Raw genomic sequence first — 144179 nt, 5'->3', positions numbered from 1 at the left:
GACAATTGCACATGTAGAATCTAACAGGCCCTGTAATTTCTCCATATTCCAGCATAAGCAAAGTCACGCTGCTTTCTGCATCCTATGGTGTTGCTTACCTTACGTCACTTTTAGGCACACCAGAATAGCAAATTTTTCTTGTAGGAATGGGGCAATGCTACACAGCAATGTCTTCATACTTGTCAATAAACGGCATCTCGGCACAGTTGCTAACCTTTAAAATATTGCTGTATTTTAAATTTAGGTACAGGTTTTTTTTTCTGTCTGCAGCTGAGAATTAAAACTCTCACACATCTTGTTAAGGAGCGAAGAATGGGGCTGACTGAAGAATAGGGTGAAGAATGGGGCTGACTGAGGAACAGGGTTGTAAATAAGTAACTTCAAAGACTTTAGGCTTTGTTAGCAACTATAGAGAAATGACTAAGATAAGCTTTGCCAGAACCCCCTCGTGGTCACTCATAACGATCCTAAACGCAGTGATGAAAAAATAACCACCAGGGGTCCCAAAGCCCACCACCACGTTTTAGTGCGCATGCGGGAGGGATCCTCTCGACGTATGATGTAATGTATGTAACCTAATGAATATGTATATTTAAGGACAATATAATCACAGCCCGGCGTCGCAATAAATAATACCGGCTTGTCAACTTAAACTTTGTTGGCGAGTTCCTGGAGATTTCTCCGAATCTGGACTATTTCTTAATAATATCTGGCACTGTTACTACTGATCATTAATTTAAAAGCAGCATCAAACCTTAATGCTATGCTGTGGCTGTCTCAACAGTCCCCCCATAGCCTCAGATAGATATGGCTAACGAAGGAAAGCAAAGGGGTTGGAATACATATCACAGGAGGACACTCAGGGGTCTGGGGTTTTTGTGCTTTTTCACAGAGATGAAGGCAAAGTAGGCACATCAAATTGCTACCATCAGTTCTCTGGAGGTTGTAGAGAACTGGATCCTCCTAAGAGGTACACAGGACAAAGATGAAAACAAAGGACAAGATGAAAACAGTCACACATGACATCAAGTTTTCCTTAATTTCACGTGACATTAAGTCACATGATGTTATGTGACTTGATTCCAAACACAAGCAAAAAATCCTCTGTGATTGCATTTAAGGACAGCAATGGGCTGTCTGAGGAGGCTGCAGAATTTCAATCCATGAGGATTTTCAGACCGCAGTGTTCCAAACGTTGAACACCATGTTCTCAGGGCATTAGCCTTGTTCTGAGCAGAAGACTGGGCTACATAATCTTCAGAGATCCCTTTTTACTGTATAATTCCATTAAACAAAACAAAGAAATTACAGGACAAACCTTTTGACTGGGCTTATGGACTAGGTATCTCCTTCTTCTCCTCACTGGTTGTTAATAAAGCAGCTACTTCAAAGAAGAAAAGGCATTTCAGCAGTTACACAAGTTTGTTTTCTGTTATTTGCAGTGTCTTCCCCAAAACAATGACAGCTTGAAAGCACAATGTGCTGCTTATTTTTAAATTTGACTTAGGTGAAGATAAGACACAAAAAAAACCCCAGCCTTCATAAGACTGATTTGTATTTTCTGGCATGCTAACACTCGCAGGCCCTTGTTCTCATGGGGGACTTCAACCACCCTGGTATCTGTTAGACTGACGGTACAGCCCGGCACAAGCAATCCAGGAGGTTCCTCTACTGTGTGGGAGACAACTTCCTACTGCAAGTAATAGAGCAGCCGACAAGGAGAGGTGCCATGCTTGACCTAGTGCTCACCAACAGGGAAGGGCTCATTGGAAATGTGACTTCAGGGCAGCCTTGGCTGAAGTGATCATGAGATGGTCGAATTCGAGATCCTCTGGAGAGTAAGAAAAGCATGCAGCAAGCTCAATGTCCTGGACTTCAAGGAACCTCCTTAGTAAAGTACCATAGGAAATAGCCCTGAGCAAGGGGGCCCAAGACTATTGGTTGATATTCAAGGATCACCTACTACAAGCTCAGGAGTGTTGCATCCCAACCAGAAGGAAGTGCAGCAGGAGGGCCAGGAGACCTCCTTGGATGGATAAGGAGCTGCTGAGGAAAATTCAAAGGAAAAAAGAGGCTTATAAAAGGTGGAAGCAAGGACAGGTGGCCTGGGAAGAATACAGGGATGTTGTCTGGGAAGCTAGAGACCAGGTTAGGAAAGCAAAGGCCCAGTTAGAATTAAGCTTGGCTAGGGATGTTAAGGATAATACGAAGGGATTCTATTGGTATGTAGCAAATAAAAGACAGACTAGGGACAATGTAGGCCAACTCCGGAAACCATCAGGAGAACTGGCTACCCTGGATTTGGAGAAGGCTGAGGTTCTGAATGACTTCTTTTCCGCAGTCTTCACTCACAAAGGCTCTGACCACACCACCCAAGTCTTGGAAGACAGACAGAGGGACTGTGAGAATGGAGACCCTAGGCCCACTGTAGGAGAAGATCTGGTTCGAGACCATCTTAAGAACCTGAACGTACACAAGTCCATGGGTCCTGATGAAATCCATCTGTGGGTCACAAAGGAGCTGGCGAATGAAGTCGCTAAGCCACTGTCCATCATACTTGAAAAATCATGGCAGTCAGGTGAAGTTCCTGATGACTGGAAAAAGGGAAATATAACCCCCATTTTCAAGAAGGGGAAAATGGATGACCCAGGGAACTATAGACCAGCCAGTCTCACCTCTGTGCCTGGCAAAATCTTGGAGTAGATACTCCTGGAAGCATTCTAAGGCACATGAAAAACGAGGGGGTTGGTGACAGCCAGCATGGCTTCACTAAGGGGAAATTCTGCCTGACCAATTTGGTGGCCTTCTATGATGGGGCTATGGAACTGATGGACAGGAGTAGAGTGGCTGACTTCATCTACCTGGACTTGTGCAAAGCGTTCGACACTGTCCCACATGACATCCTTGGTGTCTAAATTGCAGACATCAGTTTGATAGATGGACCACTTAGTGGACAAAGAACTGGCTGGATGGCCGCATGCAAAGAGTTGTAGTCAATGGCTCAATGTCCGGCTGGAGACCAGTAACGAGTGGTGTACCTCAGGGATCGGTGTTGGGACCGGTCTTGTTCAACATCTTTGTCACTGACACAGACAGTGGGACTGAGTGTGCCCTCAGCGAGTTTGCCGATGGCACCAAGCTGTGTGGTTCGGTTGATACGCTGGAGGGAAGGAATGCCATCCAGAGGGACCTTGACATGCTTGTGAGGTGGGCTGATGCCAACCTCATGAAGTTTAACCATGACAAGTGCAAGGTCCTGAACCTGGGCAGAAGCAATCCCAGGCACAGCTACAGGTTGGGCAGAGAAGAGATTCAGAGCAGTCATGAGGAGAAGGACTTGGGGCTGTTGGTTGATGAGAAAATGAACATGAGCCGGCTTCAGTGTGTGCTCGCAGCACAGAAAGACAACTGTATCCTGGGCTGCATCAAAGGAGCATGACCAGCAGGTCGAAGGAGGTGATCCTGCCCCTCTACTCTGCGCTTGTGAGACCTCTCTTGGGAGTACTGTGTGCAGTTCTGGTGTCCTCAACATAAAAAGGACATGGAACTGTTGGAACAAGTCCAGAGGAGGGCCATGAGGATGATCAGGGGACTGGAGCACCTCCCGTATGAAGACAGGCTGAGAAAGTTGAGGCTGTTCAGCCTGGAGAAGAAAAGGCTGCGTGGAGACCCCCCTGAAGGGGGCCTATAGGGATGCTGGGGAGGGACTCTTCATTAGGGACTGTAGTGATAGGACAAGGGTTAATGGGTTCAAACTTAAACAGGGGAAGTTTAGATTGGATATAAGGAAGAAATTTTTACTGTAAGGGTGGTAAGTCACTGGAATGGGTTGTCCAGGGAAGTTGTGAGTGCTCCATCCCTGGCAGTGTTCAAGGCCAGAGCCTTGCACGGCATGGTTTAGTGTGAGGTGTCCCTGCCCATGGCAGGGTTGTTGGAACTAGATGATCTTAAGGTCCTTTCCCGCCCTAACTATTCTATGATTCTATGACTCTGTAAGTGATAAGAGTTTTGAAAAGACATAGGGTCTACTTGTAATGAAAGTTCATTCCAGACAGGGAAGTATCCAGGACTACATCATATGCAATAAAATAAAGTTTTCTGGCAACAACACTGTGAACACCACGAATTCCAGGGTACAGTTACAGCTAGGAGCAACTGCCCTATGTCTAGTCACACACCTTTTGTGTAGCCATGCAATGATCACAGAACACAGATTCGTTACGGTTGGATCATCTCATTCCAACCCCTCTGCCATGGGCAGGCAAGCTTCATCCTAGCCCATGCTGCTCAAGACTCCGCTCAGCCTGGCCTTGAAACTGCCAGGGATGGAGCATTTATCACTTCTATAGGCCTTCTTCCAGTGCCTCACCACCGTCACAGTAAAGAGCTGTAAAGAAATGATGTTGCCATAACCTTTCTTCTGTGGCCTGTCAGTTCCTATCATCAATTTTGCTATTTAAATCATACCATACTTCAGCTCTTTTGAGCAATTTCAGGGGAGTAGAGCTGGCTATATGTGGTTGCTCCTTCTCCTTTGCTTCATTTACAGAAGGGATTCGCTACCTGCTCGCTTAAACGAGGACCTCGTTCCTCGCAGCGATGTTCCCGGCCGCCCCCCTAAGCTTCACATCAGTCCCAGCAGTGATACAGCCCGCAGCAGGCCGCAGGGAGAGGCCGCTTCTGTCCCTCCCCTGTGCCAGGGTTCCTCAGGAACAGAGGGCTCACCCCGGCCAGGCGGCACCCCCACCTCCATTTCGTGAAGCGGCTGCGAAGGCCGACAGAACATGGCTCCCGAATGCTCCCCACCACCTCACCGCTGCGTGAAGGGCACTTCCCCCCGGCACAAGGGCGGCGGCGGAGGTGGGCGGGGTGCCACCGCCCAGCGCGGCCGTAGGTGGGCGGTCGGACGGCGCCAAAGGCGGAGCGTGTTATCTTGCCGTCGTGCAGTCGGGGCTGTGGTGGCTGAAGGGCGGGAGGTTTCACCATGACCGCGGCGATTAGGGAGTGGTTCGACCGATTCCTGCACGAGAAGAACCGCATGACCGCTGTGCTCGAGCATATGGAGAGCAAGACCGGCGTCAACCGCGCCTATATTGCCATCGGTGAGCTCCCACCGCTCCACCCCCATACTTCGCGGGTCTCCTCAACGCTTGAGGTCTGGGGTCGCCGCGTATGGGGTGAACGGAGCGGCCGATGGCGGTGGCTGCGTCCTTCCCCCCCCCCCCCCCTTCCCCCGGCACCGTGGAGCAAGTGGGCGGCTGCCAGCGTTAACGGTTGTCTGCTCTCTCCTCTCCCGCGTAGCTATCGTCGGGGCGGTGGCCGTGTACCTGGTGGTGGGCTACGGCGCATCCCTGCTTTGCAACATCATCGGTTTCGGCTACCCCGCCTACGTGTCGTGAGTGTCGCAACTCGTGCCCCTCTGGCCGCTCTGGCGCCATGTGTTAGTCTTGGGGGAATCACTGCCCTGAGCTGGAGCGCGGTCTGTCACGGTGGACCACGCTCAAAAATGCTTCTCCCGCCTACCCCTTTCCCTTAGAATATATAGGCGCAAGGTGCTGAGTAAAAAAAGAGGCTTCTTCCATCTGGCAGGTGCTGTGTAATAAATTAGAGATGGGAGATGCTGGGTAGTTTCCACACTTGAAAACCAGTTCCTGAGGCGCATTATGTTTTTGCGTTGAGTTCTCAGCTTCGTCACGTTAAGTACGAAGGTGGATTGCTGTGTTGTAGCTGCTGCTAGTAACAGGAGGGAGAATGGTTGGAATGGTAGTTGCTAAAACTCGCACTGGTATTTTTAGCTGAGGACACTTCCAGGTACGCAGGAAGGTAGTGGTGCAGTGTCAGTATATATTTGGTATGAAGCACTGGTAACTGTAACGGACCAGAGACACGGATGCGTTAAAAGAGTGCTGTTTACTCCAAAACCACCGCGCTGATGAGAAGGTGGAAAGGAAGACACTGTAGCTCCTCTTGGGGGTAAAAGACTTAAGAATACTTGATTTTTCAAAGCCTTGTTAAGATGTTTTTGTTTTAAGAATATCTGGTTTCTTTCAAGGGGCATTACGCTGTTGTGAGATCAAAATGAGTTTCATGTTCGTTAAAACCACAATGGGGTGTGTTCCAGAAGACTTCCTAAATGTACTGAATAAAAACCTGTGTAGCTGGACAATTCATAAAATGGAAGTCCTTCCCAGCTACACTGCCATATTGTTGAAACTCAGTGCTTGCCTTTTGCATAAACTTATATACAGCCAGCAATTTTAAAAAAGTAACTAGCAAACTAGCTCCTGGGCAATACAAACCAGGTTCCTCCACTTTGGATTTTTTTTTTGTTTGTTTTTTTGGTGGGTTTTTTTGTTGTTTTTTTTTTTTGGTTGGGTTGGTTTGTTTTTTTCTGTAGACTTTCTTGAAACATGTTCTGGTTGTGATGCTTTTATAAAATGCTGTTTGAGGTGAGTACAGATTTAACAGATTATAGGCCAAGAACTCTGGAGAAATTTGGGCTAATTTCTGTAATGCCATGTTTAGTGAAAAGATTAGTTGAAAGGTGTTTTTTCATTAAAATCTGAAAATGAAAATCAGCCAACAAAGCTGATAGTTGTGTAGGAATTTTATGTTTGTGTGCTGTTTTGTCTGACTTAGGTTACTTTTAAACTGACAGTTATTAAAAATCTCATTTCAATTTTTTAATTTGTTTTAAAACTGGTTTGGGATTATATTTTTAAATATAATAGTTGCCATTATGCAACTACAGTGAATAAATTGATAATGAAGAGCTGTGTAGCCTCAAAGCACATGCCCCTCTGTGTCTTCTCTGCACCCATGCTGCATCTGCAGGCTTGCAGGCAAAAGCAGTGCATGTTGGAAAACACTACAACGCTTATGTACCTGCTCTGTACTTGGGAAAGAAGAAAGACGAGGGGATGAAGCCTCACAGACAGTAGCAAATCAAATATGAAGAATGAGGTTTTATCTTCCCTTTTTTTTCCTTCCAAATCTGGAATTTTTTTCTCTTATTGTTTTGTAGGGTGTCTACCCTTTTTCATGTTGGAACGTGATTTTTAAATGTATGTTAATGTGAAAAGTTACTTCCGAGATGTTAGTATTGTGGGGTGGGATTTTTTTTTTGTGGTTGTTTTGGTTGTTTTTTTTTTTTAAGTAATGGGTGCATATGCCATTGTCCTTAGCTACAAATTTTAGTTAAATAAAAAAACATGATGTTATTTACAAAAACAGAACTGACATAGTATTCATGTGTTTTTTCCAGTGGATGCTCAGTTAATGCTTCCCTTTAGCTGTCCTTTTAATGCAGAAATATTTTGAGGACAAAATTGCAATCTTGGATGGAAGTCTGATTTAAAATGCATGTGATGTGTTGCATGCCAGTGTCATTCATTGTTTCAGCTCATGAAGCAGCCTGCTAACAGCACAGGTAGGCTTCATCCCCTCCTCTTTCTTCTTTCCCAAGTACAGAGCAGGTACATAGTGTTGCAGTGTTTTCCAACATGCATTGCTTTGCCTGCAAGCTTGCAGATGCAGTGTGGGTGCAGAGAAGACACAGGAGGACATGTGCCAGTGCATACGTTTCACCGTCCAGGTCAGCTTCCCATTTTTAGGAGCGAGGTGTGTGAACTCAGGATAAGCAGCCCTCGCCAGTCTGTGCGGTGTTAGGGAGTCAGTCTGCTATCTCCTGAGGTGGCTTTCAGTCTGGGGTCAAATATGGGCTGCCTGACCATGAAAAAGAGCAAGAATCCTCTTTGGTGATTACCCTTCTTTGACCACATGGGTTTCATTTTGTTTTGGTCCTGCCATGCTACTCTCCGTGCCTGTTGTAGGATCTCTATCCTGATGCTGGGCTAAGCTACAAGGAGATAAAGCTGAATTACCAGAAGTCATTCCTGCTGAATCACCAGAAGTCGTTCTTGCTGCTCAGGATTGTATACTGCTATCAGGGTGCTGCCAAGTGATGTCCCCCATGCTCGTCAACCATCAAGAGCCAAAGCTTAAAGAACACTAGCCAGGGTGGTTTGTTTATTCCTCTCTTCTATTTGGCCTGTCCCCCGTGAACAGATAGCTGAAGAGCCTGCGGTATGAGCTAACAGTAGTGAGATTTGCTTCCTAGCATTGGGCAGAAAACAGCTTTCGGCTGTTTTCATCAGCTGCAAACACCCTCAGACAGCTTTTACTGTAAAAGCTGTGGCTTCTGGAAGAGGTCAGGAGTTCTAAACAGAAATATTGTGCAGGTTGTTAGTTTGATATATATGCAGGTGTTTTAACAGTGGATCCAAGCCTGAAATGTCTCAGGTACTGGAAAAAAAAAAAAAGCAGACTACTCTTCCCCAGTAAGCTTTCTTTCTTCTGTTGTGAGTTAGATCAGTGTGTCATTTCCACATTGTCAGTGACTGAATTTAATGTGAAAAGCAACAAAGTACTAGGTCAGGCTTCTATTTAGCAGAAAAGACAGTCATGAAGGAGTGGGACAGATGTCTGTTTTCTGGAAGAGAGATCACCTTTCTTTCCTTACAGTTGTTTAAAATGGCAGACAGCTACCAGATGAGTAACCCTTTAGGCGTGTTATAAATTAGGATTTTAGTTCTGGGATACCTTGGTCACAGTAGTTACTGTTAATCTCAGTGCTTCCCTAAAAGAAAATATATATGGGAAAGAAACTCAGAGAAGGATGCTCAGCTCAGGTTTCAGCCTGTTCACACATGCAACAAGGGTATTTTTGCAGATGTACAGATGTATGCGTGTCCAGCCTTGCATAAATCTCCCAGGTTAATGCCTGTTACAGTTTCAGGCAGGCGCAGCTACTATTTCCTTTCTCCTACCCCCGTCTATGTTCACCTCCAATTTTGCTTTCTGTAAGTCTTTAGTGGTTTTATGCACAGAGGGGTGTCTTCTCTATCAGTACAGAATCTTTCAAAAAACCCAAGTCTTCTATGCCATGTCATCAGCAAGGGTCCCTAATGTAGGTGAAATTAAGCAGTAGTTTCCCAAGTAAACATGACCTGTTTCCCACTACGTCAGACAGTCTGGATTAAAGTTTGTTATGAAACACTAGTCTTAGTCCCTAAAATTCTGATTAGTGCTATGTGATGGAATAAAATAATTAGTTCTAAGTTGAAACCTTGTATTTGTTTGCAGGCTTTTGGATTTGCAGCAGATCAGTTTTGAAAAGTTTACCACAGATGATAAAAGCTACTCTTCATACTTCTAGTGAGCTTTAGCTGGACAAGGTGATTTTCAGACTAGTAGATGGAAGAAGTGAGTGTTGGCAGTATATAAATAATGTTGTAAATTTTTTCACTGCTTCTTCAAAATGCCCAGAGCTAGCTGTTTAAATACAGCTTCACCCATAGCCAGTGGTGGTTAACTGCCTCAAAAAAAATGTAAGAGCATGCAAGCAGGAAGGGAGCCTTTGATGACTAAGAAATGGGTGCAAAGGATTGGAAAGTTCAGAAGTGCTGTCATATTGGATTTAAAAATTGCAAAGATGAAAACAGCTTTGGGCAGTACAGTGTCTGAACTTACTACTGGTGTCTTCAGGGTAGAAAAGCAATATAGTACAGTCATACTTAGGTTAATTTTATGCTGTTCAGTTTAGCAGCATTTACAAACAGGAAACAGTCTAGATTGATTGTAGAGAAGTATAAATACTTAATTCAAGTTTTTATTTGAATATTGTGGTGTCTTGAGCCTGTCCCCTAGTTCCTTTCTCTCTTCCGTACCTCTGAAACAGGAACACTGCATTTCTTTGGTCACAGTTGTTTAGAAAACGTAAGTCATGCCTGTATTTGTGGAGAGCTAGCACAGCACATCTGCCCTCTCTTAGCAAGTTTTGCGGAGAATGCTTAATTTTTCCCCTTACAGAAAATGTTGCATGATATGCTAATATTCACAAGTAATTTTCTAAAGCTGCTGCTTTATAAAAGCAATTTGAGGAGATGTAGTGTATCTAACCAGATTCATAATGCTCAATATGAATATAAGTAGAACGTTTTCAAATCTGGCTGCCCTCACACTGTTTCCTCTCTGACACCGTTTTCATGGAGCTTCAGACACTAGAAAGTATATTTTGACTTTTTGTATATGTTCTGCCAAATGAGTTCCTCCAAACATCCTTTCTTTCTTTCAGGTTTTTCAGGTTTCAGAGTGCCTTTTAAAAGACGCCTTATCTGTGGACTGGATGAGTGATTTGCTCTCCTTTCTAGAGATAGCAAGTGGTTAGATACAAGAGATACTCTTAATATTATGATGGCTGTAGGAAAATTTTAGTTTATCTTCCGTGTCCTAAATGTAGGTAAAAAAATTTTAACATCTTTGTTTTACAGGTAGAGTCACACTCTGAATGAAACTAATTGGAAGGTTTGCAGTTTATAATTGATGTAGATAATATTTTTAGGGACTGCAGATATGCTTGATGCGTAAATGAAGGCATTTTAAAGACTTTCTTGGTCAAGATACACTGCAGTACTGTAAATTGCGTGTTCTCCTGTCTCTTACTGTGTTGACCTCTAGTGACTTGGAGTAAAAAATAACATTAAAAAAAAAGAAAAAAGTGCATGGTTAGTAGTTGCATTTCTTGTTTTCCTGTTTGTTTTGTTTTGGTGATGTATTCCAGTTACATTTTCAAAGTCTTTCTTCACAGCTGAGACTACCTGTGACACAGGAGAGCTAGCAACAGCTTGCTGTCCCAAAAGAAAGTCTACTTGTTACTATGCATACAATGAGAAAGATGCACAATTTTAGATGAGCATAACAAGCATTTCCTTCAGCTGTTAGGAAAAGAAATACAGACTTCCTTCTGGTGGTCTGTGAATGCTACATAAAACTTTTATTTTTAAGAGAAATAGCAGAAGTTTGTTGCTGCACAGCACACATAAAGGAAATTCTTCAGGTCTCTGCAAACCAGCCTCAACCCAGAAGCAAGTCCTGAGCCTGAAACTTGAATCTCTGTCCTGTTCCCTGATGAGACAATTTTGAAGTTACAGTCAGTAATTAAAATTGTAGGACTTCTGTTTCTAGTTTGAAAAACCTCCTCACATAGTGATTACATGGAAACAGCATTTTACCAAGATGGGTCTGAAAGCACTGCACTGTAATTTCATGCTTTATTGTACATTTGTATAAATTCAGGCAGTACTATAATTCTTTTGTCCATATTGGAGTAAACGGAAATGAAAAGCTGTAGTTGAGCTGTAACAAAATTATGCTTGAACTATAGTCTTCACAGTGCAGCATAGGCTGACAGGAAAATAAAACTCTTCTTTCTGTATTGTTGTAAGCACATAGCAGGGACCCAGGTTTTTTCATTTGTTTACAGTACTGTTTGAACTCTGTGCCTGCACCCTTAACAGGAACAGCTGTGGAGAGGCAACCAAAGCGTGTGAAATACTTTTTTTCTGTGTAACAAAAGTGGCTGTCACTAGTAGAGAATCCTTTGCATGTGGCTTTTCCCAAAGCTCCCTCATTACATGCTCCCTCATTACATGCTCCCTCATTACATGCTCCCTCATTACATGCTCCCTCATTACATGCTCCCTCATTACATGCTCCCTCATTACATGCTCCCTCATTACATGCTCCCTCATTACATGCTCCCTCATTACATGCTCCCTCATTACATGCTCCCTCATTACATGCTCCCTCATTACATGCCACTTCTTTTTGTCAATATGTTCAGGAAAGACAACCTGGAAGACTTCTGTAGTACAAGATGGGATTAGACTTTAAAACAGGGTTTTTAGGCTCTAGCAGGCAGTGTAGCAGTACTGGTCTAACTGCTGATGTGGAGAAGTACAGCCAACAGTAAAGCTGGTAAAGCTAAGCTTGAGACTACATAGAGAGGTGAGCACTGCTGAAGGCCCCGGTGACTTTCCTTGCCCTTGGAGGAAATCTCCTTTCTAGAGAGAGTGTATGGATGGCTTCTTCAGAGGTGGAGAGATGAAGGCTGTTGGAGCTCCTGCTGCACAGCACCACCTGCATTGCCCAGCCTTGTGTAGCAGAACAAGCTGGACTGAGGCATTGATGCATGTTAATCCCAGCAAAAACAGCTGTGTGAGTGCATGTTTAGGCGAAGCTGTTTTTAACCTGAGTCAGAACTGGGGAACTAACTCATCATGTGACCCTACACATAGTTGTTGCAAAAGACGCAGGCCAAGAACTAGCAGAGAGCAAGGAAATGAAGATTGCTGCTTTTTTTTTGGCAGGAATCTAGCTTTGTGCCAAGTTAACATGCAGTATGTAAGACTCCCTTCACTGATGAGCCAAGTGGCATGTGGTCCTTTTGTTCCCTCAGTCTCTGTTTGCTTTGAAGCAACTATCATATTGTCATATTTGGAGCACCTGTCATATGTTGTCTTCTAATAATATCTGTCCCTGCACAGAGAGTGAGCACCCCTTGCTCACCCTACCAAGAATTTCTTGGATTTGTCTGCTGCTGTCTTCTGGATACACAAAATTTTGAGAGAGGGGAGATGGTAGAATCATGCTGCAGCAGTTGCATAAGTGCATTTGGCAGGAAAATGTTTTCAGTATCAGCAAATGTATGACTGCTGTTGAAGTCAGTAATGAGGAAGAAAGATGGAAGACTGAAGGCTTTTAACTGATGGGTGAAAATGTGTAAGAACAGTAAAACAAATACAGATATGCAGGTACTTGTTTCACTGAAATGATGCAAGATGTCATGGAGGCAGCCTGCCACAGTGAGTCTGAAATGAGGATGCACCAAACTTGAGGAAGTCTGTCTTCCAGTGGAGTGCTGATGCCACAGGGATGTCTGAACAGATAGCTAGAAGTAAATTATTTTTGAATTACTGCAATGTGCTGTGAAGAGTTGGGGCAGACCAGTAAGTATAAGCTCTAGAACTAGAGTTTTTTTAAATGGGGGAAAAAAGGGATTATGCTTGGCTAATAGGGTCACAATTATGCTTGCCTACTTATTTAGTACAGCGCTTACTAGAAAAGTTAACACAGGATGTACAGAATTTTCCAGTCTTCCCTAGGCAGAACATGAGCACTGGGTTTAATGGAGGCTAATCTATTTTAAAGTTGTAAATTTATTTATACAAGAATCATTATGTACTTTGCAGGATTTGAGCAATCACTTCAAATGAGAGTAAAGCAAGAATATTTGTCATCTATTTATTTCTAGATTCCAGATGTGAACTTGGCTCAAAAAAAACAAAACAAAAACAGAGCACCCCAAACTCATAACTGGTGTGCTTGTAATACTCTTATTCCGTGAGTATTCTACATGTGAATTAACTCTAAAAATTATTTGTTATGCCAAAGCTAATTCAGGAGTGTCTCTTCTTGTAAAAGAGTTGATGTTTTGGTTGAAATCAGTCAGATGGTTTAAGTGAAAGAATTCAGCTTGGCAGCTTACTGAAATTGGACCAGTATCTGTTACTATCAGGTAAGAGGATAAAGTAACTGTACTTGATCTAGAGTTCAATTTGACTGATTCTGGGATGCACACAGTCAAAATTGAGCTGGCCCTTGTAACCATGTAGCTGATATGAGCCCTGGGCTACTGGGGAGCATCCATTCTTTCTTGCTGGCATTACCAGTTAGTGGTGTTACTGAGGAGCAGATCTGGCTAAAAATGAGGTTTTTACTTAGGTCACCATCTGTCTTCATAAGTTGCAGTGCTGGCCCACAAAGGCCGTTTCACTGCTGGACAGGCATCTGTTGTTAAAATAACTGAGCTGTGCTATTTACCATTTAGTTTACTGGAAACTGTTCCTAGTGACTGCTTTTACCTCCCAACAGGCAGAACTACTGTATGTCATTGTTTGAGACTTTCTTTAATCTACAGTTAGTGTGTAAGTACCATATAAAATCCTTTGTGACATATTACTACTTGGCATTAGCATGGAATGTAGTCAAATCAGTATTAGAAAAACTTACGAAAACTAGCAGTATATTTTTTTTAAATTTGAAGGTACGGGCTTTGGCTGCTCCTTCCTTTGTTAGGAAATCTTAATGTTATGTACTAATGAGACTGACGTATTTGTTCTTGCAACACATAAATAACCATTAGAAGAAGGCTGTCCTAAGGCTGGTTGTATTTATTGCCAGAGCCTCTTGAGCTGTATCTTTTCATTTATTGATGGAGATTGTATTTTGAATATCAGCCTGATTGATTCATGGTATAACATGGAAAAGAATAAAATGTTCTTGGTTTGTAGTAACATATATGTTGATGTATTGTGCAGAGCAATATACTAATAACATATAGAATAAGTTACCTAGGGTAACATACAGAATAACTTAAAGTCTAATTAGGGTTACAAATGGATAAAAAAAAACCCTAACACACTATCCATTCAGATACTCTGCATAACTTACTGTACTTGTTCTTGAATAAGGACTATTTTCTATGACTTAGTATTGAAATAGTGTGTAAGTAGCAAAGGATGGAGATCACTTTTGCCCTCTTTTTTAATAGGAACATGTTAGATTGAATTTCCACTGGCAGTCTCAGCTGAGGCACACATTTCCCTTTCAGAGACAGAATATTTGTAAAATTCTTGCCTTGCCTTCAGTGATAACCTTGATTCACTGACGGCCCTGCTGTATCCTGGTTTTCCCTTCCTTCCCTCCCACTAATTTGGAGGGAGTCATTGCTAACAAATGCAGTTTGCTCTTCCTTCAGAGGTGACCCTTAGCAGGTGTGGTGGAGGGCTGCCACCTGAGCTTGTCCCATGGTGCATACCTAGATCAGACCATTACAGAAAAGGAGGGATATGTGCTGTTTCCTACAGTGTGCAAGAAAGCACCACATGTGGATTTAATGCTGTATACAGATGGTTAAATCAGATAGGGTTTTGGCTAACTGTACTGCTGCTTGTGACTGACCAGGAAAGTGTCTTTTTTTGTGTATTCCCTCCAAATAATCACCTTCAGGAGCTAAGGAGAAGATAGTGAACCTTCAAAGAGAGCACACCCATGTCAGTGCATTTAGGAACTCTCAAAGGCCATCCCTTGTTACAGGAGAGAAAATAACACGGTGATAACACCGTCTGCCCTTTGCCACAAAATTGAAGATTCTGAGCTTTTTATGAAAACTGCTTTTCATGATTGCTAAGATGACCTAATAATGCTAAAAAAAACCAATGCTTCCTTAAATCCATGGGTGGCTTCAGATGATGACTGGAAAACAGAGCGTTGGTGGTTTCATTGCAAAGGGTTCTTTCACAGATACCAAGCTAGCATGCGTGTGGTGGTAAAATGAGCCTTTTGCTGTATGCCTCAAATGGAGATACCAGCAGAACCAGAGAAATTCACCTGATGAACCTACAGCAAATTTTTCCTAACACTGAGAAGCTTTGGCATTAGTTCCTTTCTCCATTTATCCACCACTCTAACTTCTGTACTAGTCACTTGAACTTTTTCTTTTCCTCCAGAAATACAATTTCAGACCTTGAAAATAGATTAATAGCCCTCTACCTTACCTCTTATGTTGTTTTCGTTTTGTTCGTTTGATTGGTTTTGTTCGGGGGGGATTTGGTTTGGGGTTGTTTTTGTAGGATCCCCTCACCTGGTGGTATTGAAATACCTGAGAGGTGGGGGCACAGAAATGTGGTTCATAGTGGGAGCGCAGAAGCATCTGAAGTTGGCACTGCCTTTGAGCAGGTTGCCTGGACTACTGTTTCCCAACACTGTGGTGTTGGTACAGCAGTAAGCAGACCTGCTGGCGTCCACCTGTAGAAAACCTGTTCTTCTGGTTGTGCTGATGCACCTCAATAACAGTGCCTTATTTTGCATAATGAGATATGGCAAGGGCTATTGCTTTTCTCATTGCAGAACCTTCCTGGCTAGCCACATGCTAATGGAAATAATGCATACATTAAGTATCGGATCCTCATACTGCATTTCATATTCAGTCCAGAGGCTACACAAATTCCCTCATGTGTTTGATGGGTTTTGCCAGTGCTTTTGCTGCAGTGTAAGACGTGTCATATGATGGATATTTTTTCTCCTCTTCCCCTATCACCTTAATTTACAGATACAGGAACTGACTGATTCAAAGAGTTTCTCAATTCACAGACCAGGAAACGTACTCGCAGTCAGCCATCTATATGGTTTCTATTTTGTAAACCACCCTAACTCTCGGTCTTTTTTTATGGACTAAAAGAAAACTGCGCATTTGATATATTCCACAGAGGCTGCTTCTGCAACAGTATTGATGATGTTAAAGGAATAAGTTATAAAAGAATTAAACCTAAATTCATTAAACAGTCTACAGATTAATTCTGCAGCATGAGTGGAGAGGACAAATTCTTTTCAGTACTCTTAAGATTCATATTATTAGGCTTACAGTAGCTAGCATTTCCACCTAAAACTTCTTACGTTGCTAATCAGGAACATAGCAAGCCCAGAGTCTCCATTTCATTACTTTTACTGAAGGAAGCACATGTATGTCTTTCTTCCAACTTAGTATTTTTAGAACTGTGTAAACTTGAACTGCATTTTCCTAACAGCTGGAGAACAAAAAAAAACAGTCATTATGCAGGAAGCCCAAGACTTTGTAAGAGGTTGCGCCACCCTGATTTTAATACTGTAGTCTATATCAAGATGTGCAAGTTCTGTAGGAATGGATTTATAGAGCAGAACCATTGGGGATGCAGATGCATCCTCTGTGTACAGGGAGTTGCTGTAGGCAAGACGAAGAAGCACTTGGTCTGCAAACGCTTCTCTTAGAAGTTAAAGCAAATCTTACAGTTTAGTTTTGCAAAGCAGAGTCCAGCTCATGTGCATTATAAGTAAAGGTATTTGAGATACACTATGGGACGCTGAACTAGATTTAAAACTTTTATCTAGATGCTGTCTGCACCAGGAGGTGTGATCTGCATTAAAGCTTCATTTAAAATCTATTTATTAGAGCTAACACTATAAAGAAACAGAGAATAGTATAGACAATCATAAATTCCTGTAGATGCTGGGAACCTCAAGTTGTGCAGCACTGAATGGATTTCCAATCCACATGCAGCAACAGACCTCATCTGTAGGCAAGGTTACCTCATTTTGATAATACAAGCTGTAGTAGGATTTTTCTTTCAAGACAATAACGCTGTTCATCATTCCTACTGTCAGAGAATGTTTGCTGTTAGATACAGGCAATGCCATGCAGATGGTATAATTACTGGTACCCAGGGGGAGCTGCTGTGGGGATTCTCTCTTTTGGTGAGCTTACTGGGTTTATCCTGTGATCAGGGAATTTGCAGTGCAGCACAGCACAGGCCTGTAAGCCAGGGGATTCTCTCTTTTGGTGAGCTTACTGGGTTTATCCTGTGATCAGGGAATTTGCAGTGCAGCACAGCACAGGCCTGTAAGCACAGGCCAGGGATCGCTCAGGTTAACTGTTACATGGGTCACTAATGCTTTGATGTACAATAGTCTTTTGGTCAGGAGTGCCAGAATGCATTCAGAACTGGAACTGGTCAAACGTTACCCTCTCTTCTCTATCTTATGAACTGTCTCATAAACAAGGTCATCATATTTATGGTTTTTTGAGGTTTTGGTTGGTTGGTTGGTTTTGTTTTTTTTGGGGGGGGTTGGTTTTTGTTGGTTTGTGTTTTTTGGTTTGGGTTTTTTTGTGTTGTAATCACAGAGCTAGAATTAGCTTGAGTATCTTCTTTTTGATATCTGATGTATAGGGAAAAACTTTGCTGTTCAAAGATCTTGGGCATACTGTTTTTTCTGTAGAGCATACAGAGTAATGAAATCTTGAGGATTGGTATGTAACCGTTACAGATGAGACAGATGCTATTGATCTGCTCACTTGTTTTGTTTTCCTTGCAGAATCAAGGCAATTGAAAGTCCCAACAAAGATGATGACACACAGTGGCTGACTTACTGGGTTGTATATGGTGTTTTCAGTGTAGTGGAATTCTTTTCCGATATCTTTCTGTTCTGGTTCCCTTTCTACTACATGATAAAGGTATGTTAGTTCGTGTGACCCCTCTTCTAAAATGAGACCTTTGGCATAACTAATTTAATGTCTTCAAGAGTGGATAGACGACAGGAGACTCCCTTGGAACCATTCCTGGTTAAGACCATATTTTAAGATGCTGGTTATATGTAATTTATCACTAAGAAAGTGATCTGTTTACAACTGATGTTGTAAGGCAAGAGGGAAAGTTGGGATGGGTGGCAGGGAAAGATCTGCTATGTTTAAAAGGAAAGAAAGGGTGGTATGTGACCTAGAAAATTTATATAAACATCTGTTTTGGTACACTTCAGAAGTAGTAAGTGAGAATAAATCTGTAACTGCAAAAGGTTTTTTTCTTGACTAAGCAGTACAACCAAAATGACAATTTCCCTTTTCTTAGGCAAGGAAAGGGAAATTTCAATTTTTCTCAGTTTCAGAGGAAGTTGGGTTTATGGCTGAGGGATTTCCCAAAACAAAGGAGAACTAAGTAACATCTTTTATATATTGGGGCAACTTGAATAACTATCAGTAATTGGCCAGGTATTCTTTAACAGGAAATAAAATATGTTTCTCAGTTATTAATGAAAGATACCAGCATCAGATAGTCCTATTTATTTGTTCCATAATATTAAGTTCCAGATAATGGAAGGTTTTGAAAATTGATATCCCATCACTTTTTGCCTTTATTTTCTTAGACTTTCCTTAATGATACCGCCTCAGTTGCTACTTAGAAGTGCCAAATTTTACTGCATGCTGAATGATCTCTCTTAGTTCATTGAAATGTTCCTGGTAGGCATTCTCACTGATGGATGCTTTGAAAAACTTTTCTTTGTCCTCTTTAAGTCTTTCAGTTCTGACACTGTGATCAGACAGTTGAAGAATCTTAAGGCTTGCCTAAAACGATAGTAAATTGGCGTAGCAAAATCTTTTGTAGAAGGTGGTTGTTAACCCCAGGAATCAGCGATCCTTTTCAGAGTGACAGCCGGTCAGGATGTATCTCCAGTTGCAGATAATACCATAACTGATTTTCTGTAGGCCAAGGGAAATGATAAATGGCCTTAAAAAGGAATAGCAATCTCCTCAAAAAACAGTAGGTATTTTCTTCAACTAATGTGCATGAAAGGGATCAGTTTTACTGTGGTGTGCATTGCAGTGAAGACAAAGCCAAAGTTTTACAGGTATGCCGATCAGTACCTACAGAACATTCAATCTCAGTATCACTTATCTGAGGAAGAATAGAACAGAGATAATTCCAAAATATCCGGAAGGTTTGCCTGAAGGAGACTGCAGTTTTCATAACTGAAAAGGGATTTTATTCTATCTTACTTTCCCCCCTTCCTTTTTGTTAAATCAGAACCTTTCTTTTAAAATAACCTCTCTTGACTTAAATCACCTTGTAGTGGTTCAATAGTCATTTAGGAGTTTCTTGTGTAATATCAAAACAAATATTTGGATGTGGTTTTATCTTTGTAGTTTTACAATGGGCAATTAAAAGTACGAGGGGAAGAAGAGAAGACAAATCTCTGATTAGGCACAGTGAAAATCTGAAAGCATACTGTAATGGAACTGGTTTCTAGGAAATGCTTCTGCATGATGCAGTGTACTGGAAACCTCATAAATAAATAAGACTCTGCTTATATTTTTTTTAATGACTTTCAGAAAGTCTAGCACTTGCATTGAAACATCTCTTCAGCTGCTGTAGATATCCTTTGAAAGCTGAAAAACTCCTGAAATACAAGATTTAAATAAGTGCTACTGTATTTAAATTTAGACTTTAAAGTTGATTATAGTTTTATTGTAGTTTAAATTATTAGTTTGGGTTTTGCTACTTAAATTAGCTAATTGTGTGGTGGTTCTGGTTTTTGTTGTCTTTGCAGGGGGGCTTTTTTGTTTCGTTTTTCAGGAGGAGGATTTGAGTTGTTGTTTTCTCCCTCTTTCCCTCTCCTCCCAGAAGTGTGTAGAAATCCTCAAACATTTAATCATGTCTAACATAAAAACAAAGCACGTTTTGGCTGAGGCTGGGATAGTTTTCTGTTTTGAGAAAAGGTGGTCTGTGAAAAGCTGTTCTGCCTTTTCTGGAAAGGCTTTTAACATGAAATAATATTGTACTATTTGTGTCTGGAAAGAACTGCACAATTGCTGAGAAAAATTTATTAATTTTGTTGTCACTTCATCTTGTAAAGTGTCTCTGTATATGCTTTCAGAGCTTGAGCATGGTTAGTTATGGCACTTCCTGTCCTTTAAATGTTTTGATCATCTTTTCATAATCATCTTTGTACTGTGTATGATAGTGGAACTGAAACCAAATAAAAGTGCTTCAGTAGTAAAGACAGATATTTGTAATACATGTAATAGCTGTCTTTCCAATCCCCTTTGTAAAATGCAGAAATACTACCTCACAGACTGTGCTATTCATTGCCACCACCTCCTTCCCCCCCCCCCCCCCCAATAAGATGGTGCTATAAAAGGTATACCTAAACTGTGCAATCTAAAAGCATTACACTTGTATATGTGCCATGTGTAGCATGGATATATCTTTCTCCATTGTCACTTTAGCTCTGGGACGCGCACAGTTGCATTCTTTCCACCACTGAATTTTCAAAGCAGGGAGGCAGAGAGGAGATATTGTTTTGGCTGGACTTTAGTGATTTTGGGACCTAGACCTTCAGTCAGGTATGTGCCACATAGTTTAGAAGTAGTTAGAGGGACTGATGTTTTGTCTGATTAGGTTTTCATAGAATCATAGAATAGTTAGGTTTGGAAAGGACCTTAAGATCATCCAGTTCCACCCCCCCTGCCATGGGCAGGGACAACTCACACTAAACCGTGCCACCCAAGGCTCTGTCCAACCTGGCCTTGAGCACTGCCAGGGATGGAGCATTCACAACTTCCCTGGCCAACCCATTCCAGTGCCTCACCACCCTTACAATAAAGAACTTCTTCCTTATATCCAACCTAAACTTCCCCTGTTTAAGTTTTAACCCGTTACCCCTTGTCCTATCACTGTAGTCCCTAACGAAGAGTCCCTCCCCAGCATCCCTATAGACCCCCTTCAGATACTGGAAGGCTGCTATGAGGTCTCCACGCAGCCTTTTCTTCTCCAGGCTGAACAGCCCCAACTTTCTCAGCCTGTCTTCATACGGGAGGTGCTCCAGTCCCCTGATCATCCTCATGGCCCTCCTCTGGACTTGTTCCAACAGTTCCATGTCCTTTTTATGTTGAGGACACCAGAACTGCACACAATACTCCAAGTGAGGTCTTGTGAGAGCAGAGTAGCGGAATGGGATCACCTCCTTCGCCCTGCTGGTCACGCTCCTTTTGATGCAGCCCAGGATATAGTTGGCTTTCTGTGCTGCGAGCACACACTGAAGCTGCCTCATGTTCATTTTCTCATCAGTCAACACCCCCAAGTCCTTCTCTGTAGGGCTGCTCTGAATCTCTTCTCTGCCCAACCTGTAGCTGTGCCTGGGATTGCTCTGACCCAGGTGTAGGACCTTGCACTTGTTAAACTTCATGAGGTTGGCATCAGCCCACCTCACAAGTGTGTCAAGGTCCCTCTGGATGGCATTCCTTCCCTTCCAGCGTATCAACCAAACCACACAGCTTGGTGTCATCGGCAAACTTGCTGAGGGCACACTTAATCCCACTGTCTGTGTCAGTGATAAAGATGTTGAACAAGACCGGTCCCAACACCGATCCCTGAGGTACACCACTCGTTACTGGTCTCCAGCTGGACATTGAGCTGTTGAGCGGCCATCCAGCCAGTTCTTTATCCACTAAGTGGTCCATCTATCAAACTGATGTCTCTAAATCTCTATATCTTTTGTGCTTTTACGTTTCACAAAAAAAAACCCCACAAATGCGCTATAGAAGAGAAGGCCTCATAGCAGCCTTCTAGTATCTGAAGGGGGCCTATAGGTTTGCTGGGGAGGGACTCTTCATTAGGGACTGTAGTGATAGGACAAGGGGTTACAGGTTCAAACTTAAACAGGGGAAGTTTAGGTTGGATATATGGAAGAAGTTCTTTACTGTGAGGGTGGTGAGTCACTGGAATAGGTTGCCCAAGAAGTTGTGAATGCTCCATCCCTGGCAGTGTTCAAGGCTGGGTTGGACAGAGCCTTGGGTAACATGGTTTAGTGTGAGGTGTCCCTGCCCATGGCAGTGGGGTTGGAACTGGATGATCTTAAGGTCCTTTCCAACCCTAACTGTTCTATGATTCTATGACTGATAACATGAGTTACCAGATTAGCTTTACTGCTAAAGCCCTCCTCCTTTATCCTGTTAGTACTCATGAAATTATTCCAATATAAAGATTCACTGAATGTAACTATACCGATGTGCATACTTACTGTACTGTGACCATAAAAAATTAAGGGGATGATGTGCTGTTGTAAATATGCTCAAGTCTGTGGCAGGGAGGCACACTACACCTTGTCTCCTACTCATTTCTTCTACTTAGGCAGATGTTCTTCCTTGTAGTGTGGCTTCCTGTTGTGGTGCATGGCTCCAAGTGCTTCCAACGGGGCAGAGTTTCTTTATCATCGAATTATCCGGCCTTTCTTCCTGAAGCATGAAGCTCAGCTTGACAGTGTTGTTAAAGACCTGAAGGACAAGGCTGCAGAGACTGCAGATACCATCACTAAGGAAGGTGAGGAAAAGATCATTCACTAATCACATCAAATAGGAGGAATTTCCCAGGGCAACTCTAATATTAGAATTAGGGGGAAAAACGTAAGAAGATGACATAAATTATAATAGAGAAGTTAAATTTGGATGAAGATACTAGGAAAAGAGGATTGTGGTGGATCTTTATAGGAGTTCAGTATGCTAGAATGAATGCAAGATCTGTGAGTGGAGAACATGGCTAATTAGTTTGTGTGTGTTCCCACCATACATATCACTATTAACATTCTCTACAGTGGTAGGTCCAAACATCCTTAGAAAATACCTTCCACAAATACGGTTACTGCTTAAGTTATTGTCACCTCATTAAGTTACTGTCTTCTATACTATCAGGTATTTGGAAGATCTTTGGAAGTATAGAAGAGCTGCCAGTTGTGTAGTAAAGCAAATCCTTTAACTCCAATAAACAGCAACATGGGAAATGAAGTTTTCCCATCTGTAAGTTTTTGTACTTCTTCTTCCTCTGGAGATCAAAGGATTCTGAGCCCACTCTTAAAGAAATTACTTAGGATTTTATTTGGTAAGAGTAAGTAAGCCTGTAGGTTGCTTAAGCTTTGCTTTTATTTCCTTGCACCCTGTAGTGGACCCTCATACTCAAAAATGTCTGATGACAGTTGTATGAGTAAGAGAGGGAAGTGTATTAAGTAGCTAAAACAAAGACTTATTTAAATTTAATTTGAAAGGAAATTTGTAAGGTATTTCAAAGCACTTTTAAGTCTCTGTTCTCCCAAACAATGCATGAAGTCTCATTTCCTCTTACCAACTTAAGCAGTTTTCCTGTCAGTGCTTAAGTGATCTTCATTTTTCAGCTATGCTTGGAAATTTTGCTGCATGACCTTCCTGAACCATTGTTAGACATGTATCTTAAGTAACAATCTTCCATGTTGTACATGGGATTTTTCTGTCCTCATTCCATCCCATTCTTTTTTCTACTTTCTACATATAAAGATTTGCACATACATATATTTTTTTAAGACATGCACATAGGTATACATGTACATAAACATAGATTAGCATTATTCCAGCCCTATTTCATCATCTTGGTAGTACAGTTGCTGTAAACCTGTATGTCCTAAACCTTACGAGAAGCGCTGTGTGACTGACAACTGTTACATCAACAAGTCTGTGCTGTTCATTGTTCTGTCCTTGCTTATGGTTTATTTTTTTAAATCTTAATATAGTTTTATCACTGTATGTGTATACAAAAGCTGTGATTTTCTGTGATGTCTCATTTATGACTTAAAAGGGTATCTTTTTTTTTTTTAATGTAGCTCCAGAACACTGAATAAACCACTTAGTCTATTGGCTTCTAAGATTAAACTTGCTTTTACTTTCCTGCAGCCAAGAAAGCAACAGTGAACTTACTGGGTGAAGAAAAGAAGAGCACTTAAGCTATTAACTGGATAAAGCTTCCCTACCACCTCTTTTATGAAGCTTGATGTTACTTGGAACTGTGGTATACATCTTAATAATATTGCCTTGGAAACTTTTGATATATTAAAGGAGTATGTTCTAAGTTTGCTTACCACTTTTCTGTGTCTGACAGAAAGTAAGCGTTTTTATTTAAAAGCAATGCAGCGGGCAGCATCTGAAGCTTAATGAACATAGTTTACTCATCTTCATGAAGAAGAAATCTTTCAGTAATCTCTCTGCTTTAACATAAATAAAAAGTATATATCCCACAGGCTCTGCACTTTGGTTGTCTCTTTGTGTGTAATTACTCATCATGCTTCAACTGTTGTGCATCTGGTAACATGAAGCTACTGTATAAGGAAAATACTAGTCTGAATGGGTCTTCTTGAATATACAGGGAATTATGATGAGAGATGGCATAATGGATGTATTCCCCTCCACCAAAGTTGTAAATGATGAAATTACATGTTCTAGGCACCTGATGACAGAAATTACTCACTATTGCATGTTTTGTTGTAACACAGTATTTGGTAAAGTGTGTGTATTCCTAAATGGATAGATACTAAATACAGGGAAGAATAACTTCATTCAAGTGATCAAGGTTATATTAGTGTGAAATAATTTGCCAGAAAGAGATGTATTAAATTGCACAGGATAGCACAAGATGACTTAAGTACACCTCCTTGCCTCTTCTTGATAAATAAAGTTGTCATCTAATAGGGTGCCTTTCAGAATCACTTTCAAAATCAAAACTACCTTTTGCTAAGGAGCAATACTATTCTAAACACTTTTTCCTAAAGTTCTGTTGAAATACTAACTGCCTTGAGTGCCAGTCTGCAGAACCACATCATTAATGGGATGGACTGGCCTTCAGGAGCCTTTTCTGCTCATAAAAATCTGCAGTCTCTTCTGACTGTACTAAGAGTAACTTTTCATGACCACTGAAACTTCCTGAATAGAGATGCTTTGTTTCTGCTTGATAATATACCTGACCAATCAGTAAGAATGCAGCCAAAGTTATTAAGAGAATAAAGGGCTTTTTGTAATCAATAGAAAATATTTTAGATATAAACGTGTATTCAATCTTCCACACCGCAGACTTTTCAACAGATTCAGCATGAATTACTGAAATCTCCTAGTTCTCATCTCCATGCTGAGATTTCTTTAAAGCCTACAGTAACACTATGACACTTCTTAACTCACAGAACACACAGAAGGCAAGTTTAAGGTTTTGATATGCAAAAAAAACCTGATTTCTGGTCCAGAGTCTTACATTCAAAAGATTTAAAGTATACTTTTGAAGACTAGGATTTCTGCAATAAATTGGTATATAAACATTCACTGTAAATTTTCAGACACGAGAACTGCAAAAGAATGCACCACTCAGTTGAACTCTGCAGGTAGTTTCAAATTTGAGAGCTGTATTGAAGATTTGTAGAAGTGTCTTAAGAAAAAACATTTTAAACTTTAAGCTGGAAAATGCAGCGCTTAGGGCTGTAACCTTAGATAGAGAACTGAGATCCACTGTGCATCATTTTTTGTAGGACAGCATAAGCTTTGTTGTTTGAAGGAAAAAAAAAAATCACAGCTAATAATTGTGACTTTTTATTATGACTGGATATGCTGAAGGGAATAAAAGTTTACAGCAAAGTTGTACATCTGTGAAAATCTACCATAGAAGTGGATTAATCTTGTCTTGCTTTTCTCTGTCTTAAACCCACTGCACTGTTCTGTAAGCCGTACTTAAATCCTAATGCTTCTGTTTTAAACCCTATCAGCTGTGTATTTAGAGGTCATGTGGCCAGTGTAATTTAGCTTCACCTCTTGAAAACATAAGTAATAAATAAAAATACTTAATAGTCTTACCTGATCTAGGTACGGAGTACTATGTAACATGCTTCTTTAAAACCTGCTGATAAATGTTGGACAAGCCTAACAAGGTCTCTAGCAAGAGCAGAACTTGTAATTTCTCATACTACTAAACATTTCTTCCACTTATTAATGGGGATAAACATTTCTAGGTAAGTGTTAAAACATTTTCTTACGTCTCTTCTTAGAATTTAAAAGTTAGGCTTAAAATCAAATTCTTGTCTCTACAACTTCTCTCTACATTCTTGACCTAAGCAGCTAACTCCAGTATTTCTTTGTCAGATTCCTACTTGTAGTAGAACACTGTTAATAGAACGTGATCTTGTTTGCCTTGATGCAAGTAGAAATTACTGAGTTTCTGAAGCAGAAACGTTACTCTTTCCTGCAAGTAACTCCGCTGGGTTGATCCCATCAATCTGTGCTCTTCTCACTGTCATCGTAACAATATTTATGTGCAGATGTTGGTACGCACATATACTCCCATGTGTCTGCTAAAGTTGTAATGTGTTAAATAAAAACATACAAATAAAAAAGAGATTCTTACATGAGTAGTGCAATGCCTCAGTAGTAAGATCTTAAGACTCTTACACTTCAACAAGGACAGCCTACTTTAAGGCAGAAGGTCTCTACAGGATACTTGCTCCCACCCCTTCCAACCCCCCCCCCCCCCCCCCCCCACTTCATTACTGTGGAGCTCTCAAAGCCTGAAGGAAGGATTTCTGCTTCATGACTAGATCTTGGGGAGCAACTAAGCTGTTTTACAGCTTCAGGCCTTAACCAAAGAGTTTGGAATGCAGATCTGTTCCCAACAGCAAGCACCATGAGCAGCTGCAAGCTTGATGGCTTTGCTTACTTAAGGCATCATTAAGATTTAGTGTTTAGAAACAGACAGAGGAAAAATGGTAAACTATGGGGATTTCAAAGTTTTTCTCTGGCCTGTTGATTTTCTAGTGTTCCATAAATGACCTTAACAAATAATGCTGTTGTTATTGGCAGGAAAGGGGGTTAGTTCTTTCTGCTGCCACTATAAGCCGGACATTTCTGCTTTATTCTACGTATGTCCAAACTCAGCAAAAAGGAAAGAAAGTTCAGAAAAACATTAAAAAAAAACCCCACGATAACATCACCACAAGTGACACAAATTAAACTGAATTCTTAAAACCAAAGCAAGATAGTTAACAAATTATTTAAAGTAGTGGAAGATGGGATTAATATTTTTCACGTCAAACTCTCAAAACTTGTTTTCATCTGACAAATTTAAGAAGGTGTCTTGAGTTTGCATTCCAGTCTTGTCAACTCCATTTAACTAGTCTGAGAACCAACACAAAAATACTCAACTAATTTCTTACTTTCCACCCCCATTTCAGACTCAATCAACAATAACTTCTTATGCAAACGAGGAAGAACAGAGTTTTAAAGAAATGGAATGACAAATTCTTGTAAGTCATGACAGACTGTTAGTATTTCCTATAAACTGCATTATCTGGCAACCATGCAAATAAACTGTCAGTCTTGTCTTTCCAGAAAACTGCTCCATCCAGTATGATGGAATGAAAAGTGCTTGAAGAATAACAGCCACTAAGGAAGACCTTTGAAAAAGTTCCTTAGATGAGTAGTTCCTTAGATGAGTATATGAACTGGTCAAGTAAAATATAACTGAAGATGCAGTTCTTTCAATTCAGCATCTTTTGGAAGGCCATGTAGCTACCACCTTTGCCAAGGCTATGGAATTCCATGCCACTTTATATGCCTACCATTTTGTATTGCTTCATCCTTGCAGGATGAATACATCTTAAAGCCTTTAATTAGACATGTCTAAACTCATAGAATCACAGAATGGTTTGTGTTGGAAAGGACTTTAAAAAGGTCATCCAGTTCCAACCCCCTACCATGGGCAGGGACACCTTCCACTAGACCAGGTTGCCCAAGGCCTGTCCAACCTGACCTTGAACACTGCCAGGGCTGGAGCATTTACCACTTCTTTGGGCAACCTGTTCCAGTGCCTCACCACCCTCACAGTTAAGAAGTTCTTCCTTGTAACTAATATAACTTCCTATAACTAGCCTGAACTTCCCCTGTTTAAGTTTGAACCCATTACCCCTTGTCCTATCGCTACAGTCCCTGATGAAGAGGGTCTCTTTGGCACAGAGATACTGGAAGACTACTATGAAGTTTCCACACAGCTTCTCCAGGCTGAACAGCCCCAACTTTCTCAGCCTTTGTATGGGAGATGTTCCAGTCCCCTGATCATCCTTTTTTGCTATCTGGGAAAAACAAACAACATAAAAAACACAGCCCCCCAAAAAACCCAGATCTTCATACAGAGAAAAAAGGCACATGTAATGTTTCATAAGAAACAGCACTACAGTGCAGGCAACTTGTTCCTACCTGGAGTGTCCTCTGCTCTTTTCCAGGTCCCTTTCTACCAATGACAGTCACCCTTCTCCCACCTCTCTTACACCAGGCATTATAGTATAGTCAATCCTCCCATCTTTAGCTCTTACCAGATCTAATCTGTACCTTATCTCCAGTTGCATGTGTGCTGACTGATCACCCAAGATATTAAATACAGATTGGTCAGAGCAAACTGCCAACCAGGAAGGATGAATACTCATTCTCCTCGTCTTTTTTTTTTTGTCCCTACAATGATGCAGCAGGCTTAAAAGTTCTAAAGCAATATAAGAAGAGAGTATTTGCATTGTCCTTTTTCTTTAGGGGAAAAAATCCCCCCCAAACACTCTCTGAAAAGCCAGGTTATTTTATCCTAAGAGGTGAATTAACCCCATAAAAGCCAGTCTGTAACAGGAAGAAGCTAAATAACTGGTATCCAGTGACAAGACACATGGGAATGGTTCAAAGCTGCACCAGGGGAGGTTCAGACTTGACATTAGTAAACACATCTTTACCATGAGAGTAGTCAAGCACTAAAACAGGCTTCTTATCCTAGAGAGGCAGTCAATGCCCCAAGCGTGTCAGTTGGACAATGCCCTTAACAACATGCTTTGACTTTTGGTCAGCCCTGAAGCAGTCAGGCAATTGGACTAGATGATCATTGTAGATCCCTTCCAAATGAAATAGTCCACTCTTCCAACAAAGCCACCTCTGCAGCTAGAAACAGCAGGAAACAAGGGAGCCACACCATCTTTTATGCTTTCAAGTATATGAACACCAGCTGTATATGCTGCTCCAAAAGGGAGTTTTGGCTAGAAGGCTCTAACTTGTAAGCACACACAAGGAACAAGATGCACACCAGGCAAGCTTTTTAAGAACAGCCATTTTCTGCAGAGCTGGTCTGTGAGAAATTTACTTTATGGCTGAATGTAGAGAACTACATACGTCCATACATTATTGTCCCTTCCCATGTTAAAACACATTTCAATATAATATTTGAAATCAGAACTGAATAATGATAACTGTGCTTCTGTTACAGCAGCTATATGCCCTGACACATCTGACAACAGTTCTGAAACTTCAGTTTTACTAATTCCTTCGTTAATTGCCTGTACCTTCAGATCTGCTTAATGGGCAATGTCCCCATACAATGCTGACACAGAAACTGATGAGGATTGTTACAAAGATTCTTAGCTCACACGTCCATTTCAAATGTGAAATCTTTGCCTAGGTATCCACAAAACAGTATAGGAAAACAACAAGTATATATTTTTAAACAGCTAGTCAATTCTGTAAGGACACTAGATCAATATCCACATTACTCGTGCCTTTGATAGAGAGTAATCCCAATCAGCGATGCACGTCTTTGTTAATACTGCCATCTACAGGAAACTACAGACAGTGCTCCCTTAGTAACTCGGAAAGTTACTAAACTGCTTAAGATTCTCAGAGAACTGTAAAAGCAAGACAGGTGACATAAAAAGATGTCCATTATCACCCTGTTTTCAATCAAAATGGTTTTTTTATTGATAGCATTGAGACTGATAGTTGCAGTATTTCTGTATTTTTACAGCAGCCTCATCTCCACTCAGAGTCCTGCAATGCTATCTTCCCTGTTCCCACGAAGTGAAGCAAACAAGGGGAGATGGGAAGGGTGCTTAGGAAGGGGGAAGACCGTCAGAAGAACCTTACTGTCTTGACCCACTTTTCTTAAAGGAAAAAACGAACTCAGTTTAAGGAACTCAGTTTATTAAAAAAACAGGAAATACAGAAATAGAAGCTTAACCTTGGCAGGAAACGAGGAGTTGCATTTAACTTCATGATGCCTCATTTAAGAACAAACACTGCTCACATACTGTACTTACACTAAAACTAGACAGAACTCATTCAGAGATGGGGGATTAAGCAAGCAGGTGTTGCAGGAACCAGATTTCAGCCCTCTAAGGGCAGTAATCATCTGATTGCCCAGCACTGCACAATTTGCTCTTAAAAAAAAAATAAAATCAGCTTTAACCAAAATACCTGAAGAGCTTTGTTTATTTGATTAAATCACAGTTTCATAAATTTGAGCTCAATATTACTCTTTCCAGAGATCTTTCTCAGTCTTCTTTGTAATACTCTTACACTTTAAAACAGCTTTACTATTTTGAGTTCCTTGGGAAATTTTGGTAAGCAATGCCACCAAGATTCTTTCTCAACATTTACAACATAGCACAGACAAGTTCGCAAGATATTTAATTTCTGAACAGTGTAAACAGATATCCTATGGGATTTAACCTCCACATTTTTCATCTGTCCATAGTCTCAAGCTCTGATTTAGAGTACTTAATTATTTGATTTAGAATACTTCATTTAGACTACTGATTTAGATGGCATAACATGACCAGGACTCAGCTAGAGACATCCCCCTCCACTTAACTGAGTTACCTCATACCAATTAACTTTCACAGAGCTCTCACTGTTTAAAGTTTCAGGAAAGTTACTCAGCACTCTGTTTTCTGCTAACACCCCCCATGCCCCCCCTTCAGATAGCATCTCTCCCTGCTGTTCCTACTCTGTGGCATTCCATCAACTCACAGAAATACCACTTAACTAACTTCTCAAAGTTTAGGTGCGTTTTCAAGCTCAGATAGTCCAAACGCAGAATACATGAACTGTTACATCGCCAGACGAAAACCTGAAGACATTTATATACAACCATAGTCGATTACAGCCTTAGAAAACAGAACTTCTTCTCCTAAAACATTCCATTTTAGAAACTCTACATACTGCTTCTATCTCACTAGTACAGGGCTTGGACTCAGGAACTTGCCATGGCAGCTTCTGGATTTAGTAGAGGAAGACAGGCTGCCCAGGGAGGTTGTGGAGTCTCCTTTCCTGGAGACATTCAAAACCCACCTGGACACATTCCTGTGTAACATTATCTAGGTGTTCCTGCTCTGGCACGGGGATTGGACTAGATGATCTTTCGAGGTCCCTTCCAATCTCTAACATACTGTGATACTTTGTGACTGCAGTCCCCCTTGAGTGAACAATGCAATGCAAGAACCAGACTCACAAAGTATTACATGCAGGAAATAAAACTGACTTTGAACTAGTCACAAATCAGGGGCTCTATGCAGCCGCACTATGCGTACCTACTGGCATCAGCTTCAAGGGGCTTCACCATCCATTTGAAAAAGTTGCAGTTGAGTGCAACAAGAAATGTACGAACATAAGAAAACTCAAACTACAATGACAAGTAACTTGGGATATCATCAAGAACTTCACCAAGTTTCATTACTTTAGAATCATCATTAAATATCTGAATGCATTTTGAATGCTGTTCCTCTTTAAAGTGGGAAAAAGGTGATGCCATGGTGTAGCATACCTGATAAGACAAGCGAGAGAAGTCTTGAAAGAGAATGTTGGCACATGAAAAATTCATCAAAAATAATCCGTAACTTGCTTCCAATAGTCATCTGTGAAAGCATTCAAGTGACTTTTGTTTTCATACAGTAAGTATTAGAAAACTCATGCAGAATTTTTTGTTTGAAATTCAAAACAGGTACTGCTGCTTTTCAGTCTCCTTATATTGAATTCTCTCTCATTTAACTTGCACAGTACATGTCTTAATCAGTCTGAAGGAACCTTGCTACTTGACAGCTATTGTGACTAACTCACCTTCTTCAAGTAACTTTACGTCCCTGTGTGGGATATAAAAAAAAAAAAAAAAAAAGAAAAGAAAAGAAAATTTTAAGTTACCAAATACTGCAAGCCTCAGATATCTGAAATAGGATGGAAAAGTAAAGCTGCATTTCCTAAGTGCTTGAACTACCCCAAATGGGATAATATAGTGTCCCATATTATATAAGACACAAAAGGGAGCTCTCCCCCCTGCCCTCCCCAATTATCTTAAAACTTTACAATATTATCCTTACAATATATACCTCTGACTTCTTTACAAAAGGCTGTGCAGTAAAAAGTAACACTTTTGGAAGAAGTATTCTATAAAATTAATTTTTGTAAAAATTAACGTCACCTTTATTAATATACTTGACAGCTGTGAAAGAGGGACCGTTTTAAATTGATAATTTTAGATTGGATATTATGAGAAATTTCTTTGCCAAAAGGGTTGTCAAGCACTGGAGCAAGCTGCTCAGGGAAGTGGTGGAGTCACCATTCCTGCAGGTATTTATTTGTAAATGTGGCACTTTGGGACATGGTTTAGTTGTGAACTTGGCTGTTCTGGGTTAACAGTTGGACTCGATGATCTTAAGGGTCTTTTTCCAATCTAAATGATTCTGTGATTCCATAATTATTATCACGGGAAGTTTATAGAGGCATAACATCATTGATTTACATTTTTCTCTTAGTGACAAAGACTCTCCATAGTTAAGAAAATCACTAGCATAGATAAATTGCTTACTAAGGCAACCAGTTTTCAGGTATCTAGTCTGCATAAGAGTACTTATTCATGTATTTATCAAAAGCTGCATATTTCCTCTGTAAAGAATAATTCTCCCTCCCACCCCATTTCTTTATGTTCTTCCACTTTTAAAAGCGGGTGCTAGCTTCAGACTTGCAGGTTGTGTGTCAAGACAGGTTTATTTTTACATAGATGAGAGGCAGCTACATACATTCCAGTTCCCAGAAAAGTTCTGTTCCACTTCACCTGTTTATTTCTTGCTTTCATCCATCACTTGGAAGCTGCAGCAAGTAATATGTCCATCCACCTTTGTCGTAAATGCAACTATGTGATGTAACAATTACTCCAAATGTGAGCTCATTTCTTCTTCTTCCCTTTACCTTTCTTGCCTCCCTCTCCTTGCTGAAGACTTTGATCACTACCTCCCATCTTTTGGGTTCTTGATTTCAGTTTGGGAATAGTTTCTGCAGCATACAGCATCACTGATTTACCTAAAAATATAGGGGGAGATCAATGCATGCCTACTACATTAAAAACATTTGCATAGTTTTCAAAGTTGGACACTTCAGCCCCTATACAGATTTCTGTTAGAAGTAGATCTAAAGCCTAGGATCTGTGCTTCCTTCCCCCTGTGCAGCTACAAGTTTACAGAAAATTCTCAAACTTCCCCCTCTGCCTTTTTTTTTTTTTAATTTTGAAGTACAGAACTGATCAATGTCATAGTAGACTAGAACAGGCAGATAACCTGACAATTGCCAAAGTATCTACATCCTTCCTGTTACTTTTCTGCCTCCTTAATGGGCCTAAAATACCTGGGACAGAATGACCAGGCAAAGCTACAAGCATTTTTTAGTAAGGCACTGCCTTCCAGCAGGAATAGGGGTTTAAGTTGTCTCCTTCTAACCAACAGCACTTCAATGCTACTCTAGACTCAATACTATTCTCTCAATACTATTCTTGCTCTTTCCTTAAGATACATACTTCTTCATATATATATACATACATATATACATGTATATATATTTGCTTTGCTTTTACACACCAACTAGTTTTCAGGAAAAATGCAAAATATTACATTACTTGTCATTCAAGATGAACTATTCCTGTTATTTAAAGGGAGCTGCTCCATTGTTAATTTATGAAAATGGCCAGCAGAAAACTCAGCTGAACTCAGTATTGTACTTCATCAATTTGGCATCCATACTGATGCCTGTAACCCAAGAAAAAGACTCAATTTAGCCATTTTAATACCAAATCCTTTAACTGTCAACAAAGCAGTAAGCAAACAAAGCAATCATACAACACTCCCCACAATCTCCTTCAATGCAACGGCTTGAAGAAATACCAGGATCAAAGACAGCAGCACTTTACAAATCCCACTCAATGCTCACACACCAACTGCATCTGATTGACTTACATAAGCAAAAGGATTGATTTGGTTGACTTAGGCAGAGAGATTTAATGTAAAGCTGTAAAATGTGAAAGAGTAAAACTAATTCAGCAAGTTGGTAACATAAAATAAACAAAGTCCTTCTGTTTTATTAACAGATAAAGTGCCTAACCCAGGTACTCTACTCACGTGTTGGAAACTGAGGTAAACATGGATTACCATCATCTTGTTTGAGCTGGATTCGTACTCTACCTCTGTACTGCACATCTCTGTTCCACTCTCTGGGATACATCTTATTTTTCTGTCATACAAAAGGAAACACTTATTATAAAAGTACTGTAATAACTGAGCTAAGTCATAGCAGCCTGGAATACTAACAGATGTAAAACATAACAGTAGCTCACCCAACAGTGTCACCAACTACTCAGCCACTGCAATAGCATCCAAAGCTATAGCACAGTGTTTTCAAAAGCACTTCTGCAACTAGTACTGGTACTGAACAATTTAGCAAATAATCTGCTACAGGGACTGCTCCACCTCCCCACCAGTATGGACTGCAGTGACACAGGTTTTCTTTACCCTCTCCACAGCTACACACCCTTCCAGATACTTAGAGACAGATGTCTGATGCCCACTGCTTGGAGATACTCATAGGCTTTATTTTTGTCAAAATGTTACAGGTTTCTTATTGATACAAGCTATTTCATAGGCAGGGTGCACTAATCTGAATATATTACAGTTCTAAAAAAAAAACTGATTCTGGTTTTGGGTATCAGTCACTCTCTTAGATGAGGACCTCAACTTTTGGAAAAATTCAACAGTGTTTTAAATTAGTGATTACTTCAGAAAATTAATTGCAAAAGGTTACCTCTCTAGAAATCCAGACTCATTCCCTAACAAAAAAGCAACCAGCTTCATATATTTAAAGAACAAGCAGGTATTGCACTAAAAAATGAACATTCTCCGGCTAAGATGTAACTAGTCTTCTTTTTCCTGTATTACCTCTAACAGCACGTTGAATCCGACTGCTGCGCATACATCCTGGATTTCTGTAGATGTGGGATTTTCAACAGCCTGTTGAAACAATGTTTTACAGTTACATATTTTTCCGTGATGAACTACTTACACAGCAATAGTTAACAGCTTCCACCCTATCCTCTGTAACTACAAAAAGGAGATAAGTAAAGAGAAAGTACTTCACACACTGACAAATCTACTTTAGAAGTCACCTGTGAGTGCTTGTATGGTCCAAAAAAAAAAAATAAAAAAATACCCAAACCAAAAAAGAGATAAGACATCAGAAGAATGGGAAACAGATGAGGATTAATTAGCACAGGGGAAGTAAAAGAATTGCTGAGGAAAAGTAACTGAAATAACATTGATTGTATTTAAAAAAAAAAACATCAAAACACCGAAACAACCAAAAGCCATGAATTGGCAACAGCAAATTTGCAGCAACGACTGAAGGGAGAAAACACAGAAACTTTCTAGGCACAAAGCAGTGGATTTCTCCCACAGACAGATCTTTAACTGGCAACTTGCATGCTCAAGAAAGGTTTAAGTATTATCAGAAAAAACACACAAACCTAAAAGAAAAGCCCTCTATATTCCCAGAAATACTTGTTAAAAACATCACAAAGGAGATTTTCAATAACTATTTCAGGAGAGACTAAATGCAGTAACAACTACTACATTGTGCATATGTGCCACATGCGGTGTAAATTCTACCTTCAACACCAGCAGTGGGGACAGGGCACAGACTATAGGCACGTACAGTCAGTCACATAAACACATTCATTAGGTATCTCTTCTTTTCTTATTTTGCTTTCAAATTTGACAAACTACTTATGTGGGAGGTCGGGTGCATTAAGTTTGTCAGTACTTCACCTGTTTGCCAAAGGTGCTGCTTGCATGAAATTGACACTTAAACCCAGCGCTCTTCTACCAAATTCACATGCTGACTAGGTTACCTTCAACTATGCTGTAATTTCCAGTTATCAAGCTACTTATCATGGGGAACAGGAAAGAGCAATACCTTTGAGATCTACTTCCCAACTCTTTTAACCACTGCTATACAGCAAGACAAAACATTTTATTTCCCTGCCACCCACAAACTTACTTTGTCTATAGGTATCCTTCTTCCTTCTGCTATCGTCTTCTTGTTATTCAGATATGCTGGATAAATGCAGATGAATCTAAAAAGAGAAAGCGGAGTTTAAGTAATATCAACTCTCAACTACTTAACTATTTATTCAACTAGTAAAACAAAAAATAAACCTCATGACTATGTGCCTAGAACACACAGTGGCTTAGAACAACCATTCATTTTCCCTAAACCAATTAGTAAGATGTTGTAAAACCCCATTTCCAGTTATCCAGGACATTCCATGACCATCTGGCTGCAGTGTTCACTGCATGACAATACTTTGTGGAGTATATCTATTTCAAGTAAATAGATATTTGAGTAAAATATTTTGGTGCCATCTGCTTTGAGTAAAAAAAAGAAAAAAAAAGAAAAAAAGAAGGCTGAAAGAGAATTCTCTGACCCATTTCTTACAATTTACCTTTTTTTTAAAATTTCCTTCCTTCCTATTCATACACAGAAGAACCCAAATTTGGGTAAGTTATAAAGCCCCTGAAAAACTTTCTTAAGGTATTTCAGTAGATTTAAAACTGTCAAGCACATACAGTGCACAAGAGAGACAGAATCTCAACTATACTTATTATGAGACAATAAAAATAAAACTAGCTGAGGCCTACAAGCTGAGGCCTACAAGCAAAGGATAAGAAAAAGGAATGCCTACATTTGAATAAGGAACTATGACAGCATAAGTAGATAGGGAAGCAGAAATTGAGCAAATAGAGAAAACAATCTGGAGCATGCTAATATTCAGTTACTTGGAGACTGACAAGTCCCATTAATCCCAACTCCCTCCGATGAAACATTTCTCCCTGCCTCTAAAATTAGCCTTAGTCATTGCAACTCATATTACTCTTCTCATCCAGTTCTCTTTACGAGTCAACCAGTGCTTCCATGCAAGTGGCAGAGTTCTGCAGGGGAAATCACAGAATTACAGTCTGGTCTGGGTTGGAAGCGACCTTAAAGCTCATCCAGATCCAAACCCCTGTCACAGGCAGGGACACCTCCCATCAGAGCAGGCTGCTCCAAGCCCCATCCAACCTGATCCTGAACACTGCCAAGGATGGGGCAGCCATGGATTCTCTGGGCAATCTGTGCCAGCGCCTCAGTCTCTTCACGTTCCACCTCAAACGCCCAAACTAATTACTGACGCCCACAAATACAACAGCAGTCGCACCCCCCACAGCTGCATCCATCCCCCCCGCCCCCACAACTGCACCCCACCCCAAGAAAGAGGGAGACTATTCCAGGCAGCAGCCGGGCGCGAGCCCTGTTACCTCTCCTTATCAGCCCGAAACGAGGCGGTGGCGGGCGCAGCCATCACAATGACAGCACCCACACCCTAACCACCGTCCACCCGCGCTGATCACACTCCCACTTCCCCTTTATCAGGAAGTCCCGCCCCCTCTCCCAGTCCTGCAATCCCATTGGCTGATGGTGCTGTCTATAACCGCCCATCACCCTGTCAGGAGGTGGAACGTGTACCTCTTGTGGGTTGAGCGCGCCGCTGCCGCGCACGCGCTGGAGTGGATGACGCGGGTGGGCGGGGAAAGCTCTGGGGGGGCGGGGGTTGCTGCCCGTTCAGGGGGCAGAGGTCGCGCCGCAGAGTAGCGCTGCCCTAGCAGGCCTCAGTGGAGCAACACCGTGGGTGGAATGCGAGATCTCGGCTCCCTGGAATAGTCCTTGTGGGATTACAGTAGAAACCTTGGCTCTGCGGCAGGAATGCTGCCTAAATTGCAGCCTCAGGCTGCCGTACTTGAGGGCGGGGCTTAAGGTACAGGGCAACTCACGCACAGCAGCAAAGCGGGGCACCTGCAGCCGGGCAGATGCTTACGAGCCAAGGTTACCCTTCAGAATGAGTAAAAATCAGGTAGATGACTGGCTTCAATTAACACTTTATCAGTGGTCCTAAGAGGACCTGAGATAATAAGTTCAGAGGCACTGTCTGGTCGAGCTTTCCACTGTTTTACTTTTTCATAGGTTGGTCAGCATCCAGCTGAGTTTCTGCTCCCCAGATCCGTGGTAGCTCTTCTACTATCACCTTTGGGTTCTGCCTTATTCTGTTGTAGCCCAGATTTCTGTTTGCAGTCTTATGTTTGCAAAGAGACAGGTATGGCAGAAGAACAGACACATGGCTTGTAGAACAGTGCATGTGTGTATGTGTGCGTGCTGGGTGTTTGCTTTAGCACCAGCACACTTTGCCAGAAGACACAGGCTGCAGCGTACGAACCTGGAGAACAAATTCCCATGCAGCTGTGCCTGCAGGACCACATCAGCAAGCTGCAAGAGTGCTGTGTCCTTTCTCTGACTCCTGAAGGCCAAGGTTGGTTTGGACCATCTGGTCAAGTGGAATGTGTCCCTGCCCATGGTGGGTGGGGAGGTGGAACTGGATGAACTGGTGGAACTGGGCCCTTCTGCCCAAACCATTCTATGATTTAGAAAACTGAGACTGACTAGTGTCTCTCATTAATCATAGCCAACTGGATGATCACACTGCATGCTAGAGAGTGTTGTGCAAGTTCGGTGCATATACAGTGCTTAGCAGAAAACGGCAGAGGCCTGGCAGCACAGCCAGCTGTGCCTCTTCATGTATGTGTGCAGTCTGACAAAGGGAATGCAGCAGTTCTGATACGTACCCTGAATGTACTATGGGCACTAATATAAGCCCAAGATGGAGGCGATCAGTAGCGAGTAGTCTGGTTGGAGCCAGTAACTAGGGGAGTACCCCAGAGGTCAATGCTGGGTCTGATGCTGTTGAATATCTTCATTAATGATCTGGATGATGGGCAGAGTGCACCCTCAGCAAGGCTGCAGAGGACACCAAACTGGAAGGAGTGGCTGATACCCCAGAGAAAGGGTTGTGCTGCCATCCAGAGGGACCTGGACAGGCTGGAGAAAGGGGCTCAGAGGAACCTCCTGCAGTTCAACAAGGGGAAACATAAATTTCTGCTGCTGGCGGAGGGGACTAGTGCAGGACAGACATGGACATATACCATGTCCAGCCGAGGGCCACCAAGATGATGAAAGGACTGGAGCATGTCTTCTAGGAGGCAAGGCTGAGAGACCTGGGACTGTTCAACCTGGAGAAGAGAAGGCTCAGAAGGATCTCATCAATGTATATAAATACATGAAGGGAAGGTGCAAGATGATGTAGCCAGGCACAGTCTGAAACAAGGAGGTGGATGTTCCCTGAGAAAATCAGAAGATGCTTATTCTCTGTAATGTCAATCACCCTGTAATGTCAGTCACCCTGAGTAGTGGCACAGATTGCTGAGGGAGGTCATGAGGTCTGACTCCCTGGAGATATCCAAAAACTGTCTGGGAATAGTTCTGGGCACCCAGCTTTAGGTGATCTGCTTGAGCAGGGGGTTGGACCAGATGAGCTCCAGAGATCCCTGCCAGCTACGACCATTCAGTCAGTCTGAAAAATGCTAAGAAGTATTTACCACAGCTTCATATATAATCAGATAAAAATTAGGGTAAAGCTTAATGAACAAATAATAAAATTTACTTCTCACATGTATTTCTCAATGTTTTTAGTTTCTCAGTTACTTTGTAAAGCAATTTCTGGTGCATAATGGGCTACCACTGGACCTCACCTTGAGGAATGCTGCTCTGATGTTTCCTCAAAGAAGGCATTGAACACACCTGCAGTTTGTGAGTGTCACAGTACCATCAGTAATTAATTTAGGATCTCGAGAAGGGTTTTGTATATTTGTTTAATATTGTTAATATTCACAATTGCATGTCTGTTTTTTTCCCCTTTGAATTCATACAGCTTTTTAATACCAAGGTATTAGATTAATGGCTTCTCTTGTTAAAACAATATCTAAACTTACTGTGATAGAGCAAAAGCTACATAGCCCATGTCATATTTGTGGTGATGACAGAAAATACTTTATGCATCTTTTTCAGATGGAAAGATAATTTTAAAGTTGTTGTGTCACTGAAAGTCAGGAGAATAAAACTCCTTAATACCAATGTAGCATTAAGAAGGCATTTTTTATTGCAATGGGATACTTCTGCCTAACGTGCATGCCGATTCTTACAGGTTTCTTGCTTATAAGCATTGATCTCATACATATTTAGTTGTGTGCACGTCTACGGGGGTATGATATAATAGGCATTGCAGAAACATGGTGGGATGGCTCTATGACTGGAGTGTTGGAATGGAAGGTTACAGGCTTTTTAGAAAGGACAGGCTCAGCAGGTGGGGAGGGGGAGTTGCCATTTATGTTGGGGATAGGCTGGAGAGTCTGGAACTCTGTCTAGGGACAGGTAAGCAGTCAACAGAGAGTTTGTGGGTCAGGGTTAAAGGGAGAACAACTATGGGGGACATTACTGTGGGGATCTGTTACAGACCGCCTGACCAAGAGGAATCTGCTGATGAAGCACTCTACAGACAGATAGGAACAGCCTCACACTCGCAGGCCCTTGTCCTCATGGGGTACTTCAAACACCCTGATATCTGTTGGAGGGATGGTGCGGCCCAGCATAAGCAGTCCAGGAGGTTCCTCGATTGTGTGGAAGACAACTTCCTTCTGCAAGTAATAGAGGAGCGGACAAGGAGAGGTGCTATGCTTGACCTTGTGCTCACCAACAGGGAAGGACCGTTGGAAATGTGATGCTCCAGGGCAGCCTTGGTTGCAGGGATCTGAGATGGTCGAATTTGAGATCCTCAGGAAAGTGAGAAGAATGTGCAGCAAGCTCACTGCCCTGGACTTCAAAAGAGCAAACTTTGGCCTCTTCAAGAACCTGCTTAGTAAGGGTTCCACGGGATACAGCCCTAGAGGGCAGGGGGGCCCAAGACTGTTGGTTGATAATCAAGGATCACCTGCTACAAGCTCAGGAGTGTTGCATCCCAACCAGAAGGAAGTGCAGCAGGAGGGCCAGGAGACCTCCTTGGATGGATAAGGAGCTGCTGAGGAAACTTTGAAGGAAAAAAGAGGCTTATAAGAGGTGGAAGCAAGGACAGGCAGCCTGGGAAGAATACAAGGATGTTGTCTGGGAAGCTAGGGACCAGGTTAGGAAAGCTAAGGCCCAGTTAGAATTAAACTTGGCTAGGGATGTTAAGGATAACAGGAAGGGATTCTGTAGGTACGTATCGAATAAAGACAGACTAGGGACAATGTAGCCCCCTCCAGAAGCTATCAGAACTGCCTGTCCTGGATATCGAGAAGGCTGAAGTTCTCAATGACTTGTCTCAGTCTTCACTCACAAAGGCTCTGGCCACACCACCCAAGTCTTGGAAGACAGACAGAGGGACTGTGAGAATGGAGACCCTAGGCCCACTGTAGGAGAAGATCTGGTTCGAGACCATCTTAAAAATCTGAACATATACAAGTCCATGGGACCTGATGAAATCCATCCGCGGGTCCTGAAGGAGCTGGCGAATGAAGTCGCTAAGCCACTGTCCATCATATTTGAAAAATCATGGCAGTCAGGTGAAGTTCCCGATGACTGGAAAAAGGGAAATATAACCCCCATTTTCAAGAAGGGGAAAATGGATGACCCAGGGAACTACAGACCAGTCACTCTCACCTCTGTGCCTGGCAAAATTTTGGAGCAGATTCTCCTGGAATGTATGCTAAGGCACATGAAAAACAACAAGGTGTTTAGTGACTTTAGCATGGCTTCACTAAGGGGAAATCCTGCCTGACCAATTTGGTGGCCTTCTATGATGGGGCTACGGAACTGATGGACAGGAGTAGAGCAGTTGATGTCATCTACCTGGACTTGTGTGAAGTGTTTGACACTGTTCCACATGACATCCTTGTCTCTAAATTGGAGAGACACCAGTTTGATAGGTGGAGCACTCGCTGGATAAAGAACTGGCTGGCTGGTCGCACGCAAAGAGTTGTGGTCAATGGCTCAATGTCCGGCTGGAGACCGGTAACGAGTGGTGTCCCACAGGGATTGGTGTTGGGACCGGTCTTGTTCAACATCTTTGTCGGTGACATTGACAGTGGGATTGAGTGCGCCCTCAGCAAGTTTGCCAATGACACCAAGCTGTGTGGTTCGGTTGATACGCTGGAGGGAAGGAATGCCATCCAGAGGGACCTTGACACACTTGTGAGGTGGGCTGATGCCAAACTTATGAAGTTTAACCATGCCAAGTGCAAGGTCCTACAGCTGGGTTGGGGGCAATGTGAGCACAACTGCAGGTTGGGCAGAGAAGAGAGTCAGAGCAGCCCTGCGGAGAAGGACTTGGGGGTGTTGGTCGATGAGTAAATGAACATGAGCAGGGGGGTTGGAACTAGATGATCTTAAGGTCCTTTCCAACTCTAACTATTCTATGATTCTATTATAATTCCCAGAAATCTCGCAGATGTTGTAATTTCTTCCCAGAACTAACTAACACAGGGTACTACCTACTACAGCATGTGTAGTTTATTTTGAGTGAGGGTCCCAAGGGTCTATGGGACCCCTGGCAGTCAGATCTTTGTTGTCCTGCAGGTGAACTCTTGTTACTTTCCTTTCATGGTCCTAGGTTGGCTTTTCTTTTAACTTTGAGAGGAATGGTTCCCCGTTCAATGAACTGGATCCTAGTTCAGTCAGCTGGATAGATATAGAATGTTCTTTACCCATTATCTTGTTCCTTCTTGACGTGTGTACGGTTTTGTTTAGCTAAAGTTTAACTTAGTTTGTTTTGGCTAGTAAAATGAGTCCTATCAGCTGGAAAGGGAGTTTTTGGAGTTGCAGATTGGATCATATGGCATGCATGACTGACCACAACAGGGAAGCATGTTTCTTTTCTGCAGATGCTATTATTATGTACCAGTCTTTTTTATCGGTGCTAGAATTCACAGTATCTTGAAAGTAGCAGGCCTAAAATGAAGCACTGGATACAAACATGTCAGTTTAATCCAAATTATCACTGTAGAATTACTTCATTGAGTACATGGCATTCAGTCACTGCATTTGTTCTACTGCCATAAGAAATTACATGTCAGACTTGAATTTTGCATGTTTCTAGCCTGAGGAATTCAGAAATAGAACTAGGTCACACTAGCTCAAAAACAACAAAGCACACTAGCTCAGGCACATTATAACTGCATGCCCTTCTCCAATACCTGCTTTTCCTGACTTCAGAAGTCAGTCGTGAAGCAATCAAAACCTGACAGTTTTCAAACATTTCAAAGCAGCATGAACAGAAGGTGTAATTGCTGGTGAGGATAGGACTGGTATACATCTGCAGCAAAGTTTCAAGACTGCAAATAATGCCTTAGGTTAGTAGCAGGGATACTGGTCTCTGAAAGCAGTGTGTAACTGGGTGATGTTATTCCATTTGCTGTAACTGCAGTGGAAGGTGAAGTGGGAAGTAGCAGGGAACAAGCACCGCAGTACAAGTATCTCAAGTAGAGTATTCTCTCTGCAGATGCTGTAAGCAGCAAGTCAGGTGTCCTTAATCAGACTGTATTTTTACTGGTAAGGGTGTCTGGGGAAGAAAAATAGCAAAACAAAACTATATAAAACAAAAATATAACACACACACACACCCAACAAACCCCCAAAACCAACAAAAACCAACCCAATCAACCAAGCTAGCAACAAGAGCCTTTCATGAGTGTGAAAGAGAAATTCAAAGCGGGTGTGATACAGGCTGGGATAAATGCAAATGCCTTAAATGGAAGAGGGAGCCCAAGAAAATGCAGATGTTTTGATGTATAGATGTATAGATGACAGCTTATTCAGACCTAGCTTACATGTTCAGTTTTCCCTAGCTTGATGTTATGCTGCACAGTCTAAACATGCTAAGAATACCTATGTAATAATTGGATTAGGGAAGTCACTTGGGAGAACTATGGTTTCAGCTAGAGGAGTGCAACTGCTCCTTAGTGGACTGCAGGTAGAACAAAGAAGGGTGATGTAGAGTGAAAGCTTGGTTGGTTTAATAGACATTGAAGGAAAAAGGGCAAATTGAGAAGGATTTTCTCCACCATCCTTATAAGCAAGGATTCAAAAAATATATTTTTTAAATACAGGTGCTTGAGAATAAAAACAAACTGTTCACAATGGAAACATACTTCACGAAATACGATTAAAGTGGAAGTAAGGCAGGTGTGAACTAGGTCTGTCCAACAGAAAACTTCCAACAGCGTAGAGAGAAAATAATGCTCTCCTTCATTTAGTTTCATAAAACTGGTATTTACTTGCCATGAAACTTCAACATTTGAAATTAACCACGTAGCTGCTGTGCTTGGGGGTTGATTAGCTGCATTGTCTGTTGCTGTTGTGGTTTGAGTTACCGGCTGGGCTGTAACTTCCTAACCCCTTCCAACAAAGGAATACCCTAGATGGAACGGTTTAGGAAGTTAAAGCAATCCCCAAGCACAGCAGCTATACCACATTGTTCTGATTCTCCTCCCCATCCCTCCAGGAGGGGGGGGGGAGGGGAGGAAGAAGGGGAAAAGCTGAGCAAGCAGCTGCATGGTTCTGAGATACTAGCTGGGCTTAAACCATGACAACTGCATACATTATTTTTCCCTGTGTCATGGTTTAAACCCAGCTAGACAGCTTTTTCACTCACTCCCCCCCTTCTTTCCCTCCCCCTACTCCCAGAGGGATGGAGAGGAGAATCGCAAAGAATGCAACTCCCCTGATAAGAACAGTTCAGTAACTAAGGTATAACACAAATCACTACTGCTACCACCAGTAGTAACAATGATAAAGGAAATAACAGGGGAAGAGAATACAACACCACCGGCCAAGAAACGAGTCCCACCCGGAAGCCCATGTCCTTCCGGGTAACTCCCAGTTACCCCCCACCCCGGGCATGACGTGCTGTGGTATGGAATACCTCTTTGGCTAGCCTGGGTCACGGCTCCCCCTCCTCCCTGGCAGAGCATGAGCCCCACAAAGTCCTTGGTCAGGGTAAACATCACTTAGCAACAACCGAAAACATCGGCTTCACCAACACTGTTCCCAGGCTGGAAGTCAAAACAGCACTGCACCAGCTACCACAAAGGAGAAACATGACTGCTACTGCTGAACTGAAGTAGTGGTTATTTTAAATCCAGAGACTACAGTTCTTTCGGTCTTAAAAATCCAAAATCCTGTCTTCTGCATAGGTGGTTTCTTGAGAGGCACTACCTAATACCAATCCTACACAGACAAGCTATACAGCTTTCTTTATTCATCAGAAGCATCAGTTTTGTTCATCTCAATGAACAGAATTTGGATTATGTCTCCTAGACCCAAGCCTTGACTTACATGAATTAATTCAGAAAACACAGCAGGCAATATATACAATTTTTACTGAGATATCAGGTAGATTCTTAGGCACCACGTTGCCAAGATCATCCAAATCCCTACTTAACTGGCAACAGTGGAACTGGCAAAATGGAAATAGAGTAATAGGAATTTCTACCCAGCTCCTACCATTCATATCTGCAAAGACCGTGTCTCTTAGGCCTCAGTTTAATGCCCATTCTTTGGCCTTCTGTTTTAGCCTTGTAGAACAGCTGCCAGCTGTGTAAAGTCACAGCTGTGCAGTTTGTAAGATCAAAGGAAACGGCCATCAGTGTGTGAAACACTACATTATTTGCACTTCCACTTAAGAGAGAGGATTTCCATTTTTAAGAATTCCAAATTACTTCTGTCCTGGTTTTGGCTGTGGTAGTTACTTTTCTTACTAGTAGATGGTGCAGTGCTGTGTTTTTGTATTTAGTCTGAGAATAATGATGATAAAACAGACGTTTTAGTTGTTGGTCAGTAGCGTTTAGACCAATTTGATGACTTCTCAGCTTCTCACCCCACTCCACCAGTGAACAGTCAGGGTGCACAAGGAGTTGGGGGAATATAGCCAGGACAGCTGACCCTAACTGACCCAAGGGATATCCCACACCATATGGCATCATGCTCAGCATATAATCTGGGGGAAAAGGTGGTTGTGGCTGCTGCTCAGAACTGGCTGGGCATCAGTTGGTGAGTGGCGAGCAGTTGCTTGTTTTGTGTGCATCACCTGTTTTGTGGTTTCTAATTATCACTACTGGCATCACTGTTATTATTTTCTTACTTTCCTATTAAAGTCTATCTAAACCCATGGATTCCCTCACTTTTACTTTTCCAGTTCTCTCCCCCATTGCGCTGGGGGTGTGGAATGAATGAACAGAGTATGGGGCTGAGCTGCTGGCTGGGGTTAAACCATGACACTTAAAATATGTAAAATATGTCAAATAATCGGTCATGGTGGTTCAACTTCTCAATTCTAGTAAGAAAAAAAAAATATGCCAACTCCCTTTCATGTCACAGTAGAAAATGTCAACAACAAAAGATTAAAAAAAAAAGGGAGGTTTTCTCACTATTTGTATTATGTCTTGTTATGTCTACCATCCTGCTCTTCCATAGCTACTTCATTCTAAATGTGGTGAGATGTACAAGCAAATCTGAATTCTGTGTTACAGTGTTTCAAAACTCTCTTTCCCCCCTGCCAATTTACTCTTTATACAGAGCATTGTTAGAAGGGAGAAAATCAGGCATGATCTACCTTCGTTTTAATTAAATGTAATCACTCAAAATCTCATCATTTTTATGATCCCTACTGATTTTATGCTGCAGGTGACAGTAGTAATGCTTTTTCTTTAATAAATAAAAATGTTTGATTTGCTAGCAAGGGGATTTCCTTTTCTGCATATAAATTAAGGCTTAAGTGCATCTTTCTGCAGAACACTTCAAAAATAAGGTACCAGCTAATCAGTCCTGAAATTAGAACTCATCTCAAATATGACACAGAGAGCTATAAATACTAGGAAACAAAGGATCTCTGTAACTCAGCAACAGAGTTGTTTTGTTTTTTTTTTTTAAATGCTTCTAGCTGTGTTAAAGCCTGAAGTGAACATGACTGCAAAATATGCACGTATACATATGTTTGTGTGTGTTGGGAATTAATCAATCTAGGTCCCTTAGTAGCCTCTAACTAGGGACTAAAGAATGTATTCATTATGGAAAAGGCAGACTTCAGAATTGCCTCAGTTGCTGTGCTTACAAGTCATAATGAAACAAGCCGTCTTGTGAACCTCTTACAAGTAACAGATTTTGGAACTGGACTGCATTGGGATAGTTTGCAGTTTGCTCTAAAAGGAAACACGGAAACAGGATGCTCAGCTTTTGAACCACACGTCTCTGAGCTTTGTACTTGCCTGAAATGTGACCACTACCAAAATGAAACCGCATGGATTTTTAGAGCATTTGTTCTGATATGCTGAATTCTTGCTGAAGTGTCTTAACAGCAACTTCCTTTCTAAATGAAATTGTATTTCTAATACACAAACAGACAATTAACTTTCAGTAATAGCCAAGAAAACAATTCCACTCTGACAAGGTGCAATCAGGAGGAAACTTTATATAACACTGCAAGTAATAATTTATGCATAGCAAGACTAAATTCAGAGTAAGTATACTGTGAAACAAAATACATTAGAATATTTGAAGAAATTAATTACAGAGTTAGAATATAAACAGTAATGCATCTCAGGCAGAAGTGAACAACAAAACTGAAGGAAAGCTAAATGTGGGCTGAGTTTGTTCAAGAGAAACAACATTTACAGGAAAATTCATCTGATCTTAGACAATTTAAGTACTTGCAAAGAATGAGCACAAGTTTTATTCATGTTAAATCCCAAAAAACAGTAGGACATTAGAGATACTGCCTGTATGTATGGCTTAGAGGTCTGAATAGAAATGTATTTTACTGAGTAAACAAGCTCCCTCTATGTCTTCCTGATTACCCCCTTGAAATTCCACAGCCACTCAAGCAAAGGATGTTTTCACAACAGCAAAATTAGAGTAATTTAATGAAATCTGGAAGTGGTAGAAATCCGTAAAATACATAAGCCTGTAACTACGTGGAAATTTTCTAAGAAAGGTTAAGTTGCAAAACTACGCTAGGGAGGCATTACCCAGTCTTAGTGTAAGTAAAACCAGCACATCTGGTAAACTAAGTTGACACCAGAAAACCTGGGTATATATACATACTCTATATATTAATCTTGGCATCACATGTTAACTGACACCTGCATGGTGTCAGTTCACACCTACTGTTGTGAACTCTTCACCTTTTCTGCACCACACCAAATTCCCCTGCACTTCCAGTATGTACCCAAACACAACATGTAACCAGTTAATTTACCGTTCTGACTAAAAACTCAACTACGTAACATTCTCTATAAACACATTTACAGATACAGCATTATTCTGCATATAGAAAACTATGAAGCAGGAATCGTATTTCTACATGCGACTTGAAAAATAAAAAATGTGGGTGTCTCTTCTAGTTAAAAGTGCAAAGGAGATGGCTGTGGAACCAGAGAGTGAATACATTTGTGTGATTTGGTATGAAGGAAGTTCTCCAAGTTTTAAGCATGTGAAGGAATTCATGCTTCATATTAATGGATGCTTCACATTAATGGATGCTTCACTTCTGATTCACAGCTTCATCCAAATCACGCATTTTATCAGTAACAAAGGTGTCAGGTTGATGTGACTTTGCAAGGCATTACAGCAGAGATACAAAGTTGTGTTTAGGTGGAAGTCTACATGTGACTGTTAGTGATGCTCTTATGACTGTTCATACTACTTAATAAAAGCTAGGTAAGTCAGTCTGGGAGGCACCTAGTAACAAAAGAATAGTAGAGCTTGTAAGAGTCCACCTAAACATTTTCCAGATCATCCCTACAAGTAGCACTGTCTTCATTAAGGAAGGGAGGTGTTCTTTCCTTCTTCAAGCCTCTTCCAAAAAACTAGTTGCAGCAAATCTTTTTACTGGAAGTTATTTACTGCATTGAGTTTAGTATCACAAATTTAAAGATTGTCACCTAGAAGTTTACAGTTTTATGGTAGAAAGATAGGCTCTTTGGATATTTTTGATGAATCAATACTTTTCCACAAGCACAAACTGCAGACTGTTGTAATACTTCTGAAGTCAGTTGTCAGAACTACCCAAACATAAAGGAGACAAATGCAAAGCACCAGGGCCCATTAGTTGAGCAATAGTTAAGAGTAAAAAGACCCCAACTTTAATTTGCTTTTGCTGTCTCAAAAAAGGGTGAAGGTCTGAAATGTGGCATATTGGCTTAAAATGCCATGTAATGGCTTCATCCAACCCACTGACCATCCATAAAGGAAATGATCCCAACCTCTTTCTACCAGCCCTAGCTGTGTATTTTCTTTTCTGTTGGGTCAGGTGGCATTTGACCAACCCTGCATAGAGCAAATTCAGCATACTAAATGCAGCACTTATCAATTCTGTTAGGTAAAGGTTAGCTAGTCCACTGACAGGTCAGCGAGGATTCACAGCCAGGAGGATGAGAAAACTTTCCATGGCACATGCCATTTCTTCGATTCTAGATCTAGATTCATTGATTTTTATCCTTAAGAAAAATGAGGAAGCTAATACACTGTTACCTTCTTGGTAATCTCAATTTCTGAGACAGACAGGAAGTACACCAACCAACCATCCAAAAATTCAGCTATCAGATCATCAATCACAGGTTTTGCGGTTTTGTGGTCTATTGGTATACTCTCAGAATAAAACCTCATTAATTTACGGACAAGATAGTCTCTCCTGTGCAGTTTATGCTATTTACTGGAAAGTACATCCCTGGGACAATATGGCTGAGTCTCCAAAACTGTCTCTTTTCTTTCTATCTCTGTTTACCCAAGACACAACAAATAACTTCCTAAAGCCATCACTTGTCTGTGCTGAAGAATACTGTTGTATTTATATTAACTAAAATTATTACTAATTAAGTGAATTATATTTACTGAAGCTTATAGCATAAACTATACTTGTACTGTGCAGCCAAGTCCTGCTTGAAACAATATTCCAATCTAATCAAGAAATCCTGGTAAGGCTTTCAAATTTTAAGTTGTCACCTCTGGTAAGAGTTTTGAGAATTATTTTTAAGCTTTCAGGGAAAAACAGTCTTGGATAGATAACTGCATATGAAAAACAGAAATAGATTAGATCCCCTTTAAAGTCCGCAATACTCAGAAGAGCTTTCACAGAAATTGAGTAATAATCTTAACTGTGGCACGCTGCAAGGAACTGAAATGAATGAATCACAGTTTATGGGGAGATCACATTTTGCTACTCACATCAAGAGGACAAAGCTTCAAGTCTGAAACATGCTTTATGAATGTACGTTCAGTATAATCTATTTTTAAAATACAAGTTTGATAGGTTCTGGATATGGTAAGCTAATTCAGGGAGACAACTAAAGATGCGAGCACAAGTCACAAAGGTTCCACCAAAATCTGTAGAAAGGCAGTGCACCCCAGAACAGTAAAGTGAGTCTTAGATTCTTTGGCTCCTTGTTTTACTTTGTTCTGCATTGACATAATGTCCTCTTACTTTCATGAAGATGCCACCCTCTGTGGCATCTTCATAAAAATAAAACCAAGGAACCCAGAATAAATGTTTAGCAGCACAAATCAAATCGTGAGTCTAGACAGCATTAACAAAATCCAAGCCCAAACATAATTACAGAGATTTTTCTTTTTTAAAACTTATTTTGTATTTCCGGGATCTGTTTTTATGGTTAAACTTAGAATATAACTTTATATCCCCATCACTAACATAAATCAAACATCATCAATGTCCTAGAAGATTCTAAAAGGCTCTTAGTGGGTACTTAGTATTTCAGATAAAAGCATCACAGAAACGTAGATCTGGAAGGGATTTCAAAGGATCACCGAAGCCCATCTCTACAGTCCATCCCTATGAGATGTTTCATAAACCTCTTCAAGAAGTTCTAAGGAACTTCTATAATGGAAATTCAACAACTCCCATGGGAAGCATATTTTAGTGTATCACTACCCTTATAGTTGAGAAGTTTTTCTCATCTGTCTTTGCTACAAATGCAGGTTACTTACAAGGATATTAAGAGAAACTCCCCAATTATAATGATCATGAAGTATCTCCAAGGCTATCTAGAGAAGCCACTACAATTTTCAAAGACATTTTGGTGTTTGATACACATACAATTATTGGTTTACCTCATCTTCCTCTAATCCCCTCAGTTACAAAAATGAAATCAGAATTTCTTTACTGAGATTACCTTTAAATTCTTACATTGACAGGACTCAGATGTAAAGCTGGATTATGTGGTATATCTTCATATTAGCAGTTAAAGGCAAAAAAAAAAAAATCACATTATTTTTAAGAAAAATGTTCTTACATTTTAAACTCAAGGATGGAGTTCTATATTCTTCTCTAATAGGAAGTTCTGACTTTGAATACATCATGCAATCTGTCTCATTTTCATCTTTAAGAGGACACTAATAATGGAAGTTTTGTGAAGATGCCGTATACAAAATATTTCAGATGATAACATGAGAAGTGCTGCTTATTAACAGATTTCATCACATGATGTAGAAACATGGCATGTCTCTAAGCAAATCTGAAAGGAAGCAAAGCACAAGAGCACATAAGATACCACTTCTCATAAAGACGTATTTTTGGTATTGGCTTTTATCTAAATTGACTTCTGGCTGCTAGTAGTATCTTAATTCAGCAGTGTATATCCTATGGTGAATTCAAGATAAAGTTGATTCATTTCAATATCAGATGAACTACAGAAGCCACAGATCTGATACACTCTGAAACTCTGTTAAAGCTACCCTAAAGGTAAATTGCTCTATTTCAGGGTATTCTGAATCCTCAGTATCAATTATTTAGAATGCTAACTTTAGAATAGTCCATTTGAGATACAACAAAACTGACAAGAGTGTTCTGTGGTTTGTTCCATCATGCACAGAATGATCCATGTTTTATTCTCTCATGTTTCTACTTTAAACCAATTCCCATCTGAATTCAGACTGTATTTGTATTTCTGAAGCAGAAATCTGTCTTTTCGGCACTGTCCTAGCACAAACCATATTCCCATCAAAAAGGCTTGAGGAAGCAAATGTCCTGGTTTTCTACTATGGTAACAAATTTCTTGCTTCCATGGGATTCTAGCAGTATTTTCCCCTTCATAATTTTTAAAAAATAAATAAATTTTAAAAAAAGCACAAAGAGCTCAAAAAATTAATTCTATAGTCACTATTACACATTCTACATGATATCCCCAAATTTTAAAAATCTTTCATTTCACAAATATTGTTTTCATACATACAGTATTGTTTCAGGCTTGCAGTCATGAAAACAACTATACTGCTTGGCTACTGGAAACACCCTGCCTTTAGCCTTGTTATGCACCTGAGATGTGTGAAACTGTCTCAATTACAAATATATTACAGAAGACTTAGGGCCTGATCCTGTAGCTAAGATCCTACAACAGCCATTTGTCAGTGATAAGGAGAAACAAATATTGGAGATGCAAGATTCTGCTCTATCAGGCCTTAAGTGTAAGTGCATTATACAACACAGTATATCCTGAAATCTCAAAATACTGTGTATTTATGTAATGTATAAGTAACACACACAATTTACATACAGTAATAATTTATTCTGAAATGTTCATTTTAGTCTCTGTTGAGACATCACCCCCATGTCTCATTAATAAAAGAGCAGCCATCTCATCTCAAATACCAGAATATACAAGTTACAGCATAGCAAAAAGTTTCTACCTACTTTAAGATAAAATCTAATTCAGGATTCAGGTAAAATAATTTTTTTACAGTTACGCATTTTTCCTTTTTTTTTTTTTTTTTTAATTTTTCTTTTCCAGAGCACAAAGAGAGTGTAAATAGTGACACCATAACTAGCTATGCACATTATGTGACCACAGAAATGTTAATCATTACTTCAGAAAATAAACCATCAGTTCCATTCATGCAGAAAAGCAGGCTGGGAGAGCTTGTTCAGCAGAAACCATATTACTGTGAATTTCACAGCCACATGATTAATATTGGGTTAGATGGACTCACAAATACTAAAACTGAATATACTTTTTTTGCATAAATAATACCAATTCTTCCCTGATGTACTTTAGCCAGTCTGCAATCTAAAAATGATTGACAAAGCAATGCAGCAGTATGACTGTATCAACTCTATCTGCAATGTTCCATGATTTCAATGGCAAGCAATATTTAAAGGATTATGTGATGCTAATTAAATACATGTTAAACATACTGTACAAAGACACTTGTGATAGCAGGTTTATTCCAAACTGTCAACCAGGTATTCCTCCAAAATATCACCAGTGAAGACAAAGTATACTATCAGATATGGCTTCCAGAACAAGGACTCTCTAACAAGAATCAAACCTATTTACAACAAATAAGAACAACAAAAAAAAATCAATCCCCATTGTTTTAAAGTTTCATTTGAAACAAAACTTCTAAATAGCTGCTGTATATAATACATCAGTTTTATTTTTTGTTGCACTTAAACAGAAGTTACCAGGTAAGAGCCAGAGTGACGTTTAGGACTCTGAGTTCCACTTGAGTCTGGATTTTCAGACTTGGAGTCACGTTTCTTTGTGCTGTTATTTACGGGTGTTGGTATTTGTGATGGCCGAGCAGAACTGTTGTCCACACTACTCTTCCTGCGGCTTGGATTGTAGTTGAAAGGAGTCACTCTTGCTGCAACAGTACCGATGGGAGAGCTATGTTTGCTTGAGCTACTGGAGCTGAATGGTGTACGCTCACTTACAGTACTTTCATTATTTTCTAGTGTAGGAACAGGATTATTCGGCAGAGGCTTTGTTTCAGTGCCTTTATCGGGACTATCCATCTGAAAGAAAGAGTTCAGACGGTTTTCTAAACCAATGGTACGAACTGGAACAGCTCCATTCCCTGGGGTTTGTTTTTCTTGAATCTCTTTAGAATCTTTACAACTCACACCCCCTTTCTCCAAAACACTGTCAATAACAGGAGGAGTATTTCCGGTTGGGGACCTTCCAGATCGAGGATTGTTAATTGGGCAGTCCTCTATCCTTACCCACACATCCTCAGTCTTAGAGACAGCTGGTGCCATCTGATAGATAAGACTTTTGGAATCAGAGCCACTTGTGGCACCTGAGAAAGAATGCTGAGGATCATTCATTATCTGAGGAATTTCACTTTCTTTTATTTTTCTCCAAGTACCTTTTGTTGGTGCTTGGCTTTCTTTACATTGCTTGTGTCCAGAAAGAGAACTTACATGTTGCTTTTCATCTTCACTTTTTGCCTTTTCACTGGATTCTGAAGAAGCTGACAAAATTGAGGAGGAACTTCCTGTTCTTCGCCAAGTGCTTACACGAGGAAGTGATGAGGAATGCTTACTATGCTCACGCTTCCACGTTCCTGACCTACTGATCAACAATCTAGATGGACTCTCAGAATGAGAACGAGCTATATCATGACGTTTTGCTTGTCTCCCATCATATTCTGTAGAAGGGCTCATATTAGGGGGTAATTTTCGCCAACCACTAGCCTGGGCAGTTGCATGAGTGGATGAAGACATATCAGGAAGAGATGGACTTAAAACTGGGGTCTGTAGCTGGGACCTTGTGGGAGAATCTGGCCTGGAAGGAGACAGAGATTCAAAAGAAGCTGACTCTTCTAATTTCCGCCTCAGAGTCGGGCTTGGAGCTTCTTTAATAAAAGTTGACTGACGAACAAGAACAGGTCTCTCGGATCTGTCAGATTCACTTCCACTTGACTTTGTAGATGATATTCTGGATAAGTCAGTCTTTTTGTTTGATCCTCCACTGTTGAGAGCTTGGTTTAACCCCTTTGAAGTGGACTCACTTCGTGGAATGCTACTGGTACTCTTAGGTAAGGCAGTTTGTTTTGTAAGGTTTTGCTGGCTCATCTGCCTGCCTGGTGATGTATATGACATTCTACTTGAGCTTGAAGATTTAGTGGAAGCTGTGCTAGGAGATGATGTCCTTGGCAACTGTGACAGTTTGTTGGGAGGACTTATACCATTTCTTCCTGGGGAAATAGAGTTTCGGCCTGGAGACTGCAGAGGCCTACTTAATGGCTGCTGTTGAGGTCTAGAAGGAGTAGAATCTCTAGATCCTGATCTAGAAGGTCCTTTACTTGACCCGCCCTGGGTCAACCCTGATGGCTGCCTAGTTACAGGAGCTGGCTCAGGTTTCACTGATGACTTGACTCCTCTTGGAGAACTAGTCAAACCTTGGCCTTCACCGGGACTCTTGGAGTTGGTGTTTTTGAGTGCGGGACCTTTTTTGGAAACAGGACTAGTACTTGAAGAACTATTTCGAACTCCTGGAATATGAATCATTGTCCTACCACGTGAAATTGAAGGCACACTTGTCTGTTGTGGTTGCTTCAACTGGCTTGAAACTTCTGAACTTGAGTGAGCTTTTCCTGTAATTACACTTTTATACACTTTCTTCCCTCCTTTGATTCCCCTACTTTCGGATTCTGCTTTTTTAGACTCCAGCGTACTCTTTTCTCCTGGCTTAAGAATTCTCGGACCTTTGTTACTAGTGAAAGGTTTTTCTTCTTGGTCTGGGGTAAGATGAAATGGTGACCCTAGAGAAATACCAGATTTTAATGAAAGGATAGAATCAGAGTCTGATGAAGCTTGTCTAGACAGCGATGCAGCAGCCGCAGCTTGATGCAAGCTACTAACGATAGAATTTGCACCTTCTTGTATAGCTTTCCAATCAAAGTTCTCTGAATCAGGTGAGAAACCATGTTCTGAATCCAGCCTCTGTATCTCTCTCAAATCCAGTGTTAAATCTTCTGCCAGTACATTACCTGTATTTCTGGAATTATTTTTTTCACTTTCAATCTTAATTCTTGAAGGTTTTTTCTTTTTAGGCATAGCAGAACTTATGCATTCCTGCAAAAGGTCATCTTCTGAGTCAATACTAAGAGAACTCAGAGAGCTGTTCCTAGAGAAACATACAGGAGTATCTTCCACATGAAATGATTTAGGTGCGTAACCAGAAGTCAGTGGTCTATTTGATTCCATCTGTGAATTAGGAGTCTCAGTAGATTTTACAGGTTGCCCTTCTTTGTTGTTATTGTTTTCTTGATCAATATCACTGAGGGAACTAAGAGATGAATTGCGAGAAAAACAAACAGGCGTGTTTTCAATAGCAAAATCCTGCATTTTCTCATCTGTAGCTGCTCCTCTGTCTGGAATCTCTTTAGCTGACTGAGAGAAAGTTTTGGCCTGGCTTCTGCCTGTTGCATTTTTTTGACAAACATGTGTTCTGTTACTTGGCTGCTGATTTGAAGACTGTTCTGGATTAGTGCAGTCTTTAGTTTCTGTTTCCTTTGTTTCTTTTCCTTTTCTTAATTCTGCCTTCTCCCTTGAAAGGTCAACATCATCATCATCAAAATCTAAAGAACTTAGAGAATCATTCCGTGAAAAACAGTAAGGAGTTCCCTCAATAGGTGTGTAATGATGAGGGGAATCAAATGAAAAGCTTCCTCTTACACGCTCTTCATTATTTGGCAATTTGTCATTAAAATCTCTTGCATTATTTTTAAGATTCTGTTTCTTTGTGTCTCTGTTCTCTGGATAGCTTCTTTCATTATTAATACTGTTTTTAGGCTCTGTGGTTTTTCTTATACGTGCTCTGTATTCATCATTTTGGGGTACAGGCTTTACTGGTGATGTTGGCTTCTTTTTCTCACCTTCTGGTTGGCTTTTATTACTTAGAGATGAAGACGCCTGTTGAATTTGATCCATTATCTTCTTCACTCTGAAAGGTTTGTGACTTTTTCCTTTTGGCATAGCTGAGTTAATGCACTCAGCCAGAATATCACCCTCTTCTGTTTTGTCATCATCCAGGCCTGGGGAAGTCACGACTGAAATTTTTGCTGTCTGACAATCATCAGTACTTCTACCTTCTGTAGGAATGGTGTCTCGCTTTTCAAATTCCCCAGGCTCCACTCCTGTACCCACATTGTCTGCATTGGCCAACTCACTCGGGGGTGATTCTATTGTGAGATCACTCAGAGATGTAGCTGTTGAAAAGTTTATTGGTGTGCCCTCAACACAATATACCCGTGGCATATCATCTCCTGGTGTGAAACTCACATGCTTTTGGGACTGCAGTCTGCTTTGTGAAGGCAAAAGTTTGTAAACTGGCAACTGGCTGGGCTTTCTGGCTACAGGAGGAGGTATTTTTGGAGCAGACGCTTGAGAAGGCTTTTTGGCTTTACGTGAAGACTTTGTTGGCATTGCAGAAATAATACATGCTTCCAGTATTTCAATATCATCATCAGAATCATCCAGAATGTCTTTTTCTGTCTCTACAGGCTTCTCTGATTTCTCCTCTTGACTATCCTTTGTATCGTCTGACTGTTCAAGTTCTGCTTCATTTCCATGCTCATTTTCATGAACTGGAGGCATTATTCTTAGCTCTGCATCTTTCTGTATAAACGGCTCATCAAGACTCAGAGCACTCAGACTAGAAGAGCAAGAAAAGCCGTCTGGTGTGCTTTCTGTAGCAAAATGTAATAGTGTATCAGCATCTGGCAGTACCTGAACTCTTTGAACAGCTGCATTTACAGCTGCCTGTCTAGGACCAGGGTCTCTCTTTTCTGCACTAGGTATTTTGCCTTTAGCTACATCTCTTTTCCCTTGAACTCCTTGAGCAGGGGGTGGTGTTTTACTTCTGCTTGGAGGCATTGTTTGTCCAGGGCTGTCTGGAAGATCGCTGGGACTTATAATACCACTTACTATTCCACTGCAAGGCTCACTTTGAACCGAACTAGCAATTGAACGGCTTTCAAAGCTATCAAGGGAACTTACAGAAGTGCATCTGCTGAACATGAGTGGTGTTTCCTGCACATAATGTTCTGGTGGGCTTTTAGGAGTCTGGGCACCACTCTTTGAGGGAGATTTGGCACCTGAAGAAAATTCAACAACTTTATGTCTAGTGGAGTCAGAAGGAGACAAACTGGAATTCTGAAGTCTACCAGATTTTGTTCTGATGTTTTGTGATGTTGATGTGCTTTCATTTACTGCACCGTCTGTAGATAAAGCCCCACTGTTTTCCTTCAGTTCTGATATTTGTAACGTGTTACTAGCTTCTGTCACATGTGTGGATTGATTACGTCCTATTTCATCTTCAGCTGATGACAAAGACGACAAAGAGCTACACCTTGAAAAACATATTGGGGTATCTTCCACACAGTAGGTTTGTATAGTTTCCTGATTAATAGAGGGAGTTTTACAGGAGCCAGTCTTTTGTGCATGACCACCTCTGCTCTGTGCAGAATTTGGGTGAAGCTGGTTCTGTCTCTTTGAGCCAGCTGAGGGGGCTGATGTGCTCCCACTGCTTGAGGAAATATGGTCAGTTTTACTGTGCTGCACTGAAGAAGTCTTTGGAAAAGTAAAAGATGGCTTCTGGGAAGAAGGAACTTCTGTTGAGTATTTTAAACTATAATCAATAGGCTGATCGACATGATGTTCCTCTTCATTGTACTGTATGCTGTAATCAGTTGGTCTGTCTTCCTCTTCATGTTGCTCTTCCTCAGAATAACGTTCACTGTAATTGGTTGGTTTATCATCATCATAATCATCCACCTGACACAAAGACTGGTTTACTTTCTGACTTATTCCTAGAGTTGAGCCTACTCTGTTCTGATCTGAACCACTGGATCCTCTTGACCTAAAGGAAGAAACACACTCCTGCTGTCCAAAAGGTGACTGATATTTCATGTGTTTATCATCTCCACTTTCAGTGTACACAGGGTAGGCTGCATTTTGGCTCCTTGACTGCCTTTGTTCATTTTGCTTCATTTCATCGTCTACTATATGTTTAGGCCTTGTCCATCTTTCATTCTGAGAGGGACTCTGCCTTCCAGAATTCAACTGTTCATCTGAGTATTTAAGACTGTAATTAATAGGAGTGTCTAGCTCTCCATCATTGTCATCCATATGATTTGCACTATGAATCTTATGTGCCAGGTCAGCTGGATATTTACCATAACTACAAAATTTACTTTCATCATCTTCAGAGTAAGATTCAACAGAAGGTTTCATTTGGCCTCTTTTACCATAGCCATCACTACTGCTGACACTATTTAAACTATCATTTGAAGCTCTCTTGTATTCCATTTTTGTATAAGGCACAGGACATGTCCTGTTTGAATTCTCAGATTTAGGGAAGTATGTATTTGAGTGAGTATGGGCAGTGGTTGATCTCCTCTGGGCATTTCTATCTTCTGTCAAACAGTGCATTTCAGAAGTGGAAACAGAACTTTTGTCTTCTTGTGGAATATGCACACTTGTTACGTCTTCCATAACTTTGGTGATCTGAGCTGTAGCAATAGAAATCTGCATTCCCATTCTCTTAGAGGAATTCGCAGCATTCTCTGGAGCTGGATGATAGGTATTTAAGCCTACTGCTCGTTCCCTGTCAAGACTTCTGTCTTTCTCAGAACGAGAATTTTCTGTGTTTCCTCTACTGGAAGAGGAGGAGCCGGGCAATACTGCAGTATTTAAATATGCTGAAAGTACAGACACATTACCAGCATTAAAACTCTCTGATCTGTATATACCATCATCATTCCGACTTGAGTCCAAGACATACTCACTGTATATATTTTGCTTATGTCTCTGCTTATTACGGTGAGATGCTTTTGGGCTTAAATTATCTATGTTGTCAAAAGTCTCTGATAAATGCTGAGCATCTAATTCTGCTTCCAGTGCCTTTTGTTTTCTGACATGAAGAGATGGTAAGCTTGATCCTGGAGACATAATGTTGGCATCCTTATATTTTGCTGGCCTGTTTGCCATGAGATTTCTTAATGCTGCAGCACTACCCATGGCTATCATTTTGTGCTTGGAGTGAATGAGATTCTTCAGCATGCTTACAGCTCCCATGTCCCACAGTGCCTCCTGATCTTTTGCATTCCTTGCAGAAAGATTCCACAAGGTTCCACATGCATTACTGACTATTGTTAAACTATGTGACTTCAAATGTTGTAACAATGTTTGTAAGCAGCTGTTCTCCCGCAGGATTTGCCTGTTGTTGAGTAATTGGAAACAAACATCAGTAAGTGGCATTTCAGAAGGGTAAGAGAGAAAGCAAAACAACAATCTATTACACTAGAGGCAAGTTTTCCTCTTAGAAAGTATAATCATGAATTCTCCAGTGCAAACTTATCTCATATTTCCTCTAGCTTTCATCTGAATGCTAATCAAATCCTATTATAAATATGAATAGTTAGCTTTTAGTACAGTTCCTCATCAACAAGCAGCAGGTATTAATATGTCTGCATATTCTTGTTATGCAGATGAAATAAATACTTGCCTTATCAAATGCATTTAGAATTATCTGTACCTGATTACTATACTTAATACATGCATTCATAATAAGACTCAAGTCTTAGAAACTGTCTACTAAATATGCATGTGGAACTGCTAAGATTTTCAGAGAAAAAAAAAAGCATACCCACCTGTGGTCCTCATTAGTAGCAATTAAGCTAGAAACATTTCTTAATATTCCTCCTCCGCTTTCTATGATAGCTAAAGTGTTTGTTTGGCTCCGGTATGTCAGTGTGCTAACTAGAAATGCAAGAGCACCATCAACAGCACATATATCAGCTTTGTTCCCAGTACAGTGTGCTGATAAATTCCATAAGGCACTCAGAACACTTTTTAGGGTGGATTCCTAGGAAAGTAACAAAATGGTAGAATTAGAGAAGTTTTCAGCTATTGATCACAGGCTCTCATAAGTACGTAAGTTAGCTTCAAGGTGTTACGTGTGTTCCAATTTCTGTGTTGTGGGCTGATAATCTATGTGTGCAGGCAGCAGTGCACACATATTGGTATTTCTTGCTCCAGAGTTTTCAGAAATCTGTGACACAATACTTGTTAGCAGCCATAATGGTAAAAATGGCTTGAAGACTAGCTGGCAGGAGACTCTCGAATTGAATATAATCCTGTCTGGATACCAAAGATACATCTAGAAGATTACAGAAGTGATAGTTACCTATTCAGTAACTCAAAAGAGGTTTTATTAAATTGCAAAATTATAAAAAACTCTGTCTGAACAGCAGAGCTCATGCAACTGAAGAGCAAAAGCTGTCAACCCTCATTAAAGAACTCCTAGTAGTTTTGAGATGTCATTGCTACATGGTGCTTTGCTGCTACGTTAAGTCAAAGCAACTCTCTTTTTTCGAAGCAAGCTACCTAAACCACCCCATATATGTGACAAACTGCTTTTATAAAAACAGAACATATTTGCGGTTTCTGTAAAACAAATGCCATCTCTCAAAAATTTATCTCAATCATTTATACAGGGTACCTTCTTAACTTCTAAAGCACATTCCATCAATGCTTTCACACTTCCAACTTCTCTTAGAGTCTTCTTGCTGTTTACATCTGCTCGCCACGACAAGTTCCTTAACACACTTGCAATGACCTGCAAAACGTGAAAGAAAAATAATGTATGTCAGTATAGCTACTTTTTAACAGGTTATCAGACTTCCCTCATGGATTTCTCGAACATTACAGATTAATGAACATTACCCATGTTCAGCTACTGAACTAAAATTTGCTGAAATCTGCTTTTCGTTGTGTTGTCTGCTAGACTGTCCTAACATTTCAGTATCAAGTTAAATCACAGGCACTGGCTTTTGTGTGTGGGTACCTAAAAGAAAAATTTTGAATCAGGCTCCCTGCTTTCCACACTGGTTGAAAAACTGGTCCAAAACCTCAGATTTCTGATCTACTCTGATAATTTAGTATCACCTTTTTCTCAGCTTTTCTGCTTGTAAAATAGAACAATAACACTTGCCTGTCTCTCAGATGGTATGATTACTTTGACTGATGTTTATAAAACTTTTTAAAGTCCTTTAAAAATACACTGTGTCTTATACAATCAGAACAGTTACCTATAGAAGATGAACAACAATTCAGACAATATCCTTGTCCCTGGCAGCAGCTAGACTTGAGACAGACTGTCACTGTAGTGGACAGTCATTACATATTAAACTCCATCTATTTATGGGCTACAGTAAGCATTTAAATGCATCATGAAATATACCTGGTATAAAACTTTAACCTGGGGATATTCTCCTTGTCAGAAAATTGTGCAAGCTTGTTAGGTTATGTGATGAATGCTCCCCTGCTCACCCCAAGGGAGCACAGGGAGCCAGAGACAGATGGAGGCACTCAGTACAACCCTGCCCCAGCCACCCCCAGGCGCACCGCAGGAACCATCAGCCCATCAGAAGCACATCTCAACGTTCCCAGAGGAGCAGGGGGGGCCAAAGGCAGGTGGCATACAAACCAAGGACTCAGAGGAGGTGGCTCCCTGACCAGGATCTTTCCAGGGCTCTCCCTGCAAACCTGCAGCCCACTGGCCTAAGCAAAACACCCACCATGAGAAGTTAATGGGAGCAGATCCCTGCACCTTTTGGACTGAGGAAGGTCACTCCAGAAATCCTGGCCTAGGGGTGTGGGACACTTCAGGGGATCCAAGAGAAGAGCATTCTGGAACTGCAGAAGACTCGCTATGGGATGGAAGGACCTAACAGTTCCAAAGGCACCAGAAGGGACGGATCTAGGTGAGGTTCAAGCATGGAAAAACATAGAGATAAGGGGAGAGAGCTGCATCTGAACAGTTGGCTGTCTGCCAAGCACAGTACGACCACATTATTATTAATTATTAAATCATTTATAACTTGAGTGAGGGTCTTCCTGCTGTGTGTGTGCATGTGTATGGAGGCATACATGCCAGTGGCTGGAGACACACCACGGGTCACAGGGACCACGTGTCCATGACTCTTTTCAAGAACACTAGATGTATTTAATACCAGCCTTAATACCAAATTGGAGTTTACCCAGTAACCCCTATTGTAATTCTAATTGTTTCCTCCATCATAACTAGCTAGCTCCTCCTCTAGTGAATAAAGTTTTAGCTTTAAGAGAGAAAGTAATTTTTATTTAAAATTGTTCTTTCATCTGGTGGTTCACTCAAGCTGCATGGAAACCAGGGTTTCTCTTTCCAAAAGCTGTTCCAGTTTGTTTACAGTACATATTAATTACAGTGGGCTACAATTTAACATTTAACAATTTTAAACAAGTTCCATACCAACGAAGAGACACAATACTGTATGAACCCTCTAGGTGGTCCCAGTGCATTAGCACCGATAAACTAAATTAGACAATCTAAGACTCCTCAAAATTATCTTTAAAACTGGGACTTTCACTAACAGACCAGGGTCATAAAAGTGAGTGTTACCGCCCACGTGCTATATGTGCTTTGGTAAAAAAAAAAAAAACAACGGCAAAAAAATAGTATGACCCACAGACAAGTATTTTTACAAGAAAGTTGAACTTCATAGATTTGTGGAATGAGTACAAGTACAATCTTTTCATCAAAGGCACACGAGACAACATAAGAACAATAATTACAAATAAATACCCCCAAACAAGACAAATGATGCATATTTCAAAGAGAGAGCCTAATTTAAGAAAACCGAAAAGGCTAGCTGTGGACAGCACACTAGAAAATTCATTAAAATGACAGAATTCAAGTATGAAAATAACTGGTGTTAAGGCCAAATGAATAGAAGGAAGGTAAATATTAGGAAAAGAGAGCAGAAATACAGTATTTTAACACAATACAATGAAATTCATGGGAAGGACAGTGATGGAAATGTCCAAGCTAAAAAAATATTTCAATTTAAAGGATGTTACCTGCTGTAAGTCTTCGCTTTCAGATTTCAGTTGGGCTACAAGAGCCCTCATGCAGCCCTTCATGGAACATAATGTAGCCTGTTAAAAGAAAAAATAAATATTATTAAATGACAGGTTAGGTGGCTTGCTTCTGCACAATGTTTTGATATTTCAAGCTAATCATATCTGAAGTGCAAGACAAGCTTAGTAAAGTATGCTGCCAACAATAAATATTTGGTTTACAACTGCTAAAAAGTTAAGTGTAACACTTAGTTTTGTATTCTGGATGTTATTTAAGTGGTAAAATTGTGCTAAATTTCATATCTTTTACAACATGTGTAGGACTTAATCTGGAACTTTACTACCTTAGAGGCCTTCTTTAAAAATAAAAATAGCTATTGAAAAACTGTATAGCTTACACTGAAAATTGTGACAAAGCACAATTAAAAATTACTCAAAACCACAATGTGTGTTAGTATTGCACTACTCTTCAGCTGGACAGCACGTACATTTACATCTCTGAGGAGTTGCGTTTATGCTAGAAACCAAAGAACTGCTGCCCTGTAGTGGTTACTGAATGCATGTTGTAAAAAGCCATTATTTTGTGAAACAATTTATTTGCACCAAGGATTTATGCTTTACTCGTCTAAAACGTGGACCAAAAAATCAAGAAGACTCTTATTTCCACCGGCTCCTGAAATGTCTTCCTGTAGAGCAGAAAGCTAAAAGTCTTCTAGTACAAAGTTATTTCAAGATCCATAGCTTGGCAAACTCTGGGGCAAGAAATCATGAAACTTTTTACCTTTTGAAGGCATGGTCCTTGAGAGATATTAGGTAAACTATTTGCCCTTATAATAATTTGAAGTAGTCCCCATTATGAACTTGATATGCTCTAAATGTTCAAAAGCAAGCTCCAGCCTGAAGAGGTTTGCAAAATTTCACGAGAAAGTAATAGTATTGTTAAATGACAACTTTACAGAATTTGACTCAATAAGCAGTTTTAGTTCAACATCCTCAGAAAAATCAGTTACTATGTGTAATCACCGGTCTGTAATCAGTATGCGATATACTAATCCAATGCTCACAAAAAAATTAATCCAGTAGATAGAATCCTTATTTTTAGTGACAAATTAAAAGTGGTTTCATTTAATTTGAGAGTTCATACTATACTTGCATGGTGTAACATTCAGTTTGCGGTGCTCTCTGTCAGGAACAGGATGGAATGACACAGGTTATCTTGAACTTCTGTCTTGAGCTCAAACTCAACATACTATCATGAAGATTTCCATCACCTGTCTTGAGAACTATAATTCAAACATAGCTATTAACTGAAATTACTGTGTGTTTAAAATTCTACTCTTACCTTGTTTGCCACATCTCCGAAAGTCAAGTTTGTCAGAGCCATTCCAGCATATCTCCTTAAGGTAACACTATAGTGATCACTTGTAAGTCCATACATTTCACAGTCCACTTGCAGAAGTTCAGCAATGGCCTGCAAACCTCCTTTAAAAGCAAACAAGTAAGAAAATAAATAAGATCTGTACTTTAATATCACAAGTACAGTATATGCATACCAAGGAGCAAACTGCATTTGTACTCACAGAACAAATCTCAAAAATCTGAAAACCAGAAGACTCAGAAAGGTAAATAAATTCTTAAATACTGACTCCAGATCTTGAATCTTGTGCTTAGCAGCAGGTGAAAGGTATAACAGCATGATATTGAGATTCCAGGGGAAAATGGGAACAGGTGGAATTATTAGGAGTTAAGAAGCACACTCATCTTTTAATTCCAACTAGTCAAAATCATTTTTGACAGATGAAATTGCACCCATTACATGAAGACTATTAAGTAAATTACTGATCATTATCACTGAATGTTATTTTCTGAGAAAAATACACAGAATATTTTCATTGATAATGAAAAGTAGAAAATGAAGGAAAATTGCATGCAAAGAATTTACTAAGCATGGACTAAAAAACTCAGGACAAAAAAAAAAAAACTCACACCAAAACACCACCACCATCACACACACCCCCCCCCACCCCCCCAAAACAGTCTCCATTTTAAGTCCAATACCTCTAAAATTGCAAATATTTCCATAATACTACTACTCTTCCAAAATTCATCCACTGGGAAATGGTCTGGTTAATTAAACAACACTCATCACTTTGAAGGCAACAACTGATTCAAATAAACTGATGACCTACTTAAACTAGTCATAAAAAATATCCACTAATATACACAAGGAGTGCCACGGTTTCCAGCAATCTCCTCAAAGGAAGTCAGAGGAATACATTTGGTCTTACCAAGCTCATTCATTGCATGCCTGTGTTCTTCATCAAATGAAAGTTTCATCAAAACACACACTGCAGGACAGATCTGATGATCGACTGGAGCAGGCACTGATCCAGAAACAGGCAAATAATTAGCATTCCTAGGTGATTTTGTCTAGATCACAAGTTTTCCAAAGTGAATCTAATGTTAAAATAAATCAGCTGCAGTTTTGTTCAGGGTTTGTATCTTCCCAGTAATCCATGAACAGACAATTAGTTAAGAATGTTACTAACAAATGTGAACCAGAAATACATTTGATGCTTAGGGAGAATCCTGAGTGTATGTATTAAGTAAGAAGCATGACTCCCAGTATAAAAAAAAAATTATCCTACTTCTAAAAATTAATGATCTTAGTGAAACAAGTCAGTAAATTCAAAAATTCTGGTGGCATTAAATAATATGTCACCTGATGTGAAGCTGCTTCCTGTGTCCTCAGGAATGGTTAATTAACTCCCATTTCATAACCAAGAAGCTTTTACATTTCTATTTTTTGTGAGCTACATTCTGACTAATGCACAACTGGTAATGGTATACCTTGGTCAGAGCCACATTCCTGTCAAATGATTCCCCTCGTAAGCTCCCCCTGACTTCAGCAGTACATTTTGTCATAGATGATCCCTAACAGCCTGTATTTACAAACTGCCCTCAATTCAGAAAAGCAGCTAAGCAATCCAGAAGGTTAAAACTTTTTTCTGAGTGTTCCCTGAAAAAACTCGTATTCACTTACATTGTCACTTCTTTTGTATTTTAATACTAAAATATTTCTTATATGTAACATTGTAAGTAACACTCTGTATTACACTGAATAGATTGAGATGATTTAATTTGTACTCTTTGTCCCTCTCCTAAAAGAAACGTGCTATCTACTGAATACATTTTCATGAAAAGCAATTTGGGATTATTTACGTTGATTCAAGTGTAGAAGAGAATAAGTACATATTCGATATTAACTTACAGATTACATGTATAAACTGCTTGAATTATTATTTGGAAAGCATACCAAGCTTTATGATTTAAGTAAAAAGTTTATAACTAGGGTTGCATATCAGTAGTTGATTCTATTTCCTACCACTACCTCTGCTTAAAAATATATCTATACACGCACATATATAAGAAAACTCACATACATTCAATAAGAATTCTGATTAAAGTTGTACTTTCTGTAAATCCACTGTTTGCAATATATCCTTGAAACATTTTTATACGGCTTCCAGAACCTACTTGGGTTTTTGTCTTGGTCCATTCCTTGTTCATGTGCTTCCTGCCATTCCCAACATGTTTCACAGTAAGCACGGATCTGCTCCAAAAGATGAAGCACGCGAATTTCCCGTCTGCCTCGCTTATCATCAGGCTGGGAGTGAATGATGTTATGCAGTGCTGCGCTGGCTCTGGCACGGGCCTCCTTACTACCACGAGAGTTTCCTAACAAGACAGAGTCTTTATCGTTGCCATGTAAAAGCTGGATGAGGAGAGGAAGACATCCAGACTGACGCATGGCTATGCAGCTGTCCTGCGAGCTAGACATTGCTAGCAATGTTCTTGACATGTCATCTTTATCATGAGTACCAAGCATTGATAACAAAGAATACACCATTTCCACCTGCAGGTCAAATGATTTTAAAAATAGTTACATTTAAAAAAATACACATTAAATGAAAATGAAAATTGAACGGTACACAAGAGCAAAAAAAACCCCTTCTTTAATGGTGCAAATATTTGTGCTATTTAGAAATATTAAAGTACTACTACTACTTTGTTATTCATTTCACTTAGTGGTTAAATGGCTAGAAGAAGTAGGTCATAGCTGTATGTAAATGTATTATTTTACAAAAGCAATGGCAAAGACTTTTAAATTTCACTGTTCAGAAAGATTAAATAAATAAACACACTAATGAAATTGTTCCAGTTTGAGAAATCTAAAATACATTTTACATTAATTTTGTATCAAAAAAATGCTCTATAACAATCACACTTTCATGTAAAGATGCTTAAGTGGAAAACTCTGTCATGTGGTATTAAATATAATTAGTCTAGACAAAGGGTAAGAATGATTACATAAATTTTTAGTTTATATTGTGTTTAAAAAATCTGACAGCCATGTAAAGTTTTCCTTTAAAACTATTTCAGATTAAGTAAACATTTGTTATGACGATCGACTTGCATATGGAACAGATTATTTACAGCAAATGCAAAGCTGAATTGTTAAATTCACATTTTTTCAAGTTTACAGGGATAAAACCAGTAGAGCAAATGCTCATTTAATATATGTAAAATACTGAGCATTTGTCAAATTAAATCAAGCCATGAAAACCCAGCATTACACATTTAACTTGGAGTAATGAAACTGCTCATTAAAATCCAGCAAATTTTGAGGGATTCCCTTGGCTGTCATTTACTATAGTGATCAACACACTATTTTGTTTGTCTTTTCCACTCTATTTTCTTCAATAATAGCTTTAGATCAAGAAATGCATTTGGTTCTTCCAGTGAACTTCTAGTAGATTAACAGGATGTAGAGGATGATTTTAGTCCAAACTCCTAAAGCCAGGATAAACAGGAACATTCAAAATCAAAGCACAACATAAAGAAACTATCAAAGGGAATTGTAAAGTAGCAGCGTGTGTGCTCCTCTGTAATATACCAATTAAGGAAGACATGAGACTTTGGACTCATTCTTCTTTGGACGAAGTTTTCTACGAGTAACTAGATACTTGCATTGGTTACCAGACCTATGAATGATTTTACTTGGTTTCTTCACAGGCAATTCAAATGTGCCTGAAGATGACCACAAATACAGAGTTAGAAAAAAACTGGATAGAAGTGGGTAGACTAAGCAGCAAGTCTTGAATCCTAGAATCTGGGAAGCTATATGATTACATGCAAAATGCACTGAAACAGTCTTGGAGCTAATATTATGACAGCCTAGCATCCCAGTTTGGAGATCCTGCCTTCCTGGTCTGGGGAAAATCAAATACAGTATTAAAACCAACCACCTGAATTCTTAAAGGAGAGCGAACTTAAACTGCTTCATGCATGTCTCTTAATAGTTATTTTAAGTGGCAGCTTTAATCCAGTGTTGTTTGGATTTGGAAGGCAAAGTTTTTCTCAAAGAACAGAACTGAAGAAACCAACAAAATCCAGCCTCCAAGTTGCAGAAAAAACCCAGGAAAAACTAAAAAAGGGCTTGTCTGTCTCCTTATACACACAGACACATTTCTTTATGCATCTGTAAATGCATTCCTCTACTTAGAATCTCTACCAGTTTCCCTTCTTCTCAGGCATTAAAATTAAGCTTTTCCTACCCGACAACACACTTAGCTCCACCAATTTCTTTGCCTGTATCCTTCCATGCTCAGACCCTTTGCCTGCCTTCAGGGCTCTCCCACTGTCTGCAGCTTTTGGGAATTCTACAATTTCCAATGAAAACTCACAGACAGACCTGCTGATGTCACCGCCTACTGGCACATGCATAGAGTGCAGGACTGAAATGACATTATTAACACACTGGTTTAAGGCTTGAAGTAATTAATACTATGTCAAGCTAATAGGCCCAGAAGACTGCGCTCAACACACCACTGATAGTACATAGACTGCTGCTGATTCCAAAGGCTGTATAAACTCCAGTGGCTCATGAACTTAATGCTGTGTTACAGATTTGCCCCTTTTTTCCCCCTCTTTTCATACTGCACAAAAACTTTGAGCACAGTCTTGTAAACGCATATTTATCACCATGAAAGACTTCTTTTTTTTTTTTTGAGTTTAATTTCTTAGTAATTGCATTTCTGTTTTGTGGATTTGGCTTCTGGAAAAGTATTTAAAAACTGCTCTTGAAAAGGTGTACTATTCATCATGGATAACAAATCAACACCACAGGCTTTTTATATATTCCAGTTATTTCCAGCAATCACTTTTTCCTTACTGTAACAACTCTTAACTGATGATCAGTAAGTAAAAAAAAAAGTACTCTGTGCATGTACCTTAAAAATTTTAAAAATACTCTAAAATTTTAACTCTGATTTAAAATCAGGTAGATCGTTCAGGTAATATTAGTACTACTGGCAGAAACAGATTATTGTATTAGTAAAAATGTAGCATTAGCGACCTGTGCTTTGTAATCTTCGGTTACCTTGGTACCCAGATGACTTGTCAGTCTGCGAGGAACAGAATAGTTATTACTAGAGCTCGTAACACTGGTGGTCTCGTGGTCCATTCGAGCAGCAGAACCCTAGAAATTTAAAAAACATTTCAGTATAAAAAAAAAAAGGTCTGAGTGGAAAAACAACTAATGCCTGATTCAATTTCAGCACTAGATCATGAAATCATACTGATAGTAACGAACTGTCAACTTCTGTTCAGTCCTCTCTGCCCCAACACAAATTAGAGGTCACTGTTAAACAATTCTGTTAACCACTTTTGCTGAAATCAAGTCTCAACAGAGTTGTGTTTTCAAAGGACTTAATTTGTAGTTACTATTTTCACACTGCAACACACTGGATTATAATTTTTACAGAGAGAAAAAAACAGCCCCAACTTTTACGTCACATTACATAGTGAATTGGGGTAAGCCTGTACTACTTCAGAACACAACCAGGTATGCAAAAACCGACAAGAAGAGATTCATCTGGACAAGGAGTAACCCTATTTAAATTTGTCCGTATCAAAAGCAAATTAAGAGTGGATGAATCTCTTTCACTTTAAAATGAAAAAATATAAAATAATGATGCCCCTATTTTCTATAATTTTTCTAGAAAATACTATAAATAGCATGCTTCTACCTGGAGTAACAAGACCCAGTTATTGGCATCTTTGCCCCTTTTCTGGGGGGGCCCCAATTTTGCATATTTATATTTTCCTTTTGTTTTTAACCATCTTTTATCCACTCACTCTCTTTGCCCTCACTCACTCCCCCCAGTTGCTTGCTTTCTTTTTCTCTGCTTCCTATCTGTGAGGCTTTCTTCCTTGCATCCCTACTTTTCTGTTCACTTTGAGGAACTTAAAAATACATTTGACTAGAACACTTTCAGTATCAGAGCATTGTTTTACTGAGGTAGTCACCAGTCTTTGCTTAATCCTCTACAAAACCTAAAACCTTCTCATTAAAATATCATCTTAATTTGCAAAACAATGTTTTCAAGCTATCTGGATCCTGAGAATATTCTTTTTTTCCCAGTAAAAATATGAAGCACACTGAATAAAAACATATGAAAGACATTTAGAAATAATGCCTGTGTTTTTCCTAGGCGCACCAAAAGAAAGAAGACAAATATTCCTCTACAATATTTGCTGTTCATACAGCTCAACATCTTAAGTTGAAAGTGACTTTAAGTGAAAGGTAGAATAACTTCATGTAGTGTTTGCCTAGATAGGAAAAACTTCTAGTTATACTGGAATATTTAAACACACATTACTATACTCATTTCACTCTCCCATTTGAATCCAGAACATTTTATGCACACTCCAGAATAAGTGTTATGCTAAAAGAGTGTAACTAGAATGATTTAAATTCACATGATTTATTCTAATGTAGATTTCCTTATTTTCTCTCTTAAATATAGGAAAAATTTACAATCTTAAAGCTCAGACCAAAAACTCTATTGGATTTTCCCAATTATTCACTTAAATAATCTGTGTAAAGTGTATCAACTTTGATATGAAGCGTAACTACATTCCCTACTGGCTCCTAAAGACTGACATGAAAGAACTAATGCAAGGTGTGTAGCCACTCATCTGAGAAGATGGGAAATGACAAGGAGCTGTTACATAGACCTTTCTTGTGTAGAACCTTCTCCTTCAAAATCTCCCCCATCTGTCTTTTTCATCTTGTTTTTTTCCTTTTATACTTTACTGTCTTTCTCTCATTGTTTTACTATGCTTGCTATTTAACTCTGTCAGTAAGGTTACCTTCCCTACTTTGTGGCACATTTTCTTACCAAAATAGACAGTATCACTAAATTCCTTTACAAAACTTGCAAAACAAAGGTATGAAAAAAATTTAAAGGCAGGATAGTGAGGGCAATGGAAAAGAGAAGAAAGCTCAAAGATGGTGCAGAAAAGGACATAACTGAATCCTGAAAAAACCTGGATCCAATAAGCAGTGTTTCAATTAATGTCAATTATATGACCACAAAACCCATTAGAACCAAATGGCTTGGTTAAAACCTTATTTGCATTGAACAGCAATTGTTTAAAGTATATAACAAATAAATGTTATGCCAAATCCATCAAATATCCTCTCTCTGGACCTGTACTAAAAGTAAATAATCCCCAGATGTGTATCTTAACACAGATTCAGCGCCCTGGCCCTACCTACCACCAGAAGGAACAAGTATGCATGTTTTATACACTTTAATGAGGCAAAGGTCAAAACTGAAGAAATCCTCAACATAAGACCTCAAATGAAGTATGAATAAATCTTCCACTTGTGTAAGTCTGCCAAGACATCACAGTCTCTTCTTCCTTCCCTGTAAAATGTTGTCCAGAAAAAACCCTGATCCATTCACTGAAGATAGATGATACAGCCACAATGCATGAATTATTTCAATACGTTATGCTTTCTGCCCCAAAGCGTGTTGAATTATTGTCTTCCAAAAAAATAAAGCTGTCATAAGAACTAGAGTCAGAGCCTCAAGCAATTGCTCAGATTCGGCTGACAGAACTAGACTCCAAACTGTGATCAAACTATGGGCTGTACTTAATGTTTAATCAAATGAAATACGTTAGCTAAACCACAATTCTGTTTTCTTGTACAACACACTTTCACAAGTATTTAAATAATTCTACTTCCCTGGAGCAGCAAAAATATTTTGCCTATGGATTCAACTATTAAGTTTGTAGCGTGAAGTTTTAAGAACACGAATTACTAGTGGGAATGGTCAGCTACAGTTGGAAATCATGAAGGGAGTGATCATTAGCACACAGTAAATAAATCAAAGTATATTTAGCCAAAGGGAGAAGTCATAATTTTGATAAATATTTCTTTAAAAAGACAAGTAAAGAATTTAATGTACCCCTCAAAATACCCCACTAATGTATTTCACTAGTAAAAGGAACAATATATTTAGAAGCATTTAACTAACCCTTCAGCCTACTTCCAGATTACCTGATTGATACTACTGTTTCAAAGCTTTATGTAAAACAGTATTAATGAAACACTAATGATAAACCTACCATTTGGTTCTCCATTTTTTAATTTTTTATTTTTTTAATTACTGATATTTCAGTGATAATTTCTAAAGTGAAAATCAGAACAATATTCCACAACTAAGTCATACTTCTAGTGTTACAGTTCATCTATAATAAAATACATTTTCTATAGTAACTCTTGTTACCTCCTTCATAGCATTAGGCTCATTAATTATTTAAACAAAGCAGAAATGCTTCCTGCAATACAGAATATTTATACGTCATATTATTAAAACATCTCTTTCCAACAAGTACAAGAAATTTCTCATATACAGGTGGAAGAAAAACACAGATATTTTTAAAATGAGCAGGCATACAAATGCTACGAGGCACATACCAATACAGAAGCACTGTATATTTTGGGTATTTAATTATACAATCAACAAAGAAAACAATCAATTTACCTGAATAGTACTGCTAGTTGCCACGCTGATTTCTGCTGCTCCTTGACCTTCATTCTGCCTCTCTGTTTCATGGGAACCTGCATCATGCTTGGTTTGGGGTGCTCTCTGTTAACATAAGGGTTTATGAAATTAGGTATAGGAATGATGCATTCTTTACCATTCAAACCTTTACAGATTGTGAATATATCAGTGCTGCATCCTCACAAAGCCATTGAACAGTACTTTGTACTTCACAACCCTAAGCCTCAAAAATTAACAGATGAGACTGACTGCAAAAAACCGCAAGATGAAAGTGAAGCACGTCCTCTTGAGGATTACAGCCCTGCAAGACAAAGGATTTGCTATGACACACAGAAACACCATCTTCCACCAGCTGTGCTCACATTGCTATCAGGAATGTAATGGAACTGGAACAAACAACTGTATTCTCTGCACTGTCACGTGAGCTGTGCATTTACTGGAGACTACAGCTAGCATAGTTCAATTAAGCTTTGCATTCAAAGATAAGAAATTTCTGCATTAACAGAAAGCTACCTGCAGTGTAAGAACCCTTCAGCATGTTAAAGACAAACAGTACAGAATAACCATTTTGATGGAGAGAGAAATTATACAGCCCAATATTGTTCCATTTTATATTTATCAAAATAAATTCAACTCATCTGGCAAGCCGGTACAGGCATGTTTCAGATCTCTCAGGAGACACAATTTTCTATACATCTAAATGAACATTAAACTGGCATCTCTGCACTGATACGGATCATGAGATCAACACAAAAATCAGTATTTTAAATACAGTATCTTAATAAAGCAAATACAATAACTGAACAATTAGAAAATGTATGAAGTATATAAATGAGTGTGTTTAAAATGTTTCAAATTTTCAGAGACATGAATAACCCTGTCTATGGAACTGCAAATCTGGAGTCGAAAGGAGACAGTGGGATTGAGTGCGCCCACAGCAAATTTGCCGATGACACCAAGCTGTGTGCTTGGGTTGATATGCTGGAGGGAAGGGATGCCATCCACAGGGACCTTGACACGCTTGTGAGGTGGGCTGATGCCAACCTGACGAAGTTTAACCATGGCAAGTGCAAGGTCCTACACCTGGATCAGAGCACTCCCAGGCACAACTACAGGGTGGGCAGAGAAGAGATTCAGAGCAGCCCTGAGGAGAAGGACTTGGGGGTGCTGGTCAATGAGAAAATGAACATGAGCTGGGTTCAGTGTGTGCTCGCAGCCCAGAAAGCCAACTGTACCCTGGGCTGCATCAAACGGAGTGTGACCAGCAGGTCAAAGAAGGTGATCCTGCCCCTCTACTCTGCTCTTGTGAGACCTCACTTGGAGTACTGTGTGCAGTTCTGGTGTCAACAACATAAAAAGGACATGGAACTGTTGGAATAAGTCCAGAGGAGGGCCATGAGGATGATGAGGGATCTGGAGCAGCTGCCATATGAAGACAGGCTGAGGAAGTTGGGGCTGTTCAGCGTGGAGAAGAGAAGGCTGCGTGGAGACCTCATAGCAGCCTTCCAGTATCTGAAGGGGGCCTACAGGGATGCTGGGGAGGGACTCTTCATTACGAACTGTAGTAATAGGACAAGGGGTAATGGGTTCAAACTTAAACAGGGGAAGTTTAGATTGTATATAAGGAAGAAGTTCTTTACTGTGAGGGTGGTGAGGCACTGGAATGGCTTGACCAAGGAAGTTGTGAATGCTCCACCCCTGGCAGTGTTCAAGGCCAGGTTGGACAGAGCCTTGTGTGACATGGTTTAGTGTGAGGTGTCCCTGCCCATGGCAAGGGGTTTGGAACTAGATGATCTTAAGGTCCTTCCCAACTCTTAACTATTCTGTGATTCTATGAAAGCATGATGACTCTCAAAGTATTAGTTTTGTTCCCAAAACTAATTTTTCAGACTCAAGAATCTACTACCTTAACAAACAATGCTCTTGAATCCCTCTCAATTAATGTGTTTAACTACACTTGGTATATTAAATTAAGCTTCTGTGTGCTTCCATGTCCATACACTGAAACTTCTTACCTGGTTGGTGATTAAACTCACTACAGTATCACTGGCTTACTAACTCTTACTTGAGATTCAGAGCAGCCCTGCAGAGAAGGACTTGGGGAGTGCTGGTTGATGAGAAAATGAACATGAGGCAGCTTCAGTGTGCGCTTGCAGCCCAGAAAGCAAAACGTATCCTGGGCTGCATCAAAAGGAGCGTGACCAGCAGGTCGAAGGAGGTGATCCTGCCCCTCTACTCTGCTCTCTTGAGACCAAATATTCTACCCTCAGTTCGCTGGTAAGAGGGCAAATTAAGAGCCTACATATATGGACTAGTTGATTAACTGTGACATCACTAGCTGATGGAAATAATCCTGCGTAGACCACATTAAAATAATTTTACTTGTTTGGGTTTTTTGATTTTTAGAAAAAGACACATACCATAATCAAAGGCAAATAATTGCTCACTAACCTCTGCTTCAGTGGCTTGTGATTGTAGAAGCTGTCGTATACGGAGAATGTCCTTCTCTATTTGCTGAATTCTCGCCACCCTTGCCTGAAATGAATACATTTTCGTGTTTGATTTTGTTAAAAAACTCCATTTACTTATTGTACAGAACAACAATATGAAGAGCTCTTTGCAAATACTGCTGACTACAAAACAGAATTACTTCATTCATGTGATAATTCAAGTGCCCTTCACAATAAAACACAGGCACGACTGCAAGCATTCAAAACGTAGTGAGTAGCTGGGTTTCCAATAAAACTGGTACTCATTTGTACGTAACAGGTCATCACACAATACACACTGAAATAAAAAAATGTGGCAGTTAACTTCCGCAATTTTCCTGTTTCTGAAACGAGCATTTTGTGCAGATCTTTAGCAAATTATTTGACTTTCATCCCAAATGTTAGAGTTTTACTTGCAATACAGAGATTTGAGATAAATTTTTATTTACAGAGTGTCACAAAGGTATGGAATCCCAAATGACTTTTATTACACTGAGTTACTATAATGATTTGGGAGTTTTGCTTATGCACAGCCTCTGAACACTTGGCTTCCACAAATTTCAAGTAATTTAACAGGCTACATATGAAGAAAATTATATACTGCTCCTTTGCTTTGTCTGGGATTTTACAGACATCTCTGAATCAGGGTCTTTTGCAGCCATATTGCTACTCGTTTCCCACTGTAACCATCTCTGGTTAATAAAGGGAATGTTAAAAACCCCAACCATTATGGGATACATATCCTCCATCCAACTTGTACTGCAAAGCACAGGGTGCATTATGATTCTGTGAAACAGTAGGCATATAAAGTTAAATATCCCTATATGAGCTTGATAATGTAATTGTACAAAACACTGTATTGACAGTATTTGACTTTAAAAGTGCAGAGAAAATAATTAGCCAAATCATATCACTAGCTGATATGAACACCAAACTGATTAAACAGGGGTCTTTATGTGTTAATCAAATGGACACACAGGTAAAAAAAAAAAATCCCAATTCTTCTACCTGATTAACATCTACAATGCTATACTAAAAAAGGAAAGGCTTTGTGTATCTAGTGGACAATGAAAGGATAAAACCCTAAAACATTTCAGTATCTTCTTGATGCCATTTTTTCCCTAACATAATTAAAAACAACTATTTCAGGGACAACTTAACTGCTTTCACAGTGTCCTGGGTTCAGCAGTAGCAGTCATTTTTCTCCTCCTTGGTTGCTGGTGCAGTGCAGTGTTTTGACTTTCGGCTTGGGAACAGAGCTGATAACAATGATGTTTTGGTTTGGCCAAGGATTTTGTGAGCCTCATGCTCTGCCAGGGAGGAGGCGAAGCGGAGAGGAAGCAGAGACAGGACACCTGACCCAAGCTAGCCAAAGAGGTATTCCATACCACAGCACGTCATGCCCAGGATGTAACTGGGAGTTAGCCGGGAGGGCTCAGACTGCAGGGTTGGAGGAGGTGTCAGTCGGTGCTTGGTCGGGCTGGGGGGGGGGGGCAAGTTATCGGTTGGCTGGTGGTGAGGTGATGTATTCTCTTCCCTTATTATTTCCTTTATCATTGTTATTATTGGTGGTAGCAGTAGTGATTTGTGTTATACCTTAGTTACTGAACTGTTTTTATCTCAACCCGTGGGAGTTGCATTCTTTGCGATTCTCCTCTCCTTCCCTCTGGGAGAAGGGGGAGGAAAGAAGGGGGGGGGGGGGGGGGGGGGGGAGTGAGTGAATGAGTTACCTGACTGGGTTTAAACCACAACACACAGTTACATAACTATAGTCAAATCCTTTCTCTGGAAAACGTAATCTATTCTCTGCCTCAGTGCATTCAGAATTTTGCCAGCAGCCAAGCCTATTCTACTTAGCTTATTTCACCTCACTCTAGTTTAAACTTGTTAATAACAACAGAACTTTCCTGGAATTTCTCATGTCAATGTCCTAACACTTTCTTCTACAACAGGGCTATCTAGGCATCCACAGTGAATCCTGAGTCTGCTCTACTTTCACTCAGGACCGGATGATACAAGTTGCACAGCTGAATTTATGCAGGTCATCACCACTGCTGCTAAACGTCAGTAACACAGCCATACGGCTTCCAGATCAGAGCCAGTTATTATATCCAGGCAGATTAAACTTGGGTCTGTCTGAGTACATCTATAGAGACAAATTCCTACACAGCTTTTAAGTACATAACTGACAATTACAGGGTATTTGTTTTGCTCTAACCATAGGAATTTTCTGAAAAGTCCTACTAAATTGCTCCCTTTAACATTTCAGGCAGTTTTTCTAATTACAAAAAAATTAATTTGAAATGTTTCTTAGGTAGCAATATTTTGTGTTGGGTAAACCTAGTGAGAAAAATAGAGCCTAAGAAGACTACTTTTATTGAAAGGACTTATTGTTGTAATATTTGCCATAAAAAAAAAAACAACAAATAAAACGGATTATTTTACCAAGCTGGTTATTTATCATCCCTGGAAGTAACTGGTAACAAATAGTTCAAATTGTCACTCTGCTGCAGTGGGGGTATAGTTTTTATAACCAGCAAACAACTGATTACTTCATTTACAGGTTCCATACAATTACATTCTACGTTGTATGTCCAGACGTATGTAACATGATTTGCATTCAGAATAGTACCTCATTGTGAACACAAACAACTCTAGGTGAGCAAACAACTCCCAGACTTGTATGTGAGCAACATTTTTTACTTGAATACCTTGTTTTCAAAAATGATTCCTTGCTACATGGTTTCTTGGTTAAGCAAACCTAACAACAATAGCTGGATTTTATTTTAAACTTAAAACATGATAAAACCCATCATGAGTGATGCAAAATAAAGCAATTGCAACTACATGTTTGTTTGAAGCTGAAATGGGAAAAAAACTACAAGCAAATAATAATAAAAAATATATTCTTTTGGAGAAATTGTCTACGCAAGGTCTTCTTTTAAACAGGCAGAGGAGGCTGCTTTTTGCTGAGTAGCTACTTATATTCTGATTCCTCTTTCTGTATTTGAACGGCTAACTAAATCCTCTAAGGCTATCACTGTGTTTACACACAGTTTAAAAATACAACTACCAATAATTTAAGAAAAACGCAGGAAAACTTTCTATTCCTTCTAGTAATGAAAGGCAAACTATACCTGTGCTCGCTTCTCCATGTCCTGACAAGTACCTAGCTGTTCTTCCATTGCAGCTCTGATTTGCCTTGCCTCATACTCCAACTGCCTTCTGGTCATATCTGTTTGCAAGGAGAACTGAAATTGAAGTACAGAGAGGGCATTTTAGCAAACAGCATTTACATTAACTATGTACTTCTCTGAACAAAAGCAGAACAGTTACTTTTTCACAGCAAACTTCATAAACAAACAAAACGTAATTAACAGGTGCTTAAAATAAGACTGCATTATTAAAACAAGAATATATACCTGCAAGTTTTGTCAAATAATAAATATAGAAGATAAACACTGAGACAGTTATCATTCATCACAAGTCAGGAACATCTGGCTACTAGTCGGACATCTTCATTATCCTTGATAATGGTGACTTGACTATGAATAGTTTGGAGACACCAAAGGAAAAGCCTGGAGCAACAATAGCTGCATAGGCTAAAGCTCCAGTTTACTTGCTGTTATTAAGAGCTCCTGTGTAGATTGTCTCTTAGGCTAATATTGCCTCTCAAAACTAAAATAATCCACTAAGTAACAGACTGGATAGAGAAAAGACCTTTGGGGGACAGAGCTGAAGAAGCAGACTGACAAGTAATTAATTTTTCAAAAGGATTTTTCAGTCTTCCCCTCTATCACTGACATTTATACTGATAGTTGTGAATTGTAATGTGCAAAATTATGTATGAAAAAAATGCATTATTTAGGCTATATTAGCTTTACATAGTAAATAAAATTTTTCGTAGATTAAAATGATAGTAGAGTGCATTACCGAATTCATTAAATATACACAGCATCCAAACAGAGATCATAGCGCCAGATACAAGACCAAGCAAACTGAAGCTGCTTACATTTTCAGTAAGGGGGAGACTATCAATCCTTTTAGTCAAGTTCTGAAGCTGGGCATAATACCAGTCCTTCTCTTTCTCTTCCTTCTCAAGCTCAGCAAGCAAAAGAGATCTATTAAAAACAGAAGTGGGAAATGTTTCGCTATTAAGACCTCATTAACACATGTAAGTAGAGAAACAGGCATTGATACCCATTAAAAAAAGACTGAACGAGAAACGAGGTTTGAAGGCGGCACTAAGAAGACATTTGGGAAGGTGGGTGCAATTCCCTGGCCCAAAACACCACCCATTTTTCTATGCTAAGGAAGTCACTAGTTTCTTGTATATCAGGTCCATAGCTATAGAAGAGGAAAATACCTGTATGTTTCCACAAAACTACTTTGAAATCTAATGCCAAGAGGCATTCTGCCAAACCAAAACCCAGTTATTAGCTGTGTGCTATGTTGTGTCCTGCCTCTTTCAGACAATATGCTTTGTACAATACATCAAACTACATTTAAGAAAAGCCCTGATTCTTACAGGAGCATATATATCGCTGAATCACATTACTGAATTAAATTATCCCATCAACCTTTTCAAGTGTCTACAAACTAACTTTGTTAACAATACCGAAACTATGAGTAAAGCACATAAACCCAAGGTATTTCTGTATTAAAAATACTTTAAGAGTATTTTCCATCAAATGTTATAGAAAGGATTCATTGACAGCTGTTTAAAACATTTTAAATGGTTATCATAAGCATACCTAAGTAGCATGTAAGAAATATAAGAATATATGCAGACTACCAAGAAAAAAAACTATAAGAAGTTTTACATACTATTTCATAAATCCTTCGTGAACTACATTTATATAGTTGTAAATTTTATCAATATAGTTTTATAGCACTGTTTCAAAAGTTTCCAAAACACACAGTAACATTTCCAGGCAAAATCTGGCTAGTAGGGATATACAGAGAAGCAACTCTTTCAGTTTGTTGGGGTTTTTTTTGGGTTTCGTAGTTGTTTGTTTGGCTGGGTTTTTTTCATACACATTTATTAGTTTCTTACAAACACCTTCCAAGAGCACTCTTTTTCCTTCTGACATTTTAATATCGGTCATTAACGGAAAAGCTAAAATCAACACTTAGCCAGGAGACTGCTGCAGTACAAGTTTGTCCAGTATTATTTCCCATCCCTCAACTTCTGCACCCCCCTTTCTAAACTCTAAACTGAGCAACAGCCACATGAACCTTTACATAACATATGAACACATTACGCATAATTACTGTAAGTCATCAAGAACAAAACCACAGCCCCTGACTACTTTGATAAGGCATCCCAGTCATGATTTGAGATGATAATTAAATTTCAACAAGACAGAACTTGATGTGGAAGAATTTAAAAATACTTGTTTTAGAGGATCTGTCTTGGTTACTGCTTTAAAAATGTTTCAAAATAGTTTTGATGATTTAACATTTATAATCCAATGCAAGTGACCTGTCTACTATTCTAATGGAAAATTAGAATTGACAGGGTCCCTCATTTCAGCTGCAAGAGAAACTTATCATAGCCCAGTATGTGAAATCAAATTTGCAAAAGCATTATTAATGCAATCCTTACAGAAAGTATTTTTACCATATGAGGATCTGCAAATGTGAGAGGACTAATTCTGCCTCTGGATGTCAAAGAACTGGTAGTATTACCCAGAAGGTTTACTTTCAGCTAAGTGAACGTGTGATTAAGTTCCTGTTGTAAAATGTAAGGGGATTCAGTTTGCGAGACACAGTCATTCAATATGCTTTGGCATGCACAATGGATGCTAGAAGCAAGGAAAGAATTTAGGAACCATCAGTGCACTGTAAAGACTATAATGCATGACCTGAGGGTGACTTCTCTACTTAATAGTGCAATTTTGCTTGAGTAATGCTTATTTGAGATTATTAGTCCTTCTCACTGCTCTCTGAGAATCCAAGGTTTTAACAATGTCTTTAAGGTCTCTCAGCACTAAGCCTATTATAGGGTTGGTACAGCAGGTTACATATAGCAGGTTGCTATATATGCATGTGTGTATATATACGTGTGTATATATACGTAAAGCAGATTGCACTTCAATTTCGTTGAAAACAGGCAGCAAGTCTCTGTAGATGTGTCTGGTAAGCTGCACCCTGAACTTAATATTGCTATCAGATACTACACCAACCAGAATAACTTTCTCAGCCTCCTGGAACTTCTTGTGGTTTGGAGAACATTTAAGGCGGAAGAGCTGTTACTAGTCATGGAAAAAGAACTGATGGAAAAACCCAGTGCAGTTATTCCATTTTTTTATACCCCAAAACTGTCTACATCAGGACTTTCACAGTGTCAGAGAAAATTCTGTTCTCTCCCATACACTGTCAAGTTCAATCAGAATGCAGCGAGGCAAATGAAGCAAGCTTTTGGAACTTAACACTATTTTTATCAGTTAACGAAAGGTTTCCAATTTTAACTGCTTTTTCTAAAGCATGGGTATTTTGAAAGACTTCTCTAATGTGGTATTTCTGAAGCTCCCAACAATATAGGAAGCTGAATGACTGCAGAAAATTGGTTTCTTCTTTTGAAAATCTTTTCTGCATAGTTATGCCAATGTTATTCCCAGCTAAAAGAGAGAAACAAACTATATGCTACTCAACTTGCATTATGTAAATTACAATTAATACTTCCACTTTAATTAGCAGGTGATGAAAAAAACCTTGAAAATTTCAAAAGGCAAACCAACACCAGAAGTAATCTGCAGTGTACTCTGAAAAGTTCTGTTGCTGATAAAGTGTATTACCAAACACACATGGAAATAACCAGACAGAAAGCAGAAGACATTTAATGACTATTGTATTCTAAATTGGCAATCTAAAAACATAACCCCCACTTTTCCCTTTTCTTTTTTGACTTTCAGATTAGAGGAGAGATAAGCAAACAAGAAAGAAGCAATTTTGCCTTCATTCTGGTAACTGAATCATTGGATTCATTTTCTTTGCTTTAGAAAATCACTGTTAGGCAAGCTAACCAATTTTTCCAATCCAAAACAAATTTCAGTACTTTCTTCTTGTTTCTTGTTTACATTAATAAGCATCTAGTGAATTAGTTTATTAATAAACTTCTCATGAATCTGCCAAGATGACACACAGTTAATACACCATTTGGCCCATACTGCCTGTGAGCAGCATGCATTGTGCTACTGTCTTAAGATACCGAGTGGAAACATTCCCCTGCTGCAGGTTTCCAAAAAATGTTACTTATTCTAAATCATTTAATATTTTGAGGTTTGTCAGGTTCCATGACTTCTTTGAAAGTCTGTGTCAGCGATCAAAAAACGTTCTGTCAGGAAACACCACACTTATACATATGCTCAGAAATACAGAAACTTAGTAAGCATGCCAAACAAGTTCAGATGCTAAGTATAGGAAAATAAGTGGACAATTTTCTTTCAGCTAGTGATTTCAGATGCATGGTCCTACACTACACCCCTACACTCCACCCTCTTCTGATTCATGTGGCTACCCAGGGTCCACATCTATGCACTACATGTTCTTACATGTTCCCTGAAACAGTACAAAAAATAGGGCAGCTTGGATTATCCATCATGTCACTAATAATAAAGCCAGATGAGATCTGGCCATGTGTCTATAGATCATCTCTACAGCACAAATCTTTACCCTGTCAGCTGTGACAGTAACACTGCCTACGCTCATGTGAAATTAAATTTTTCTTATCCCTTTTTTCACTGTTATCTGGAACAAAGACCAGTTCACTGCCTAAGCTGTCTTTACCATGGAGAAAAATGTCTAAAGAACCTTAGAATCCTTCTCATCAATCAGGCTGATTTCAGCCTCCAATACAGTCAGCTGTTGGGATCCTCCTCACTGGCAGAATAGGAGAGACTGAAAAGTCCTTCATGAGGGTAAATGTTCTGAGCAACAACTAAAACATCAGTGTGTTACCACCACTGTTCTCAGACTAAAGCGAAAACATGGCACTGCACCAGCTACTAGGAAGGAGAAAAATAACTGTTACAGCTGAATCCAGGACAAGCAGTCAATGACCAAATCTTCAAGAAACCGTATCTTACAGACAGGCTTCTGAAAACACCTGGGATTTCAGTCAGGTTTGTTTTAAGATACAAAGATGTCTTCAGTGAGAAGTGCTGCATGTCTCTTACTTTCACATTTCCTTTTTAGGTGATTGATAAAGTGCTACAAATCTATATTATGTCCTGAAAGTATGTTCTTCCTATTAAATGGATACCACCACCTTCCAAGAAAAGAAATTCCATGATTTTGTCAACTCAAAACATCAGATGGAATCCTCATCTTGAAGATAAGAGTAAATACTTTTGTTCAGCAGACACTCTTCCTGAGAGAAGAATCACCAGGTATGTTGCTGCTAATATTAAATAACTGATCAACCAATTATGGCAGTTACAAGCTTTTGCAAGAAAGAGAAAGATTGCACCATCACACTGTTAGAGTTTCAGCCCTTGTCAACAGTGGTGAGGAGATACGGCAGTATTTGGGATGCTCTGCCTGCCCTAAGTATATCTCACATGCTGACAATCTGCTGATAAAACAAAATAACCTTCAGCCAACAAAGAATGACAACAAAACGCATACAGGAAGAAGCGGGAGAAACTGTACGATGTGTCTTAATATTTTTTTTCATATATATATTTTTGGTGTGCATTCTTTTTTAATGTATATATTTTTAATATATATATTTGCTGTACATTCCTGTCTTCCTTACCTGTCAAGATAAAAGTACTAGTGATCAAAGCATATGCATGACAGCTAAATACTAGCTGTGTCAGTAAACTTTCATGATAAAATTAGAAGTCAATTCATACTGGATAAATAAACAAAGGAATTTACCTCTCTTTTTCTAGCTCTTCTAAATAACCAGTGCTTTCTCTGCTTCCATTCATAAATCCTCTTCTTGGAAATGATCCCATGGGAACAGGACTGCACTCTCCTGAACGGCTTGACACAGACCCTTCCCGGCTCCCAGATGAATGCACGGAAACCTTTGGCCGTAACCTCACTCCAGGGAAGCTGGTACTTTCCAAGTTTAGTTCTGGATAATAAAGAGCAAACATTTCCAGAGCTGATGTTCAACAGCATGAATCTGAAAGATCTTTGCCATCTTAATTTCTTCTTTCCTACAGAAATCTATGATTTTTTGATGGAAAAATTTTGCATGGATATCAGAAGAACATAATGTGAAAAAAAAAATCTTGATGGTACACATTTGAGCAGATGACCAAACTGCAATCTTGACAACCAGAAGAGTATCTCCACACAAGCCTGCCTGCCTCTTGCCCAGAGAACCTATGGAATGGACAAGAGTTTTGCAGAAATGTCATATGAACTGTTCCTCTGGCCCACTTCCTAATAGTTTCCTTCTTAGAGATCCTGCAGATGCTTCACTGTCTCGTAAATGATGACAGTACTGTTCACAACAGGGCCCTTAAATATATACATCTGCTGTGGTATTTCTAGTTCAGTAGTAGGTACAATGGATGCATACAGAAAGTTAGCAGTCTGGGCTTGCTCTGCACATCCATGTAATCTGATGATACACATTCCAGAATCTGCTCTAGGGAAGGGGGCTTCAGTTTACAGCATGACAGATACAGTTCCAGTAATATGATATGGAGAGGGCAGGGCATGCAAACAATTTTAGACAATTGGTGAAACTAATCCATTAACTTAAACAATTTATCTTTTCTTTCTGAAGAACTGCATGAAATGTAAGTTCCATCAAAAGCAATTTATATGAAGCTCTAGGTTAACAGTAGTAAAAGCATAAAAGCAGCAAAGAACACTTTTTTTTTTTTGAGAGTGTGTCTAAAAATGCTTGGTGAAAATAAGAGGCACTGAGACTATGCCCAACCATCAAAATCAGTGCTGGAATGAAGATGCAGCTCAGTTAGAAAACTTCATCCCAAAGAAAAAGTAACAGAAGAACAAATTAACCCACTTAAAACATAATTCTAGATTTAGATTTACCTTTAAGTCGTTCCAGTAAGTCAATTTGTCCAGAAGATGCCATTGCCTCATCTTCAATACTTCCTTGTAGCTGTTTCAGCACCTCCTGTAAGAAACTGAGCTTAATTAAGGAATCTTTACAATAATACACCTTACTCTGTCCTCAAGGGCACATTTATGTAACAGCTATTTTGATACTCATGTAAACTTTATTTCATGTGAGCAGTGATCAACTGTCATAATTTTGTCATCATGTATGTTCTACTGTGTTTCCCCAAGCACTGTCACACTATAAAGTATATCCTGAATAATTAATCCTCTCCGGTAGCCCAGTCTATTTGTTGTTTTATTTAAAAGCTCTTCTCAAACTGAATGCCAGTTATTTCAAATTTACAAATGAAGAAATAGATGTACAGCATAATTAGTCAAATTTCTCCACCAATGTATCAAAAATTAGTCTTGTAAAAATAAAATTTGGATACATAACTAAAAGCTACAAAAGTATCTTCAAATCCACACTTTTAAAACCTCAAAGATACGAGAGCAGAAGTAGTCCCCAGGATTTATTATCTCTGAGGCCCCAGCACAACTGTAAGTAAGCACACAAAGTCATTATTCTTACTGCTACCATCTTTGCATCTATGAGGAAAAGACTTGGGATTTCCTATGGTGCCCTACTATTTGGTTTATTACTACTAGTACTACCACCACCCCTACAAGAGATTTATGAATCCTTCCTGCAGCTGAAGCTTCAAAGCCAAGAATATTATTGTGTGCTATTCACACTATGTATGATAAAATGATAGCTGAAGGAACATACTTATAAAGCACAAAAAGATTCGCAGTAAACAATGACTACTACAGTAAAAGAGGCCTGCAATCCCGCAGGTCCCTAATGCTCAATGGCCTAAATCCAGGTAGAAAATTAAATGCAAGTTAGTGAATGCCTTTTCTGTACCACAACGGCAGATACATCAATAGCAAGAACAAATTCAAAAGACTGGTGCAAAGGCAAAAAGCCTTTACTGGAATTTAAAATACCATGTTTCATACTGTAGCATGGAAAATATTTTTAGAAGCAGCAACAGTCAGGAAACGAAAACAATTCTGAATAATGAAAGGTACTCCCATACTTTTCATACATAGATTCTATGCCCAGAATTGTGCTTCTGGTCAGATCTGAAAACTAAGTTTAGACAATTTCAAAAGATTCTCCAAACAAAAGATCACTGTTTTGCTCTTTTAAGAACCTACCATACCTGTTTATCTCTTGCAACTTGCACAAAAGATACCTTTTAAATGCATTTTGGTTTAAATGCATTTTGCTCTTTCCAAAGAAGACAAAATGGCATCTACAAAAAGTCAACATATTCTTTAAAAATACACTACTGACCTTTTCAGTATTTGAAGTATCTGTACCATGGCGGGAAGGGGAAGAAAGTAAAAGGATTCTGAGTAAAGAACAGGGTTCTGGGGAAATATCTCCAAGCACTAGACCCAGAGGAAATGGTTGCAGCACGGTCACTACAGACACCCATGATATAATTAGGCGCTGGTACTCTTGGAAGAGGAATCCTGGAATGCAGATACACTAATTATGTTTACACTGTTTTGTGGAAATAATACTGCACATTAGAAGCAGTTTACAGCATTATTCTAAGCAAATTATTTCCTGACTTAGTAGTGACTTACTGAAAAAATATGCAAACTAAGAGCATTTATAAGGAAGGCTGCAGATTTTTTTTCTGTTCTTTCAAAGAATGCAAGTCAAATTATTTTAACGGTCACTTAAATACAACCTAGTATATCTCCTCCTACTGCAAAAGTACAGAAGAATGCTTTTGGAAATTGAACTGGCCCTATGACTCACCATTATTTTAAAAAAGTCACTGTATTCACTGTCTGTGAAGTACAGAAACAATGTCATTTTGTTACTTGGACTCTATGAATATAGTCCTGACCTTAAAACTACTTTACGGATAATAAAAAAGATCAGACCTATAAGCAAGTAACTGCAAAATCACTAAGAAAAGCACCTTAACTTATAGTACACACCCAGTACTTAGCACCCAGCTGAGTGGCAGAATTGCTTAAGGGCTGTGAATTTACTCAAACTGCTAATAAAGAAAGGAATTACAGAGAAATAACACTGCCAGATTTAAAATCCCAAGATTTAAAAGTATATTCAATTTTTTGAGAACTCTGTGTATAAATATTAACAACCACATACAGAAATGTTTTAAAAGATGGTATCCATAAAACGATTTTCTTTTTTTTAGACGGATATATCTCCTTTGGCAGGAAAAGGAGCACTGGTAACAATTCACACAAGTCACAGACATTTGGTCTTCTGTATACACTACTTGCTCCCTGCCTTGAACAGTGTAAGTCTTATTACTTGTCTGCACTTTCCTGAAAGTTTGTGTATTCAGATAATGCCAAAATGCATGAAAATCATCATGATAATTAAATACAAAAAATCACTAGCTGTAGTATGCCAGATACATCCACAGACCAGTATCAGCTGAAATTTACTAATCTTTTAAAGGTAAACATCAGTCTATATTTTAAAAGACTTCTAATAAAAGCTATTGTATCAATCATTTTCTAATAAGACACTCTTCATAGCTGTTTCTCCTTTTCAGCTAGTAACTATACTTGGGCCCATATGAAGAAACATTCCTATCATACACCCACACCCCCCTTTGTGCCTCTTTCAATGTTTGCAAACAAACACAAATTGAGTTATCCTTCATTCTGGTTTCTCTAGGTGAGGCCTACCTTTGCTACTACATTTACAACATTTGCGTATAAAAACATCTTTAACTGCACAGATATAGAAAATTTCAGATAGTAAACAAGCATCAAAGTTAGCAACATATAGCATGGGAATGTGCATACTGAATGACTGAGAACTATTATTTTTAACCACATCAGCAGTGTTTTTAAATGAGAATATTGATGGAACATCTGTACTCATATTTTAGTGTAACATGCTGAAAACTTTACATACAATTTCACTCTAAACTGGAAGTGATTTTTGAAGTTCAAGCCACTGCTGCACATTGATTCAAGTATTATTTAAAAGGGCAGAAAAAAAGATAACATATACTAGAAGTACATCCATCACCCAAACTCAAGGAAAGACTTAGATGCTGAAACAGTATGATGAACGGACAGCACAGTAATATTTTCTATGCATTTACAGGTATCATAAACTTAAGTTCAAGGTCTTACATGACCCTTCCTAAACACAGAACCACAGAATCACTTGTGTTGGAAGGGACCTCTGGAGATCATCCAGTCCAACCCCCCTGCAAAGCCAGGGCCGCCTGGAGCGGGTTACACAGGAATGTTTTGAATGTCTCCAGAGAGGGAGACTCCACAACCTCCCCAGGCAGCCTGTTTCAGTGCTCTGCCACTCTCAGCCTAAAGAGTTCTTCCTCATGTCGAGGTGAAACTTATTGGTTTAGTTGATGGCCATTGCTCCTTGTGCTGTCACAGGGCACCACTGAGAGGAGTCCTGGAGTCATCTTCCTGGCACCTGCCTTTGAGATATTTATATGCAATACTGAGATCCCTTCTCAGTCTTGTCTCCTCCAGACTATAAACAGGCCCAGCTCCTGCAATCTCTTCTCGTAAGAGATGGTCCAGACCCCTGCTCATCCTTGTGGCCCTCTACTGGACTCTCTCCAGCAGCTCCTTGCCTTTCTTGTACTAAGGAGCCCAGAATTGGACACAGTTCACCAGCTGTGGCCTCTCCAGGGTTGAGCAGAGTGAGGGTCACCTCCCTTGGCCTGCTGGCCACACTCAGTGCAGCCCAGGACACTACTGTCTCTCCTGGCCACAAGGGCACACTGCCAGCTCATGATCAACTTGTCACCCACCAGTACTCCCAGGTCCTTCTCAGGTGAACTGCTCTCTGGCAGGTCAAGCCCAGCCTGTGTTGGTACTTTGGGTTCATCTTCCCCAGGTTCAGTACCCTACACTTGCCCTTGTTGAATCTCATTAGGTTTCTCTCTGCCTAATTCTTCAGCCTACTGAGGTCAAGCTGAATGGCAGCACAGCCTTCAGGTATATCAGGGGGATTTATTTACTGTTCTGCCCTCATCAACCCATCTTGCCATGTCATCATAAAAGGCTGATAGGAACTTAATTATATGAAATTTGAATTACTGGAGCTTAATATGACCTTGATATAATGCTATCACACATGGTAAAAGACTCTCCGGGGCTTGGCGAGAGCTATGGAAGAGGCCCTTTATTCCTATGCATTCTGGCAAATTACACTGGTGCTTAATCAAGCTTGGTGAGAGCCTTCCAAATTGCCAAGCAATTGCTCTGATTGCTCAACCCAAATTACAACAGCAATGATGACAGCACTGCTGACTGAGGTGAAACCATGGAGCAATGTAACTATTAACCTTGCAGAAAGAGGAAAGCACTTATTATGTAAAAAGATGATGTTCGTTTTAATCTCAAACAATATCACTTTCTGACAGAAAAATATACACTTGGTGCCATCACGATCAAGAGCTGTCACTTGCTGTAACTACTGTATTTAGTTTTTAGCACAAGCCCACTGACAGATCAACTACTTCAGCTACCTAATCATGGGACTTACTCTGAGAAAGCTGCTCTACTGAAGTCCACTTCTCAGAGAAAGGGAAAAGCATCCCTGACCACAGGCTAGCCAAGCGGGTGAAGGCAGCTTTAAACTAAAGTTGCTGGGGGACAGGAACCTCAATCCATCCTGCTTCTATCAGTCTGCTGCGGGTGCCAGCAAGAGATGCCCAGAAATTGGGGAGTAATCACAGGTTAGAAAGCAAGCGCATGAAGAGCAGTACAAAGGACTTCCAGCTATTCCAGCCAAGGACATTAAAGGCAACAAGAAAAACTTCTACAGGTACATTGGGAATACAGGAAGAAAATGAAAAATGTGGCTCCCCTCTGGAAGGAAATGAGAGACCTGGTCACACAGGACATGGAAAAGACCAAAATGCTCAATGGTCTTCACCAGCAACAGCTCCAGCCACACTGCCCAAGTCACAGAAGCCAAATTCAAGTACTGGGAGAATGAAGAACCACCTGCTGCAGGAGAGGATCAGGTTCAAGAACATCTAAGTAACCTGACCGTGCACCTGGTGGTCCATGGGACCTGATGAGATGCATCCACAGGTCCTGATGAAACTGGTGGATGAAGTTGCCAAGGAATTATCTGTCATATTTGAGAAGTTGTGTCAGTCTAGTGAAGTTCCCGCTGCCTGGAAAAGGGATAACATAAACTTTTTAGAAAGGGGAAAAAGAAAGACCCAAGGAACTACAGGACAGCCAGTCTCAACTCTGTTCCTGGCAAGAGCATGGAGGAGATCCTCTACTGTCACCAAAGTCAGAAAACTCTTTAATACCAATGTAGCATTAACAAGCAGGCATTATTTATTGCAGCGCCAGATGCGCAGGGGATACTTCTGCCTAATGCGCATGCCAATTCTTACAGGTTTCTTGCTTCTAAGCACTGATCTCATACATATACACTATAATTCGTAGAAATCTCATACATGTTATAATTTTTTCCCAGAACCAATTAACACAGGTTACTACCCCCTACAGCATGTGCAGCTTGAGTGAGGGCCCCAAGGGTCTATGGTTGGCTTCTCTTACCTTGTTCTGACTTTCTGAGGAACGGTTCCCAGTTCAATGAGCTGAACAGACAAAGAATATTCTTCACCCTTTGTCTTGTTTCTTCTTGACATATATATGGTTATGCTTAAGGTTCAACTTGGCTGTTTGCTTCAGCTAACCATCAGTAAAACGAGTCTTCTATCAACATGACATAGGGTGATGGTTCTAAACTAAAAGAGGGGATTCAGGCTGGATGTGAGAAATAAATTCTTTGCAATGAGGGTGGTAAAACAATGGCACTGGTTGCCTAGAGAGGTCGTGGATGGATGCGCCATCCTTGGAGAAATTCAAGGCCAGGCTGGATGTGGTTCTGGGCAACCTGACCTAGCTGAAGATGTGCCTGTTCACCGCAGGTGCGCTGGTGTCCTGGGTTCAGCAGTAGCAGTCATTTTTTTCTCCTTCTTAGTAGCTGGTGCAGTGCTGTGTTTTTTGACTTTCAGCCTCCACACAACACTGATATCACGGATGTTTTCAGTTGTTGCTCAGTAATGTTTACTCTGACCAAGGACTTTCTGAGTCTCATGCTCTGCCAGGGAGGAGGGGAAGCTGGGAGGAAGCAGACAGGACACCTGACCCAAACTAGCCAAAGAGGTATTCCATACCACAGCACGTCATGCCCGGGATGTAACTGGGAGTTACATGACTGCTGCTGCTGAACCCACTACAGCTGGACTAGATGAGCTTTTAAGGTCCCTTGCAACCCAAACTGTTCTATGATTCTACATTAAAAATCAAATCTTTTATTCCATTTTCAGTCCAATTTGGATTCTGGTAGAATCCTTAAAATCACAAAGATCATGCTAAAAATATTACTTTTTGTGAAATCAAAGCAACAGATTTAAAAAGACACAAATCAAACACAATATAATGCCCCTGCTGCTTCATTTTTGCTTATATAAATTCACTGATATTTTAAATCTGTTGTTTCTAAGATTATAACTGACTTATAACCACATTTTTCCTCACATGAGCTTAAAAAGAATTATTTGCAAATGTCTAACTGTATTAATTCTGCAGTGACTGAAAAGAACTACTGCCCAGAATTCATCATTTGACACGATTTGTAAAAATCAGTTCATCTTATGGTAGTTTCTTCCACTCCCACATTAGAATTTCTCAAATGACTAATACACATTAGTATCTTCAAGATTACTTTTATTTTTAGAGGATCTATCCATTGCATTATCAAATAGGTATAATGTGAAATTTCTACAGCTAGCTGATTCATTACTGTGCATAACAAAGGCAGTCAGCTTGTAATGATTTTTTTAATCTGTATTATTTCAGAATATAAAACATAATTCATTGATAACACATTCAATATATAAAAAATAATAAAACATTGAATGCAAAATACATCTTATTATTGAATCAAAATATTTTGGTAGGTTGTACTGGATGTAATTGGATTTTGAGCACTGTCCGTCTTGAATGCACAGTGCTATGTGAAGTCTGTATCTCAATTCTCATTGAATTCATTCCTACTAGATCAGCTGTCTCCAGACCATTTCTGAAGGTTATTGCAGTCATGCGATTTCCATGAACTATGTGACCGTAGTGAGATCACCCCTCATTCAAGGTTCAGCAAAAAAATCCAGCTGAGAGGGCAGGGTTTTAGATTAAACACTGTCAAAAAAAAAAAAAATCGGGGGGGGGGGGGGCAGTTTTGGGGTTTGGATTCCCCACCCCCACCCCCTGACTGTATTTTGGTCAAGCAGTAACTTTCAAGAGAAATACCTGGCTCTCAGATTCTCTGTATATGAGGATCTGAGAATCTGTGTTTAAAGACCTCATTTACAGGGGTAAAATAGAAAACAACACAATTTTATGCCTGGGCATATTTCTATTCACTGTGACCACTGAGCATGCTAACTTTAAAAGGTTTTTTTAGTAGAATAGGTGAAATTGTATCAGGATGTACAAAAGAGCTGACAAAATCGGGGTGCACTGTCTACCTTAAAGCTGTCGTTTCCCTAATGTCTGAATGTGCAAACCCAAATAAAATGCCTTTTTTTTTTTTTCACCTAAAAGGGAAAAAAAAAACCCTCTATTGTCCATACTACTACTTTTTTTGTAGTTTATTTCTATCACATGTTTGTGATGTTGTGACAGCAGCAGAGTACAGATCTGGGGGTCAGATTCATTGCAATGCCCACACCACTGTAAACTGACACAAACAAGAACAGCACAAAAATTTCTTTAATTTCTGCTTTCGATTCATTGATTCCTTCCCACAGCTTCCTTCTCAAAAGGAAGGAAACTTTGTATATAAACTCCTCATTTACCACTGCACCTTGAGCTGTACTTCAAAACTTCTTCATTTCCATTTAGTGTCTGCTGTAATTTATGTTCATGCCTAAAGCCCTGCTAAAGCTGGGCCACACAAAAGTCAGTGAAGTATGAAAGAAGTCAAGACAAAGCCTCTGTGTCCCAGACAGAGCATGTATCAAAACAAGCTTTAAAAAAAATGGAAGTTTAGAGAAGAGAATGAAAACAAGCTCTGTTAAATCAGCAAAGTGCACAGTACCATGCAAAACCTAAGAGCCAGGAGCACAAAGTACAAAAAGCTCCCTTAAATTTGGCCACATCAGACAGAACACTGAAAAATCAGACAGATAAAATGAAGTTGACTCATTAGACTTGGCTGGAAGATGCACGGAAACAATGCAAGGACAAGGGCAGATTTAAGAGAGGCACCATTTTCTGTCATACACTACTTGCATGGCAATGAGCAAATGAAGAGCATGCTAGAAAGTTCTCATCAGTTGGTGAAACACAGGCTAATTAAGGAAAATTAATGTTCCACTGCTGCTAGCAGCAAGCAAAAGAAGTTTCTTTTACTACCATCTGTGTTCAGGTAAATGAGATTCTTCTCTGAATAGCTGTAAGCCAGGCATGCAGAGGCAGAACTAGGACGGTGCTAAAAAAACACATGCCAGAACTGAGGGTAACAGTAAAAAAATGGTAACGTGTCTGCTGACTCACAGCAGCAGACATAGTATTGACATCACAGGATAATCGTGATGCACTGCAACTGCTTCATAAATTCTAAGGGAACTATGGGAGCATACTGCCAACTTTAATTATCCAAATTCTCTGGGCATTTATATAATAATCTAACAACTCTGGTTTCCTAGGAAACAAAAATAAACTCACCAAAACCAGGATCCATCACCCCAAACTTAGCGCTTTTTGATGTGACAAAGTTAAAGTGCCACCTCATACCAGATTTTTTAAGTCATACGACCATACATTTTAGTCCCAGCTAACAAATTTTCACCAACAATGCTTTTCACAAATTCTTGACTACAGCATTCTCCAGGAACATAAAAAGTAACACACTGCAGAGCATGCTACTTTTCAGGTGACCAGAGCTTTGTGGTGGATCCGCTCAGACCTTTTCATTAACACATTTTGTTGAGCTCCCAAAGAAGGCTGACAAGTTTTTAAACAAAACAAAATGCTAGACTATTAAGTCAAGATAATTACATAATATTTTAATTAAAAATATAAGCCATTCAAACAAAGAAAAAATTACTTCAGGAGAGACTTCCATGGCTATTCTTTAGCCTCAGTACAATCCAGCCATGGTTTACTGCACCCTTCTGACCAGATGTGAACTGCAGAGCATTACCTGGTCTGAGGAAGGGCTCTCAATCACTGAGGAAGGGCTCTCCATCACAAATATGTAGAGGTCTCCATTTCCTACTCTGTGCAGGTTCTTTGGATGTCTTCTTCACCCACGGGCTCACAGGCTGCTGCAGATCGCATCCTTCCTTCACCCCCGACCAAAACCACCCATCTTCCAGCCTGTGGAGGCCCCTCTCACTCTCCTTCATAATCCCCTGGAGTTCTAGAACAGATGGAAATTCGTCCTCACCCACCCCGCCTTCTTAAAGGAGCATAACTCAGCTGGAGAAAACTGAACAGAACAAAGAGCAAACACTGTATTTAACACTGAGACAGACCAATATCCTCCCTCTAACAGCAGGGACCCAGTAAGTACACATGAACAAACCAAAACCTGCTTCTCATGCCTCTTGTCTCTCCTCTCCCCAGCTTTCAGCTGCCCTTGACCTGCAGACTTCCTGAAACCCCATCTCAGGTGGTACTACCTCCTTTTGGCATCAAAATGCTCCCATGGCAAAGACAATGAGAACAGAGCCTTGTTTTGTTTTGTCTTCCACTTGCTATCTGATAATGTTATTCAATGCCCCTTAGATCTGGTATTGACAGAGACAAACCATTCCCTGTCAGCATTCCTGATGTCATTTATTGTCTTTTTAGAACTCAACAACCTTCTTCCCATCCTGGTCCTCTTCCTGCTCTCTCCACCTAAAAATTACATATACGCACACAAATTTGGTAAGCAATGCAGATATCTACCTGGAGGAAGAGAAAAAAACCTAAACCACAGAACCAAAAAACAGAACAAAAGATCACTACACTTTCTTCAGTTTGAATTCTACAGTTTGACAGCACATCATTACATTTAACACACAAATAAAGAAAGATAGATAAGGAAGCAAGAGGAAACATGCTGGTAAAAAATATCAGGGGCAAAGGGGTACCTACTAACAGAAGATCTCTCTTCAACAGTAAGGTTGCCATAACACAGGATCATAAAATTGTTCGGGTTGGAAAGGACCTTAAGATCATCTAATTACAATCCTCCTGCCATAGGAAGGGATGCCTCACACTATATCATGTCACCCAAGGCTCTGCCCAACCCGGCCTTGACCACCACCAGAGATGGAGCATTCACAACTTCCTTGGGCAAGCCATTCCAGTGCCTCACCACCCTCACAGTAAGTAACTTCTTCCTTATTATCTAATCTAAACTTCCCCTGTTTAAGTTTGAACCCGTTACCCCTTGTCCTATCACTACAGTCCCTAATGAAGAGTCCCTCCCCAGCATCCTTACAGGCCCCCTTCAGATACTGGAAGGCTGCTACGAGGTCTCCATGCAGCCTTATCTTCTCCATGCTGAACAGCCCCAGCTTTTTCAGCCTGTCTTCATATGGGAGATAACCCCTGATCATCCTCATGGCCCTCCTCTGGACTTGTTCCAACAACTCCATGTCCTTTTTATGTTGAGGACACCAGAACTGCACAGAATACCCCAAGTGAGGTCTCACAAGAGCATCGATTATTGCTGTGGTTTAAGCCCAGCCAGTAACTCAGAACCATACAGCCACTTGCTCACCTTCCCCACTTTAGACTTTAAATTCTAATTTGCAAGCCCTTAGCTTATTGTAATACATTGAAATAAAAATTCTTGTGCCATTACAAAAATACCTCCTAGCACATCTTCTGTGCTTTTCAATGAGGCTCACTAAATACTGATGATCAGAGATGGCTGACTAGAATAAAGAAGGTTTTCAAGGTTAAATATCAAGAAATGGTGGCTAAGCAAATTGTATAACCATAAAATGGGGTTTGGTGAGTTAAAAGAGTCTGCTTACCTAATCAAGGAGACATCTGATAAAAGTAGTCACACATTTGAAAAAAGAGAATCATCCTTGCACTGCCATTTTAAAGCAAACCTTAGAACTTAGGCAAGGAGAATCTTATGTCGCCACAAGTGTAAACTTCTAGAAAAAAGAATGTACTTCAGCCACTAGTATACCTGATGTAAAGGATCAGCACGCTTAAATTTATCTTCTTTTTAAACTCTTACGGCTTATACATCACAAAACACTATTTCCGCAAGGTTGACGAAGAGTTCATGTCCAAGAAGTGTTAACAAATTCTCAAAATATTGCAAGCCAGCAAGTGCCTGAAGCATTCTGAACATCAATCTTGTTTTTATAAACAAACTTATGCTAACAAACTCAAAGCTGGAAGCAGTACATTTTTCAGATTTCCTCTTTTTAATGAAACAAACAAGGTACTGTAACTGGTAAGCTGCTAATTTTTTAGTCAGCCTGCTGTTCCTGAGAAGGATTTTTATATTCATCCCTTTAAAAAAGTATAAAAAGATACTAGAGAAGTTAAATTTCCATACAAAATAAAATGCAACTTAATAGTATTTAATTATAAAATCACAGTTCTAACAGGATACAAGCTTTTTCATATTCTCACAAATCCATCACAGAAACAAGTTGAGAAACAGGCACCACGGCATCTTCTTCAGTAAACTTTTTACCTTTAATTCTCATAATCTGAGTATTAATTAATCAACCGCACAAAGTATGCACAACAGTAAGTCTGAAATACTATATTCTATAGGTTTAAAACTTCTTTTGCAGAAACATTAAACTAGCTTAGCTTACAGTCTGTAAGCTAATCACAAATTAAAAATCAAAATCCTTAAAAGAACACTTGATTTTTCATTTAGCCAAAACCCCATTCCAATCTAAAGTTACAGCATCACAAGGTTTATTACCTTGCTGTCTAATTAGTGGAAGAAACCTACAAACACCATCCATGTCAAAAATACACCATTCTTCAGACCTTCAATGAATATGACAGTAACTATCTCTCTAGGACTTTGTCTTTTAAATCTGAATTCCTTCAAGCAAAACAACACCAAAAAAAAAAAAAAAAAAAACAACCCACCAAAAAAAAAAAACACCAAGAAAATTACTGAAACTAAACCAATGTTATATAATAAGGACAATGATCTGCTGAAAAACCATCCTTCACAAACAACTGTAAAAAGCCAGTGAACAGGCAGCTCATAATTTTCTGAAAAGAAGAGTTTAACCATTTCCCTGTTTCTTTACAGTGTATTTTCAGCTGGTTAGAACATTTCTCAAAAACATTCAAGGAATCCAAATCAGTTCTACTGACAGTCTCAGTTTTATTATCAATGTGTGGACACAACACAGAGGACATTAAATAAGCTGGAAGATCGTATGTCGAATATAGTTTTTAATGTACTATATGAAGATGAAAGAGGGAACATTTTACCCACAGAGCATCACATATAATAAAGACGGCTTTTTTACACAAGATAACACGCATTACTCATTTACTGAAAGATCAAAGCACTTAAAGAGTGAGTGTAGAAATCAAGCATGACATTCTTTCACTACAACTTGAGTAACTGAAGTTAAGTTGCATGTACCTGTTTCCCACAGATTTTGTACGTGGAAAAATGGTGATATGAATTAGCTACAACACTAAAACCCAAACCAAACCAAAACCCCACACCCTTAACAGAAAAATCCTTTTGTTTTACAAGAACCAAGCATGAGAGTCTGACAAAAAGTTGTCTACATTTACACGCACGAAGTAGCATAACTGACACTAGACTGCTTTTTGTCTCTTCATGAATTTTATGGGTTTCAAATTCCAATCAAACTCTGTTCATATTTTTCCTAAATTTGTCCACAGTCTGTGTTTTATGCAGTTATTGTTACTATCTACATCTAGACACGGAACGTTTTTTCTTCTTTTATAGGCCAACACTGTTATTTCATTGACCATCAAACAGCATATCTGCTGATTCAGAGAGAACATTCTATCCTACCGAACTGCCGTACTTCATCTAACAGTAAGCCAATAGCCACAACTGAATTTCCCAAATCAGTCAGAATACTCTGAGGGATTTCTTCTGTTTGAACAGTGAATTCCTAGGACAACACAAATTAGAAAACAAAGTGGATGCAGTTCTGCTATTCATTTTGGCACCCCCAAAATCTTTCTATCACATCTATCTTTGCTTATCCATCATGCTGTTTCCTGGCCAGCAAATGGACAGCTTTCACTCTTAAAGATGAAATTTAGCTTTAAACACGAAGCATTCAGACATTGTTCTTACATAGGTCAGTGGCAGTTTATAATAAACATATGTGCAAGATGAGCTCATGATAAGCTTTTAATTCCAATATGATTAGGGAGTGATTATAAAGATGAGACACAATTAAACAATATTTTAACACTACTGCTTCCAAAATGAACTTCTTTAAAGACATAATATTGCCTTTAAAATGCCCTTCCTAACCACTGCCTTTCACAACTGATTAAAGGCAAAAGAGACACAAGCAAACACATTAACTGTCCAAAGAATCACTGTGCGACATTTCTGCACTAGCCCACAGATCAAAATTCATGGTGCAAGAACAGTGATGTTTGCCACAAAACCAAAGCTTGTTTTGCCCACTGCTCCCCTTCTCCCACTTGTATTTGGGATTCTATTCAGTGGAAGGGGCTGCTAAGACTCTGCGACACTGAAATGCTCCCAAAGAATCATTTTTTTCCAAAGTATTTGGAGTTTTAACTGTGCATATGGTAGCCAAAGGGCTTTCAATCTCATTGCTCTGGTTCTTCTAATTACTTTTTTTTGTAATTATCCCTAATTATGGTACTGGAACTATATAAACCATGCTGTCTCTTTCAGTGGAACAAAGCCACTGCATGCTTTCTGCAAAAGTTGCAAACCAAAAATTATCTCTCAACTTGAGAGAATCCTGCAATGATCCCCATCTGACTTCATCCACAGACTCCAAAATCATTCCCATATCATCCTTCTGGTTCAAGTCAAGTCAAAGCTGGTTTTCAACCTTTTCCAAACACATCTGAAACAAACAAGGGAAAGAAACAGCTTCTTGGTTCAGGTGCAGGAGCAAGCACTCTTGAGGAACACAGCTGATTAGGATTTCTCCACAGATCATGAATTATAAAAAAGATAATTCAAACCAGTCTGAACAATCTCCTCCCCTCTGATATGCCAAAATGAAAAGAAACAAATACTGAGTTTGATATTTGAGTTGAACAGTATTTAGGATAAATTCCTTACATCTAGAATGGCATTTCAGGAGAGGAAAATATGCAACATCTACTCTGAGTACACTCATAAGCACTCCTCTGTGAACTGTGATAGAACCACTTTCCTTTTGGTGGTCTGCCAGGTTTTAAGTAAGGACAGCTGTTCCACATGTCAAATTAATGCCTCAGAGACCAGCTTATACAGCAGTATTAAAAAAAAAAACAAAACCTGTACACGGACACAGAAGGGAAAAAAACACCAACCCACCAAAAAACCAACCTCATCTTCCTTCTTCCTTTTCTAAACTATGAAGAAGATAATCTCTCCTGTTCTTCCCTACCTTACTTGACTGAAAGGGAGAGAAAGGGAAATACTGACAAAGTTGCAAAGTTGTTATAGTATCATCTTAAGAAAGACAGTATAAATGACAGAAGCAGCTTTCAAGTATAATGGAACAACAACTTTTTTCTCCACAGCTGCTTATGCCAACCACCATTTTAAGTAGCTGTGTAGAGGACTATAATTCCATTTCAGTTTCAAGGTAGCAGAGCTGTTTTCATTTTACACTGCTACGCAAGGACTAAATATATTCAAAAAATTTGTGCTTCTTTCAAGTGTTGTCACTAGTTACAGGGTTTCAGAACACCGGAAGATTTTTCTTCTTACAGTGAATATACAGGTAACGCACATGCTGGAGGAAAAGTTCAGTTCAAAGTGTTTTTAATTGCTAAAAACAAAGATTATAAAGGAACAGTAAATCTGTGACAGAAAGACTGGAATGCAAGGAGATGGATATACAAATGCCTACCCTATCGACAAATATAAGCAGTTTCTGAGCCATAGTAAGTGAGGTACCCAAAGCAGTCTGGTTTTGCTGGCTGTTAGCAGTAAGTATCAGGATTTGTCAGCTTACGAAGAGCACTACATTAATGCAACTACAATGCTTGTGAAATCCTGCCTTGTTTAGCGTCATGGATGACACAGATGCAGCTCTGTAAGTATCTTTCTAATGGCCAAAATCTATCTAAATTCCAGCTGAGCCTAGTGTTTCCTCATGGACAGATGGTTCTAAAGGCCTACACCCAGGCAACAAATAAACACCAGGACAGATCTGGACCAAATTATTAAGTATGAATTTCAGCTTTGGCAGACGCTGGAGAACTTGTGGTCTTATTTTAAAATAAACTTTTCCTTTTGGGATGTTAAATATTTCAAGTGTAGTAAACACCAAAATATTTAGACTTGCCTTAAAACACTGAAAACCTCAATTTTTTCCTGTGTTTTCAAGAGCTGAACAATACTTGCCTTGCCAAACCGTATCAACAGACTGGGCTTCCTGCTGGTAAGTACAGCTGTGTTAAACTGGAAGTATCACATGGCACATCAGAAAAAGTTGTGAACACCAGAAGCTGTTTCTAGAGAACTGTTTTGATTTTGATTTTCAAATTTGAGAAAAAATAAAATATAAAATTCTTCACCAAGTAGATGTGGTAGTTTTGCCTTACGCAGCCTAGAAAAGGACTTCTGTAGGAATTTAAAAGCACACAAAACTTGTTCAGCAGCTACCAGTCCATGACATAAAAGGCAGCAACAGAAACACTGATGTACATAGACACAGAGCATGCAATACCTTCATATTAGATGCCTCAGTTTCCAGTTTTGTTAGGTGATTTGAGTTATCCTCTAGCTCTTGCCGAAGGTTAGAGTTCTCCATCTTCAATGCCTCAACTTGCTTTAACAGCTGATCATATGAAGCTGCAGCCATCCTGGGCTAGCCTCAGCCCTAGAAAAAGTAGAAGAAAATATTAAACATTTCAGCGGCTTCTATCTGATACACATGATTAAGCAAACAAAGCAAGTTCATCAAGAACTTCATAAGGCAGTAGGGGAAGGGAAAAGAAAATCCTAACATCATACAAAATCATCCTTAGTATTCGCATTTCAGTTCTAACACTCAGGAGCTATGCCTTTAACCTTACTGCTAGTGTAAACCCATGTAATAAACTTTGCTCTTCCAGACAAATCTTAATTGAATTATTCTGCCTACTAAAAACCAGGTAAAATTATTTAAAAAGGTTTTAGTTCCTCAATACAAGTTTTGAAAATTGTATTTAATCTTTCTAAATTTAAACTCATTGAAAAGTAACAACGAATATATACCATTAAAGACAGGTACAATAACAAAAGCTGTAGTGCATTTGATACGAGTTTATTTCAAGAAGCAAGTCTTCATGCACTTGTCATCATTAAAGATGGGAGGACGAAGAAGCCTGCCACTTACAGAGTTGTGATTCCCATGACACTACCAAGAAGCTGAAGAAAAAAATCCCTAACAAATTTATTTTTCAAAATTTGGTCAGGCTTTATGAGAGACCTCATTTCCTGAAAAACAAAAGTAATCTGAAACATTTACTCTATTTTGTGAATTCTGTGCTTTTACTGTCAGGATGTTTCACCTAAAAGTTGGTAAGCTGTCAAGGAGAGCTGTAACAATACAGGAAAAAAATCAAAAAGGGCAGACTGCTTCTATTCCATTTTTATTTAATAAGTCACAGTTTCAATTCTTATTAATAAAACCAACAGGTGTAGTTCACATTTCTTTTCAGAACATACACCGAACGGACAAGTCTGCACAAGCCCAAGGAAAGGTAGATGAAAGTGGAAACATTTTCATATTAGTTGTCATAAATTAGTATTGTATCATATTGAATGTATTAGGTTTGAGTCAAGTATATCACACAGTTAATCATTTACATCTAATTTACAGAAGCTGCTGTGCGCCTTATATTTGACATGCATTTTGATCCTAACTAGATTATCTTTTTCTCTCATAATTTTAATTCATTATTATTAATTCATGAAAGGGCTGGTAATGATAAAAGAAATCAAATTTTTCCATTTTCTGTGCACCCTAAGGAATTCTCATCCAAAAAATGGGAATTTAAAATAATTAGCCACATTAAGACACATGCACACACAAAGAAAATAGAGAAAACTGGAGGACCTACAGTAGAAAGCAACTGCACAGCTCTGATACTTCAAATGCAGAATAAGCTTAAATGTACTTATGTTAAATGAGTACAGATCCAGTTTTTGAATGGGAGGTTTGTTTTGTCTTCTGCCCCTCCTGATCTAGGTTCCTACACTTCTTTTTGCATCTTTTATTTTCATAACATGAAAATAGGACATCACCACCAGCATTCTGCTGTCACTTTCTGATTTATTCAAATGTCAAGCTTTACCCTGAGGGTTTTTAGGTTAAAAAAAAAAATTGAGTTAGCTGATTACCATAAGCTGGGTGACCCAAAACATCACCTTTTTGTTAAACAGATGCGCAGAGGGCAATAAGCACCCACCACAGACAGAAACTACCACCTGGCAGCACTGCCTCTGGCTGGTCACACTACCTGACCACAGCTCTACTGGATGCTGAGGTGCTTTCAGAAAGACTCCCTCACCTACAGGAATCACAGGAATGCCTGACAACTTCTTTCCACCAGGGTATTCACATTTGCACCTCAGGAAACTGCAAGAATGCTAAAGAGAACCCCCAGGGAGCAGAGGGTGAAAAAAGCACATGAAAAACTCATCTCATGTTTTGAGAGCATGGCGAGGTTTGGGGAAAGTGTGTTTGCAGTCAGTACATCCACAATGAAAACTGGACTGGAGGCAGCTATTCTCACATTAGCAATACACTGTGAGCCACCCAGGCATGTGCATTCAAGATGCCTTCTACACCACCGGCTGAGGTATCTGGGACTTCTTGGGGACACACAGATGTATACATCCCTCCCTGGCCCTCCAACATAATTTTTCTTTTTCCTGCCTGTAAAGAAAGGATTACCATGTATTTGAAGAAAACAGTGAACTGCTTTTCATAAATAATGGATCTTGCCTACCTCAACCGCATCAAATCATTTGATACAGTTTCACACATAAAATCATGTAATAAGTTACACTAATAGAGAAGAGCAGAGAAACTGTACATGGGTGAGGGGTAACTCAAGAACAAGATGACACTGGGCAGTGCTGAAAGTCCAGTCGTTGGGCTGGAGGCAGGTTGTTACCAAAGTTCCTCCGAAATCAGTCTGCAACAGGTACTTTAAATTGTTGCATTATTGACCTGGGCACAAGAAGTGGCATCAAAACTTTCTACCATAAATTCGAGGCTTCACAAGGTCAGAAGCGTAGATGTGGTACACATAGAATTTGATCAACTGAGAAATGCAGTGGTACTAACAGGGTATAATTAAACAGCATAACAATATAAGGTCACTCATGTAGGAATCTCATCATGGAAGCAGGGGGAGAAGCAACTGGAGCTTCTCAACAGCCAGCCCACAAGGTACCCAGGCACTGTCAACATGATATTGGTGCATGGAAAGCAAGCACAATACCTGGAGTTATCTAGTTCTTCGACAAAAATTTAAGTGGCTGTAGAGAAAGACGCTAAGCGATCAGGGGATAAAGGGTCTGTCATACGGGAACAGGCTTGATGAGCAAGCCTTTGCTGCCTCAGCACAAAGGCTGGAAAGACGCAGCTACACTTTGTTATTACACTCAAGAGAGAAAAAAATATTAAGTTAAAACACAACACTGACACAGAACAAATGGGTATAGAATGTTCATTTATCAACACAGGCTGGCCAGCATTCATTAGAAGTTGTAAATCACAGAATCATAGAATAGTTAGGGTTGGAAAGGACCTTGAGATCATCTAGCTCCAATCCCCCTGCCATGGGCAGGGATACCTCACACTATACCATGTCACTCAAGGCTCTGGGATGGAGCATTCAACATCCTTGCCTAGCTCACTGCACAGGGAGAAACTAGACTTAGTAGTTCAGAAATCCAATCTTGTATTCCTGAAGTTCAATATGGAAGAGTACGGTGCTTACTTTCATCTCTCCAAGATGTATCTTTTTCTACTGAAATAATGAAACTCCAAAGCATTTCACAAAAGATACCATTATTTAATTAAAAAAATGTGAGAAACAGACACAGATAATGCATGACTACAAAGCAACTTAGGCTTTCTGATGCTAAACAATACGATACTCTCAGGCCCTTGGTTTGTACAGTGAAATCAAAAGGCTCCATTACACACAAGCTGTTCCATTTATATTGAAGGAACACCCTCAAAGTTAAAATTTGCCTCTCTTCTAGAAAAAGGTTTTTGCTAATAGCCTCAAACTAGACATACAGTATCAAGAGTTCAGGTCCCAAAATCCGAACCTTGAATTTATGCTCCAAATGGTCTAACTGAAAAAAAAAAAAACAAAAAAAAAAACACAAGAAAATTTTAAACACAAGATTTGGTGTCATCAATACAAACTGACTGCATCGCTGCACCCCCCTCTTGTAATTTCTCAGTGGTCAAAACACTTGCCTTGGGAAAAGAGTCAAACTCTGGATCCTCTCAGCCAGACAGGGTTCACAGGCACATACCACCTCAGGCACAGCAGAAGTAACTAGTAACCAGCCCAAAGGAAAACAAGGAATAGTTTGCATGTGGCCAACTAGTCTGAAGCTGTACCACTGCACAAACATATTCAAGATTGCTGGGGTCAGAATCAGCTGAAGCAAGAATACAAAACCGCTGTACAAAACCACTGCAGTGGGGGGCATATGAGGGTGTGGAGGGGAAGGGAAGAGGAATAACTGGCCTCCAATACCAGTTTCACATTTTACTCAGCCCAAGGGAAAATGCATGACATCTGCAACACAACCCACCTTTGAAGAGTTCACTATTACGCTTCAGTCAAGCTCCCTTTTGCACTCTAACTGAATTTCTTATTTGCAGAGTAGTCAACATTCAAAGGGAGTAATGGAGATATCCCTGCCTCTAGATATGCTCCAAGAAATAACCCTCTTGGAATACAGAAATTTTTAAATTTAATTCCCTTATTGTAAGAATCACATAAAATCTATGTCTCCTACTTTCTCATCATTGCCCATATTCTCATCATTAAGAGGTTTCTTCTCCATCTCCTATCAAAGTAAGGTGAAATTATAAGAAAATTCATGCTTCACTGAATCAGCACTTGACATGAATATACACATAAAAAAAGAATTTAAAGCTCAACACAACTCTTACACACTAAAATCAATTATAAGTCTAAATTTATGCAAACATACTGTTAAGATTTAGATATACCTTCTTCTAAGTTATGATACCAGTATCAACTGGTACCACTATCAACTGCCCAGAAATCTTGAATTTAGACACATTCTTTTTAGTCTCAAATCCCAAGAGACAAGAAAAATACCTACAATAAAAACTTACAATTTTTCATTGATGGGCGCTTTTCTTTGAAATGAATAAGCATATATACTCAGCATGAAGTGCTGCTTAAGAAACCCAGCAATTTGTGATCTATTACTTAAATCTCCTTATGAAAATATTTCAGACTCCCACCACTATTTTTTTTTTTTCATCCACAAAGGCTATCACTGTTATCTGAGCATCCTATTCTTATAAAGCAACTCTGCAGAACAGACCAGTCTTAAGTCTTTTGAGAACAGAGGCTAAGAGTAATCTGAACCCTACCACGATGGTTTTTTTTTCCAACAAAAGAGACAGAAACCTGGCAGTGTATGTTTGGAAAGATAGGTAACATTTTTAGATAACAACAGCCTATTTGTTTCAGTTATAGAAATCTTTAATGGAGCAATTATTATGTTACCTACAGCAACTGCCCAAGGGTGACTTTCTGTATTATCAAGTAAGCTATACGGCTACTTCAGACGTCAAATTCAGTGAAAGAGAGGCAAATTCCTTCCTTTAATAAGCCCCAATCCAAAACCCAACATCAACCAAAGCTCCTGTTCATGTAACTGATTTTGGATGAACTTTGTTGAGAGTAGCAAATCAGATGCTCGAGTCTCTAATAAGCAAACAGAATTTAGCATTCTGCTATGACCACCAATAAGCAGATGTGCTCCTCCGCTCTGTAACTGAAGTAGTTTTCACAATGTAGTTTATCTTCTTAACTTGCAATCACTGCACCTAAAATCTATGAGTATCTAGATTATAATTCAGTAAGGTCAGAAAGGACCATCAATTCTTCCTACATCCACAAATTTTACCCAATTCTTCAGTGCTGAGCCCAGTGTCTTATTCTTGACTATTCTGACAATTTTTACCATTCATTCCCATGTGATAATGGGGAATTGTGTCTTCAAGGGCATATCACTCAACTCGGGGGCAAGACTGTCATGAGATTTAGAAGTGCTAGGTAGGTCTAGGAGTTCTGACATGGCAGGAGATAGCGCTAATGCTGGGATGGCTGCACTGGTGCCTGCCCCTAGCTGCCTGCCCTACCCACCTCCACAAGGTTTCCACCAGGGAAGAGAGAAGGGCTCAGCTGCTCAAGTGGCAGCACCTAAACCACTGCAGATCGGTGCCTGACCACCAAGGTAAACTGAAATAGGTGTCGGTTTAACTTACTATACTGGGCCATTAACCACAATGCTTCATCAGCTGTTACACAACGATTTCCAAAAGAGAAGCAAGGCTGACAAACAGAGACAAAAAATACAGCACAGCCATTCTAATAAGCCAGCCCCACTTACTAACTTCAGCCTTAAATGGATCATTTTCATATAGATACCTTTATTAGTACACTAAAGAGAATAAAGTGAGAAGGGGTTTGGCTATTTCTATTCTGAACCTATCAAACCATGCCAATTTACGTTAATGCAATTTCTCCGTTGACTGAATACTGCATTAATTTTTCTATTATTTTGTTTGAAGCTTGTCTTCAGGTTAAATGGTTTATATGTAAATATCCTTCTGCTTGTCCTTTTTCAACCAAGGCAAAATATCAGCAAGTGCTGTGTTTAAGAACATATAAAAAATGAACATCAGCAGGCCAGGACTGTCCTACCCATTCCAGTTTGGGGCAAGCTTTCCAGGCCTTCTGATTGAAAAATGTTTATCCTTCACGGCCATTGTTTAACACTCTCCTACTCCCTGAAAAATACTCCCATCAACCTCAGACTATATAAGCCCATTAACCTGATTCTTTCCAGACAGAGCAGAAAAATTGTATTTCTGCCTTCTCCAGCCAGGGGGGTGGAACTAGATGATGTTAAGGTCCCGTCCAACCCAAACTATTCTATGATTCTGTGATCACACTGAACTACATTATTTCTGGTGACAAGCCTATTCTTTATTAGAATGGCTTTGTTGCCATATTTAATCCTCCTATTCCTACCCACATGTAAGAATAAACCTCATAACTCCTGTCAGTATCAGCTAGAAGAGAGGCTATTTGGGTTGGATTTTCCTCATCTGAGCTATGTAGGCACACAAACTTAATGAGCAATCTGAAAGCCATAACGCTTTGGGTGGGGTTAAAGAGAATTAAGAAAATACGCTGTGCAAAATGAGAATTCTGCGTCTGCATGCTGACGTCATCAGAGACACAGGAGAGGGTAGAACACAGCCATCATGGAAAACTGCTCTTCCTCAGCTTGTTTTAGCAACAAGGCCTTTGACAGCAGAAACTGAATTGCAAGTCATGCAACCCTACTCCTTTTAATAAATTTGAAAAAGATTACATTGAAAAAAAAACTGACAGCAAATTATACCAAATTATAATCTCTAGATTAAGTACCCTCTGAATCCCTGGGTTTTTCAGAGCCATTACTATTATCAGTTACGCTACTGCAATATGTGAAAGGGTTAGCCCCTTTAAAAGGAAACCACACAATTTTCTCTAAACCTCAGCTTCATCAAGAGGATTTTCTTAGTTTTTCTATCCATTTCTACACAAAGATTATCTTTCTGGACAGCAGACTAGAACACTTAAATGTTACTATACCTGACCTTCTTAAATCCTTTCAAGTAGGAGGTAGAAAGGTTTTTTTTGGTTTGTTCTTCCATAAATGAATTTGTATCTTGGCAAGAGCTTTCAATCCGTTGTTGTATTTTGGTATAAAGAGAGGATGATGGTCTGAACTCTTCATCTGCGTTCTTCACTACAGGTCAAGTATCATGGGGGTCAAGTGTGTGCGTGAGAGACAGAAATGACCCCACATTTAGACTGTTACTAAAGAATGCGAACAGTCAAAAAAAAAATCCTATTAGTACAAAAAAAAAAAAAAACCACACCCCCCCCAAAAAAAAAAAAAACCAAAAAAAAAAACCCACAACCCCAAAACAACCCAAACCAAAAACAGGGAAATCAAGAAGTCACACATTTCAGTCACTACAGTCAAGTTCAGCTTTTATTACACTGCCCAGAAAATTCCCACTTCTTCCTTTATAACTCTGGGTTGGGGAGTTCCTTAGCTTGTTAGTCATACTGCATTCAGAACACAACTATGAAAATACAAACCATGATTTGTATTTAAATACTGTATTGAACACAAAGCAGTTCAGACATCATCTGAATCATAACTTATATTGGACCAAGGATGATTCACAAGCCTGAACACTCACTTTTTATGATGACCATCTCTGCTATTCATGGCTAACTGTGCATGCCTCACTGCATATGACTTGCTCCTGTATACTTTAATGTTTCTCATAATCTTTTAAGGATTCAATTGTAGAAAGTTTAAGATATTAAAAAATCCAATACGTCTTTATTTTCCAATTTTACCTGAAAACACAAATTAACCCCCAGACCATTAACATGAGAGGAATCAGCTTTTTTTAAAAAAAATTATAGTAAAGAAATATTTCCCACATTGGGTGACCTATCAGGGTCATCTTCAGGGTTCTTTTCAACACTTGTAGGGAACAGAAGACCATCTGTGTTGCAGGAAGTGTACTGACATCTGTTCACACAGGTCCTGCACAAATCTTGGAAAACCACCAACAGAGACTTGGTCTTCACTGACAATACCTTACTGTCCCAGTATATCACTAGTAATATATGCAGATTTAAAACAGTATTTCATTACACTGATCAAAAAATTATTAATCATGTTTCATCAGCATAAACATTTTATCACCTGAATTAAGACACATATTGAAATACAACAAAAGAATTTACAGACCAAAGGAACCAATTTAAGCATACACATTTCCAATTAGTCCTGTATTACTCCACACTGATGATACACTAATACTGTACTATGACAACATGCATCAGAACATTTGTTATAGCCAAGTGTATTGTATAAATGTTCTGGCAAGTTGCATTTGAGGGATGATATTCAAGAAAGTCTGAACTCATAAATAAAGTATTACATTTAAAAAGAGATGTTTTATTCAAGCTGCCATGTTTTAGAGCATGACTACAGCTTCTTAGAGGAACTGCTTAGATTGTTAAACAAAACAACACTGTTTCTTTTTAAGTCTTAAAGCAACAGGAAGAAGCATCACCATAATAATCACCATAATCATTCTGTACTTTTGTCACTCTCTTTCATTAAAAAAGTGCTGAAGGCACCCCTGCATCTATTGTATCTTCTAATACTTAAGCAACTGTAATGAACCTTCAGAACTTTACAGAGAAACAACTAGTGTCACCAATTTACACTCTGAAACCAATTACTCTACATAGTAAGTTCTTAACTGATGTTTTAAAATGTAACTAAGCCTCTCTTACTGACAGACAGGAAATCTATACATGTCTCTATACAGATATATCTATAAATCTATATATATCATTAAAAATATTGGCATATAAATATTTTAAGAGAATGTTTACTATAAAGCAGAAATTTAAACTCAGTAAGTTATACCTGCTTTCATCAAACCATTTTTGTGCGTCACTTTATTTAGGACTGAGAAAGAGAAAAAATATTGTACCAGTTACTTCGAGTTGCCTTAAAAATACAGAACAGTTTGGTTCCAGGAATCTACTTTCAATACGTATGTTTACGTGTATTTTCTACTGCATTATCCACGTGTGTATAGTAATTTTACGGAAAAGACTTCTAGGCAAACGAAGAAGGTGTATGTTTCTTCCTATGCCTTTAAAAGTCATCTTTCAGTATATGACTAACCAAACCAAGGCAAAACCAGGTTTCAACTGATACTCTGAAGAAAATCCTATCAAATGAAAAATGGCCAGGGTCCTCTGTATGCCTAAACGAGAATAATTTTAAAACCAGATGTAAACAACGAATAGGATGAAAGAATTTGGCAGCATGAGTCTTCCAGAGATCACCACACACTTCTGCAAAAGCATGGCGCGTTCTGCTAGCAGTGACCTAATTACCAGAGTAAAAGCTGCGTATCTGACAAAAGAAGAGCAAGAGCCCACTGCTTCATACATAATTTATTAAGATTTCCCACAGCATTCAGGTTAAGTCGCGGACCCCAGCATTTCTTTGTGATGTTAAATAAACGGGTAAGAAGTCAGCGGACACCAGGGCGTACCGAAGGCGCAGCGCTGCCCCCCGGACCCGCTCGCCACCGCCCGGCCTCCCGCGGCCCGCGACTCTCCCTCCCCGGCGAGTAGACGCGCTGCGGCAGCGGCGAAACTGCCGCCCCAGTCACTAACAAAGCCGGGCTGCTGCCACCGCGAGCAGCGCCTCAAAGCGCACAGAGGGACACCTCTGCATGCCAGACAAGCGCTACTCACCCGTCTACCTTCCCTCCCCACCTTCCTCCTGCTCCTCCCGGCCGTGGAGCTCACGGCCGCCACAGGGCTCCGCGGCCGCTTTGTCTCTCGCGGGCCGGGGCTCGGTACCCCCGCAGCGCCTTCCCGCCCTGCCCAGTCGTGGGCTTCTCCTCCCCGCCGCTCCCGCAGCCCCATTTCTTCTTAAGCCCCACAAGCCGCTTATTTTCTCCCCCGCCCGGCGGCACCGCCGCCCTCCTGTCTGAGACGCCCCGCACCTCCCGCGCCCTCGCGGCAGCCGCACTCACCCCATGACCACGGCGCCTCCATCCCGCCGACCGAGCCCGGCCCCACCCGCGCCCACCAGCTGCGCCAGCGCCGCGGCCAAGGCTGCCCTGATGATCACGTGAGCCCAGAGCGGCGGCGCGACCAATAAGGGCGCAAGCCCTGGAGAATGTGCCCGCCCCCTTCCTCTCCCCTCCAGCCACCCTTCATCCATCACGGTGAACAGCTGCGCCCCCGCCCCGCGCCGCCGGGTATGCCATGCCGAGAGCTGCGGCAGGTCTCGGCTCCGAAACAGGGTCGCCCGCCGACCGCAGCAACGCTACAGGCCCCAGCCATCCGACACCGGCCACTACCGGCTGCACACGTAACGTAACACGCAGAGCAGAGATGTGTTAATGCGTACGGGCTTATGCGCCGGTCGCTGGGTGAGGTTTGAACCGCCGAGGAGGCAGGCAAGGACCTTCTTCTGGAGGCAGAAACATCCCCAGTACTGCAACAGACCTTGCACATGCCGTAAGAACTGTCTCAGGAGCATCTGTAGCAGCTTAGTTGTGATCATCATCATTCATCCTCCTTTCAATAAAAGGACACAAGGACTACATACCATCTAGGACCACAATCTTACACATTAATATAAAGGAAAATACTCTCCTGTTATATAATAATGAAACTAGGTACTGCACATACTAAAATTGAAGCTAATGCAGTTCATCTAAATGTTAAAGAAATACACGGAGACACTCCTTACTAAAAAAGGAAAGTGTAAGCATTTCCTTCAAGGGCATCTAGGATTAATTTACCATTCAGTAAAAATACTGTTTTCATGTGCTTTTCAAGTATAAAGTCACTACTACTTAAACGCATACAAATTTCTTCACCAAGAGGGTGATCAGGCATTGGAACAGGCTGCCCAGGGAAGTGGTGGAATCACTGTTCCTGGAAGTGTTCAAAAAATAGAGGCCCTCAGTGACATGGTTTAGCGGTGGACTTGGCAGTGCTGTGATAACGACTGGCCTTGATGGTCTTAAAGGTCTTTTCCAATAGAGTTGATTCTACGATTCTATATTCTATCTGTTGCTATACCAAATTAAAACTCTAAGTACCAGCTTAGTGATGGGTTGCAAAGAAAATCCAAAAGACAGATGAACAAGCAAATCAATTCATGAAACTGTTTTAAAATTGCCTTCCAGAATTAATCTCCCTCCAAGGATAAGGATATAAGAAAGTATGCATGAATATGATTTAAACCCCCACAGAAGCACATTATGACTATGAAGACAGCAGAAATTAAGACACAGTTCAGCTGTCTGAGTTTGAAGTCTGTATTTTCACATTTAAAAAAGGCTATGTAGACAACAGGTACTATGGGGATGTTGCTTAAAAAAATCCAGTTCTAATATGAAAGGCAACTTGGTAGAAACAGCACAATATTAAGTCATTTTAATCCTCTAGAAGCATTCAATAAGTCTGTGGGCAGTGTAGTCCATCTAGACAGTGCTTGACAGAAGGAATGTGAAGAAACACAACAGTTTCTCAGATAAAGCAAATGAACACCTTTCCGTGTGGCACTTCACATAAATTATGGAGTCACGTGCTTATACAAGTGAACATATACATGACTAGATAGCTCATTAAAAACATACATTCTTATATGCCTGTGGAAATTTCATTCTTCCTATCATAGTTTCTTTGATTGGTATGAAACGAGCAGGCTTGTGATACCTTGTGGTTGGGACCAGACAAAGGCACTACAGGCCTGTGTATGCATACAATAAATTGCACCACAGATAAATACTACTACTACCTTAATTTCAGCTGTTTTCTGGTGGCTCTGTTTTCCATCCATAGAAGTAATACTCTACTCAGAAATAACGCTCTTTATCAGATCACCTTTCATCAAATGTCTTCATGATTAAGGAGATGTATAACATTATGTCATCTGCTACATTCAGCATAGTATTACACAAAATCTTCTTTGACTTCATCAGCATGACAAACTATAGTGGGTGTATCACTTAATTTTAATTTGAAATGTCTTACTACAACAGCTTAAGTGCGCCAGTATTAAAGGGTGTTTCAGGCTATATGATTTTTTGCTACAAAGCTTCTATTTATTACAGCAATAGTTGGCATGCCTCTGGTTTGTGATCCATTCCATTTCAGAGACAGACTTCCCACTCCCTCAACTGTAACAGATTACCACATTACTGAACTACTGCACAGATTTGAAGATTAGAACCTAAGGAGGATTTAGATCTAAAGCCATCTTGCTTTGTATCTTACTGATGTACACCACCATTCCTCCCCTCAGAAAAGCAAACCAAAATGCTTCCAGTTATTACTGTCCAGCTCTCCATCCTAAAATTATTTACATTAGCATAAGTGTATACTCAAGTATTTTCATATGCAAAGACAATACCAGAGAACTGATGCCAAAGAAAATACCAGAGAAACTGAAATCCTATAAAATTTAAAAGCTAAACTGCATAATTCTAAGTGAAGAACTAAGATTGAGAAGTGTAGTTAATTTTCTAGAATCCAAAATGGGAATATCAAAGATTGATGGCTACACAAGGTATTTCATTTGCTTAAGCACATCATACTACATTTTTTGCAATTCTGAAAAACTAACCATAGTTAGTCCTTATTCTGAGAAGATTCTTGTTAGGCCTGGTACTGGTTAGTCCTTTCTTAGCCTGGTAGTCACAAGCTGCATAAGTCAGTAAATTCAGTGCTGAGTGATGTTACATTCACTGCTCTATAGCCTGAAGTCCGGTATTTACCCGCAGAACAAGCATAGCATAAGTAGCAGCACAGATTCTCCAAGACATTCTGCCAAGATGACAGCTGGGTGTGAGGCAGGCATAAAGAGTTTCCTTCCTTGCTCACAGTAATGCCCATTCTACTAAAATTTTCAGAAAAATGGTAGCTTATGTCTTGTGTCTGTGGCACATGCAGTGGCCTCTGAAGCAAGATCCAGTATTAAGTGAAATTCAATTTAGTATGCAGCATGTTTTAGTAGTAAGATTATCCTTCTCATGCTCTTGTCTTCCAGTGGTGTTAAAACATACATATATAGCCAAACAGGTGAATGGCACTGTAACACACTCTTATTTTCTTTCAAAACCAATTTCTATGTGCAGTACTGGATTCTGGTAAAAGACCTGATACAATTTCAAATAAAGGTCAGGCTCTCCAGAAAAAATAAGATAAAGAAAAGAACTGTTCAAAGAAAAGTCTTGTTTAGACTGTTTATTTTTGGTTAGTTATTTTCTGCCTGGCAGAAGAAACAAGATGTCTTTTTCATTATTTGAAAACTACCATTACCAGGACAGATCTAGTAATACCTGCTCCTTATTACATTAAAAAACCCTCAACCTTTAAAATCTATTAAAGGAATGAAATTTCTGCATGTTAGCTATCAAATCCCAGGGATACAAAATTTTCGTATTGAAAAAAATAACAGCTCAGCTTCAGTATTCAAAATAGAATTACTTTTACTATTTTGGACAAGATGCCTGCAGTCTACCCAGCACAGCATTCTCAAACAGCCAAATGCGAATTTGGCTCCAGAAAAGGAATCAGCAATCTTTTCATAGTGCATGAATTATATCAAATATTCTAAATATTGTCCAACTTTTACTGCATTTATAAAACTCCAGTTTGAGACCAAAAAAATTGCCATAACCATGTTCCCAACACACACAAAGTAGGGCTAAATAGAACCTCCGAGCAGATAAAGATCCACATTTTAAAAAACATAAATTACATTCCCCCAAATACATATCTGCTTCATAAAATCAAGCGTATTACAACTGAAAATGCAAGGTTTTCTGGGTTTAGATATAGATAAACCAGCTCACACATGAGGCAGCTCTCTTTGCTTTCACAACCCTTACTCTCTATCCTTCTCCCTAGTAGTTTTTCACTATTTAATATATTTAAAGTGATTGATATTTCATTATTAGTGATTGCACATGCACAGTGCTACCTACTTCAAAGACTCCAGGTTGAACAAATAATTGAATTCTCTCTCTTTCGCCAAGCACTATGGTTGGTACTACTCATAAATATGAAATGTGTTGCCAAATTAAGGGATCCTGCCTTCAGAATTTTACTTACTAATACAAGTTTTACACACTGACTTACCTCATTTAGAAAGGTGGTGTAAACAGATTTGATTAACAAAATAAACTGAAAATAAAAATTAAAAAATCCTGCTTTACATAGATGCAAATTTCATTCTACCAGAGGATTTGATATTTCAGCAGCTGCTATAACCAAAGATTGTCTCCTGCCTTTCACATTAATTTAAAAATCAGTGAAACTGAATATGGTCTCTGCTTCTCATTTCTTTGAAAATCATGAAGTTGCTTTCACCTCTGTCACTATCACAGCAGCGTTTTGTTCCCTCTTGAGCCTTGTCCTAGCCATGCAACCAGGATCAGCAATAGTTTGTAAATACACACATTGGGAATATTCATAACTTGCTGCCATCAGCACTAGTGCTTTGACCATGAAAAGCTGCATTCCTACGTTATCTATCAGGATTCTTTTAGAAATGTTGATATTATTTCCCCATACAGATGGCCTTCAACTCTGAGCATTAGAAAGAACACCACAAAGAAGGTTCCTGCAGATCAAGAAACTAAAGGACCATCTTTTCTCATGCAGATACAAAAAGAATGGAGAAAAGAACTGTGTCACTCTTTCTAATGCATCATCCAGAACACAAGCACACTAGTCTTCTGACAGTAATCCTACAAAAATAAGTAGGAAATTTCTGTATGGAGAATAGAGAACCAAAAATAAAGTTGTTCTTTTAAGATCTTCTATTATACTTATGTACTAAAATTCTGTATTTTTTCTTCTCTTTTATTCCCCCTTCACCTCACAGCCAAGGCTATGCTACAAGTTCCTGAACTTGAAAAGGTTTTTCCACACACAGTGAAAAGACCTGTCTTTTGCAAGGGTCAATTAACTATTGGAAAGTCATGTAAAATAAGCTAAGTGAGAAAAGCAGAGAAATACATGCTATTTAATTATTTCACAGATAATACAGAGATGTACAGAAAAGCTATCAACTGCTTGTTAAATCCCTTACTATTATAATCCTATACTATACATCCTTTACTGTATCTTCTATATAGAAGCCTTGTCTAGCATACCTAAGGGATTCTCAAGGAATTATTTTTCAGAGGAAAAGCTTTTCCTATAGGACTTTGTTGATTTATACAGATTTCTCCTCTTTTCCCCATCTTGGCCATAGAGTAGATAAATATTCAATGTTTAGAGAAAGATCAAGAATTTGATGTTTTTCAGGGTGTTGGAGAGAGCCAGGCTCTGGATTTACCTGGTCTCCACTAGAGCTATCTCTGGTAATCAAAGCACTTTGCTTTAGAATACTTTGTCATTAGCGGTCACACAGCCCTCAGCTCTGATGTACCTTTCTACCCAGATAAGCACATCAGCTGCTTACAGACTGATCAAGGGTCAGACCCAGTAGAAACTGAGTGCATACCTGAAATATGTACAGTGGCCTGAATTACAAGACAAAGCATTATTTTCCTTCTTAATATTTTAGCATGAGCCAGAAGAAGCTGCAGTATTCACATTTGTACATGATAAACAATCAGTTTGTTGTTACACTGTGGCTGACAGAGGTCACTGCTAAAAAAATGCACCCTACATGGTTTTAAGCACTTCATAGCTAAGACAGGAGCATCCCAGAATTCCACACCACCCTGATAAATGGAAGCTCTATCACTTCAGTGAAATATTCACCTTTTTCTTCACAATCTTCTTTGTAGTCTTCCATTTTGTTTGGTTTGAACCACCTGTTCTTAATCCAAGAACTGATTTCTTGTAAGCATTCTCACATTTCAGTAATAAATCAGTGCAAAAAAAATCTATATAGCTAGAGATCATCAAGGTTTTTGCTCAAGATACCGAAAAGGAAGGAAGATCAATTTTTGTGGAATCATGTAAGCAAAGACCTTTTACAAAACAATGTGTTAACCACATCCAGCCACAGGCAAGTTTCTTAAAGCTTACTGCATTAAGAAGAGCTGTGACAAGGTCTAGAAACACAAAGACCTTGCTAAAGTGTGGCTGTGAGTCCTCTCGCCATAATTCTAATCTTTTAAGAGCTTAAATGAAGGCCTGGGCCTCAGCGGCTCTTAGGTAGAGCATGACAACTGTTATCAAATCGATAAAAAAAACTGTCCTTTACAAGAAAAAGTGTTGACAAGGAATCTAAGGATGCATATGTCTTCCTTAAATATATAAAAAAATTCCTCATTTCAGTATACCACAGTAATTACTACGGAGTTCTGAGAAGGACCACAACAAGCATCTCAATTTGTTAAAGAAGATTTATGCTGTATGGTTTAAGCAGTACAACTCAGATGATTTAGCAAAAACTAGGCTGTTTTTTATGACTGTATATTGAAAAAATTTCCAACTGTCACAAGTTTAAAGAAATTCATCACCTGGAAATGACACAAACTGTAACTGAATTTCCTGGAGTGGTTAATCAAATCAAAAAAGTTTAATAGAAACTGAGCCCACCTGGTGAGACAAGATATTTCTTTAATAAATCCTTAGTTTTAGTGTTCTGTAGCTTCTGACGTAACGGTCATACTGAATAATGCTGGGATCTATTCCAGGCTTTAAATGCATGAAAGTTCACAATTAATTTACTCCTGCAATATTTTAATTCCTCACAATGTGCATACGCTCATGATGTGTTGTAACAATTTTAACCAAGCCTCAATCACACTACTGAGATTTAGCTGATTGTCTGTTAAGGTTAGAAACTCCTCCAGCTCTTTCGTAAGGACCAATGCAGAACTTCTCTGTGTATGCAGAGATAAGCTGCTGTATGAAGCACCATTCCTGCAGAATGGACTGTAATCCCAGGTAGTGCATACCCCCAGACATTTGACCAGCATGCAGTTTTCCTTCACACAGCCATATTCATCACCAAGAATAATGATTCATGTCAGATTTTTGAGTTAGCGTTTGTTCTGGAAAGATTCTTGCTCTCTTCAGCTTATTTATTCACAATAAAAAGGCTTCCTTGGATGACCGGGGTCTCAGTCCTTAAGGGAATTTACTTTTACACAAGCCCCTAGGCACTGGTGGCATACTAAAATTTTCTCCACCCTCTCCCAGCACACAATTTAGTGGATTTACTTAAAGTTAAAAAATCCACAGCCTCAAAGTACAGGGTTTCATGATGGTGGTGGTATGGGTGCTTGTGGGGGTTGGAATGTATCAAAGCTGGCAATTAAGAGTGACCATGGGAAGGAGGAACTATAGTAGGCAATTAAGAGTGACTTGTCCCTGACTGGAACTTGGAACTGGCAAGGAACAAGGACGTAGGAACTGGAAAGAGGATGTCGATAAGAAAATCAGATAGACCTTTCACCTGATGTAACCGCAAGGCAAACACAGATGTGCTTGGCTAATTGCTTGGAAGCATATAAATATCGTGTAATCTTTGCAATAAATGATCCAGCTTGCACTCTACCTCTGGGTCCACACCTCCATCCTCACAAACGGCACCCGAACAGGGACAAGACAGAGCCATGACTTGGCTACCGGTGAGGAGCCCAGCCGAACTCCGAAAGGCTGCAGCAATTAACCAATACCTCTGACTAAGGTAAGCAGCTGGGAACAGGAATATGGGAAACTCTGTATCCCCCGAGCACAAATCGGTGTACAGAGTACTAGTAAAATTCCTAGCGAAGAAGGGGGCTACTATAAATGAAGATAAACGGAAAGACTGATGAATATGGGCCTCAGCCCATGCCCCAGAGGCGACATCAACTAATATTTATCAGAAGGGAGTATGGGACAAGATTGGGGTCTGCCTTTGGGATGCAGACACAAGGGATGATGCAGTGGCCCCCAGACTGCTGGCCATATGGCACTCAGTCTATGAGAACACTCTGGATCCTCTACACCCGGGGCCAGTAGACCCAGAAACTGAGCCAGATCTATTCCCGCCTGATCCTGGCATTGGCTGTCATGCGACACAAGCTTTGCTGGTGCTCACACACCCTCCCGTGCTTATCGATCTGTGGGAAGATGTCCGCCGGCAGGCTGCAACAGCAAATGAGCCAACCAAAGATGACCGTTTTGATCCCGGACCAATCGACCCTTACAGAGAACCCGACCTCTACCGCCCTGACCCGCATGATATGTGGAAAAACATTAAAAAACAAGCGGAAAATCAAGGTGCTGTGAACCAGCCCCACAACCTGAATGCTCCACATCCCGTGTGTCACGAGGCGAACCGCGGGCTGGACGGTGGGGAGGAAAACGGCGCTCCGGGAGGAGCTGGGTGGAAGCTGCGGCGGGGGCTCCCCTCCGACCGAGGGGCTGCGCCTGGTGGCAGCGGTGGGATAAGGAGCTGCGGAGCACGGGCGCGCCGCTTCCACCTCCCTGATGCCGCGACCTCAGTCACCTGCCCGGCGGCGGCGGCAGCAGCAGGCTCCGGCGGGCTCCCCCCACTGCCTGCCCGAGGGCAGAGGGCTGTGATACTCGGCCGCCCCTCGCCTTTGTGTGCTCCGGCAGGCGCGGGGACGCGCTGCGCCAGCCAAGATGCGCGCTGCTGGGCGGCGGGGGGTCCACTCGTCCCGGTGAGAGGCGGGAAGAAACCCAGCCTCTGCCCCGGAGGTTTTTCACCCACAGTAATGGTCTGTTAACATCAGATAACGATTCAGTCAAACACGCTACCCTTCAAAATAGAGCTGCCATAGATTTTTTGCTATTAGCTCAAGGCCATGGTTGTAAAGACTTTGATAGAATGTGTTACATGAATCTATCTGATCATTCTGAGTCTGTCCATGATGCAATTCAAAACCTAAAGGATGGAGTTAAGAAGTTGCGAGTGGAGAGTAGCTGGAATTGGCTAGAAAGTTTGCTGTCAGAATAGGGCATCAGTGCATGCTTGAAAAACATTATTAACATCGCATTAACCTGTGTAAAAATCTCTGTGTATTTTAATCAAACTTCCTTGTTTAATTGCTTGTATAAATCGTTTTGTTTGCTAAGTCTGTTAACAATGTTTTGTTAGTTTATAAGGAAGGGGGAGATGGGAATGCTCAAGCTGCGCCAGTAGACCTGGCGGACAGAGCCTGGACATCTGGACTCTTATCAGCCACAAACCTTGGGAGAAGTGAATGGGGTAAGTCGGGAAGAACTGGAGAAAGAACATCGGGTGGAACCAAAGAAAGAGCATCAAGATAATTTGAGGACTGTAAATTTGGAAACAGGAGGATGCTTAAGACAAGGTAAAGAATGTGTAGTCAAGGGGAAGTGGAAGTGAGATTGTAACGAGTAGTGATAGCAGAGAACTATCTTTAGAAATAATTATTCATGCAAAGGTGTGTGGACAGTAATGTGGTTGGCTGAAAGAGTGCGTGATCAATAAAATTATTTTGTGATGGAAAAGTACCAAAAGAACTAACCGCTACTAACCACTAAGCGGAATACTATAAAATCCTGTAAGCTCACTCAGTAAGGGATTTTGTTTGTAGCCAGAAACAGAGTCCATGCCTCAGTTGCCACAAGATCGGGCCTGGCAAAGGGTGCTATCCCATATAAAGGATGGCCCATGTGCAGCAGGGACCTTAGGCATGTTTATCCCTACTAACACTATGATAATAAATTGTGTTCTTGAAGGTCAACACACGCTTTTCAACCAAGCTGCGATGACAAAGCAAATTTCTGGAACCCAGGTGAAATAATAGCTGCTTCATTTTTAGCTCCCAGCGTAGCTAGTGCTCAAGCTTTGGCAACTTGAATAAGTTAGGATGTTGGCTTGCTAAACAAACTGATGTTACAGCATCTGCTCTCTCTGCGTTGCTCACTGATGCTGACTCTATAAGACATGCAACTTTGCAAAATAGAGCAGCAATCGATTTTCTCCTCTTAGCTCATGGACATGGGTGCGAAATTTTTGAAAGAATGTGTTGCATGAATTTGTCAGACCACTCAGAATCCATACATGAAAATATCCGTAAATTAAAAGACAGTGTAATGAAGCTAAGGGAGGATGATAGAGATTGGTTATCATCGCTTTTCTCTAACTGGGTCATAACTGGGTGGCTATTGACTTTGGTTAAGGGAGGAATGATCCTTTTGCTTGCTCTCTTTGCCACTACATGCGTTGTACCTTGCTTATTACAATGTATGCAGCGAATGTTATCCCAAGCTTTTGAAAGACGTGTATACTGCATTGCAAAAACAAGAAGGGGGAATTGCGGGGGTTGGAATGTATCAAAGCTGGCAATTAAGAGTGACCATCTATAGTAGGCAATTAAGAGTGACCTGTCCCTGACTGGTACTTGGAAGATGTTGGAACTGGCAAGGAACAAGGATGTCAGAACTGGAAAGAGGATGTCAATAAGAAAAATCAGATAGACCTTTCACCTGATGTAACCGCAAGGCAAACACAGATGTGCTTGGCTGATTGCTTGGAAGCATATAAATACTGTGTAATCTTTGCAATAAACGATCCAGCTTGCCCTCTACCTCTGGGTCCGTGCCTCCATCCTCACAGGTGCTGGGAATTATGTTTTTCTTTTCGGTTTTTGATTGAACGGCATCTTCAATCTTACTTACTGTAACACTAGTGAGGTTGAAAAAACTTTTTGCTTCCATTGGGGTGGGGATTTTTTTAGAAAAAACTGTGCAGTCTATAATCTCTTAGGATATTTTCTCCTAACAATGAAGGTTCAGCTTGCTGAATAATCAGTAAGAAACAAAATTTCAAGTACAAGCTGCCCTGTTTAGAATTCATGCAGCATGAATACTTTTTGAAACTGACCTACCAATTCAGTAGAAAAGGAAAGCAAAATTGAAGCATCTGTTACATCTCTAGGCAAGCTGCTTCCAGTACCAAGCTCTAGAGCTGTAGCAACAGTGCTCTATGACACATACTTCCTCTGTCACTTGTGGAAGGAAATTATAAGTGCATACCAGGAACTTCCTGGATTGCTTATGCCCTGCTGCATTGTTCCTCCAACAGACACTGGGGTGGTTGAAGTCCCCCATAAGGACCAAGGCTTGTGAACACAAGGCCACACCTATCTGTCTATAAAGGTCTTCCTGGTTGGATGGCCTGTAGCAGACCCACACTGTAATGTCCTTGTCTCTGGCCTCCCTTTAATCCTGACCCCCAGGCTCTCAGTGGGTTTCTCATCCATCCCCAGGCAGAACTCTGTGCACTCCAGGTACTCACTGACATAGAGGGTGAAATACCAGCCTGTCCTTTCCAAAGGGCAAGTGTCCTTCCATTCCAACACTCCAGACCCATGCCACAAATAAAGCATCAGTGGAGTAACAAAACAGATAAAAGCCCTTAAGTGTGTCAAAAACATAGAAGCCAGAAGTGTTTTTAAACTCCTCAATCTAAATACGAGTGCATAGTTGGAGTGCCAGCTTCTCTTCCCAACTTGAATCCAGAGCCACCAGCTACTTAGACAATTAGAATACTTACGCTGCATGCATTAAATCTTAAAACAATACGATACAATTGCATGATTAAAGTGTATAGCATTGCAACTCTCTTGCAATACTCAGGCTGGAGGTACAATTCAAAATTTTAAATAATCACAACCATATTTAGAAAAACTGCCCATTGCTAAGTGTTCTAGAGAACACTTTTCTCCTTTTCCTCCTAATGCATAACCCCAGTACTTCAGTCTTAAAAGATGTGTTTTCAAAGATCCCCAGGGCAAGGCAGCTAAACCACCAGCCCTAACTATCTGAGATTTAGAGAAAACCGTATTTGACACAGATCTTCTTCCTCTGCATGGATTTGCATTTTATTGATGGATTACCCATTTATAACTGTTTATAGTTTTAATCCAGTACTGAATCCCCTTCTAGGATTTCTAAGTTTGCCTGGCACTGAGTGATCCCAAGTAAACTCTTTTTTTTTTTCTAAACAAACAAGAATTCCAAATAAAGTAGTCTTGCAGGCAAATTTAGTGCCTGCAAATCAATGCATGTTGAGATTCAAAGAATCTTAAGCATTTCTTACAACACCAAAGGGGTTATTTTTGCAAGCTAATTATCCCAGGTGATAACAGAATGATAAGAAATCTTCATATTAGGCATTATGTCTTCTGACAAGGAAGAAACAATAGATCACGTCATTGTGACATGAACAGAAAACTGAAGTCCTTCTCCAGAAATACAACTGTTAGTAACTGAAATTTTCTTACTTAAGATGAATGTTCATCAGCCTCACTTTTTACTTTTTCCACTTTCCCTGACTTTTTCCCCCCATCTTATTACTAGGTATATCTTACCACTTGAAACTTCATGTGACATTCGCATCATGGCACTCATTCATCATGTGATCAAACACGCATGTGACTACAGTCATCTGGATGAGCGACTTGACTGGAAGTCAAATGCACCCATCACATGAAGGGGTACACCTATATTTCAGTAATATGATGGAGCACAGCCACTCCACCAAGTCCAAGCACTCACATGAAAGGCTGTATAGCACGATTTCACTGAAAACAAGTGAGCTACAAGAGCAGGGGCTTTCTAGTCTACACCTGGCTGATACTTTCCTGATGTTCGTTTATTTACTGTTCATTACCTTCCCTTTTCCAAAGAGTAAAATGCTGGCAAGTGCTAATAGTGAGCCTCATGAAAACCTTATTTCCTAGTTCAAATGCCTGGTACATTCTACACTGCAGGCTATGAGCAGTGTAATTTTATGGATTTGAGGTTTGCCCAACACAAAGCAATTCTGATGCTTGCAGGGCTCCTAGAGACTCCTGTAATGTAACTTCATAACAACTTGGGAAATGCAGGACAGAGGCAAGAATTACAAAAAGCACTATCCGTCCACAGTTCGAAATGCTGGTGCAATGAACTTCAAAGAAAATTAACTGATTAAAATAAACAGTTCTCCTTCAAACAGCAAACTAGGTAGCAAACTGCCCATACGAACAGTTACTTGGCTTTGTAGTGAGCTTCATTGCTTACAAGTCACAAGTCAGAAAATTCTGAAGCAATAAGCACTAAGTAACAAATTTATACATTCCTATGCTACCTATATTCAAAGCAGTTGACTTTAAAGTCAAGAATTAATATATTTGCAGAGCAATTGTAAAACTTAGCTATGTAACCCTGGTATGTTGAAAGTAAGTGTTTTGCCATTATTTTCTGTACAAGTTAAAACATTCAAACCACCTTAGATTTCTAAAGCATAAAACAGTGAATTACAAACCTGCTTTGTCATTACAACTAGCTTCATGCATACCAGACTGTCAAATGGACTCTTCAGACCTTCACAGCATTCAAGACACCATTTCACTTGTAGAAAAAGTCCTGGACATCTTGCTCACAAGTAAAATCAAGAGAGATTTGAACAGTATAAAGACAGTCACATACTGACAACTACTTTTTCATGCAAATAAAGCAATACACAAACCCACTGATTTTAGAGGAAGACAAGCTCTCTTTCTCCATTCAAATCATTCTTTTCAACTTCTAGCACTGGAAACATTTTTTGGAAAAAGCTTTATGAATCAAGTCTAGTTCTCAAGGTCTTAACAATGACATTTAGACATTTAATTAGTGAGCGATCACATGAACTAGCACCTAAACCTTTTGTTGGAGAACTAATTCCATGCCAATTCAAATATCCCATTAGTCTTATACTGACTAACAAGAATTCTCCTAATATCCGGGATCCTTGATTGCACTGGCATGCATTAACACAATAGCGATTCAGTCTAACTTCTGAATGCAAAGACATAGATTTACAGTGTACAAATGCTGAACTAGCAAGGATATTCCAAGACAAAAATATAATAACCACATTCATGTATGAACTGATACTTAGGCATACTCCACACATCCTGGTAGCCTGAATGCAATTAAAAAAAAATCTGATTAAATTAAAACTATTTCACCGATTCCAAGCTGAGTCCTGATCTTAAACCACTCTGGAACTAATTCTGAAGCATATTTGTGGACTTTTAGATGTGAACTAGGTACTATTATTCTATGTTGGCATTTTTACCCTAGGTCATATTCAGTATATAGAATTTTTAAGAAGTCACAAACATACGTAACAACACATATAAACAAATAAGCTGTATTTTTAACCAAAGCAGAAAAACCACATTAGCTAATGCCCTTGAGCTTGTATTTCTTATTTAGATCTGTAGTTTTCACTGAAGTAACAACAAAATAGAAAAGACAGAAAAATGCTAGAGCAAATTCAGGAACTCTATGGGGTTTTTTAGTTCCTGCTGTTGTGGAAACAAGAATTTTACAGAAGTTTCTGTCACCACTCCATTAGACTGGGCTAAAATTACAGTCCCATAAAATGAAAGGCTTGTAGTTAAAAGTTTTGAATACCACAGAACAAAATCCCAATACGCTCATTCTGCTGAAATAGAAAGGAGGAGGAAGATTGGTACCAAGAAATGTCAAAGAAATACGTACAAGAACTGGTAAGTTTTCAGAGTTGTGCTTAATCCGGGTATGGATAATGCCTGTAAACAAAATTTCTGTTGTGTTATTAAAAAAAAATATGAATTTAGGTTTGTGTTATAAAGTGACAATGTGGAAGGAATATGGTCATATATTAGATTCTGCTAACCTCAAATTCTCACATATCTTAGTATTGCCTGTTGACACCACCTTCTCAGCAGCAATAGGTGCCAATCAGTGTCAAGGTTACTGGCACCAAAGCTTTTACTCCAAACTGCTGACAGTGACAGTTTTGACGCCAAAAGTAAGTAAATTACAACATAATCAGTTTGTTTATTTGTTGGTCTAAATCCTGGTGTACTGCAGCTAACAGCTTTGTCCAAACTTCATTCCATACCCATGCCTCTAATGACTAATGAAGAGTAATCAAGGAAATTTTACATGAGTCCTTGGATCACAATTTCTGTGGGAAACAGCTCAGGAAGAGTAGAAATCCCAAATGTAGATCTTTCTGAGCAGGAAATACAGAAGCTGCAAACAGTAAGACAAGGCAGTCATTTATCTCCAGAAATCCCACTACTCAACGCATGTACAGTGTTTCCTTTGTGGAATATCTAATTCAAATACCTAAATCTCCCCCTTTCTCACCTCAAACAACTGAATCATAAAAAAAAGCAAAACAAAACAAGGAAGGGGGGGGAGAGGGGGGAATAAGCCCCAGCAGCAACAACAAAAGGAAGTTTTGGGCTCAAAAGAACTTGGGCTTGAATCCCTTTTACCATAGTAAAAGATCCACAGCTACTTACTTACCCTTTCTGACTTATGCTTTGCACATCATAAATAGGAATGTTCTACTCTAAGAACCGCCAAACTTGAGGAAGACACACTCCTTCCTTCAGGCAAGCATTAAGGGCACTGGAAAGCCACGAAACCAGGACTGAGAATACAAATTTCACTTTCAGGATAGAAGCTGTCTTTTCTCATGAAAATAAGTGTCTATGTATCTATTTGAAGCTTTTATTGAATATCAAACTAATAAGATAGCCAGCATTTTCACTGAAATAAGCAGCCTGCAACACAATACTGAAAGTTCAAACCAGGCAGTAGATCAGCTACAGAAAAGGTAGCTTTTACTATACAGGTAAGAGCAGTGCAAACGTCACCCACTTCCTTAGGCCCTTAACAAGGCATTAAACAGGCTTCTGACAATGTTTCAAAGCTTTGGGAACCAGATGTCAGGATTTAATTGTACAAAAAAAGTTCACAAATGCAGATATTGCTGGTCTTAAGCTTCTAAAATTCGAGAATTTAACTAAAACTGCATTTAATTTTTACCAAGTAGTAGAGACCAATGTGACCAACAATCAAGACCAACATGAGTACCAAAAGACTTTGCAACAAGAAAAATTTCTTTAAACTGTATTTTCAAAACACATCTGATATTTGGATGGTGTTCTGAGAACAAGTAACCACAAAAAAAAACATATTCAATCTGAGTAGCACAAATCAAGACTAGTAAGACAGTAGCAGTATTGAACTTGAGGCAAAGTGGAAGTACTTTGCAAGAGTGGTACCTGAATTTAGATCAATAAAGACAGCACTACCACAACCTGTGTCCAAGAAGATCAGCTGAGGAACCCAGTATGTTTATTTAGATACTGTACACACAAAATACAATGTAGTAAGGTTATAAGCTTGTTTGATCAAATTATTCTGCTCCATTTTCAAAAGGAATGTCATTTTACAGTTTAACCTACTCCAAAGTACGTTATACATACACAAAGCAACTGCTGTGACTGAAGTGACGAGTGACACTGCTGCAGCTAAAAATAAGAGCTGCACTTTCCAACATCCTCTTTTCAAGATTGTTTAAGCCAGCAAGGAATTAACTGCATTATTAAAATAAATCAAAGATAAATTAGGCATTTTTACTCCAGAAATTTGTTTAAAATATAGAAACATATAATCAATGACAATTTAATGTTTCAGTGTTTCCATCATCATTCAAATATTAAGCTGTTGTTATATCACATCATTACAAGAAGCCTTGACCATTAAACCCTCTATTAGGATTACAAGTAGCATGACTACTTCTTCTATAATGTGAACAGATCTGTCCAAATTCTTATACCATAGCCTCACGAAACCTTAACTCCAAAAGTTACTACATTCCAGAACACTACTGTTACCATGTCTGAAATAACATTTCTAAAAAAGGAGCTAGAAGAGTCTAATCTCCAAACTACTAAATTCTAACGTCACAAAATAGGTATAAACTTGGTAAATTTATTTCCCTCAACATTCTTCGTATGCCTTAAACATATCCAAACATACATTAATGTTAACCACACATCAGGACTTCCTAGAATGTATATTTAGCATATTAAGTGGTTTGTACATAAAAATTAGTATACACAATCTATGCAAAAAAGATTATCCTATTCCTAATAAAGAACCCATGTACATGTGGAAAAGAGCCATTTCAGTATGTACTCCTCTTATATCAGCATATACTACTGCTTCGTGACAGACTGTGAAAGTTTGATTTTCAGGTCTGTGCTGCAAGGAGTAACAAAACCTTCCCCTGCACTTCCCCCCAAAACTAGGTACAGCTATACATACTCACCTCAATTTTAAGTTGCTCTGCAGCATGCTCCTTTATCTTCATTACAGTACAAATACTCTTCTACCATCAACATCTTTTCTTATATTCTACTCCAAACTCAATCACAACTGGCATGAAAAGCAACTTTACTCACATCAAACTCCACAGGCTTGGCAAATCGGTAATTTCTAAGAACAGACAACAACTGCAAGGCAAGACATTGTGAGCAAGAACTTCATACCCCCAGTACAGTAACTATTACCTATAATAAACAGGAGAACCATCATTATAATGACTGAATTATAGAGAAGAACTTCCTCATTTCTATCCCAGCAAACTACAAATTCATTACAAAGACTAGTTACAAAAAACTAACTCTGAAAACCCCAAACAAGAAACACTTCACAACAACAAAAATCTCTGCACACTATATGCCATGTTTCATTGTTTTTGTTAATACCCCTCAATTTCTAGGAAATAATTATGACACAAAGCCACATTGCAAAAATTACTAGGATGAACAAGGCCCTTGCAATAATCTGATGTTGCTAACACTTTGCTCCTATCACTCTGAAGATTATTCTTTTTCTACAATGCTAATGCAAGTAGCAACATGAAGTCAGATCCGTTCTGTTGTACATACCTGAATATAAAGTCCGTGACTAAAGATGTTTACAGAACTTTCATAAAAAAAAATTCTTGCAAGCTTAATCTCACGGGTAATTTCTGCTAAAGCCAGAGATACATTTAATATTATAACACTCTTGATTTTCACCACGTTTGAACATGATTTCCTGTTTATCTAATTAGAACCTCGGTCTGCATCATGCTTAGTCACACTAGAACCTACCTTTTCATACACCCAAATATCAGTTAAGAAAAATACTCCAACATAACAGAAAAAAAACCACCAAAACGTAAATAAAACAAAAACAAACAAAAAAAACACAAAACACCCCACCCAACGAAAACACAGACACACCCCCCCCCCCCCCCCCCAAAAAAAAATATACCAATCACATCAGGAGACAAAACAAAATAAGGAGCAGAAATCTACTTCGGAATATTCAGTGACAGCTGTAAGTTCTATCCTGACATGCTTACTCAGGCATTCAAATAATTTTCTTAGAACTGTGGAATCACTTACGTTGGACATCCAGCTGTTAACCTAACACTGCCAAGACTATCACCAAACCAAGTGCTGTGTTTACATGGCTTCAGTACCTCCAGGGATGGTGACTCCATCACTGCCCTGCTGCTCCAATGTTTAACTACGCTTTTGGTGAAGACATTTTTTTGCTTCTATCCTATGTAAAACTCCCCCGGCACAACTTGAGGCCATTCCCCCTTGTCCTATCACTTCTTACTTGGGAGAAGAAACCTTCTCCCATCTCACTACAACCTCGTCTCTAGTAATTGTAGAGAGTAATAAGGCTCCCCTGAGCCGCCTTTTCTCCAGACTAAACATTCCCAGTTCCCTCAGCTGCTCCTCATCAGATCTGTGCTCCAGACCATTCACCAGCTCCACTGCCATTCTCTGGACTCGCCCCAGCACCCCAATGCCTCTCTTGTAGTGAAAGGCCCAGAACTGAACACAGGATTCGAGGTGCAGCCTCACCAGTGCCAAGTACAGGGGGATGATTACTGCCCTGGCCCTGCTGGCTACACTACTGCTGATACAGCACAGGATGCTGTTGGCCTTCCTGGCGGCCCAGGCACAAACCTGCTCATGTTCTGGGACATCAGTCAGCAATCTCAGGTCCTTTTCAAGCCTGTAGCGTTGCATGGGGTTGTTGTGACCCAGATACAGGACCTGGCATTTTGTCTTCTTGAACCTCATACCACTGGCCACAGCCCATTGATGCAGCCTGTCCAGATCCCTCTGCAGAGACTTCCTACTCCCACCCAGTTTGGCATCATCTACAAACCTACCAAAGGTGCACTGGATCCCCTCATCCAGATCACTGATACAGATACTAAACAGAACTAGCCTCAATACTGAGCCCTAGGGAACAACTGTGACCATCTGCCAACTGGACTTAACCCCATTCACCACTGCTCTTTCTGCTCTGCTATCCAGCCAGATTTTCACCCAGTGAAGAATACACCCATTCAAGCCACGAGCAGCCCACTTCTCAAGGAGAATGGTGTGGGAAACAGTATCAAATGCTTTACTAAAGTCCAAGTAAACAACATCCACAGCCTCTCCCTCATCCACTAAGCAGTTCCCTTGGCATAGAAGGAGATCTGGTTAGTCCAGCAGGACCTGCCTTTCATAACCCATGCTGACTGGGCCTGATCACCTGGTTGTCCTGGCCTGGCCATGTGACAGTACTCAACATGGTCTGCTCCATAACCTTCCACAACACTGAGGTTGGACTGACAGTGACACCCCACTACCTAAAGAGAGAGTTTGCAATCCAAATGCAAACTCCAGTAGCACAACAAAAAAGGCCAGAGAAAGCTTGAGGGAAATGCTTCCAAATTTCAATTTATAGTATACAAAAGAGGTGTAAATCTTACTCCAAGAAATGGCAGCAAAGCACAACAGAGTCATAAAATTCAGTGTGTAACAACCAGTTTAACTAAATTTCTGTATTAAATTTCTGTAGTAAATTGCAATTTTAAACACTATTATATAAGAAAAATTTCTGCTTAGTTCTAAAGACATTCTTAGCTGAGGCCCTTTATAGAACAGCAGCAACATGGGACCTCCATAGCAGGGATTTCAGAGAGGAGAAAAAGCTCATGTGATCCTGAGAACCTTTTTTCATTAATAAAGGGAGAGCACCCTGGGCTGCACTGAGTGTGGCCAGCAGGTCGAGGGAGGTGACCCTCATTCTTCTCAGTCCTGGTGAGGCCACATCTGGAGTGCTATGTCCAATTCTGGGCTCCTCAATACAAGAAAGACAAAGAGCTACTGGAGAGAGTCCAGTAGAGGGCCACCAGGATAATCTGGGGTCTGGACCATCTCTCTTGTGAGTTTAGCCTAGAGGAGACAAGACTGAGAAGGGATCTCAGTATTGCATATAAATATCTCAAAGGCAGGTGCCAGGAAGATGACACCAAGACTCTTCTCAGTGGTGCCCAGTGACAGCACAAGGAGCAATGGCCATCAACTAAACCAAGAAGTTTCACCTCGACATGAGGAAGAACTCTTTAGGCTGAGGGTGGCAGAGCACTGGAACAGGCTCCCCAGGGGAGGTTGTGGAGTCTCCCTCTCTGGAGACATTCAAAACACATGTGGACACATTCCTGTGTAACCTGCTCCAGGCAGCCCTGCCTTCACAAGGGGGTTGGACTGGATGATCTCCAGAGGTCCCTTCCAACTCAAGCGATTCTGTGGTTCTCTGAAATGAACATACTCATGGAACCAAACTGATCTTTGGCAGTCAATTCAATTTAGCATATACTACTCTTATGACCATGACCAGCAACCAACAGAGGTACTGGTACAGTAGCATTTTTAGATAACAAAACCAGACAAGTATAACTCTTTATCTTTTTGCCAACTTCCTACCACTCCCATAACCTTCACTGAAACGTCTCTGCTGAAAACAGACCTCTGATATTTTGAGCAAATGCTTACTGCGTAGTAGCTTTATCATCCAGCTACAATGGATGCAGTAAGATGCAAACCGAACTAAAACTGAAAGGTGGTCACCCAACAACCCAAGTTCTACAACAGTACAGCATGACTTGCCATTGAAATCATTGTCACAGGTTATTTTAACACTATTTTAATAAAGATATACTTGCAGTCATAATTCAAGTTATTAGGAGCAAAATGCCAACAATGCGGGGTATTAAATATCAAAACATTAGAAGTTGGATATGTGAATCTGGAAGACTCAAAGCTAAGACTATAGGGTAAAATTGGATTTTTTTCTGCTAATACTGTTAATAAATAGATTATGAAAATAATATGAACATGAACACCAACTAGAAGATCCATTTAAGGATCTGTTACAACTACTTCCCAGGTGAGCCCATATACATTAATTTAGTAAAGTCATACTGCATTTTTAAACTTACAGTGGAGACTTTGTTGAAAGGGAAGCTAACAAATGAATCTTGATACACCTCTTTTTTTCTTTTTTTTTCCTTTTGACATTCACTATACTGATATTTGCACTAAAACATTAGAAGTTAGCAGTTATGTAGGTAATTACCAAGCTGGTTACCTAATAATTTCAATTTATTAAACCATTGCTTATTCCATGCTATTCTACAAGTTACTAAAAATCACACTGTGAAAAACGGATAACTTGATATAAATAAAGCACACATCGTTTTCTACTGTCAAAATGCAAGACAATTCAAAGTAGGATATGTGAGGCACAAGAACAAGAAGATTCTTAAACTGATTTTCAGTCTATAAGGGTGAGAGAAGACCACAGAAATTATGGATTTCTGTTGTGTAATGCTATAAAACAACTTCTGCAGCATAGTTTGAAAGTGGAAACAAAGACGCATACTATCCTAAATCAGTACTATGCTTTCACTTGCCACTCCTGATATTTCTGAACAACCTGCTACCATAAAATAGTTCCAAAAGCATATATATCCATGTGAATAATTTTATCATTACTGAACTGTTTGAAACAAACAAGAAAAATTAACTACTATAAAACAACTCAAACTATTTAACTACTTTGCTTTTACTCAAAGAAAGACTTCTTAGAGTCTAGCTAAAATAAAGTCAGCCAAATCAAAATTTTTTTGATCATTACAGGATTAAGTAAGTTTTGTTGTTAACTATGCAATTTAGTTTTAAATACAGAAGTATATAATTCTCTTACTCTAGAGAATATCTAGCTATAAGAAGATTCTAGAAATAAATAATCTACAGGTCTTTACTGAAGGTATGTATGTATATACAAATACACATTTTTGAAAGCATACACAAGATACTGTAAACACAAAATGTGGGTGTTCATTGGGGCCAACAGCTGTTAGTTTAGCACTAATATAGACGAAAACAGAGTACCAGAAACTCTGCATACGACACAGCACATTGTGCAGTGAATGTCATCAGCATTCTCAAGGAACTGTAGTTGTGAAGTTATTATTTGATTAATATTTTGTGCAACAGATGCCTAGGTATCAAAACTCAACATACCTGAGCATGGATTTCATTGCGTTGAAATAAGAGACACAGTAAGACATGTCCTTATGCTCAGCAGTGTCTCCTATTGCATTATTTTGAAATTAAATAAAAAAAAACAACACATAAATCCTTACCCATATCACCATTTGGATTTCCACATATTGGGTTGTTTTTTTTTCCTAAGTATGAATACCTTCTACCAAATAAGCTGAGTTCATAGAATCATAGAATAGTTAGGGTTGGGAAGGACCTTAAGATCATCTAGTTCCAACCTCCCTGCCATAGGCAGGGACACCTCACACTAAACCATCGCACCCAAGGCTCTGTCCAACCTGGCCTTGAACACTACCAGAAATGGAGCACTCACAACCTCCCTGGACAACCCATTCCAGTGACTCACCACCCTTACAGTATAGAACTTCTTCCTTAAATCCAACCTAAACTTCCCCTGTTTAAGTTTTAACCTGTAACCCCTTGTACTATCACTGCAGTCCCTAATGAAGAGTCCCTCCCCAGCATCCCTATAGGCCCCCTTCTGATACTGGAAGGCTGCTATGAGGTCTCCACACATCCTTCTCTTCTCTAGGCTGAACAGTCCCAACTTTCTCAGCCTGTCTTCATACATGAGTTGTTTTTTTTTTGCTGTTGTTTTGTTTTTTCTTTCTTTTTTTGGGGGGGGGTGTTGGTTGCTGTTTTTTTTTTTTAAACCTAAAGCATCAATGGAGAGCAAGTATTTGCAAGGTCTTTCTCACTGAACAGAGCTATTCTATAAATAGCTTTTATTATAACTAAATGCAAAAGAACACATGGACGAGGTTGAAACTGAAGCATAACAATGATCTCATGACATTCACTAAGACTAATATTGAGTGTTTAGGACTGGATGAACCCATCTGGCAAACAATCTTTTTTCAAACATAGTTTTAAAAAATATAAGATTACAGCACCTGAATACAAAAAGGTTCAGTTTCTCTGCACTTCAGTTAGTGATCTAATCTTACTTAACTCTTGCCATAGCCTTAACTTACCAGAATGTTAGCAGTACTCCTGAAGCAAAGCTTTCAAAGCCGTGCTTCTCCACTGGTACACAGAACAAAATTTTCCCTTGTTCAGTCAGAAGTTGGTAGAAGCATGTACATGAAAACAGTTTCTGCAGAACCTTGTTTTTCAGAAGATTTCTGTGAGAGCTTTACCAAAAGATTTGTCTTCCCAGTTTTAGACATCACTACCATCATATTGTTTATAGTTATAGGGGGAGCAACGAAAAGCAAATCAGTTATGTAGTTTAGCACATTTACATCTTCACTGCTCAATTACTCTGCAGTTACACAATGAAACTGACATTTATGGAAACTGAAGTATTTTAGTTTACATTACATCACTCCTTAAGCTATGAATGGCCACTGAGGCTAGAACGACTTCAGAAAGTGAGGCTGTGGTCACAGATACCTGTGCAGATCCATCCCTCATTACAAGAGGTCAGAGAGAGCACATAACAGAAGCAATAAGCCCTGCTAATACCGAGATTTGAAGTTAAAGACTCATCTAACAGTTACAAGGAAGGCTTCTGCAGGTCAAAGACTAAGTATCTTTCCATAGAATATAGCAGCCATGCCATTCCTAAGACCTGGTTGCTGGGCCTTGACCCAATGGCTTTCACATTCCAAGCGGCATCTTAACTACCAAGGACCTGAACACTTCCAGACAAATTCTGAAGAACAAAACCACTAAATGACGTCAAATCGCAGGCGGCTTCAAGGAGGGGCGCACTCAAAGCCGTAGCCAGCTTCAGACCCGCCCGAGGCTGCCACTACCGAGTGCTGCCCGAGAAACTGGTGAGAGGGGCCCGGCGAATCGGGCACATTCCACCGGGGCTGGCGCTCCAGCCGACGGGCACTCACCTGTCTGCCTTCCTCTCCCCGCCCGCCAGCGCCGCCGCGACTCCTCCGATGCCTCCCGCCACCGGAGCGGGCCCGCGGAGCCGAAAGCTGCGCCTCCTTCCCAGGCCGGCGCGCAGAGGCAACGGGCGGAGCCGGCGTAGCCTCTCTCCCTCCTCACCGGCGGGAACCAATCCCTGACCCGTCTCCCCAGATCCTCACCCCCGCAGCAGGCTCCGGGGCAGCCCCGGCCTCCTCCCCAGCTCCTGCAGAGCCCTACCCCTGCCAGGCAGCCACCTCCCTTAGACACACTCAGCGGCAGCGCCAGGGCCCTCTTCCCGCCCGCCCTGGTCCCCGGCCGCACCCCTCACTCGCTTTCCCGGCCTGGTCTCCCCGCCGCCATCTTGTCCGAGGAGAGAAGCGGTTGCACAGGCGCAGCAATGGCTGCACGCATGCGTAAGGGCGAGAGCTGCCTCACCCGCTCCCTGTAGCGTGCACCTGCCGCGGTGGTAGAACGCAGGCAGGCGGGTGGGGAGCTAGTTAGTGAGAGGTCCCGGCGTCTGATGTCTGTTAGTCTGCGCTGCTGAGGGCCATGCTGGAGTGGGTACAGAGAAGGGCAGTGGAGCTGGTGAATGGTCTGGAGCACAAATCTGATGAGGTGCAGCTGAGGGAACCGGGGGTGTTTAGTCTGGAGAAGGGTCAGGGGGACCTTACTGCACTCTACGATTACTAGAGACGAGGTTGTAGTGGGGTGGGAGCAGGTCTCTTCTCCTAAATAAGAAGTGATAGGACAAGGGGGAATGGCCTCAAGTTGTGCTGGGGGAGTTTTACATAGAATATAAGAAAAAAATTCTACAAAAGGGTCCTCAGACATTGGAACAAGCTGCCCAGGGCAGCGGTGGAATCACTGTCCCTAGAAGTGTTAAAAAACTCTGAAGATGAGGACCTTAGTGACGTGGTTTAGAGGTGGTCTTGGGCACTCCTGGGGTAATGGTTTGACTTGATGATTTTAAAGATCTTTTCCAACCAAGTTGATTCTCATTCTATTCCTGAGAGATGGTGTGGCTTGACTGCAGAGTAATGTACTGTGCAGCCAAGCATGGAAAGTGAAGGCAAACGTGGGGTGTACTCTCTATGTGTTTGTAGCACCCTGACCCAGCAAACAGGCAGTTTCACTTCACAGAAGATAACATGCTTCCCTCTGAACATGTATTTATCCATGTGCTGGGTGGCATTTACCGTAGGTGCTTGAGCTTCACAATGGGAGAGGTCAGTCTCTCCTCAAGGTGGGCTCTGGCACAGCTTGGGTTGGGAGCAGGTCTCTTCTCCCAAATAAGAAGTGATAGGACAAGGGGGAATGGCCTCAAGTTGTGCTGGGGGAGTTTTACATAGAATATAAGAACAGTAGTTCTGCAGTTTGATAGCCAAGCTCCTTCATCACTTGTGGCTGACTGTCACATGGCTCAAGTGACTTTCTCCACTTCCAGGTGACAGGTCAATAAGCCCTGTTTTCCATTTCCCTGTTTGGGCTTATATTCCCTATAAAGTTACTTCAAGTTGATATTATTCCTCTGGTCTCCCCAGTGTGAAGGAGGTGTGGGGTTATGAACCCAGTAGCCCTAATTGCAGTCTAGGACAGACAACTCTGAGCTTCTCTCTGTGCTAGCTTGGTAGCTTTGCCATCCTTGACACTCCCCCCCCCTGTTTTAGACTTTTGTCATTAAGTGAGCTCACTAGTTTTATAACTGCCTTCTTTTTGATGTATATAAAGACCAGTTTGAGCATCTTCTGCAAGGTGCCTTTCAAATTCTTTTTTAGTCCTCTTCATTTCCAGCTTAGATTTGACTGCAGTGTTTTACAGTTTTCTGTTCTCATTTGGGCATAAACAAATTCTACCCCCTCGTTAGCATCAAAGAAATTTCTGTGCCAAGCTCTCTCTCACTCCTCTTGAACTGATCCTATGAGGGTTTGGCACAAGCTGCTGTCGAACTGCAAGTGTTTGTTAGTGTTAAACAGGTGTTTAGGAAAGCCAGTATGTACATACCAATGTGTGCTCCAAAAGGAGCATAACCATCAGATTGTGGGAGATGATTCTCCCCCTCTACTCTGCTCTGGTGAGACTCCACCTGTGTTCAGCTCTGGAGTCTTCAGTACAAGAAAAACATGGACCTGTTGAAGCAAGTTCAGAGGAGGGCCATGAAGGTGATCAGAGCGCTGGAACACCTCTCTAATACGAAAGGCTGAGAGAGATGGGGTTGTTTAGCCTGGAAGGAGAAGGCTCTGGGAAGACCTTATTGCACCCTTTCAATATAGAAGGGGACTTGCTTATATGAAAGATACCGAGAGATTTTTTTACCAGGGCCTGTAGTGACCAGACAAGGGGCATTGGGTTTTAAACTAAAAGAGGGTAGCTTTAGATTGGACATAAAGAAGACATTTATTATGACAAGGTGGTGAGACCCTGGAACAGGTTGTCCAAAGTATTTGTGGATGTCCCACGCCTGGCAGTGTTCAAGGCCAGGTTGGACAGGGCTTGGAGCAACCTGGTCTAGTGGAAGGTGTCCCTGCCCATGGACTGGATGAACTTTAGAGGTCCTTTTCAACCCAAACCATTCTATGATTTATTTGAGTGTTAGATGGAGAGTTGTAATGATACAAAGAAAACTACTGTTGGAAGCAGGTTAATCTTAAAATTATCTCATTCAAGGAGACTGAAAAGAGAATAACAATACGAGGTAGGATCTCTGTTTATATTTTCTTATTCAGTATTTCCTAAAGCGTCTCTGCTGAAGAAATTGTAAGCAAGCCAAATTGAAACAACTTTAATAAACCAACAGCAGTAGTCATTTACCGTTTGCTATGCCTTGGTTCCTTGAGATAATAAAGTGAACAGGTATTTCACTAAGAGCTGCACCTTTGTGCTGCAGTGCTGCAATCAGGTCTGTCTCCACAGGAAAAAAAAGGGGAGAGTATGTCCCCTAGCAGTCTGCCTGACAGCTCAGAGGTATGCTGAGAGTATTTCAAGCAGCAGCTGTGGTGCTTTTGCAGCTACAGCTCCTCCCTGACCCCTGTAGCTGAACACCTGCTGCACCGCTAGCAAAGAAAGGAACTTTGGCTTACATGCGATCTGCTTCCAGGAAAGGAATAGCGGGGCAATGTATCAGATGCTTGAGCTAATTTGGCTTGTAGAAAGAAAAACAATAACTAGTTATTATTCTCAAGTGACCTGGTGATAGCTGCTGTAAAGTGTGGCATAAGGAAACATGTTACTAGAAAAGAATAAGAATTTGCCCTACCTATGACCTCTCGTTTCCCTCCCATTGTTCCTTGTGCTGCTGCAATTCCAGAAGTAAACACAGTATTTACCTTTGTTTCTGCAGGGGAATTCACTGAATAAGGCCATATGGTATATTGTGATAGCCTAAAAGTAGCAGACCAGAATATGTTTCTTAATATAGCGTTTGAAATAGTCTTTCTTGTCTTTCAGCCTGCTGACCAGTCACTTATCTGAAGTTTAGTTTTTCAGAGCATCTTCAGATGATGATCAAGCTAGTATTCAATTGCAGTAAATGTTTGACGCTTTTACACAAGTCCTGCCCTCAATCAGTAAACATAAAATCCTATTTAGGTCTCTACTATTGGATGATATCTACAGGTATTTGTCATAAGATGAACCATTTTCAGAAATGCTTTTAGAAGGGGCTAAGTGCTCAGTATGAAAAGCTATTCTGTTGACTAAAGTTTTAATTAAATACATAAAAATAAATTATTTGTCAATTATGTTAACTGTATTATTAATTAGAATCATATTCTCCACACTCTGAAGAGGAAACATTTCTCACAGTTGGAACTTTGCAGTGTTGTATAAGCCATTTTTGCAACATTTACCTCTCAGGACAAAGGCAAGTCCAGAGGACCTTCAGTAAGTAAAACTAGAGAGAGAGAGAGAGAACCACTTAAATAGCTTGGGTTTGTTTTTTTTTTTTTCCTATTATTTTTGATGTGGTTAAGTATCCATCCATTAATTAATTAGAGAACTTGGAGCAATGAAGCATGTTACAAATCATTGGTTGGTTGTTTCAGTCATGTTAAGGTTCACAGTTCTGGAAGAAAGCAAAGGAAAAAACACCTAGATACTAGTGACAGAAAATAAATCCCATATTGAAGTAATAGGATAAAAAATAGAGAATTCTGTTAAAGCCACATAATTTTTAGTTAATTTTAACCTGTCAGTCTAAAGGAAAGTGGTAGGTTCATGGAATATGTCCAAGTTTCCTGTGCAGGAATTAAAGGGAAAAAAAAAAAAAAAAGAGATGTAAGGGTCTTGAATATTCATGAAAAATGGCTTTTAGTCCAGAGAATGAGTAATTTTGAATTATACTTCCAAGTATAATTCAAGGGTGCAAGTCCAGACATTACCTGATGTCTGGACTTGCACCCTGTATCGTTGACTTTCTAAAAGAAGTTGTTTTTTTTTTTTTTGTGAAAGTTGGATGTCTGCATCTTTAACACTGTGAGCTCCCTTTGGAGATAGGAAGAACAGAGTGATCCTAAAGACCAAATCCAGTTCATGTGCTTTACCTACCAAAGTCTGTTAAACCTAGAATATTTTTAAATTGTTCTTTATTTACAAGAAGAGCACTCAGTAGGAAAGGCAGACAGAAATTTCCTCTTGGATTACTCAAAAGACCTGAAAAAAATAGAGAAGATGGTACTTAACAGGTGGGCAAAAGAAGCTCTTGAGAATTTTAGTTAAAAGTCTGCCATTGCTACTAAAGGCCAGGACACAAGTGATATAATCTTTGGGGAATTAGAATCTGACTGTTACATCTAAAACATTGCCCATGATCAACAGAAGAATCACACATGGTACCCTAAGCTACTGCAAGCATATTAACAAAAATTGTATTATGAGTAAAGACAGGCAGCCATCTGCTTGCTAACACCTCAGCACAGAACAAATAGTAGTGGTAACCAGTTTACACAGTGGAGAGACTAAAACTGAACTTACAAAGATGTATGAATTTGCTTATGTGGTCATTTCCAAAACCAGAAAAATATTGCTGTGCTAAAATCTGACTCTATTCTTCTGTGTATAGAAGTAATTTCTTATTGCAAACAGAAGGAATAATATGGATTTCAAATGAGCCCTAAACTCTATAGAATTGGCATTGTTACTGAACAAATTTTTATGGATTCTTCTATATGAATAACTAAATGCAGATAATGCACTTTTAGCAAGCTATGTAAGAATCAACATGCATAGATGATTTTGTGCATGTTCTGGTTTCAGCTGGGGTGGATGAAGTGGTTTGTTAACTTTGGGAATATGGGAGCAATCTCTTCCTCTTTTGTCTCAGCAGTGGAGAAACTTCCAATGACTCGACCAGGATACATCCTACTTCCTAACTGTATGGAGCCACATCTCAGCTACTAAATTCTGTGAAAAAAGTGAAAGGAAAGCATCCTTTCACTTGAGAGGGAGAATATAGGAGCTACACACCATGGAATAACCTGTGGTTTTACCTATGGGGCTACAGAGAGGACATAGGAAGTGGGCTGGAAAATCTACCTCTACCCCAGAGGAAAAACAATCACAACTGGGGGTTCTTCCAAGAAAGCTGCTGCTCCAGTCTCCAGTGGGCAGTTTCCCAGACAAAGCGGAAGGGCTGATCTTACTCCTGATCCTGTGAAAGGAGTTCTGATCTGTTTTCACAAGAACTAGGTGGAGAACCCTATGACAGGGACTAGAGGGCCCTGCCTCCAGCTAGGTGGAAGAGACAAACAGGCAGGTTTACTGGACTGTGTGGATCTGGTAGCCTGACACATCAGACCCACAGGAATATAAGACTGGTGGACATCAGTGCACAGTTGTCCTGGTTTCAGCTGGGATAGAGTTAATTTTCTTACTAGTAGCTGGTGAGTACTGTGTTTTGGATTTAGTCTGAGAATAATGTTGGTAACACACTGATGTTTTTAGTTGTTACTCAGTAGTGTTTATACCAAGTCGATTACTTTTCAGCTTCTCACACTGTCCTGCCAGCAGGCACCCTGGCGGTGCACAAGGAGTTAGGGGGCACATAGCTTGGACACCTGATCCTAACTGACTCAAGGGATATTCCATACCGTATGGCAGCATGCTCTACATGTAAGGCTGGGGGAGTTGGCCAGCAGGGGCTGATTGCTGCTCTGGACAGGCTGGGCATCAGTCAGTGGGTGGTAAGCAATTGTACCATGCATCACTTGTGTTTTTCTCAAGTTTTGATTCTCTTTTTGTTATCTCTCTTATCTCACATTTTATTATGATTGTTCTTATCTTAACCTGCAGGTTTTACCTTTTTCCAGCTCTCCTTCCCATCCCACCAGGGTGGGGGAAGTGAGCAAACAGCTGCGTGGTACTTAATTGCTGTCTGGGATTAAGGCACAACAGAGTAAAAGATCTAAATTTTGAAATTTGAAATGTTGATGTTTCTGATTGTTGCTGTCATTTGTCTATTCTGAAGTCAAGTGATCTTTATCTGGGAGCCTCAGCTGAAAGCGGCTTCTGTGGGACAGGGTTCAGCCCTGCCTAGAAGCCTTACTCCAAAGTCACTGGCTGACAGGGCAGCAGCCCTTAGCTTAGCAGTGTTGGTCTGGAGCCCCAGCCAGGAGAGGGGATGCATGCAGGGCCCTTATAAACATGTGGCAAGAATTGAGTAATGGTATGAATTTAGGAAAGATTAGGGAGAAAACACTGGTTTAGGTTACGCTATGCCCTCAAAATTGTACCAGCACCCATTTGATGAATCACATCTTCATAACTGTTCTTGTGCTGTAGAGGCCAGCTGGGTTTAGCAATTTTCCAAGAAAAAAAAAAAGAGATATCTTTGGCTAGAGGTAAACTCTGGATATAAGCATTATTGAATTCATCATTAATGGGAAGACCTCAAAAAAGGTCACATCTGTGATCACTTTTGAAATTCATGGTCTATTTCTAGACCTATACATCATAATCTCATTTTAGAAGTAAACCAAGTATTTTTATAGGCCAAAGGCAGGATATTTCAGCTCAACTAAGATTTCTAGTATCCTGCGCTCATGTGTTTCATGTTTTTATGGAAGATAAACTGCAATAGTTTTACTTGTGATTCAGAAATTAGTATTTCTAGGAAGCTGCTCAATGGTTACTTGGAAAAAGCTGTTCCAACAAGCCAGTAGAGTCTAGATTATGAAGTGGAAACAGTATTTCCACATTCACAGGTGTTGCTACAATATGGATTATTTTGAGGCACTGTTTGGTCACAAGTAGTGCTGATCCACTTGTAAATTCCAGCAGGAGCACAGCTGACAGAAGCATTTGTGGAGAATGAAAGTCACAAATGTAAGTCAGTTCTGAAACAGTTGAAAACTGCAGTGTAATGATGCAGGAGTATTGGAGTGATTTATGTTTCTTATGCATCAGGATGCTGTCATTTGCAATAATTTTTAAGTCAGTATATACCACTTCACAGAGTGGTAAGAGCTATTAGGCACAATGTACAGACAACCTTAAAAAAGATTTGTAAAGACAATCACTTAAATATTATGAAATCTAAAGTTTGCCTATGCAATCTTCATTAATTTCATTTGCATATGTATACTATGAAGCAATGCTTGCTTGTAAAACCATGGTATATTTTCCACAGAAATCAAGAATCAATCA

The 144179-nt window shown here is 39.9% G+C and overlaps 3 protein-coding genes across 12 annotated transcripts; 1 reads left to right on the top strand and 2 right to left on the bottom strand.

Moving 5' to 3' along the window:
* Window positions 1-4919: 4919 nt before the first annotated feature.
* REEP5 (receptor accessory protein 5) lies at window positions 4920-26446 on the top strand. Of its 2 annotated transcripts, XR_009741471.1 has the most exons (6): window positions 4920-5102; window positions 5302-5395; window positions 17809-17947; window positions 22418-22586; window positions 22955-23059; window positions 23963-26446. XR_009741471.1 is itself a non-coding variant. In XM_061443087.1 (5 exons), exons 1-5 carry the CDS (start codon window positions 4985-4987, stop codon window positions 24010-24012), a joined length of 570 nt encoding a protein of 189 aa, XP_061299071.1. In that variant the 5' UTR covers window positions 4921-4984; the 3' UTR covers window positions 24013-26446. The 2 variants fall into 2 exon arrangements, 1 of the variants encoding a protein (XP_061299071.1); XM_061443087.1 differs by lacking the exon at window positions 22955-23059 and having other exon boundaries at window positions 4921-5102.
* Window positions 26447-32714: 6268 nt separating this feature from the next.
* On the bottom strand, window positions 32715-37658 carry SRP19 (signal recognition particle 19). Its single transcript, XM_061443055.1, has 5 exons — window positions 37510-37658; window positions 36212-36287; window positions 35095-35166; window positions 34282-34393; window positions 32715-33193 (listed from the first exon to the last, which is right to left on the bottom strand). Exons 1-5 carry the CDS (start codon window positions 37551-37553, stop codon window positions 33060-33062), a joined length of 438 nt encoding a protein of 145 aa, XP_061299039.1. The 5' UTR covers window positions 37554-37658; the 3' UTR covers window positions 32715-33059.
* A 15004-nt stretch (window positions 37659-52662) lies between these two features.
* APC (APC regulator of WNT signaling pathway) lies at window positions 52663-136999 on the bottom strand. Of its 9 annotated transcripts, XM_061443069.1 has the most exons (17): window positions 104302-104391; window positions 102249-102401; window positions 86242-86326; window positions 85105-85306; window positions 80231-80339; window positions 79356-79469; window positions 76181-76264; window positions 73709-73813; window positions 70225-70347; window positions 67344-67722; window positions 66095-66190; window positions 65149-65288; window positions 63807-63884; window positions 61408-61524; window positions 60557-60771; window positions 54321-60123; window positions 52663-53912 (listed from the first exon to the last, which is right to left on the bottom strand). In XM_061443069.1, exons 2-17 carry the CDS (start codon window positions 102381-102383, stop codon window positions 53565-53567), a joined length of 8133 nt encoding a protein of 2710 aa, XP_061299053.1. In that variant the 5' UTR covers window positions 102384-102401; window positions 104302-104391; the 3' UTR covers window positions 52663-53564. The 9 variants fall into 9 exon arrangements, with proteins under 9 accessions (XP_061299053.1, XP_061299046.1, XP_061299049.1 ...); XM_061443062.1 differs by lacking the exon at window positions 104302-104391 and adding an exon at window positions 136863-136999 and having other exon boundaries at window positions 52663-60123; XM_061443065.1 differs by lacking the exon at window positions 104302-104391 and adding an exon at window positions 136870-136889 and having other exon boundaries at window positions 52663-60123.
* Window positions 137000-144179: the final 7180 nt, after the last annotated feature.

This window comes from Pezoporus flaviventris, unplaced genomic scaffold (assembly GCF_033815535.1).
Source record: "Pezoporus flaviventris isolate CSIRO_AGI_PZ_B2104156 unplaced genomic scaffold, CSIRO_AGI_Pfla_v1 ptg000285l, whole genome shotgun sequence".
Classification (NCBI taxonomy): Eukaryota; Metazoa; Chordata; class Aves; order Psittaciformes; family Psittacidae; genus Pezoporus; species Pezoporus flaviventris.
The sequence above is the reverse complement of the archived record's forward strand: the minus strand, read 5'-3'. Positions and strand labels throughout refer to the sequence as shown.

Excerpts from the sequence above, each read along its gene's own strand:
- REEP5 (XM_061443087.1), top strand. The coding sequence starts at position 4,985 with ATGACCGCGGCGATTAGGGAGTGGTTCGACCGATTCCTGCACGAGAAG. Across the intron at positions 5,103-5,301 it reads CCGCGCCTATATTGCCATCG|CTATCGTCGGGGCGGTGGCC; the intron begins GTGAGCTCCCAC and ends TCTCCCGCGTAG. Across the intron at positions 17,948-22,417 it reads CTTTCTACTACATGATAAAG|TGTGGCTTCCTGTTGTGGTG; the intron begins GTATGTTAGTTC and ends TCTTCCTTGTAG.
- SRP19 (XM_061443055.1), bottom strand. The coding sequence starts at position 37,553 with ATGGCTGCGCCCGCCACCGCCTCGTTTCGGGCTGATAAGGAGAG. Across the intron at positions 36,288-37,509 it reads TTTCGGGCTGATAAGGAGAG|ATTCATCTGCATTTATCCAG; the intron begins GTAACAGGGCTC and ends TTCTCTTTTTAG. Across the intron at positions 35,167-36,211 it reads GAAGGATACCTATAGACAAA|GCTGTTGAAAATCCCACATC; the intron begins GTAAGTTTGTGG and ends TTGTTTCAACAG.
- APC (XM_061443062.1), bottom strand. The coding sequence starts at position 102,383 with ATGGCTGCAGCTTCATATGATCAGCTGTTAAAGCAAGTTGAGGCATTG. Across the intron at positions 73,814-76,180 it reads CACAAGCCACTGAAGCAGAG|AGAGCACCCCAAACCAAGCA; the intron begins GTTAGTGAGCAA and ends TTATGTTAACAG. Across the intron at positions 66,191-67,343 it reads GGACCAAGACAAAAACCCAA|TGCCTGCTCCAGTCGATCAT; the intron begins GTAGGTTCTGGA and ends TTTCTGGATCAG.